This window comes from Archocentrus centrarchus, chromosome 7 (genome assembly GCF_007364275.1).
Source record: "Archocentrus centrarchus isolate MPI-CPG fArcCen1 chromosome 7, fArcCen1, whole genome shotgun sequence".
NCBI lineage: Eukaryota > Metazoa > Chordata > Actinopteri > Cichliformes > Cichlidae > Archocentrus > Archocentrus centrarchus.
This window is the reverse complement of record NC_044352.1, coordinates 30,722,331-30,854,774: the sequence shown is the minus strand read 5'-3', so window position 1 is coordinate 30,854,774 and position 132,444 is coordinate 30,722,331. Positions and strand designations below refer to the sequence as shown.

Sequence of the window (132,444 nt, the reverse complement as noted above, 5' to 3'; positions counted from 1 at the left end):
CAGCGCAACCCCTCAACATCCTATGTGGACCTTAAGCTGCTTTCCAATGTAGGCTTTAGTCTCATTAGCCCTGAACAAAGTCACCAGTTGTTTCCTTTTGGGCTGTGGCTTATTAAAGGGAGCGAGGAGCGGCCATACTGCCCCTGCTGCCCTGCCTGCCTGTAGAAATTTGTCTCCACGGTTAACACCGGTTTTTTGGGCGCTCCGAGATACAGACAGACACATATTTTACTTTACTGCTTGTTCATTTTTAAGGAAGGTGTACAACAAAGGCTTCAAAATTGTTTTTCAGCCAGCATGAAAAGTCCTTGGCCCATCACTAAAAAGCAGGCCTGGAGCACATCATGCATTCTGGGCAAGAGTGAAAAGGTTGTCAGCTGGCTAAAGGAGATGGTCACTCTGCCAGAAAACCTGGACTTATGAGGTGGTGCCAGCAAATATCTCCTCTGGTGTCAACGCATTTCATTAAATGTGTTTCAATTTATACTTTCTAGCAACACAAGTAGGTATGTTCTGTGTCATAATGAAAGGAACTGTAGCACAGTGTGCACAGGAAACGACTGACAAAGGCTGAAAAGTGAAGCCAAGGAGAAAGTGCTTAAAACCTGCATTCTTTTTCATGGCCACCAGAGGGCGATTCCTCTTGAAAACTAACCTTTTTTTTTTTTTTAAACTTGATTTATAATCTCAGCCTAATTTATTTGTCTCGGGGGCTAATTTCAGGCATGTTAGAATGATAAATTGTGGTCCCATTCTGACTGAGCAGGGCATGCTTACCTTGTAATTGACATGTCACCACCTCCCGGTCTCTCTCAGATCCACTCGTGACATTTTGGTCTCAAAATACTGGCAGTCAGCCTGCCCAACTCAAAGTTTCAGACCCCTCTTCTGCAGTGTTAAAAAGATCATATAAGGTTTAAAAATGATGGATGTGGCTCTCTGTAATTACAGAAATCCTGTCTTGAAGCCCAGAACTGAACATTCTGACCGTTCCCATCTTGGTGTTTTGAATCCAGACATGATGAGGGACGGAAATGACTGAAAAACCGAGGGTCATGACACACTCCTATGGTGACAGCTTACCGTTTACAAGATAGCCCTACCCTGCCCTTTAATTATAATGTGAACTATAATCTACAAAATTAACGTCATGTCTTAATCAGTATGACTTGAAACTTGCAATTGAGATCATAAACCCATTTACTGAGGTCATAGATTAGGAGGATTGAGGGCCCATTTCCTGCAGACTTCTGTACAGGATTCTTTTCGCAACCTGAGGAGTCGCCCCCTACTGGCTATTAAGCCACTTCCAAATTGGCTTCAGTTTTCAGACCCAGAAACCTCAACACAGTCTATGAACCTAAACAGATAATTCAATCTCTATTATAATAGAAATTGATTGAAGGTTCTTTGTAGACACATTTGCTGCTGCAAGTTAGTTTATATAGAGTAATTCCAAGAAGACAAGCACACAATGTGTTGCCACTTCTGAACCTTTGAGGTTTCAACATTACTTCAGCATTGATGCAAAAGGCTTGATTCACTTGAGCTGAAAAAGATTTTTAATCTAATATTTCACCGTGAGATGAGATTTCAAAATCCCCTCCGGACAGCGCAATCATTTGATAATGTTAGCAAACTCACTACATGCAAAAAGTGCCATAATAAACAGGTCTGCACAGTCGCTGTTGATCATTTCAGAACATACTGAGTGAAGGAAGTTTCAACACTATCTTACCGGCTCATCTACATGACTTTTTGGAAGCCACACAGAGAGTTTTCTACGTTTTTTTACTGGGAGCGGCTGCTTTCAATAATGAAGCCTGGGATAGGTTCTGTTAGAAAACAGTACCTCTCCTGAGATATCTGCTTCCTCTTTTGCATAACAATGTACAGAAATGGTTTAAGACTTCGGGGTGAGTCATCAAAGACAAAAGAGAAAGGCAGAAACACACACGCATACACGCACACACACACTCAAGCACTCACACATACAGACCTTTATGAGTGTGCCTAAGTTCTGTCTTGAAGACAGCGCTTTAAACACTACCACATGCGAAAGGGACACACTGTGTGTGTGTGTGCTTATGCAACCATATGCATCACAGTTGCCTCTGTTCTTGGCAAAGTGTATGTTTTTGTATTTATGCACACTTATCTGAGTGTGTCTGAGAGTAAGAGAAAGCAGGAGTGTGCGGAGAGTTGACTGTTTTATTATTCCCTCTTAATGGCTCACACCAATTATAAGAATGATTAGGCTGTACTTGGCAGAAAACCACGAGGCTCTGCACGCCCGCTGAAAGTCAATAAGGAACCGAGCCGGAGAGTTAAAGTGTTGATTAACTCAGTCACTTACACTCTCGAGACGATGCTTATAACAATGCACAATAGTTCTGTGGGAGAATTATGTAAGAAGATGCATGGCCAGTCAGAAAATGTGTTTTCCAGAAACTGTCATCGTCGTCCAACATTTCCTGGTTAGCATTACAATTTCTGCTGTGGTCTGACTATTCCCTGCACTTGTGTGTGCGTGTGTGTGTGTGTGTGTGTGTGTGTGTGTGTGTGTGTGTGTGTGTGTGTGTGTGTGTGTGTGTGTCCTTTAAATTTCTGTTATGTGAATCTCAGACCAGTCTTGGACATTTCCAAGAGAAACCATTCATTTAATAAACCGATCCAGAACCACAATGAGAAAATCACATCCAGCACATCTCACAGGCCCATTTTTGTCCCGCAGTTTCATAGAGAATCTTTTATGGGAATGGTGTTTCTATATGTTCGGGAGTGTGTGTGTGCATGTTTATATTTGTGTGTGTGTGTGTGTGTGTGTGTGTGTGTGTGTGTGTGTGTGTGTGTGTGTGTGTGTGTGTGGTGGTGGTGGGGTGTTCTCTCATGTGCTGAGTTTGACACTTTAACAACCTTCCATTAAGACTGTGATGGCAAATGTTGCAGGAAGTGCCTGACATTACTGTAAAGTCAGTTTTGTGCCTGGAATGTATTTTTAAAACACTTTAAACACATAAGTGTCCAGAATTATTAACAGGCAAAATCGGCTTAAAGAAGAGCCTTACACTGAATTATTTTCTTTGCTCTGCACTTAATCACATGGAATCATGTTGGCATGTGATTTTAATCTGGTTACTTTTCCAACAGTGCTCACACTGTGCATAAAAGCAGCTCAGTCTGTTCAATATTAGCGTGCATGTGTTGGATTGGATTGCTCACAAAAAACAATCCCCACAGAAAGCGTTTCTGACATTTGTCACTCATACTTCCCGAAGAAGAGATGGATTTCCACTCAATCAGCTGCTGCTGGCTGGGAACAGTGGCTCTAAATGGAGGTGGAAAACAGAGTGGAAGATTTGAATGCTTCTTTTCACTGAAAGAGCGATTCCCAGTAACCAGCTCAGTTTGTCTTTAATGTGGTTACTAATAATCAGCACTGTGCAACATGACATTTCTTCACCCACTTCAAATGTTATCAGAGCAAAGACTCGTAACTCATTATCAGGACTTGCATGTGTGTAGAATACCATCCATGCATTTTCCTACACTTATCCAGTGCAGGGTAGCAGGGAGGGCTGGATCCTACGCCACGTCACTGACAACATTCATTTCAGGATTTACAGTCACGAGTTAATGTAATATCCATGTCTTTGGGAGGAAGCAGAAGTACTGAAAACAACACAGGTGGAGAGAGAGAGAGAGAATGAAAGCTCCACACAGAACACGAAGTGAAATATTTCTATTCCAATTTATAGTCATTCATAAGTTTTCTTTCACCCAATTAAGACTCTGCTTTTTGATCTGTGTTTGGACCTCACCTGGTGTCTTCATATGTTGTCATTATTTTTTATTTATTATCTAATTTTCTCAGATTGCGCTGATGACAGCTTATATCTGAAAAGTGTTCATATTGACCATTAAAAAATATTAAGGAAATTCATTGCTGAGTGTTGGGATTTGGAGCTCAACACTCTGAGGTGTAAGTCATCATTAGTGTCCTGCCCTATATTCTGGTGAAAGGTTAAATGGACTTGTGCTTTCTAGCAAACATTTACACTCTGATGAGCGCATCGGTTTCAACTCCAGATACAGTATCTTGCCCAAGGATACTTCGGCACGCAGACTGGAGCAGCTGGGGATCGAACCACCAACTGTCCAATTAGTAGATGACCTGCTCCACCACCTGAGCCACAGGCCAAAGACAAATATGCTTTGATCTGTGTCAGTTCCCAAGGGGGAACGAGGTATTGTTTTTGGTATGTTTGTTAACAAAGCTGCAGCTAAGCTACCAGTCTGATACATACCGAATTTGCACAAAAGATGGGTCAAGACAAAAATCTGAAAAACTGAAGGAAAAAAAAAAATCCCTATCTTTAGCCCTCCGGAGTCGAAGGATGGTCCAAATGACATTGTTGATTTAAGACGACGTAGCAGCAGGACACAGTCTTGATGAGTCTCCACCATGTTTCAACTTTTGTTGAAAGCGAAAGACTTCAAACTATGTACCAGTTTTTAAATTATGTTGATAGACCAAGTAAAACCAGAGTTATGATCGATAATTGATGCCATGCTTTTTCTTGTATATTGTCCTAATGTAAGATGTTTGGTGCAGGAAGAAACTGAAAATGGGATCTTCAATAGCAGGAAGTGCTTGCAAGCAAACCAACAAACAAAGATAATCATGATATCCCCTTTCCTATTGGTGAAAAATGTACCACACCAACCAATCAAAAGTTATATGGCAATGTGTGGCATTTGGTTGCTGAGGAACGGGTGGAAGTTGTGGGAGTGTCCGGTGGCGAAAGAGAGACTGATATTGACGGCAAGTTTTGAAATTTAAGAGATTTTAGTGTGTTTGGAGTGTATAGTGTGGTGTGTAATGTGTTGTGTAGTTATGGAAATGGCAGATGCTAGCTAAAAAGCCACCAAAGCCAGACTCAAATGTAAACGTTGTCTCTAGGTGTACAACAGGAGGAGGTCAAATCAAAATTATTCAAAAAGACAATGTACAAATCAGCTAAAATATCTGCCGGAGGCGGGTTGGTTGTGCTTGGCACCACTTATTGTTTCCTCTTCATTGTTTCCTGATAAGACTTAAAATCACATATTCTGATTTTTCATAGGGTAGGGACATAGTCACCAGTGATGATCTTAGTCATGACTAATTACAGTGATGACTAAGGTCTTGATCATACCCCATTGTCAGCACAGACGCAAACAGGAGACTGTTACACTTCTGTGAAGTCTGCTGCTTGGGGCACGTGCGTAGTTAGTGTATTGTAATGTAAATTCTCCGTGGACAATTCCACACAGTCATGAATAACAGGCAGGCATGCAGATATCCACACGGACCCTTACACTCAATATTTGTTGATTAAATTTACGCCACATGGACCCAAGTGCACCTTCATGGTACAATCGTGGCCAAAGGGCTAACCCGCTGCTACTCTGAAGTTCATTCACTGCTCTGTAAGCCCGCTACTGCCCATCCATTATTCTCACAATTTCTAGCAATAGCTAACATTTTAGCCATGTTTTCTATGATATTTTGTAATTTTGAAATTTTGTAACATGCATTTAATGTTGTGAAAGTGTGTATTTTAACCTAAACCGTGATCTTTTTCTAACATTTAGGGGGTTTAAATCTAACCACACAACCTACAATTAACAAGTAAAATAATTTTGTGTACTTGCAAAGTAGGTAAAGGAGGCCATCTACTGGGAACAATGTATTCAGGGCTGAAAGCTAATCCGCCAGTAACCTAAACAGACGTGAAAGTTCTTCTAGTGTAGCTCCTCCTGCCTCATAGCCTCAATATCGCTCGATGAAGACTGTTTCTCTGGTGCCCGACCCAAAAATAACTTGGCCCCCATTTTTAATAAAGGCTTGATATCAGTGTGTGTCTGACGTGAACTACAACTGAAAATACATGTGTTTGTGTAGTCTGAAGGAAAACTTGAATCCACTGTAGAGACCAGGGTCAGGTGAGATACATTTTTTGATTTATGCACAGTAACAGCTGGAGGACCTGCTGGCTGGAGTCCTGAGAGGTTTCACTCTCACACTCACACTCACTCACACACACACACACACACACACGAGAAAATGGTGCTCATGCGCTCTACTTTTCTGTTTTTCAACTCATCAGACACGTTCGCTTTGAAGGCTTTCCAGAGTGTGAGTCAGGACAGAAAACGCAAAGCGGTTCAGGGGCATTCTTTTGCATCATTTTGTGTACTCGCATGGAGTCAAACAAGCTGACTCCCAAACAGAAACAGCAGACATGGGCAGGAAAGCCTCATTCAAGCCTGCACTTTCACATCCAAAGCAAAGACACACACACACACACACGCACACAGAGGAGAGATACAGCTGTAAACACCACTTATTTCTCAGTGGTGAACCCTTTGACCCACATCGTTTCCTGGTAGTCTGTGCATGTGTGTATACTCGAGTATACTGGTGCAGCCCCGTGGCTGTGCTCCCTGTGGACAAACAATGCCGTGCTACCAATTGGTTTTTGAGTACTTGTCGTGCCCAGTCAGCAACTACAAAACAGACAAACCAGCAAGCGGTCTCACTGGTTTTTCGAAGAAAGTGCGTCAGCAGCTCGCATCCAAATAACTGAAATATTCTTCCAGAATGCCTCAGATAAGTCGGAGTATGCGATGATGTAACATTGCATCAGCTGTTACTTTTAGAGGTCTTTTAACTAAATATTAGAGACCTTTTATGTTAGTTTCCCAATTAAAACTATCAACTAAAGCAGCTCCAGGGCTTCTGAAAACATTTCCACCGTAAATGCTCTTCCGTGACTGGCTGGTTCCGGATGAAGATGTAGGAAGGAAATGCTTTATGTCCTGGATTAGCTGTAGCCTCATGCAGGAGAGAAGGAAAAACTTGATGTAGAAGTGGTTTCAGATTGAACAGGGAGAAAAGAAATACTACAAATGCATCCAATTGTATTAGAGTACAGGAAGTACTGGTAATTAAATATAGTTATGACATTCCAGCATCATAAAAACACTAAATGATGCGCAGCTGTTGTACTCTGTTGTTTAGTTCAGCCTCAGTGACAGCACAGTCACGGAGGGATGGTTGTTGTTTTTTGTGCCTCTGCTCTGTTTTACAACCTTCCATGCTTTCTGGCCTGCTTCCCTTTGGCCTGCTTCCTTCACAGCAGGCCACTGGATCTGTTAACAAAATCAAAGACTGCTCATTTCACAACAGCACTGCTGCTTGTTATCAACCTGTCTGAAGTGTCATGTGCCAGCAAGGCCCAAAACCAAAACATGGTTAAAAATCAGATTTGAAATGCTCATTTTTCTGTCCTATAATTGGTCAAAGGTAAAAAAAATTTTGTAACATTTATTTAATGTTTAGGAAATTTCCATTTATATTCATGATAATAAAATACTGGATGTTTAATGACTTCTCCAAAACTGCAGTTACATAGAAAAATAAAATCCATCTGCTAATGATCTGCAGTATGTCCCACTTTATTTAACCTCTTTTTCATAGTTACTCCTCCAAAATATCTGTTACAGGTGGTTCTGCTGTGCTCTACTGAAACACCAGTGCTATCATATTCGAGTTTGAGCTGATAAATGCTGAATAGCTTCTTTAAATGAAATCACTGCCAAACAAAAAAGAGACACAACGTAGGAAGTGATTGACTTTAAACACTAACAGGGAGCGGCAGATTACCACTACATTAGCATCAGCATCACGGTGAACACGTACAGTCCATTATATTTAATTTTGTTTCAGTGAAGAATTATCTTTGTGCAAATCAGTACACTAGATTCATTTGATTTGTGTGTTTGTACATCATATTGCTATCAAGCATAAAAATCACAATTATGAGCTACATTGCGGCTACGTGCACTTACTCAGTGTGTAACTCACACTGACTCATGCTGTCTTTACCTTTGCCTGTCTCACCAGACACTATTTTATCATTAAATATACGATAGATACAATATTTACACAATAGCCACAAAGTGAAAAATGAATGTTTAAAATGAGAAATTATGGAATTCGTAAAGGTGCTCTCTTTGGCTCAACCCAAAGACCTTCTGCTTGCTATGGCATTAAAAAGAACAGCTAATCTTATACTATTAAACGTTGGTGCTTAAACTGTGTTCACATACTGGTTGGGTTGCGCTAACAAGTAGGGCCGTAGAATAAGAGCACTGGTAATGCTGCGGCAGCAATAATGGCGCCACGGGCTGACGTGTGCGCAACACGAGCTGGCGTTTCTGCACCTGTGTCCTCATGGCAGAGTTCGACAACTGGTGGAGCCACTAAGATTTAATGTGACAGCACGTAGAAATAAATCTAACGCATCCATCAAATCGCTGCACAGCGTGAGCTCACTGTGACACGAGGTTTCGGAGAGGAGGCTTGAATGCATTACGCTCCGCAAGTGATGATGCAATACAATTACTCGGTATTGTGAACTTTCTTTTAAAAAGGAGATTTAGACAAAAAAAAAAAAAATCATTGCTTTTTGAGAGATATTGAAACATTACATTTAACCATAAATCTTAATTTCCAGTCCAATGTAATATTTGTCAGATCATCGCAGCAAGAAGAGAAGAAAGTAAGACCTCCTGCTCTTAGAATAGGAAAGTGCTGGAAAAACTAAGTAAGAGGTGTGGAAAGGGGCAGAAAGGAAGTACAGGTGAGCAGCGAGCCAGTACAAACATAATGTGTGTGCACAGTAAACTGATAATCTATCCACTGATTATTATGATCAGTTTATGAAACAGCGGGCTCCCAGGCTCTGGCATGTAAAAGCCCCACCACTGTTCCTTCTTTGTTGTTATTTTGCATCCTTTCACAACCGACTTTGCATTTCTCTGGAAACTGTCTCCCTCCTTTATGTTCATTTAGAAATTTTGTGGTTATTTTGTATTTTTAAAATTTTTTTTTTGCAGTTGTTTTATGTCCGTCTTTGATCTCTTTGTCATTGCTTTGCATTTCTTTGTTGTCATATTTCCAACACATCCTCATATTCAGTGTTGCCAGTGTCTCCTGAAATGACATGCACATATGCAACGCCTCGAGTGAGGAAGAATAAAGACCAGCAACAGCCACATTCAGAGGCGGTGGAGTGAGTTAAACAAAAGGCTTTTCAATCAGAAGTCCCACGTTTGCACTGAGGTGCCGTTTACACGAAGCCGTTTTCACTGGAAACGGTGTCGTTTTGATGCGTTTCAGCCTTTCGTTTACACGATGGCGTTTCAGAAACGATCCGCGTTTACACGAGGACATGTGAAACGATGAAAACGATGTAGTTCCCATGCCAGGCCACAAGTTGGCGTTGGTTTTCTCTTTGCAGTTTGTTTACGCAAGACGCGCATGCGTGGAGTGACACAGTAGGTAGTGCGGCAAATTGTTCATTACTTACAAAACGGCCAATGTGAGAGGTTTTGTGTGGACAGATGATGAGGTTGGATCGCTGCTGCACACAACGCTGAATTACAAAACGGTAAAAACACAGGAAAAGCATAAGAAGCACTCGTGAATCCGCGAGTACTGTTTATCAGTTTGCGCGTGCGCGAAAAACTGGCCGTCGCAACCATAGTGCGCATGTGCGAGTCGAGCGTTTTCAAATCACCCCGGTTTCAAGTGTTTACACGAAAACGCAAGCCGGTGCGTTTCTGAAACGCTCCACTCTGGACCCCGTTTCTGAAACACATCGTTTTCACTCTGTTGTCGTGTAAACAGAAGGGCGAAACGCATTAAAACGACACCGTTGTCGTGTAAACGCAAGGCCGAAACGCATCAAAACGACACCGTTTCAAAATGAAAACGGTCTCGTGTAAACGGCACATTATTTTCAGATGTAGTTCAATTCAGTTTTGTTATTTATTTTTCTTTAGTACTTTTGCTTTCAGTCTCTGTTTGGTTAGGTTTAGACAAAACTACTACATCAGGTGCAGGAAAACAATATGCAGTAAAACAGACCTTTCACAACATTTACCACATATTAGAAGGCAAATTTCCTCCAGCTGCACCAAGCTTCTCTTTCACTGTCTTAGTTACCAGAGCAGTAACCTGGAGTGAACCAGGTGCTGATGTCATTAACACTACCTTTACTGAAAAGGTCAAACATTTTGCATGGACCCTCTCAGATGATCATTACACAGATCTTCAACCACAGAAGAAAGAAAAAGAAAAACAGCTGCTTTGGTAATTTTTCAGATGATTTTTCGCTGAATTTTTCCAACTTTTTTCCCTTTTTTGTACTCAATCAACTGACTTCAAAGCAAAAAAAGAAAAGAATTTCATGCGCATAAACCCCTTGACCCTTTGGGTTTATGCTCAGTAGGCTCATGCAGTAACCTCCATCCCACCTCACTGCTTCCCGGCAGGCTGGACTTGTAGGTTGACCCCACTCACGTAACCCGAGCTAACCCCCAAACTCTTTGATCCCGTGCTTGAACCCAACAACTTCAAAGTCCACAGTCATGGCAGTCGAACCGCTTTGCACTTGCAGGAGGTATATGCATAAATGAGAGTTATGAACTAACAGTTTCAAAAGTTTGGTTATGTCTGTTTGATTTACATACAGTTGTTTGTTTAAACAAAGTAACTACAATCACTATAACTAATAAGTTCTTTAAGCTGTTAGACCTCGACTGACTCGTTAGCATTTGTAAAGCACCAGTTGCACGCTGATGACAAACACCAGCAGGCTTCTCTATGCAACTGACAGAAAGCCTAAAAATGATGGTACCCGATGCCCATCCAACCACTTCCAGTTTATTTGATGAAAGGAACGCCTTGTCAGCTTTTAATAGCAGTGGTGGATATTGTGCATTTGACCAGTCCCAAAGGAAACGCTGCAGATACGGGGAAATGGGTTCCACTCAGTAAAAGTGGAACATTTATTGCAGTTGCCTGATCTAAACATAAAGTCTAAAGGAGCTTAACGCGTAATTCTTCATTATGAACATTAAAAATCAACATTTTCATAAATTTTAATGCAAATAAAAGTCTGGTTTGCATGATTATTTAAAGCGATCTAATCTTTATGCAACTACTGTAATGAATACTTTTAAACAAAACAACAAAAAAGAACAACAAACAAAAACCATATTTTTATTATTCACCACATGAAAAGGTTCTGCAGGGAATTAAAAATTCTGTGTTGCTCAGTCTGTCATTCTGCAAGAAACAATGTAAACTTCAGCGGGATTATGCAACAAGCCACAGTGTGGACACTCGACAGCAACATCGGCAGATGGCCCATCTGAAGTCATTCAGTAAAGGCACACATGCCTCCTGCACATGCACGTACATACTGAAAATACCCAGAGGCACGCATGGCGCAACTATATACGCAGGGCGCAACTATATACAGTATGTCTGCTATTTCCTGCCAATGATAGCCACGTAAATCATGTGACAGCTGTATATGAAGAAGCTTGAACATGGAAGTGAGAATGATTCCCTCAGTAATGTGCACACACACACACACACACACACACACATACATATATATATATATATATATATATATATATATATATATATATATATATATATATACAAACTTTTGACTGGTACTGTATATATAAATGAGAGAGAGAAAGACTAAGGGAAAGTGTTAGAGGAAACCTGTTACAGTATCAAATTCATTTGAAGCTGTCAGTCAAGGAGGTCATGTTTGTGCGTAATTGATCTGTCAGAGTGATTTGTGTGAACAGAATTCCATTTATTAAACTGAAAATGGTCCCATGTGTCATGTCTGCTTTGACGTGATCTTTGTACTGTGTGAATGGCAATAACTACCTGTGCGTGGAAATAACATTATTTGATCTTGAGCGCATTTGATCCACAGACAGAACAAAGCCACTGCAACATCCCCCTCCTGACTCTGCATTTTGTTGCTAGATAGTCACTTTTAGTCATTGTGAGCAATTCTTTTCAGTTAGAAGTCACCATGGTTGGACCAGACAACAGAGTAGTAAGTTATCAGCTAATGCTAAGAACATATGTTAGCAAGCTGCATTCATAAACTGTACCATTTGGAATGCACAGGCTGACATATCTGCTAATTTGTGCTAATTAGGCTACTGAAATACTAGAATTGCATTCACCAGAACTGAAGCCCAAATTTCTTGGATGGGATCACTCAATTTAAATGTTCTCAAAAGCCCTAACAGCACAAACTCTCAAAAGCTTTATAAGAGTAACAGAAGTGCGGCTACAGTACCTGTGTCTGCACGTCTATCAAATAAGCGGTCACCCCTCGAACTTTAAGCTCAGTATTGAAAAAAAGGGATCACCCAGGCTACATCATGGTTGATGTCACAGTGGCAGCAGCCATCTTTTGTATGCAGTCTGTGTGATGGAGTTGCTTTTTTGGGGCCAGCCTCAAGTGGCTGTTAGAGGAACTGCATTTCAGCACTGGCTCACCTCCTTCAGCCCCTGAAACTTCTAGTTGGCCTTATCGTGTTCATGACTTATGTGTTATGATTCGCCAGGACTGGGTTGGGATTTTGTTTTCTTTTCCTTCTGTTTCCTTCTCTCTCCCACTTCTGATTGTTAATTACTCTCAGGTGGAGCTGTTAGGGCTGGCTCACTGGCTGGTTTCCAACCCAGGGCGGAGTCTTTTGGGGTGAGCTGTACTTCCCGCACCTATCTGCAATGAAGCAATCAGACAGAAAGCATATCAAAGTCATGTGGCGCTACAGTTAATATGGTGGCACTCCAGCATCCTTTGTTAAGAATGTGTTTTGAAGAAATCAGCTGGTTTACCTTGTGCCTCTACTCCTCTCACAGCCTCCTGCCTGGAATCTCTGTTCGGGCTCTGCCGGTTCAGGACCCCCACTCCTCTGCACGCTGTTCACGGCTCCTGCTGCATCACTTCTCTCCTGCTCTACCACTCCTGCAAGAAGATTCACTTACCTGCTTTCAACCTGCCTGCCTGCCCTCCACCTGTGGATAACTGAAAACTTGCCTGACGACCAAGTGATCCTCCCACGCTCAGTCTCACTGCTGAAACAACCAATACTCACCCCCCACCCCCGGGTTCAACAATAACATATCTTCACCTCCGTGGGAGAGCTCCTGTGAAATCCACTGAGCTGGAATCACTCACTCGTCTTCATCCCCAGTTTTGTTTTGTTTTGCTATCATTCACTTTGTCATAATAAAGAGTATTTCACTAAATACTGTCATTTGAGCCTGCTACTTGGATCCTGCCAGAATCACATTATGACAGAAATATAACACCATAAAAATGCTTAAAATTAGGGGGTTGTCCATGTGCAGTGGTGTCTGTGACTCAAATATCAAGTGCTGCCCCAGTTACACCGTTCAAAGGATAAAACCTCTAATTTTTATCACACACTGAAATCTCAGATATATATTTATTTCTCAGTTTCATATCTAACAGCTGACTTATCTTTAAAGTTAAAGGAGGAATCAGTAAGTCAAAGTGGCAAAAGAATGAATGTACTGTAACCAATTTCTGTAATTTGAACAGTATTATACTGTAATACCAACAGCTAGATACTGTAATAGGTTTATACAGTACTTTACTGTAAAGGGCAAAGGATTGTGGGACAATATGAGCTCACTACTGTTATTCCTGACTGCTGTAATTCCATGTTATAGTGGTAAACCTGCCTGGGAAAAATTGACCAATGGCAGAGGAGATTTCTTTTCAAATTTGAAGCTGAAGTGGCAGCAAAAGGACGACAGAGTAAAAATGTCATTTTAACAGTTAATAGCCACTCAGCTCAAGGTTGGTATATATTATTCATTTATGCATATCTGAGACATTTTAAAGAATATTTTCTTCTGGATTGTTTTTTGCAACAACAACAGAGAGAAGAAACATCCACAGAGAGCGTCAGCACCACATAGTGGAATTTCCATCCATGGAAGATGACACACACACACAAAACTTGTATGGATGAGAGAGAGCGAGCATCCAGTGAAAACTGTATGTGTTGCCTGAATGCGAGTATTGGAAAACAAATACATTTATCATAACCTAATGGGTCTGCATGTTGCCTGCTTCCTATCTGGTGTGATTGTGTTTGTAAAGCAATAACACAAGTTCCACTTGGCCTGTCTGTAAATGTAAATAAATAAATCTACATATGTTTTCATGCCTTTCAGGTCTCCATCAACTATTTTCACTGATGATGATCAGTTACTAAAGTGCATTTGATTAGCAGCACCTGAAAGTTCACACGAGGCTCTCTGCAGCCCCGTGTGAACTTTCTTTTTCACGTGACTAAATGTATTACACACAGTTACGACCACTGTGAAAATATGGTTTAATAATATATATTTGTGCTTGCAGATTCATAGACAGTTAACGTTGATCGCATTGAAATCACCCAAAGTCCCGGATCAGCCCCAGAAAGCGGATGAGTCTGAATTCCCTCTGTTGTGTCTCTCATCAAAGAAATTACTAACCTTTACACAAATTACTGAAATATCCAACAGAAACAAGTCTGTTTTTTTTGTTTTTGCTGCCAGTCGCCCTGATAAAATGCTAACACGGTGAACCAACACTGTGAACACAGCAAAGATGGTTTGTGTTAGAGCTTTACATGCCGCCTTTGTGAGTATGGTGATGTAGATATGCTAGTTATTGGATGGATTATGATGAATGTGGTCCAGACATTCATGTTCCCCATCGGGATGGCTTTCATAACTTTAATGATCCTCTGTTGTTAGTGTTATTAGTGCCATCATCGATATTGGATTTTAGCTTAGCTAATGACACAAGAACTGCATTGCTGTAATAGCATTAAGACCAAGTTAAGAGACACAGTATATATACATATTTATAATTTGTACTTTCACCAATTAAAAAGCATGCTTTAGTTACAGATGTTCATGACTAATTGTGATTTTTTGAGGGGACAGCAGATTTAAAGTGCCCAACTGCAGTAATTATGTGATTATGACTATTATTGACATGAATTACTTATTTTGTAGCTCTTACCAACCAAACACAGCCCTTTATCAATAAGTTATATTGGGTATAGTGGCTATATATAATTATTCTGTGTATGCACACAGAATGTCTAAGGCTTCTTCCACATTCTGGCTGAATCATCACCTTGTTTGACTTCAGTTAAGTCCGTTAGCATAAACCCAGAATTCATTGTATCTGGATTCCAGCTCTCAAATTGTAGCACATGGCATATCGAGTTTTACACAGTCTCTAAATGTAAACTAAAAAAAAAATACAAGTGTTAGCAAAGTCCTCTTAGAAACACGTCTCGCCGCTCATCTGGAAATACCTTGTGGCACTTCTTTGGGCAGTTATTGTGAAAATCACTGTAAATGAACTCAGTCATCAGGTCATAACAACTGCATGCAGGAATTAACAGACAAAACTGATTTAAAAATATATATATAATAAAATAATAATAGTAATAATACCACCACTACAGTTATGTGCAAAAGTCTTGAGCCACCTTCATTTCTTTATTCTTTGTTTCCAAGGACAGACTTTCCTGTAATGTTTTTAGTGGTCTTGAGCAATAGTTCTCTCAGAGGGGTTTTCTTTGGACATTTGTTGCTTTTTCCCTCATTTCCAGTCCAGTCTGTATACCTGACCATTTTCAGAGGAACGCTTTTTTAAAATATATTTGTTAAGTCAGTGGAAGAATGACAGTCAAGAAGCCATTCTTAAGGAAGGGAAACAGGGAGAAAAGGCTGAGGTATGCCACATTACACAAGAACTGGACTGAAAATCAGTGGCAACAGGTCTGATGAACTGATGAATCCAAATTTAACATTTTTGGTTTGAACTGTCATCAGTACATATGGAGGAGGTCGAGAGAGGTACAACAGTGAGTGTCTACAGCCATCTGTAAAACATGACGGAGGCTCTGTCCTGGATTGGGGTAGTGTTGGAGATCTTGTCGTAATTGATGGAATTATGGAGGCCGAAAAGTACGGTCAGATTTTGATCCACCACACACTACTACCTGGAAAGCGTCTGATTGGCAACAGCTTCATTTTTCAGCATTACAAAGATCCAAGACACAGTGCCAATGCAGTAAAAAGCATACCTGGATAGAAAAACACACAATGAAACACTATCAGTCTTTGGTAGAGAGCAGAGCAAAAGGCAGCCAATATTCATAGAAGAGCTTCACAGAATGTCCTTCAAGAAATGACAAGAAAACTGCTCAAGAGAGTTCAGGCTGTTCACTCACGCAGATTTAACTTAGTAACAGGAGGCCGTTCTCATATTAGAATTGTAATGGCACAAGAGGGTGTTGCAAGAGTGAGTGAAATACAGTAACGTGTGTGTGTGTTAAAAGAGATGGTGATAGGGTGCATGTAGTGGGAGTTTCACAAGGCCAACAGCTGCTTGTGTGACCAGTGACAGGTGCTCCAAGGTAAACCAGAGGTACACCAAAGAGTGTGAGTTATTTAGACTAAGATGTCTTTCATGACAGTTTCACCTCCACTGTCTGCCTACTTCAGATATAGTTAGCCTCTCTGGCTGCAGCTAATAAGTTCATCTCCTGTGACAGTTAAAGGATATTAGGCACTAGCATTAAAAGCCATTTAGCCCTGCTTAAGCCTGATAGACAGCTGAAAAACAAGTATGACAGAGATGGGACAGAGCGCAGACAGTCCACTGACTGACTAAAGGACTGATAGCGTGGCTGGCAACAGAGGACAGGGACATTTATTTATAGCAACATTACAAGTTTCCATGATAGTTTCCACCACACTGGCCAGAGACCCTGGAATCGCATGGCTATCAATCAACCACTGTGCATATCATCGCACAAGTACAGAAGCTCTTCTGTCGGCAGTAGCTTATAAAACACTGCACAGACCTGAATCACACATTAGTCATTCCTTTTATTTTTCCCTTAGATGATATCACCAGTGTGGTCAGGAGGATATGCATATGTATATATGGGGTGCAACACTCATAATCCACTCAGATTACAATGTCAGCATACTGTACTTCTGGGGAATGTAACAAGGTATGTAATTATCACAGCTAAATCAGCTGCATCTTCAGCACCATAATGGTAAATGCAGAACCATCAATCACTTGGTACAGAATTGAGACGTAGCACACAGATTCACTCAGCATAATGTATAAAATGCTAATGCTGCTAATTGTATTTACATTTTAATGATTTATCTACCTTTCCAGAAATTATAACATCTTTTGTTTATATTACTTGATAGTACTTTGATCAAAGAAAAATGCAACACCAAACATTTCTAATGTTTAGAAATGCTAAAAGTATTTGGCTAAACTTTAGCTAAAAACCGAGCTAGCCAGAGTAGTAATTAGAGCTCGAGCTTGTCTCTGACTCTGGTTAACTGACTTTTTTTGTTGTTGTTTGTTTTCTGAAGAAATATTTACCAATACATGTATGTACAGTCGTGAAAAAACAAAAAAGCTTTCACAGCACTATGCAGGAGTTGCAGCGGCCTAGTCAAAGTCCTGAACTCAACTGATTAAAATGCTGTTTTGCTGTAAAGAAGAGTAGGCTGATAAAGTCATACAGAACACATTGCTGCTAAAAGTAATTCTACAAGATCACTTTCACATGACTGACGGTATATATGTACTACAGTAGAAATCGCCTAAGTCGGATTCAAATGGCCCATGGAATTTTATCTGACTTGTAAAAAATGCATCTAATGTGTAAGTTGGATAAAATCCAATTCGTCAAAATTCTTCAAGAGTTTGGGGTCTAATATCAAATTTCACAGCAATGGCTTTTTGCTTCATCTCTGAATTTGCTTCTGCAAAATTTTATAATCTTATATTTTTGCTCGTAAGTGTGAGTTTGTAGCTTGCACTCAACTCTTGCGCTTACTATGATTGTCTCCGGTGTAATGAATGCAGTGCAGCCAATCCCGACATGACGTAACTGTATAGACACTCAAGCGATGTCCAGGCGTTGTTAGTGTGTGTCGTTGTGCATGAACAAGCCGATGCATGGAGTTTGCATGGCGGGAGCTGCAGAGGGCTTTGGTGCTAAACTCATCTGACTTATGCGATCACATTTAATTGGAAATGCATTACAATGGGATCTGATTTTTCTTCCGACTTAGGTGAAAATCCAACTTGTATGATCCGATTTAGGTGATGATTTTTATTGGAATTAAAGTTAGGAAAAATCGGGACCTGCAGAAGCCATCTGACCAGACCGAAAATCATCTTCCACTTAGGTGATTTCTACTGTATATATGTGTATCTATGTATGTACTTTTTCAGAAATAGAGTACAGTTAAAGTCCATTTCTGTCCCTACAATCTGAACCTAATGTACCTCCTAAAGCTAATTATTGGACCTCGAGGTAACTAAAAAAAATAAAAATCAGTTTATTAAAACATCAATTTAATGCTTTGATTTTAAGGTTTTGGTGTTTATTTAATTGAAATTTTGTTAATGACTTTTGGCAAGATACTGATCCCAAAGTTGACCCTATGCATTCATCAGAGCCTGAGTGTGTGTGTGTGTGTGTGTGTGTGTGTGTGTGTGTGTGTGTGTGTGTGTGTGTGTGTGTGTGTGTGTGTGTGTGTGTGTGTGTGTGTGTGTGTGTGTGAATGTAATCGGCATAGATAAAAGCGCAATATGAATGTGTGTGATCGGGTAAAAGAGAACTGTAGCAGGAAGTGCATTGAGTGCTCATCTTCAATAGAAAGGTACTACACATATAAGTACCATTCCATTTACAGTCCAAACACTTGTGATTTAGGTTAACTGGAGATTCAAAGTTGTCCCTAGGTTCAGATTTTACCCCCACTGACAATCCATTGTATCCCTAAAGGTACAGTAACTATTGTTTTCTTTTTCTGAGGGTGTATTAAATTTATCAGTTTGTGCCTGTGTATTGTGTATGCACAAAGGTGTTAATGAGGTGCTGAAAATGCCAGGGCTCACAGCCACGATGACCCGAAGCCAAAGAACACCAGAAAACATGCACTGTGCACAAAAGGCCGAATATATGGGAATACATATGGACAGGCAATCTTAGTCATTTCTGCTCTTGATTATAGTTAATATGAGTTGAAAATAAACACGGCGCGACTGCAAACCAGATTTCCATAACCTCTAGGGGGTTTCCACCTCTGAATGGAGGGATAAAGGAATCCATAACTACAACATAGATCATATTACTATAAACTTAAATAAGACCTGGTCTCAAAGCCTGTTACAGACAGATCATCCTAACAGACCACCATGTAGTTGATACCACCAAAACCCACTGCACCTGAACACTTTTTTTTTCTTCAACGTCTTGGAAAATTACTCTTCATACTTGTCGACTCCAATATGTGGAACATTTTTACAAGCCTGCTTTGTTTTGATTGCAGCAGTTAGCAGCAGGCCTAAAGAGCACAGAGTTTTTATGAAAACAAAGTCTCTCTGCTGGGGTCTGGTTTTAACTTCAGCTTAATTTTGCAAGTGGGTGAGGATTTTGCCAGGTAGTTGCCTATTATAGAAAGTCCTAAAAGCTCTAATATTTACATGAACAGAATGTTTTGCCTTTTTTGTTTCTCATTAATCCATGCTGCCACCTAGTGGTACCAATGGGGACTGCAACTAGGTGCTGAGGTTGCCTGAGCAGCAGGATTGTTGGGTAGGTGATCTTGTCTATGAGCACAGTCCCAATGAAAAACACTGTAAGCTACACTAAGGAGTAGTGTGTTAGGCTCTTTGGATTTGGATCCATGTATGATCAATGTTTCATTATGTATAATGTCAGAAGGAAGATCTGGTAACTGATTTAACTGAATTTTCACCATATGGCCACATATTTAATACTTTGTGGAAAATCCATCATGATGCTCCCTCACACATCTTCAGCTCTCGGGCTTTTGTAGGGTATGTCTGCTTTTAGTCTGGTCTGAATTATGAAATGTCATCCAGTGAGATTTGAAGCCTTAGGCTGAAAATGCAGACAGAAGCCTCCTGCACGCTTCTGCATTCAGTCTGTTACTTCGTTCAGCAGCGAAGTCATCAATAACTGCCTGTTCCATCGGTAGCCACTCTGACAAATGAGGTCATGAGCTGTTCCTTTTTTTCTCCAACCTTTCCTTTTTCCATCTTTTGATTAGGGCTGATTGCTTTTTCATCAGTCTATACAATTTTCAGTTAGAACTTCACTGGTTTCTTCTTTCAAGTTTTTATTGCCTTTACCCTGGTTTTTTCTTTCATAATACATAAGAGATTGCAACTTGTGAGGTCATATCTCACAGACAGTTCCTTTGAATATCAAACTATCCTTAAGATGTATCTAGAACTTCAGCTGTGGAAAAGTGAAGTGATTAGATAAAAAAAAAAAAAAAACAAAGAAAAAATCTCTGTAAGCTGGAGAACCAGCCAAAAGTATCAAACCATTTCCAAAGCTGCAATCAGGATCACACAGGCACCAGTGACAGGAAGAGAAGCTTTTGTAAAGTTGACCATCCTGACAAATCAAACAACTGACCAAGAAGGCCTTGGTCAGGGAGTTGTCCATGAACCCAGTGGCTGCTCGAACAAAACCAGCAGTTCTCCGCAGAGATGGGAGAACCTGCCAGAAAGAGTCAGCAGCACTTCATCAGTAAGGCCTGCTAGACAGAAGAAGAAGAATCCTGTACTAAAGGCAAAATGCTGCCCACTTGGAGTTTGCCAGGCAGCATTTAAAGGACTATGAGATCATGAGAAAAAAATATTCTCTGGTCTTGAGAATTAAATATGTAAGCATTATATCTGACAAACACCAGGCGCTGCTACCCACCCAGCTAATGTGATCAGTTTTCAGCAGCAGCAGCAGCAACCTGAAACTGGGTGGAATACAATGAACCAAAACGAGCAGCCAGTACAATGCTGGAACACTTTCAGAGCAGGTCTCTGGCTGTCCTTAACTGCCCCGGCCAAAGAGAACTGAAGATGGCAGTTTATAGATGACTGGCATCCAATCTGACAGAACTGGAGAGGATCTGCCAGGAATAATGGGATAAACTGCCCATATCCAGGTGTGCAAAACTTATTGAGACTCAAAGCTGAGAAGACTCAAAGCTGTAATTGTTGTGAAAGGACTTTTACAATATTCTAAATTAAGGCTTTTTGAAAACGGCAAATTTCAGAATTATTGCTGTAACAGGTTAAGTTTTATCTGCAACATATTAAAGTGTACACGTGGTGACTATAATGTACAGTAGTGTGCTTTAAACAGAATATACACCTGCTCTAATACACATATATGTGTCTTGACATAAAGCATGACATGGGTTACCTTGTGTATGACTGCTTAAATACATTACACTCCTTTACACTCCTTCGGGGTGACTGTAGCTCAGGAGGCAGAGCAGGTCACCTTCCGATCGGAAGATCGACGGTTCGATTCCTGGCTGCTCCAGGCTGCATACCAAAGTATCCTTGGGCAAGATACTGAACCCCAAGTTGCTCGCTGATGTGAATGTTAGATAATACAAGCACTTAGCTTAGTTACTGATGGAAGTACTTGTGTGAGTGGGTAAATGTAAACATGTTGTGGAACCGCTTTGAGTGCTCAGACAGAGTAGGAAAAGTACCATATAAGAACTGGTCCATTTATAGTAGTGAACCATAACATAAAAGATCAGTACAGCTTTCATCCTCCTTTCTCATTTTCCAGATAGCATATCCCCGATTCCTCCCCTTGACTCAGTAGCAGTGCTCATTCCATTATTTTATTTATATTTAGCAATACTAATCAAAAATAGTTTATGGACACAGTGTCTACTTTGATGCCTTACTGAATACAACACAATGCCCTTTATGAGAGGTATGGTCCCCAGTGGCCTCAAACAGGAGAATCAAGCAGGACATGCTTTACCTTGTGATTGACAAGTAACTACCCTGTAAGTGTGCAGCCTCCTCAGCCTGTCAGATCCAGCCCTAGCTCATCACATTGCAAATGGGTGAGGCTATGCCCAGCTTTTATATACAGTCTAGGGGCATGACACAGCTATACCAGAGCACCTGTAGAGCAGCACCTACCAGAACACACTGCCAGTGCACTAATAGGCAGTTAGTTACTTTATAGCTCATGTGATTTCAGTAGGAGAAATACTTCCTCTGTGACCCTCATGAATGAGATACACAGGTGTGGATTTACTTTAGACACAGCCCTCTAACACATTACCAACATGACATAACCATTAAAAGCCACAGCATGCGCATGGTATGGTGTCATATTGCAAGCAACAGTAAAGAGATAAAGGCTGTCGAGTGTAACACATGCAAACAGATTTGCATGCAGGTGTTCAGAAAAATCTCAGTGAGAGGTATGTGTGCGCCCCCACAAATCATTTTTGGAGGATTTTCTCTATTTTGCAAAGTTTATTCTTTTTGTGAATGAAAAAGTGAAAATGCTGCATGACTGCCTGCTACTGTCAGACAGCCGGCCAGAGATGGAAGGAGACAGGAGGGGGACTATCCTTATCTGCTAATGCCATGAAATTCAAGACGGTGCCCCATGATGCATGCGCGCCAGCTCATACACTGCACAGCCATGCACACACACAGAGCTCAGAGCGCAGACACACGTACAAAAAATGCATGCGCAAAAAAGAAAGCGGGACGTACACAAAGCCTAATTTAGGCAGGCATTTACATTCACAGCATAGCAGACGTACACACGGTTATTCTTGGGAGCTTGCGTTCACCTCAGCTTTTCACACACACGCACACACACAGTTTCACAGGCTCTGGCTGGAGACAAAGGTAAGAACAATAAATCAGATCTAATATGGAAACTAATCTGCACTAGGTTTGTTGTGGTTCTTTGGCCTTTGATAGATGGCATACTTTAAAACCAGAACTTTACGGATTCATGTTGAATGTGAATGTGCCATGAACAGCAATGCCTTCTACAGATAAGAAATGGTAACAACTATTGCTTTGCTGTGTGCGTTGCTGTAATTAAGGACCTCAGACCACTAGTGATTCCACTCACGACTGCTTCCAGTTTATCTACAAAGATTTTCATTTTGGCACCCATAAACTCAAAATTCATAAGATTTTATTTGCTATTTGTACTTGTACATAGAAATTCTTGTGCAGAGCTCTCGAGTAACAGTACAAAAATATAAAAATAGGGAAGTACCAGGGACCCTCAGCAAGATATTAAGTGTTCTGGCTTTGACACTAGTCTAATATCAGACACACATGGCAACTCATTAAACCATGATTTCATTCACTTTGATCAGCTGGACTGATGTGGAGGTCTAAGCCCAGACAAACTGCCACACAATCTGATAAAATATATCTCTCTGATCTCTTCCTGAATAAAACACGAGTGAAATTCGCACAGCCACAGTCATAAAACTGTGAAATTTATTGTAAAAAACTTTAAATTCTTTCTCTAAATGTAAGCAGCTGCTCACGCTCTCCTTGCGAGGGGCGGAGCTACACGCATACACTATCGTTTTTTTGGTTTTTTTTTTTTTTTTTACCCAGAGTTTATCCAATCAGAAAGCGCCCGGTTGTGTAACCGTGGTTACCGGTGCAGATGTATTATGGGATATGCTCATGGCAGCGTCCGGTGAGGGAATGTCTGTCAACAGAAGAATTTCAGGCTTAATGTTTCGCATCGTTTCGGAACCTGCCGATGAATGCAGACATTTGTGGGGATTACCGGGACTCTGTGTCGAAAATGTTTGTATTATTAATGTTTCCGTTTCGCTTTTTAAGCAGACAGACGCTTCTCTTTCTAACATTGCTAGTATTGGATGACACACCCGCTTCTTGTCTGTCCGGGGTTCGAACTGCAGACCTTCGGGTGCCTCTCCGGCCGCTATGCCACTGCTACGGCTCTATACCGAATAAATGAAGACGTTGTAATGGCTAAAAATACAAATATTCTGTGTTCAAAATCAGCCACAGAAGTCCGGGGTGGGGGCCAAGAGTTGCATTATTGTGTTGATTGAGTCCAAAACAATCAGAAATCACTTTGTGTAGTGTCTGTGACATAAAAGGAAACATGCTGTCAGAAACGTGAGTTTGTGTCAGCGTTCAGTTTAAGGAAACCTTTGGTAGGATGACACCTGTGGAGCAGTTTAAAGGATACTTCCTTCACCTTGTTAGGTAGAAGTCCGACCTTCTTCCGGTAAATGTCACACTGCATTTGGAACAGAAACAGCATCCCTTTAGAAAAGAGCTCTGATTCCTTTATTGCAGTTTCGATGATGGAAATGAAAACAAATTTTACCCCCAGGAGTGAGAACAGGAGGCTGATGGTGATCCAGTCTTGGCCTGTGATGATAATAATTTTGGATGAGATAGAACCAAAGACCTTTGCATATCCAATGAAACACACCAGCATACTTGTGTACACTTTTGTGAACATTTGCATGTATTACTAAACCACCCAGTAAATATCTGCAAGGTCATCAGACTGCTGTACGCAAGTTTTGTGTTTAATAACATCAGAGGAACACTAACTGTTATATGTCATATCATTATATGATTAGCCCTGATGATGTGGTTTGTCCGCTGATGTACCTTAGCACCAAAAGTGCTGAAAACAGTATGAGGCTGGAAGCAGGTTAAGGGGATGCTTCATTATTCTAGAGTCTATATGTGCAGCAGATTGTGAGCAAGAAGATATGATGGAGGATGATGGAAGTGAGGAGAAAATGAAGGTGACTCAGAGGATGATGGGAATGATGAGGAGAGGAGAGAGCATCTCAGAAAAGTTAGAAAACACAGGTGGCATTTTTAAGCTTTTTAACATTATGGGAATCATAAATAGTTAAATAAAAATGATGAAAATGATGCACTCTTAAGCTTGATACCCCAACCAAAATTAATTTAATGATAAAATAATTGTAGATTACAGTATGATGCGCTATGAGAAACTGTGCAGACTTATTCACCCATATCTCTGCAATATACCCCAACTGGTAAACATAGTTACATAGAACAGAGGGAGACTATGTTACATAGAACATAGTCTCCCTCTGTGGCAGAAAATGGGAGCTAGTCCTGGTTCAGTGGATGGATTCAAAAGATTGAACACAGTCATCTCTATATGGGGTGGCTGTAGCTCAGTAGGTAGAGCAGGTCACCCACTGATCGGAAGGTCAGTGGTTCAATTCCTGGCTACTGCAGGCTGCATGCCAATGTATCCTTGGGCAAGATACTTAACCCCAAGTTGCTCTCCGACCGTTCTGTCAGAGTATGAATGTGAGTGAATGTTAGATAATTAAAGCACTTAGCTTAATTAATTAATCATGGAAGTGCTTGTATGAATAGGTGTGCATGGGTAAATGTAAAACGTGTTGTGTAAGTGCTTTGAGTGCTCATATCTGAGTAGAAAAGCGCTATATAAGAACTAGTCCATATGTATACCTGGAAGACTTTTGAGTACAGCTGTGACCCAACAGACCCTGACTGACCAGAATGATGACCCCTTTTTATTCTGTGTCCCCAGATTAAACCAGCAAAGCCCCACTTGTCACTGCTGCCATCATGCCCGGGGAGGATAAACAACAACAACAGACCCGCCAGAGGAAAAAGAGTAAGAAGTCCCGCTCCAAGGGGAAGAGTCCCAGTGGGAGTCCTAGTACCAGCTTGGGAGGCACCTTAGATGGACAGGATGACCTTATCTTGCCCCCAGTCCTCCAGCCTCCTCCTACAAAGCCTGCGGAAGAGAGGCGGAGAGTGCCTGTCGCCAAAGCCGAGGAGGAGACATCAATAGCTATCTGTCTTCAGGTGGTTTTTCCCTACCTGCTGGCTGGAATGGGCATGGTGATGGCTGGCATGGTGCTGGACAGTGTACAGGTGAGTGAAAGCTCCTTAGGATAGCCTTCAGAGTGATCTCACAACTGACAGTGAAAAACACAAAGTGGATAATTGGGGTAGGATGAAGCCAAAGATTAGAGAAGCTGACTGGTTACCTTCAGGTTGCTCATTTGAATCCCTCTTCAGATGCTGACATCAACTCTCTCTGAGATGATTTTGTCATGTACCTGATGCAGCAGCTATATCAAAGGCTTCTAGTCCGAGGAGCACAGGACACAATTAATACAGCCTTTCCAAAGTCCCAGATTCAAACCTTTTTTTTTTTGTCTGTGCCACAATACAGCTATAAATAAAAATGTGTCCACACAAAAAGAATCAGTTTTTGCAGTAAAAGCAAAGTAAAATAATCAGTGCGTAATGTTAATATATGATGAAGCAAAGTGTCTTCACTAAACGTCTCAGCCTTCATTTTACATATAAAGTATCTCTTATGTAAGTGTTCATTGGATGAGGGAATTATTTTCATGTTGTTACGCTGCTCATTCACTGCAATCCTACTGTTAAAGTGCACAAGAACATTAACACGCCTTTAAGGAGACCGTAAATCCATGCACACAGTGGCAGGCTCTTTCCAGTAAGGAAAGATCTGTGACAGATTGAAGAGAAAGGAAACCAAAAGCCTCAGCAAAATACGTCAGTGGTGACCCAGTGTTACCTTAAATGTGTTAGCGTAACCAAGGGAGAGAGAGCGCGTCACAACACTGAAAAACTGGAACTTCACAGAGACTTTATGGCGCTCAATAAGTAACAACATGAATAACATACTAACTCATCTGCACCAGTTACAACAGGTTATTTATCTGTGTGTGTGTGTTTTGTTTTGTTACAGGAGGTGGGGTTGCGTGTGTGCCTCACTTGTTGCCTTGAAATACTCTGTTAGCTCAGAGCGATAAAGCCATTTGCGTCTGCTTCAGAGTTATTGTACCTCTGATCATGTTAACATAGTGTACAGCGGGCCAATTCAGTCTGTAGTTATAAACAGTATTCTGTGTACTATTTTATTTCCCTTTGGGTGGATTGGGTGGGTTGAGCCCACCCCTGCACATAGCTGCTGCTGTATGTTGATACTTCTTCGGTGTCATGTAGCAATCAATGATATACCTCAAGAATATGATGTGATGACTGTGTTTTGCACACAATAATAGGATAGAATCTTATGATATAGTATGGGAATATAATATAGCAATATTTGCAGTGTTTGTGTGTCAAGTCAGTGAAGCAGATACCTCTGTGTGTGGGTTAGTTGTGTCTGTCCTCTGCCAGGTATCCCTGGCATTTGCAGCCATCTGAGCTGAGGGAAATCAGACACACTGCTGTCTGCTTTATGATGAGCTGCTGTCTCTCTCTTCCCCTCTGTCCTCCACTGATAAACATACATCTGTCCTCATATGGCTTATTCCCTTTACTCCATCTGTAGCTCATCAGTATTTCTCCACACTCTGCAGTCTACAGTATCAGTTTACCTCCTGCATATGATGGAGGACGATTAGTCATGAGGTTGGCTGGAAGCTGTGTCTCAAAAGCACAGGGGACGTACAAGGACGTGGAGAGTAGCCGATCAGAATGGAATGGAGATAAAGACAGGAACGCTACACTATCTGCAATAAGGATTGCTACTGTGGCCCGTGATGGTGGATCTTATCTAAATAACCACATCCTGTTGCAGTGTCTTTTTCTTACATCCTACATCCCACTTGTTCCAACTGGCTTTTTCAGTGTCTCTGTGGCTTTTCATTGGCTTCCAAGTTATAGCTCAAAATGTTTTATCAAACCTTGGCTGCGCTATGCAAATAAACACCTGATTGCTCTATAAAATTGTTAAGATTAGGTCATCCAGACACCAACATATTGCAGACATGCATTATTGGACTTCTGTAAATTGCTGTTATGGTGTTTAAATGAGACTCCAGTGTTACTTGGACAGCCTCCCAGAAACTGTTATAGTTTTAAAGTCTGAGAATATTTAAGGCAAACAAATGGCCCCAGTGATGCATCAGTCCTGCTGACGTATAGCAGCTTTTAAGCTAAAGGTTTACCATTAGCAGGCTTACCAGTGCTGTTCCTGCTGTGTAAGTGCAGCTAATATGGAATTTGTGCTGATCAACTGTCTATTATCCTATGAGCAATATCACTGAAATCTGTCCTCATTGCTGTTTTGTTGTCATTATGATTCACATAAAGATACGTGCAAAAAAACCCCATATCTCTATTTTTATGATGACTAGTGAAACAGACCGATCTTTATAAATGCAATAGATATTTGAAAGTAGTTGGTTCATAAAACTTACATATTTAATGCTAATGTTTAAAATAATATGTTTCACAGGGTCATATTTTCTTTGATCTGGGGTTGTATGAGTTTCACTGTGTGTTTTTCTATCCACATATGCTTTTAATGCACTGGCAGTGTGTTTGACATCAGCATCATGCTGAAAAATGAAGATGTTGCCAATCAGATGGTTTCTAGATGTTACTGCTTTTTGGCAACAGCACCAGCTGAAATGCAGCCACAAACATGACAGCACCTCCACCGTGTTTTACAGATGGCTGTAGACACTTGCTGTTGTACCTCTCTCCTTACCTCCTTGGTACATATTGACAGTGATTTCAGGCAAAAATTTCACATTTAGATTCTGTTGACACTGATTTTCAGTCCAGTTCTTGTGTAGTTTTTCATAGCTCAGCCTTTTCTCCCTGCTCCCTTCCTTAAGAATGGCTTCTTGACAGCCACATTTCCACTGAGACCATTTCTGATGAGGTTTCATTGAACAGTAGATGGATCAACTGACGGGCCAGCTGCATCTCTCAGGTCCTGTGTCAGCTCTTTGCTGGACAATTTTCCTATTTGATAAGGACTTGACTTTCAGACATGACTTCCTGCTGTAGATAGTTTTTTTTTAACTTGTAAAGTCTTCATTTGTCTTCCATTTGTCCAGTTTCCTCAAACTTTTAAGGACACACTGCACACCATGCTGAGATATGTCAAAGTTTCAGCTAATAGCACACTGGGAATCACTATGCTGGTGCAAAAATATTATTTGATGCCTGTCAGACTGTGTTATCTTTGACATTTTTCATCGATTCATCAAGAAATGGGAACAAGTGATGTGTTTGTGTGACAGGCTGCTAGTAACAATGTAATCATATTGTTAATAGAGCGCTTTATAGATTTGAAATGTGGATTAGTTAGATTATTAAGACCTGAAAGATGCTTTGAAATTTGTTGTTGTACAGGATGTTTGTTTGGTCTTAAATATGGTGTTACAGAGTAACTATAGCAGCTAGAATGGAGGTAGAAGTGGAAGGAATGGATGGAAAGAGTGAGTCACGATACAGAGAGACAGAAACAACTGAAAGAGGGATGCGAGAGGGAGAAATGCAGCAAGACTGTCCGACGTAGAACGATGGATGTCACATAGCAAGAGGGAGGGAGGATGAGAGGCAGACATGCAGCAAAAAATAGCTGGAGGGAGAGTGTGTGGCAGAAAGCCGGTCGTTTCTCTCATGAGTTTGCACAGTGCAGACAGCCCTGCCTCTTTCTCTGCTACGTCACAGCAGAGCTAAGCGGTGGGAGCAGGACTACCCTGATGCTGAAAGGAGGAAAGGAACACTTCAGCCTACCAGAAGCTGTCTGCTGCATCTCATCTGTGGATCTCCTATTGACATTTCAGAGCTCTTTTCATTTTCCCTCTTCGCCCTCATTGCGAGGCTGCCAAATAAGAGATTGGGTTTTAATTTCAAAGCTCTAAAGGCTTCCTGGTGCTTCTAAACTCTCAAAACCTTTTGGACTGTTCCTCATCTTTTTGCTCCTGTCACTCATTCAGCTGTCAGTGCGAGCTCTGCCGTCATTCACAAGATACAGCTGTGCCTTTACACTGGAGGTCAAGCAGATTTGAGGCTGGATCTTACAGGCTGAGGACTACATCCAACAAACATTAAACTCAACTAAAGAAGATTTATTTGATTGTAGAGTTGTTCAGGACAACAGGACTAAAAGAGGACCACTTTAAATCTGAACTGTCTTATCATGAATTTAAACTGGTGTAAACCAGTCAGTCTTTTTTTACTAATGTTTATTTTTCTTTAAAAGGCAGGTTGCAAGGCAAACTAAGACTTTGATAGCAGATGTGGAGCATCTGTGATTGTAGAACATTGTGACCTATGAATCAGAAATGGTGTTAATGATTGTTTTTCCCAGTGGTGCTGACAAATGGATACCTCATCACTGCTGACTCACCACTGGGCCAAAGATGCCATGCTCAATCACCCTTCAAATTTGATTTTGCATGGGAAAAAAGGATCATTGATCTGAAGAAATGGAAAAGTGACGAGCGTCTCGCTTGCCTGAATAGATATCAGATCTCCAGTTTCCTTCAAAGGGATCAATATAAACTGATTGTTTACCTTGTATACCACCAAGAATGATTCAAGAAATAGCTGTCTTCGTTTGGTCGTCCCCTGAGAGCAGATTAAGTATATCTTCACAAACGTTGCCTCTAAGTTCTTCAGGAAGGGCCTTAGGAACTGCTTGAAATTGGCATTTGCCCTTGGCCTGTTTTAAACCAAGGACAAACTCATTGTTTTTCCTTTGGCATTCACCCTGCTTACATTTTTGGGCAGGTGAAAAACAAAATTATTTTGACCCATCAGAACCTTTTTTTTTTTTTTTTCTTTTTGGACTGAAGTTACCCTTACCATGGGATAACTAATCATTAAACTAGCTGCCTAGATTAATCCCCTGTTCAACATGGTTGTGACGCGTCTGGAGTTGGAGCTACGCTACCAGGGCAAGAAGTTACGTGGGGTGACCTGGAAGCTGACTCGATCAGAACATGGTTTCCTACCAGAGAGCTCTTGGCTCATTGCGGCACAGGTTATCGTGCCATACCTCGTGTCAGGACTCGGAATGGTCTCCGCTGGTATCGTTATGGACCTTATACAAGTAATTATCAAAGAATAAAGAGGAGAGATATGTAGGGTTGGGTATTATGACCTTTCATACTTCCGTCTTTCTGTACAAGGGGACCATTGTTTTATAGGTTAAAGTGGTACTGGTACTGGAAGTAGTTGGAATAAGTTTGACTTTGAATATGAAATATATATACTATATATAATTTGTGTATTTGAGCAAGCTTTCTATACCATCAGTTTGCAGTACTGAAAAACAAGCAGTGAAGTTTGATGCCCAGCCCTGTGGATGGATGGATGGTTCAGTGGTCAAATGGATTGACCTCACATAAATAGTTGGGATGGACTGAGCATTGTGGAAAGGTGGATGGGCATTTGGATTCTGTGTAAAGACAGGTGTTGACAGCTGCTGCTATGAAGAATAGATAAACAGTTCAATAAGAGGCAGAGATCCCCCCCCACCCCCCACCCCCGCAGCTCAGGTGAGGGTGGCCTCGGCTGGCACCTTTTCATATTCATGAGCTTGAATTAGGTCAGACTGATGCTGGCCTTTAGGTAAATATATTTGCTCATCTACCTTTTTCATGACTTGGCCTGCTCTCTGAGCTCAGCCTAATATCTGTCCGCACTGGAAAGTGTTTGATAAAGTTTTGTTGTACATATGGAGAGATGTCGAGCACTGTAAGAAACAAATAAAAAGATGTTGTGTTTGCATATGTGCATGCTCAACACTGCTGGTTCACCGCTGACAGTGCTTTTTTTCTAATTAACAGATGGAGTCTCGTGTTACATCCACCTTTCTGAGCTTTCTAAATCAGCTTTAGAGTAGAGAGAGAGAAGAGAGCCTTGGGATAGCACTGAACAGTTAATTCAATAAGTGGTTTAGAAATGAGAGAGAAAAAGAAGGCCAGTGAGGGAGATGTGCAAGAAGCTATGATGACTTTCTATGATATACTGCATTTACCTTACATCACGACCGGGATCTTTACTTAAAAAGGCAGTGATTGAAGTGAAGGACTTGGTTGATGCGCTCCTTGTGCAATGCTTTGAAGCTGATGGTTAGTGACATTTCAGGCTCTAGTTACCTAGGTAACCCTGTCATTTGTCAAACACTGGTATCCTGCACTCTTACCAGTAGATGCTTCAATCACTCACCTCTGAGTTTAGAAAAGTTTTATCTTGGACCCACTTTGCGTCACCAACACTTTTTTCCTTTTCACCGGTCGCTGCTTGAAGTCGCCGAATGTCATTTACTTTCTGTGATCTCTGGTCTCTGAATCGCTTCCTGTGTGGCTGCAGCTTTAAAGTTATTGCTATGCATTGTTCATGGTGTGGTGAACTGTAACTCTTTAAGGAAATCAAAAATTCAGAGTGCTGTTATAGTAAAGTCAATGAACAAGTGTGAAATTTGATGGGTCTAACTTGAACAGTATGGTGTGAATTTGAACATCCTAGGTCACATCGTTCTCGTTACCGCATTCACAAGATTTACAGCAAACTTAACCTCTGACCTTTACCTTCAGGTCAAGGTCATCAAGAATTAAACTTGTCTGAGATTTTTAGTAGATGCATCTATGGTGTGAATTTTAACATCCTAGGTCACATTGTTCTCGAGTTATGGCCAATGTTAAAGTTTTTGCGGAGTGGACGCTGTCGCTGCTGACAGGCCTACGACGGTACGAAACAGCTGAGCTAAAAAAGAGAGCATAAAGAGAGTGCAAAACACATAGTATTAGAAAGGAAAGGTTAAAGGTTAAGGCTTGAGGTTTAAGTCTAATCTTAGAAGTAGATTGGGTGACTTTACTGTGGCATTTTGCCGTTAACCTGTAGCGTTGTGCTGCTGCTGACGCAGCTGACAATAACAATTTTTTCTTGGCTTTCATTTTGAAACAGTTTGCAAGCATATCATATGTAACAACAGATGGAAGGACAGGATTGTATTTTTTTTTATTTTATTCTTTTTATGTTAATAAGGGCCCCAGCAAATACTTGGCTTGAGACTGAACATAAAATACAGAATTTTGCTTGAGTGTAAAATGTACTAAAAAGATAATTATTGTGTTTGTCATTTTGAAGACAATGACAACAGCAACATTAGAAACTCCCTGGAAGTCTACAGTAGCATTGATCTTAGTTGTGTTGGCTCTTGTCCCATCACACTCACACTCACGCAGCAGCAGCAGTATTACTGCAGAAGTGGGACATGTCCCAAGATAGTCTCCCTGTATGACACACGTCAGCCAGATTTACCCGTCCAGAACGCTAGAGGAATTGGTATAAATAGACCCGGACACACACCAGAACACACACCCACTACACTGTCATTCAATTCTTTTATTGCCTTGTTTAGGCCCATTTAACCCTGATCACCAGCTTACTATTGTAGAGACAATTCAGGACGCAGAAATGATCCCAGTGAATGAGTGAGTTCACAGTATATAGCAGAGCAATGGGAAGCACTCATTCTGCTTATTCTTGTATATATGACAAGCCACTGGGTTTGGTTGACCAAATTAGCTAATTAACATAATTAGTTACTGATAGGTCAGTTTATATTTGGACACTTTAATTTGAAGGTGTTCACATTCAAATTGAAGGGCGGTAGAGCTTAGGAATTACAGCTCTGCCATATGTAGCTCCATTTTTGTCGGGTTCACAGCATGTTGCAAAGGATTCATAACCCTCAAGAATGAAAAGGCCGCATCTGACTTTGCCAAAAACCATCTAAAAATGTCAGAGCAGTAGTGAGCATTCTTTGTCCAGATGATATTTAGATCAGCCTGCACTGGAATGACAGAAAGTGTAGAGAAGGCATGATGTGAAGCATTCTTTATCACTTGTAAAATAAGTCAGAGGCAGTGATGGGCATGCATAACTTCCAGTGGAACTGGGTCACTATCATTTGATGACGTGACAGCTGACAGGAGCAGCCGGAGAATTCGAAAGAATATAGAGCTCTGCTTTCTGCTCAGTCAGCCAAATGCCGCAAAGCTGACCAGGTGGTGCGTCGCAGTAAAGCTGGATAATGACCCAAAGACATGTGAAAACAGTCCTGGGGTCTGGGGTCGGTTTAATGGAATCTTTCAGTTTGCCAACCCTGAAATGGGGAAAAATGGGTTTTCCACTCCAACAAGAGAGGTATCGTAAATTCTGGGTCACTTATTCTGAACCTAACCTGGCAGGACGGCTTTAACAAACCCTTATTTTCTCCACTCCCACTGAGCCTAAGGAAGCTGATCGGCACACCTCATTTATACAGTCAATCAAAGCAGATAACAAAAAGGCATACATTTGTGTAAGTTTACTGTATGTCTTTAGAAATATCAAAATCCTGCATGCTTGCAGCTACTACGTAGTTTCATTATTCAACAATCTTTAACGTGAGCACTTTTGTATGTAAGGACTAATGTAAGGAAGTTATTGATACTGTTAAAATGAACGTTTTTGCTGCTTTTAAAGGCAGTGTAGATTTCAGAGGTCTTACTTCCAATATCTCTACACATCTCTATCTAAAAGCTCTTGGATTCCAGGTTAAATAGGTCCTGAATCCAAACTGGGAGCTGGTTCCACAGGAGAGGAGCCTGATTGCCTGAAGGCTCTGCCTCCCATTCTACTATTAAAAACGGCAGGAATCACAAGTAAGCCTGCAGTCTGAGAGAGAGGTGCTCTGTTAGGATAATATGGTACTGTGAGGTACCATACCCCGAATGCCTACCATGAATTCAAGCTTCACATTCACACCTGTGGCCAATTTAGAGTCTATGGACTCCATGTAACTATGAATTCATGTTGACCTTGGGTTTTGTAGGATGAAGTATAGGAATGTAAACCCCACTGCATAAACTACAAGTCTTATAGTTTAATAGTTGTCAGTATGCCCATGTCAGAACACTGTGGCTCTGTATACATGCATATAACTGTCAAATTATGTAAAATATGAAGATATTCTTTAACTTCTTTTTGTTTCCTTGTGCTCCTCAACATGCCAGAGTCAGCTGAGCTGCCTCTGAGTAGTTGTACAGCTGCATTTATTTTTACTCCACTCTGAGGGCAGCTGTGTCTGCTGCACAAATTCATCTTTTGAAGTTCAAGCAAAGATGCATTTGCTGAAAACAGCAGATGCTACACAGAGCCCAACTTTTTTTTTTTTTTTTTGGATGCCAGCCATATTTTATATTTAAGTGTGTTTCTGTCACGGCATCACCTGCGTAAGAAAACATCTTATCAAACTTTTTCTGGCCTGCTTTGTCAGTCCGCTCCGCTCATCCTTGCATCCCTGCCTGGCTGCCTGTCCACATCTTCACATCACTCTGCTCTTGGTAGCTGTGTTCTTGTAATCACATTTATTTAAAGATCTAAAGCATCTTGGACTAACACAAGGCAGACTCTGTGAACCGCACATCCTCTAAACCCAGTGAACCTGCTCGGTATGGCGTGCCATAGAAAGCTCAGAGTAGCAGAAGCAGAAAGTAGGCTACTGGGTTAGTCCATAATATATGATTGTCTCACGTAACTGCATCAGTAAGTAAGTTCATCAGGTGCAGTTTTTTTTTATTTTAGAAAGAAATATGTCATTCATAATTAGGGGGACTGTTTGCTTTTGTGTGTTTTTGGTTGATTCAGCATCTCATTTCACAATGTGTGTGTTCCAGCACTGGGAGGTGTTTAAGGTGATCACAGAAGTTTTCATCCTGGTTCCAGCTCTGGTTGGACTCAAAGGGAACCTGGAGATGACCTTGGCTGCTCGCCTCTCCACTGCTGTAAGAAAACCAAAGAGTTACATTTATCTGTTGTATGAGCATAAATCAAATTAAACCCTTAACTTCACAATCCTCTCATCCTCTAACGTAGGCTATTCAGCTGCTCAAATATATATAGTGTATCTACAACATCTATATGAATCACCTCGGTCTCATAATAAAGTTGACACTTGTGAGACTTATGCATTGCAACGTGTACAGTTGCTCCTGTGCTGCTGTTGATAGAATGTGATGTGTGCGCTGATGGGCTTCAGTGATTAAGAGCTTAAACCTTTTTTTTTTGTGATTCCACAATATCAAATGTGCTCGTTTTTCTAGTATTGTAACCTGTTAGTATTTACTACCAGTTACTAGTACCTATTAAATTATTTTAATTAAATTAAACCATTAAATGAAATTTCTGACCCTACATAGAAAATTGTTACAACAGTAATATTTTATATAGAGTATATGTATGCTGTTCAGCATGTTCAGGTCATCAGAATGACACTCAGATCCTGTTTTAGTACTCAGGCCTTTGCAGTTAGCACCATATTTTGCAGCTTTTATTTATAACTTGCCAGGAGCTCTTTGCCACAGTTATTTGGCTGTGGCAAGAAGGTCACCCACAGCCAATTACCTCCATAAGGGAAGACAGGTGCTGAGAAGCCAGGGGCTACTATGTGCTGGATAGTATCAGCACATCCAACCCATCAATGCATACACCCTACCGGCCATCAGATACCCAGCTGGAATAATAAGCTGGCCAAAGGAGGAGATAGATGCCACTGATGTCGAGAGACAAAAACTCACAACGCATGAAGGTCTCCACATAAAATCCAGCAGCCTGAGCAATGGAAAGAGGGAGGGCGAGGATTAGCGAGTGTCAGAGCCACAATCCAGGATCAAAGTAGGAGGATTCGGGAAAGCATCAGGAAGATGGCCCCCGAGATGAGCTGCTCTAAAAGCGCCTCAGGCAGCTGAAGGCAGGCAGGGATGAGGAACAGGAGGAGGAATTGTCATGGACGACCAAGCCCCAGCATGGGATGTACCATCAACAGATAGAGGAAGTGGCTGACATCAAGAAATCCTACCAGTGGTAAGAAAAGGCCGGCCTAAAGGACAGCACAGAGGCTCTGATCGTGACAGCACAAGAACAGGATATAAGCACCAGATCCGTAGAAGCAGGAGTCTAGCACAGCTGACAGGACTCAAGTTACAGACTCTGCAAAGGTGCCTTGGAGACTATCCACCACAAAGTAGCAGGAAAATACAAGCTGGGACAGCATACAAGTGGCTGGGATAGTGTATAGGAACGTCTGTGCCACATATGGACTAGAGGTCCTCAAGTCCACGTGGGAAACACCAGCAAAGGTGACTGAGAACAACAGGGCCAAGGTCCCGTGGGACTTTGAGTTCCAGACAGACAACCAGCTGCTGGCCAGTTGTTGTTGTTGTTGTTGTTGTTGTTAGAGAGAGGGCTGGGCATTTTGAGTACTGAGAACTACAGGGGTTGGACAATGAAATTGAAACACCTGTCATTTTAGTGTGGGAGGCTTCATGGCTAAATTGGACCAGCCTGGTGGCCAATCTTCATTAATTGCACATTGCACCAGTAAGAGCAGAGTGTGAAGCTTCAATTAGCAGGGTAAGAGCACAGTTTTGCTCAAAATATTGCAGAGCACACAACATTATGGGTGACATACCAGAGTTCAAAAGAGGACAAATTGTTGGTGCACGTCTTGCTGGCGCATCTGTGACCAAGACAGCAAGTCTTTGTGATGTATCAAGAGCCACGTTATCCAGGGTAATGTCAGCATACCACCAAGAAGGACGAACCACATCCAACAGGATTAACCCCTTAACTGGCAGCAAAAAAATCACCTGACAAAAACTACATAACACCCTCTGGTTATTATTGGCTCTGAACAACCCATTTCATAGCCTATTAACTGGCTGCGTCTGGTCCGCCGGCCGAATGAAGTGCATTTATATGGCAGGCTAGACCCGCCCATTTTGACTGACACCTCATTCGGCCAATCATGTTAAGAAATGGGTTTCCCAGAGCCAATAATACTCAGAGGGCGTCACGTAGCTTTGTCAGGTGATTTGGTGCAGCCAGTTACATGATTGGCCGAATGACGTGTCAATAAAAATGGGAGGGTCTAGCCTGCCATATAAAAGGGACTACAAACGGCCCGTCACCGGGCCCTTGCCAGTTAAGGGGTTAACTGTGGACGCAAGAGGAAGCTGTCTGAAAGGGATGTTCGGGTGCTAACCTGGATTGTATCCAAAAAACATAAAACCACGGCTGCCCAAATCACGGCAGAATTAAATGTGCACCTCAACTCTCCTGTTTCCACCAAAACTGTCCGTCGGGAGCTCCACAGGGTCAATATACACGGCCGGGCTGCTATAGCCAAACCTTTGGTCGCTTGTGCCAATGCCAAACGTTGGTTTCAATGGTGCAAGGAGCGCAAATCTTGGGCTGTGGACAATGTGAAACATGTATTGTTCTCTGATGAGTCCACCTTTACTGTTTTCCCCACATCCGGGAGAGTTACGGTGTGGAGAAGCCCCAAAGAAGCGTACCACCCAGACTGTTGCATGCCCAGAGTGAAGCATGGGGGTGGATCAGTGATGGTTTGGGCTGCCATATCAAGGCATTCCCTTGGCCCAATACTTGATGGGCGCGTCACTGCCAAGGACTACCGAACCATTCTGGAGGACCATGTGCATCCAGTGGTTCAAACATTGTATCCTGAAGGCGGTGCCGTGTATCAGGATGACAATGTACCAATACACAAAGCAAGACTGGTGAAAGATTGGTTTGATGAACATGAAAGTGAAGTTGAACATCTCCCATGGCCTGCACAGTCACCAGATCTAAATATTATTGAGCCAATTTGGGGTGTTTTGGAGGAGCGAGTCAGGAAACGTTTCCCTCCACCAGCATCACGTCGTGACCTGGCCACTATCCTGCAAGAAGAATGGCTTAGAATCCCTCTGACCAGTGTGCAGGACTTGTATATGTCATTCTCAAGACGAACTGATGCTGTATTGGCCGCAAAAGGAGGCCCTACACCATACTAATAAATTATTGTGGTCTAAAACCAGGTGTTTCAGTTTCATTGTCCAACCCCTGTATTTAGCTGTTCCTCAAAGATATGTTTTCCACACAAGACTTTTTCACGGCTGTAGTCGTCTTTGGCTTTGCATGTCTGTCCTGTTTTTAGTGTGGCATCTAATTTCACCAGGCCACACACGCTTTACCAGCCTGGTGTGGTAGTTTTATAGCACTTCTTTGACTCTTTGTTTTTTAAAGCTGGCAGGCGTATTACTACCACCTTCTGGCACAGTAGCACAGTAGCTCATTCCATAAACTCTTCAACCAGGAAGTCAAACCCTGGGGTTCAAGAATCTCTTTTGCAAGCATATCCTGGGCCAAGATACCTGCATGCTCTGTGATAGTGGGAGAAACTGCTGCCACAGAAAACCAGCACAACCACAGGAAAAACATGCAAACTCCACATACTGGATACTCTATAATTTATTATCCTGTCCCTCCTAAATGCAAGTACATTACTGGTTTACTCACTACATTTTTCTTTTGCCTGCTGGTAGATACCTGGTAACTGTTTCAGTAGTACTGGCATGTACAATAATATTCCAGCTCTAACTTAAAGCATCACGAAACATAAGTTCTTAAAAAATGTGTTTTTTAATGTCTGGCAGAGTTTTAGTAGAGCCTAATTAATTATTAACTGGGCTCATTTATCTGTTTATACATTATATGTGACAGCGTGACAGTGACAGTATATGTGAGGTCTGTGGTATCGCCGTGTTTACAGGCTAACACAGGCCAGATGGACGACCCTGATAAACAATGGACCATGGTGTGCAGCAATCTGGCACTCATACAGGTAAGGTATGCGGAGGAAATTAACACATAAAATATTAAAAGATAAAAGAATGGAATGGCACCATTAGTTTGGGAGTCCAGTCTTTAATTTGCTCTCTGTTTTCTGCATCAGTTTTCTGAATGTTAAATTGATTATTGTACTGTAGCTCAGTCTGACACTGCTGTTTCTGTCTCGGCAGGTTCAGGCTACAGTGGTGGGCTTCCTCGCTGCAGTGGCAGCAATTTGTTTAGGGGCGATTTCCAGAGGAGGTGTTGAACTGGACCAGGCAGCCGTCCTGTGTGCCAGCAGCATCACCACGGCCTTTGTAGCTGCTCTGTCTTTAGGTAAGTAAGGCGCGATGAAATGATTGATTTGGGAATTTGAATACCGCACAACAGTTACAACGTTTTACAATTATTTGGTCTCAGAAATCACAGCAGTATCATTTAACTCTTCATGGTAAGTTCTCTCCCAGCAGATGGTCTCACTAGCCTCTTTCCCAACAAACAGGGTTCCAGAGCTGGTGCCTTTATTTGAACTGTTAGGCGGGTTTTCTAACGCGGAAGCACTTGGTGCGCAACCAGAAAACGGGTTCAACTCCGGCCCCGCAAACTAGCTGGTCTCGAACCAAGAAGCAGCAGAAGGGCGTGACTCTGCCATCTCAACATCAAGTTTTCTGCCATATTACATGTGTATTACATGAGAAAAGCGAAGCGATTTTCACGGCTGTGAATTAGTTTGGGCTCTAAGGCTGAACTTGCTGCTTTGTATCAGTTCATATCACAGATAAAAGGACACAAAGTGCGTACTTGTCGTCTTGCTCTAATCGCTGTCTGTGTTTCCCTCTGTGCTGCACACAGATGCTGCAGTAGTTTGGTTTGGACCGTAAAACGTATTTGCAGCACAAGAAAGGGGAGTGTGTGCGCTTCGGCTTCCGTGTCCAGACGAGGACCCACCCACACTCATATGTAAAGGAGCAGTTCACAGAAACGCGGGCCCGTTCTTAAGCGTTTCGCCGATTCATTGAAACCAGCACTGGCACGAGCACCGGCTCTTCGGCGGTGGGAAAGTAGCAACTGAGGGTCAGGTGTCAAATCCAAAGCTGTGACTGTAGAAGAAGCAGATAAAACACACACTCCTGGCTACCAGCTGTACTCACATCTTTATGATGTTTGGATAATCAGGCTTTCATCAGGTGAAAAATCATTAAACACAGCAGCACCATCAGCACCTCCTGACAGCACAGGGACTTCCTGATTGGTGGTTTTAAGCCCACCTGTGTTTTTGGTCTCAATGATATTTGCTCAGTGAAGGTGTTAGAGCCGAAACTAACACGCAGTCAGTGGAGTTAGGTTAACTGGTGATTCTAAATTGCCCATAGGTGTGAACGGTTGTCTGTCTCTGTGTTAGCCCCGTGACAGTTTGGCGACCTATCCAGGGTAATTCTTCACCTTGTGATGAATATATTAAGAGTAAGATAGAAAAAAGTATCTCAATGTTGTGGAACAAATTTAATCAAGCAGTTTTTATCTGTGCACCTGTCCCTACGTTACCCCATCTCAGCATGCACAATAATCCATAATTCATGCTCACCTTTAATGTTCTGCTGTTAAGCAGAATTGTAAGGAAACTAAATTGTCCTTGTTTCATTTTATTCACAGCAGGTGGGAAACCTCTTTCCTGTCTCTCTTTTCTCTGTCATTTCAGTTTCTCTATAATTTTTTTTTTTTATCATACTCTTTTTTTTGCACAGAGCTCTAAACGCAGTCACTCTGTGAGGCAGGTCGGCGTGTTGACAGTTGTCTTTATTGATATAGAAAAACTAGCAAATTCTGGCTAAAAGCTTCCATGAGCATGATGTTGTTTCACAAACATGATGAAAGCTTTCTCACAGAAGAAGCTAGATTTGCTCCTTCTGTCTACGGCTGTACTTTTCCATTATCTTGATTGAAAGTGACAACATCCTCTTTTCTGTTTCTGTGCTTTCTCACTCGGATGTGCAGGCCTGGTGATGATCGGAGTGATCATCGGCTCCAGGAAAGTGGGAATCAACCCTGACAATGTGGCCACCCCCATTGCCGCGAGTCTGGGGGATTTGATCACCCTGTCCCTGCTGGCTGGGGTCAGCAGCACGCTCTATGAATATATAGGTGAGGAAAGAGCCGAGATAAGCTCTGGCGCTTGAGTATCAGTAGCAACCTTCTGACCTTGAGCTTGTTGGGTTTCACCAAAGTGGTTTGAGGATTTTTTTTTTTTTAACTCTGCCAAAAAGGTCACGTGATTGGTTCGGTTTGCCTTTTTTTTTTAAATCAGAAAGTTATGGACAGATTTCCATTAATATTTTTGCCAGAGCTGGGGTTGGTTTGGCTCAGAAGTGAATTTTGGAGTCTGTCCAGATCTGGATCCAGAATTTTTCTGAAGGATTTGTTACCAATGCAACATAGGACAAAACCGGCCAGTCTTTATTTTAATTATTTAATTCACGGCAATAAAATCAATTTCTAATTTTAAAAGAAGTGGTTTAATATTACTGACATAGGTCATTTTGGTGCATATGGACTTTTAGAGGAAAGATTTGACCGATTTTTTTTTCCAGTTTCTGCCAAAAGATGGCAGCAAAAGGCAGATTTTTCCATTCACTTCACTGTAGAGCAGCGCTCTTCAACTCCAGGCCTCGAGAACCCCTGTCCTGCAGGTTTTAGATGTGTCCCCAATCCAACACACCTGAATCAAATGGCTGAATTACCTCCACAGTATGCAGTCAAGTTCTCCAGAGTCCTGCTAATGACTTCTATATTTGACTCAGGTGTGTTGAAGCAGAGACACATCTAAAACCTGCAGGACAGGGGCTCTCGAGGCCTGGAGTTGATCATATCATTTTATTTATTCTTTGGAGATCATCAGTATAATAAAGTCTTTCTGTCTCTCTCAGATATATGGTACCTGTCGCCCCTGGTGTGTCTCATCTTCCTCTGTCTCATCCCAGTCTGGGTTTTGGTTGCCCGGCAGAGCCCTCAGATCAGAGAGGTCCTCCGCTCAGGGTGGCAGCCTGTAATAGTGGCCATGTCCATTAGCAGGTAAATACTCAAACCCTTGGACTAAAATAATAAATAATATAGGCAGCATTTTATATATGATTACGTTCCTTTTTTTTGTATGGCTCTTGCACAGACACACACTGGTACAGGCACATAAAAAAGAAAGTTTTCAGAGGACTCCATGCAGTTCTGTGAGTACTTACAAGTACTTATTGTTTCCATAGGACTAAGAGGGTGATTAGCAGTCAGGTGCTGTTAATCAAATGTATTTGATTAATTGATCATCAGCAAGTGTGACCATCTCTATAAAAGCAGAAGTTTGCTGCTCTGGAGCATTCAGGTGTACGTTAACACAGTGCCAAGGAGGAAAGACACCAGCAATTATTACTGCCCATTAATCTGGGAAGGACTATAAGGAAATTGCAGATTTGAAGACCATCATTCAATTAAATTAAATTCAGTTAAATTTTATTTATATAATCACCAAATCACAACAAAACAGTCACCTCAAGGTCCTTTATATTGTAAGGTGAAGACCCTACAATAGGGTCAGACCGTGCAATGCTCAGAGAAACAGCAAAAAATATTTCAGACTCTACAGGCTTCAATTAGCATGTTAGGTGTTAAAGTTCATGATACTACAATTAGAAACAGGCTGAACAAGTACGGTGGATTTGGAAGGGTTGTCAGGAGAAAGCCTCTTCTCTCTAAAAAGAACATGGCAGCATGACCTATGCTTGTAAAATTGCATTTGAGCAAACTACAAGACTTCTGGAACAATGTCGTTTGGACAGATGAGACCAAAGTAGAGATGTTTGGCCATAATGCACAGTGCCATGTATGGCAAAAGCCAAACACAGCATATCAGCACAAACACCTCAAACCACCGCACAGCGGTGGAGGGGTGATGATTTGAGCTTGTTTTGTAGCCACAGGACCTGGGTACCTTGCAGTCATTGAATTGAGCGTGAATGCCTATCTATACAAAAGTATTCTAGAGTCAAATGTGAGGCCAGCTTTCTGACAGCTGAGGCTCAGCTGAAATTGAGTCATGCAGCAGGAAAATGAAAAGCATAGCAGCAAATATTTAACAGAATGTCTGAAAAAGGAAAGAATCAAAGGTGCTGCAATGGTCCAGTCAAAGTCCTGACCTCAACCCATTTTAATGATGGTATGCTGCCAAAGGTGGTTCTTGAATCATGGGTTGTGCTTAGTTTTTCACAGGTCTGCACAGAGTTTTAACCATATGATATTTGGCTTTGCATAGGATAGAAATCATGACATGTAGCATGCATTGTGTTGTATTTTGGTGGGTAACTCAGAATGTAAACAGAATTTTTTAGCAAGTTATAGGAATCATTAATGGCTAGTAAGACACGTCACTGTTGTATATTCGTTGTTGTAAAAAAGGATTCTGGACTAACCTGATCGATTATCTACCGTGCAATATTGCAGCTAATCCATTTTCACTGTATTCTGTTCTGATTCAGTGACTCTGTCTGATTGGTGCTCTTTTCTTCTGTGACTTTTTTAGACTATTTTCTAGTTGCATGCTTCACTTTGTCTTTTGTTTTTCTTGTCCTCTGCTGTCTCTTTTTTCCGAGGACAAATGTTAGTATGTGCAGTGCTGTGAAAATGTTACCAAAAAATTTACCAAACTTGCCTGGCCCTATGTGAAAAAAAGTAATTGCCCCCTTTTCTTACATCATGAATTAACTGTGATTAACCAATTTTTTTGAAAGCTGAGTTCAGTTTCATTAGCCACATACAGGCCTAATTACTGCCAGACCTGCTGAATCAAGACATCACTTAAATAGAACCTGTCTGATAAAGTGAAGCAGGCTAAAAGATCTCAAAAAGTAACACACTCATTGACATCTATCAGTCTGGAAAAGGTTACAAAGTCATTTCTGAGGCTTTGGGTCTCCAGTGAACCACAGTGAGAGCTGTTCTCCACAAATGGAGAAAACCTGGAACAGTGGTGAAGCTTCCCAGGAGTGGTCGACCTACCAAAGTTACTCCAAGAGCGCATCAACAGCTCATCCAGGAGGTCACAAAAGAACCCAGAACAGCATGTAAAGAACTGCAGGCCTCAGTTAAGGTCAGAGTTCATGATTCAACAATAAGAAAGAGACTGGGCAAAAATGGCATTCATGGGAGAGTTGCAAGGAGAAAACGAAAGCTCGTCTCACATTCGCCAAAAAACTGTCGTGTGAGCGGTGTGGCAGGCAGAGTGGACCCAAATGCAGGACTCTGAAGGCAAACTGAGTTTAGATAGTGGCTTTATTTCTGATACACACAGAGGCACAGCACTTACAACAAAACTTAAACCAACAGGCAGACAGGAAAACTGGACCAAAATCCACACCTCCATGAGGGAGGACGCGATAAGCAACAGAAAAACACTGAGGCTTAAATACACACAGGAGGTGATTCGGGAGAAAGGAAACAGCTGGGGAACACAGGGCACAGGTGAACAGAATCTGACTAAACAGAGGAAGCAAAACCAAACACAAAGCACAGGGAAAACAAACGCAGACCAAACATAACACGAGGAATAGAATAGATAAGAGACCAGAGACAAACGGACACTGGAACACCAAGACGTGGGAAGACAAGAAGGGATACAATAACTATGCTAAACTCAAAACTATAACAAACTGAGAATCTTTACTATAAGAAAACTAATAACCACAATCAGCGATATAACAAAAACGTAACCAAAAGAACATTAAACACTGGGCCACCGGCCCAGGACCGTTACAGAAGCATCTTGATGATCCCCAAGACTTTTGGAGAAATGTTCTGTGGACTGACGAGACAAAACGTGAACTTTTTGGAAGGTTTGAGTCCCGTTACAAAACCAATTCAGTATTTCATGAAAGAGTCTAACACGGTGGGGGTAGTCTGATGGTCTGGGGCTGCTTTGCTGCTTCAGGACGACTTGCTGTGATTGACGGAACCAGGAATTCTGTTCTCTACCAGAAAATCCTGAAGAAGTATGTCCGGCCATCGGTTCATGCCTTGAAGCTCAAGGGCACTCAGGTTATGCTGGAAAAAAATTATGTGAAACACACCAGCAAGTCCACCTCTGAATGGCTCATGTAAAACAAATGTAAGATTTTGGAGTGGCCTAGTCAAAGTGTAGACTCCTATTCAGATGCTTTGGTATGACCATAAACAGGCCATTCATGCTGGAAAACCCTCCAATGCAGCTGAATTAAAACAATTCTGCAAAAAAGAGTGGGCCAGAATTTCTCCACAACGATGGGAAAGACTCACTGCCAGTTATGGCAAACGCTTGATTGCAGTTCTTGCTGCCAAGGGTGGCACATAAAGTTATTACTGTAGGTTTAGGGGCAATTACTCTTTCACACAGGGCCAGGTAGGTTTGGACGACTTTTTCCCCTCCCTTAATAAATGAAATCATTATTTAAAAACTGTATTTTGTATTTACTCTGGTTACTTTTGACTAATATTAAAATTTGTTTGACGATCTGAAACATTTAAGTGTGACAAATACACAACAAACTAAGAAATCAGGAAGGGGGCAAATAACTTTATCACAGCACTGTATATACAGCAAATGAGTATATATTGTTTTGCTATGTTGCAATTGCCTTTGTGTTTGTGACTTCCAGCTTTGGAGGCCTTATACTGGACAAGACAGTGAGTGATCCCAACTTCGAGGGCATGGCTATCTTTACTCCTGTCATTAATGGTAAGCAGGTCTCTAAAACTAAATGGTGCCACGTGTAATAATCACCTGAACATTTCTGTACAAATGTCTGAACAGTAGTTTATTGCACTGTTACTTAACTCAAGGTTAAGTAAGGTAAAGAGCTGAGGCAGGATGTGGGAAGACAATATCTGAGATACATGTAATATTAATGGAATTGAATAAAGTGCTCCTTTAAAAATCAATCTTAAGCTTAAAATAAGCCAATAAGTAAGCTTTTATTTATTTAATTTTATTTATCTGGTGGTTAGATGGCATGTTCTTAACTACAAACATTCCTTTGAGTCAGATACACTTCAGCCTGCTCCTTGTGTTCTTCATGCATGAGTTTGAGCATCACATTAAAAACTGATTTAACAGCACAGTGCACCTCTCAAGGCACAATTGTAATATTTCTGAGTTCACCGGGATTTGGTTGAGTGCATCTAAAATCCTCATCTGCATACTTAGACTTGATCAAAGGATTTCTTTTATTGATTTCCTGCCAGGAAGCTGGAAACTCTGTAGGCTGTAAAGCACTGCAGTAACTAGTTGTGTTGTTAGAGAAAAAAAACTGAAACCCAGAAAATAAATGCAAAAGAAAAGAGTTACAGATAATATAATGTATATATATATATAAACTTTTTAATTTTTTTTTAAGTACCCTGTTGAGAAACTGATTGTTAATCTTTGGAGCGTGGCCCATCCAGTGTGGCTGGATATCGATGATTTTCCCTACAAAATCCTTTTTTAATTTAAAAGCTAAAGCCATTTTTCTGACAATATTAAAATCTTGTCTCAATACAAGAAGCAGGATAAGAACTTACTCAAGTAAGATTCAGAATTTGGCAACAATGTTGTTTATATTCAGCACCAATGCACTGAGAACATGTTATGCAATACCAACAGGATGGGAGGGGGGACATTTGGAACAGTCTAAATTACCGTGCATGATGACCTCCTCTCAAATAATCAGTTTTTCTTTTTCTTTTCACATGGATTTGATTTGGCATTGTGAAATGAACTGAAACCAGCTGCTGGTGGGAAACCTGTCAAAAATCATATGCAATGCTTCGGAAAATGTTCAGCTCTAATGTTAAAGTATACATGGTTTGAAGTTAATGGGCTAAAACCTGAAGAACGGCCAAAATGCCCTGGAAATGAAGCCTTAAAACCACTGGAACATTTTGAGTACTACCAGCTTTTTCCTGATGCTCCAGAGCCATGATGTAAAGGCATCAGACGGCTTTCGTGCATCTTTTGGAAACTCCATTTTTCTGGTCTCAATAGGGAAAGCTGCATTTTGCTTTATCAGAGTTCTCCTTGTAATCAATGAAATGCAATATTTGTTGATTGAAAATGGAAACAATGAAGAATAAATCCAACTTCTCACACATTTGACCAACTAATGAAAGCTGAACAGCCAATTGGTTCTAAATTATAGACTGTAGCTAAAAAATGGGCCCAGCCACCATGACATCACCTATTGGTTTATGGACTTCTGCGTTAAAGCCTGAACTTTGGTTTCCAGGCTGTTGCTTTCTTGTTTCATTTTTTTCATATTTAGAAAAAAAACTGCATGTCATCAGCTAACCACTTGGGAACTCGTAGCGAAAAACTAGTAGCTATAACTGCCTGCTTTCTGCACCCACCTGTGACATAAATCAGCCACACCCTTAATTATACAGAACTTAAAGTCTTAATACCATTTAAGCAGGTAATAATACGGTGCCAGTAAGTCAAGCATCAACCTCTGGGGTTAAAATAAATAAATAATCTAAGCTAATAAAGATGTGCTAAAAACTGCAGTTCATCTAGTGGCCACTTGAAGCATATTTAAAGTCTAGTACAAAAAAACATTTTTAGCCTCTATAAAGAGCTAGAGTCGAAGCCAGTATTAGCTCATAGCTTAGCACTCCAGCCTCCAAATATGGTCACTTCTGGCTGCAGAAAACAACCATGGAGGCAGAACGCTGACATCGAGGCATAAAATGAGCGACGTCATGATGGGTACACCCGTATATTCTGTATATCAGCTCATCTAAAAAAAATATTGAAAAAGTTGTTTGTTTGTTTTTTCATTATTTAATTCAAAAAGCTAAATTCTTTATATATTCTGTATTCGGTGCATGTAAAGTGAAATATACTGCTCAAAAGAATAAGGAACATTTTTTTAATCAGAGTTTAGCATCAAGTCAGTTAAACTTGTGGGATATTGATCTGGTCTGTTCAGTATCGGAGGGGGTTGTTAATCAGTTTCAGCTACTTTGGTGTTAATGAAATTAACAACAGGTGCACCAGAGGGGCAACAATGAGACAACCCCGAAAACAGGACTGTTTTACAGGTGAAGGACACACATTTTTTTTTCTAGTTTTCTTTTCATTTTGATGATTATGGCTTTTAAAAAACAGAATAAAAAACAGAACTCCAGTATCTTCATTTTGTTAGATCAATCAAAAAATGATTTACCTTATAGAAATGTCCAGCTTTTGAAACGCCTGTTCATTTATACACTTAATACATGGTTGGGGCTCTTTTAATGCAGCGTGGCATGAAGGCATCAGCTCGTGGAACTGCTGGGGTGTTATCGAATCCCATTTTTATAGCGGCCTTCAGCTCATCTGTACTTTGGCCTTGATGTTCCTCGTAGAGATTCTTTGTAGGGTTCGGCTCAGGTGAGTTAGCTGGACAGCTGCACACAGTAATAACATGGTCAGCAAACCATCTACTAGCAGTTTTGTCCATGTGGGCAGGTGGCTCACCCTCCACCCGCCACGCTCCTCCACGTCCTCCATCCTCCTGGAGGATGTGAACGAACGTCATGTGGAAAACCGTCAAGTCAACAGTCTTCCCCATGATTGTGGCTGTGTGTATTACACGAGAGCGAGCGATACATGGCATTTATACTGTTTGAATAGTAATTTTCTCAAACTCATTGATGCACTAGTGCAGTCTATACCACAGAAATGGCAGTGAGAGCAGAGCAATCATCACTGTTAGTGATTTGCTGTGAAAGCTAAACGGAGGTTAAAAAAAATGTCTGAATGTTTGTAGTTACTCTGTGCACATAGAGAGCTGATCTTTATTTTCTAATGTGTCTCTAATTTGTGTAATAATGAAAAATGCACCGCAACACAGAGAAGTGGAGGCAAAGAAAGTGGCAGCCTTCAGGCTGAGTGGTTTGGCTGTGAGGTGATGCGTGCAGAGACCCGCTGAGTATAGGAGAGAAGTCGACGTAAACCACTAATGATGCACACCCGCTGTGCTGGCACAACTCACAGGACCTTGAATAACCACCGATCCTCCCTGTCACTGCTTCTCATTTTGTTTCTACTCATCTTCCTGTTGTTTCATAATCTTCCATTTCTCTTTGTGCCACACTGATAAATTCTAAATTTCCAGTCTGGTTTAAATTTCCTATTCGCCATCACCGGCTTATAAATATAATCAGTATTTTGTTTTCCTCAGAGTTCCCCCGAGTCTCTTCCATGCTGATGGCATCTGTGCCTTTTTTTTTGTGGGGCTAAGTACTAGGAAAGGTGTTTGGTATAACTGAGTTAGTAACTGTCAGCTCCAGATGAAAATGGAGTGTGAAAAGCGGCGGGATCTGGAAAAGTTGTTTTGGATTCAGTCGAAATGCGGCTCATTTCAGCCAGAAAGGAAAAACTCTTATCTTTGCTTCTATTGTTTAACCCATCTGGAGCACATTAGAAATCAGAAAATGGCTCATCAAACAGCTCGGGCTCAACCAATATTGACACAGATTCAGTCAGAAACAATTTCTATGCCAGAATCTGAATCTGACACATAATGATTTTTGCAGCCAGAGTCACATTTTGGTGTTGCAGCCTTATGGCGTTCCATATGCATGTGCAGCTGCCCTCCACACTTTCTGATGTTTAATGTGGAGGGGTTTTTTTTCTTTGTTTTCTTTGTTTTTTTTTTTCATCGCTCTTATTTTTCAGTTACTGTGACTCGAATGGTCAGGATTTAGCTACACTTTGGTCTGTGAGCTCGCTGTAAACCCTGTCCGGATCACAGCTGTGCCAAGAGTGTGTCATTACTTTGCCTAATGTGTCTGCAGGCGATTATAAATGAGATTAAGCTTCACTAAAGCTCTATTTACTGTTCCTTGTGGGAAAGAACTTTGTGTTTCAGCTGATTACGATGATACAAAATGAATAGCAGCTTTGTCAGACATTTGCAGTGGCTTGTTTAAAGTAGTCATTTCTATAGTCTTTCACTCAGCTGGTCTGTCCTCTGTTGTCTCTCTGTGCATAGGAGTGGGTGGCAACTTGGTAGCCATCCAGGCCAGCAGGATCTCGACCTACCTGCACTTCTGGAGCATCCCAGGGGTGCTACCCTACAAGATGAGGCAGCACTGGCCCAATCCCTGCATCACCTTCTTCTCCTCAGGTAACACTGCCATGCTGTGAAAGCTATGAACCTCAAATCGAAAATATTTAAGGGAGCTAAATTTGAACTTCCTAACAGGCGTCGGTAAAAACACACATTCTACTCCACATTTAAAACTGCTCTAGTTAATATTTACATATAAATGATGGATCAAGTGACCATAAACATTGTGAAAATGTCCATTTGCAGTTACAAACCAACAGAAAGTGATCGCTATCTCTGCAGTTCACACAGTGATTTCAGCTCATTGTTTTTAACTTTGTGTCTCACCGTCAACATCGTCGTCATTTTTAGCCAAAAACAGCGTGGCTAACCGAACAGCAAACAGCTAGCTGGTGAGAAGAGCTGAAAGGAGAGCGAATGTTAGACTTGATGCGCTACACTGGAAAGAAAAGACTTCTAATTTTGCTAATGTTAATCAGAGTCTGCAGAATGTGTAAAAAGTCAGCTGTTGATGTCCAGTTAGCTGAAACAACTGTAAGAGGTGGTGGTACCAACCATGTGGTGGTCTCAGCTTCTTTTTCTGCCCCCAAGTGGACAAAAAGTAAAATAATGCAGATTACTGATTGTTGTTTTTGTGCTCATATCAAGTTAGAGGAAGATTTGTCATTAAGATAGACTAGAAATACCTCAGCTGGAGCCAAAACATTAGTAATAAAGAGCTGTGCATGGTGTATTTGATAACCAACGGCACCATTTTCTGTCTCCCAGGGGTCAACTCGAAGTCAGCACGGGTGCTGCTGATGCTGGTTATACCCGGTCACCTGGTCTTCCTTTACGCCATCTCTCTGCTACAGGGAGAGGAGGCTCCTATCACCATAGCCTTCACTGTCTGCTACCTGTGTGCTGCTCTGCTACAGGTACACTGATTCAGCCCCATGTTCACTGTAAGAAATCAATTAAGAGTTTCCTGTTGTCGGCAGCTAACACTGAGGGGTTTCTCATGAACTCGTTAGCCCTCAGCTGACCCTTAATTTTCCCATGACAGTTTGATACAGACTGTGAAAACCAGTCATCAGAAGGTACATTATAGACTTAGAATTTGTACAGTCTGATCAAAATGGCCACAACCACCTCTTACCTAAGTGTGAAATGACCCATACCAGGTGTGTGTGCTTCAGCAGCTTGCTGGGATGAAGATTTGTTCCAGGACAGAGCAGAAAGTACACCGCAATCCCTGGCACAACATCATCTCAGCTGCTGTGTGTTTGGAAAATCAGAACAGAACAGAATTAGATTTTCTGTCCTTTGGTACCAAGTCAATGACTGCCACTCTCAGTAATCTCTTGGAGGTTCATGAAGGTGTCAGATTTCCTAACTGCCCAAAAGTTGCCTTCCTTTCTTGGAAGACCCACAGGAGGCTATCAGTTGATCTCTGATTTCGTCTGATAATTTAATGCTTTAAGCAGTCCATTTAAACCGTGTAATCATTTAACCATCACTTTTAGGTATGCATTCTAACCATTTTTCCAAGCATTTGTCCACTGTTTGTAGGCTGTTGCTTGGGGTAAATCAGAGGGTGCTGCACCAAAAACATCCTAGTGATTGCTTTGTCCCTCGCAGACTGCTGTGGTCACCCATAGTTTACACTGAAGATACTTATCTGCACACAGTCGCTAACTAACCACCGAGTGGCGGTTAAACTTAAAAAAGTGCACCACAAACACCACAAGCAGAGACCATTCGCCGTAAAACTTATGTCACGAGCTGCATCCACACCGGACGCGAACGGGTGACCAGAGAAAATGAAATTCCGCGACTTCAAACAACTACAGGCGGAATAACCATTGGCAACGGGAAGTGGGCAGCACCTGAGATAAACTTTTCTCAAGTTCCTGTTATTTTTAGCTGTTTTAGCCACTTATTTATTACCCCTAACAACTTCAAACTAGCTGCTGTTCCAATAACTGTTTATTCAACAATTGATGCAGTACATTTAACAGTGTCATCTATTTGGTAATTATTTGATGCTATTTTATTTGTCCAACAGTTTGAGCTAACAGTTAATATTTAAATCACTGTTACTTATTATTATTATTATTAATTCAACAATGTGCCCGTTACCTTTGATTAATCTCAACAATTTGTCTACTACTTTGGAGTGAGGTTGTTTATTTAAACTGTTTGCTTGTTATTTTTCACTGATATTTCCCAATTACTTTTAGGTGCTATTTCAACCATATTTTGTTAACCATTAACTATTTTAACAGCATACCTATTACCTTTAGCTAACAATTCAGCTTCTGGATTATGTGTCCACTACTGTGAGCTACTCTTTTAACCATTAGCTAACTTTGCATATAGTCCAGTTGTGCATCCCTGTAGTCACTTTGTTTGGATGCTCACAGCCTATTTGTCTTCTCTCTCTCCAGGTGGCCATCCTCCTTTATGTTGCTGACCTAATTGTCCGTTTGATGTGGCGACAGAGTCTGGACCCTGATAACTTCTCCATCCCATACTTAACTGCCCTGGGGGACCTGTTAGGCACCGGCTTCCTGGCTCTCTGTTTCCGCTGCGTGTCACTGGTTCAGAGCCTGGGTCTATAATTTTATTTTTTTTTTCATAAACCACTGAACTTTCATTACACCAATTTTGCTGCATTAACAAAAATGCTTTTGATTGGACAATAAAGCATTTTTGGATCTTTCCCACCGCGCCTGAGCAATCCGTCTTTGTCACAAATTCAAACCTTTACACTGATGGAGGTACAGCAGTGGTGACACCCGCACCCACCTATTTCCACCCACCCATCCATCTGGGTGTAGGTTTTTCTGCTTGGACACATCCATTTAAAATTTAGCAACCAATCAAATTCTGTCCTTCAGATCATGTACTACATTATTTTGAATTTATGTTTACAGTCATTCCTCTTTTTTCTGTTTAATTTTCCTGCTAATTGGAGTTTGGTCCGTGTGTGGTTACCCTGTGTAGAATATGTAGCAACTTATCACAGTGGCAAAGCAACATGACGACTAATTTATTTAACTAATGGCTAGAACAAATAGACTTAAAGGAGCCCGCGTTTGGGTGTGCTGCACTATGCATTAATATTGGAGGCTATAGAGGGTGATATATATGTCGCACACTAACTGGAATATAAAATACACGGGTAATGTTTTATATTCTCATGATAACCGTCCTATCATCATAATCCACAGAATGTACTTTACAAGGACTCTAATAACTAAAATGGACATTTTCATAAGTCTTTCTGCTGATTCATATTTTTTGCGATACTCAGACAGATGGATAGACAGAGGTAACATTAAATGTTTGACATCTATAAATGTTTGTGTTCACAATGCTGAGCACTCTGTTCCTAAACACAGAGGCCTGAAAATGTGTGCACACCTTTCACCACCTGTGTCACCGTCTCAATATTCAGAAAGTATTCTGAAATATTTTATTGATACTTGTGAACTTTGTGCTGCCACATAATTTAAAAAAAAAAAAAAAAAAGCAAACTGATGCAGAAGATTTGTGGAGCTGCTTCGGGAATTCTCTCACTACTTGATATTAACAGTCCCTTTAATGGAGGGTCAACAAAGCCTTACTATTCATTATGATGTTTTTCAGAACCATAAAACCTCATCATTACTGCAGTGACTGCATATGTACATGCACATTTTGTGTGTCTTCAACCAGAAAGTCAGTAACGGTAAGTCTTTGCACAAATTTGACTTCTAAATCATTTTTAAGCTCAGTTTCTGACCAAATCCAAAACTCTCCTTCAACTCCAGTTCTTGGTCAGTCTGTCTTGATTTCCTTGATTTTCTTTGTCTTGTCTTCAAATCCCAGGATAGTAGACTTAAGAAATATTCCACTCTCGTGGACACGGTTAAGCCCCTCTGGGACAATTTTGTGTGTAACTGGTGTCACATTCAGCCTGAATTCACAGAATCCCTTTTAATTCATGTTACATTTAAAGTCATCATATTCTTCATATTCAAACTTTGCATATTTTAATTCACAGTAAAACACAAAGGATATAAAACGTCAAAAATATTTGGGTGACTAAAACAGACTGGCCTAGACCCTGTTTTCTTGTCATCATACCTGTTGTAAGTCTTTGAGTTTACATATCTCAAAATAACACTGAAATGTGTTTCTTTTTTTTTTGAGTATGCCTCAAAACAACCCGTCTTCTGAATGACTATTTACATGAGGTACTGCAGTGTTAATAGTTCTTTGCTAAAAGCTTTTATTGTAACACTGTTCAGCACTACATAGAAAAGAACTATTCTGTAGACGTGTACTACTTGAATCCCAGTTTAGTCGTCTGAGATCAGTGTATTATTTGTGATACTGTGAGATTTAGACCACAGATAAGGTTGTGTTGTACCAGCACACAGGTCTGTCTTAGCCAGAGTTGGTGAGGGGCTGGATGATACGACTTAAAATCTGTCATTAACTAATCACACATTCACATAACAATAAATGTGAATATTACCATTTCATGAAATTTGTTACTGACATTATTGTGACTGACTACAGAATTTTCTCTGACCCAAAGAGGACCCTCGCATACTTGCAGACTACTGCACCAAATGGTGAAAAAATTGCAATCACAGGTAAAAACATGGAAGCATTACTTGAACATTTAATTTAGTAGTTTTAGAAATATTTGCACCAATACACCAATACCCCATTCACAATGCTGCCTTTTATCTCAGATAAATGCTAAGCTATAGGGTAGACTGTAAAATGGAACAAGCTAACTATTCAGCTGTTGCAAAGGCAAGCCTAAGAGCTAATCGCTGTGATATGAACTTTAAATAGAGCAACACTATCTAGCTTGCGACTAACATAACCTAACACCTAATAGCTATAGCTCAAACTGTAAAATAGCACAAGCTAAATATTCAGCTGACTGAGGCAAGATAGCACTTGCTAATTAAAGCAAATTAGAGCAATAATAACTGTTTAGCTTACCACTAAAATAAGCATAGTTACACAGGCATAGAGACCAGTCTGCAACCATCTGGCACCCACCAGTACTGAGAGAAAGATGTATATTTCCCAACTGTTTGTGGATGGTTGTTGGCAGCCCTGTTCACACCGGCCTAGAGATCAGTCAGTGACCGCCAGTGTGTGTTGTATGACTAGTTGGTGAGTAATTTCTGGAGGTTGCTGGTAGTCACTAGCGTGAAATTGGCTGCATTGAGGTTTGCTGCTGATTTGGTCACTAGCAGATTGCAACACTCTCCAGCAGTTTGTATGGAAGATGCCGATTTGTCTGCAAACTATTCATCAAGCAGTAATGAAACTGGGACATATGACGCTATCCGGAAATAGAGGTTGTTAGGAAGTCGCCAACGGGTCTCCAAGCTTGTGTGAATAAGGCCTGCTAGCTATAGCTTAAACACTGTAACCGAACACAACTAACTGCTAAAGTAATGCCTGCTAGCCTAATAGCTCAACTTGGCTAACTGCTAAGTTGAGCAGTGGCTTTAAATTTTGAGTGGTATTAAGTGTTTTCATGTAGCTCTTCACAAGAAAGCAAACCTCAATTTTATCCCAATCCCCCCAAATATAGTGTATCATCCAGCCCTGTTGGATATCATGGAGAGATGAAAAAAAAAGAACATGACTGCAAACTTGCACTGTGTTTTATTAGTAGTCTGAAGTTGCCTTGAAATCAAAATTAATGTCAACTGTGTTGTAACTAAAACCATCTTAATGTTAAAAAAAAGAACCTGTATTTAAATGTTGCCGTGGTCCCTTCTCTTTTGCTTTGTGTTGGTCAAATCTTGTACTGTACATCAATGTTGACACTGCCACATTATGACTTTAGGGCCTTTTTAAAATGCCTTTGTTTTCTAGTTTTGCTGTGTTCACTGTCACCTGAACTTCCATACCTACATTGTGTTGTCTTAGGTGTCTGGTTTATGAAATCAAAAATGTTTGGTGAGTGTTAATGTGTTTTTGTGGCCGTGGACAGTTCTATTTTAATAAAAACCGACAGAGTGATAATGTTTGCCTTTCTACAGCATTATCTAAATTGGACAAAAAAGTACTACTACTGCACCATGTGTATGGGTTTACAGTTTTGGGCTATTTTACCTTTCCAACTGCCATCAGGTGAAAGTGCCAAGAATGCATGAATAGTGCCTGCATGAATTGCAGAAATCAGGGCAAAACACCCGGAGGTATCGTTTCTGCACACCTGTATTCAAATATGTTCAAGTGTAAGAAACCAGTTTGTAATGATAAAACAGACACGCACACACAGTGCTGCCATTGTGGGTTTGTATTTTTTGAAACTTCAAGGTAACCAGTCATTCACTATTACATCAGGAAGTGCACTTCAGTTATCAAATTCACAGCTTGGTGTCACAAATTCATTAGAAATTCTTTCCAACTGTGCTCTGTTCACCATTTCACGATGACTCACCGTGACAAAGATCTGACTCGAGGAACATTTCTACAGAAAATGGCTTCTTTGACTAGCTGTGTCCCACACAGCAGCGTCAGCGCACCTCAGACGAAGATTTACTAGATTCAAAATTAAAAGGTGAAGCATGTATTTTGTGCAGCATGTCAAACCAGAAGAGAAAAAAAAAAAAATGTATGATCAGGTTTTGCCAAGTTGCAGCTTCTTGTACATTATTGCTTAAATTACACAGGAAAGCACTGGAAAGGAACACCCTGTAATCCACAGCTGCAACAGAAAAATCAAATATGGCACAAAATTAAGGCTTGAATAAAGACACAGCTTCTAACACATACTAATATTGCACTTTTCAAAGCATAATTACAGGAAAATAGTAACAATAACAAAGATTGGCATGTGTCTGATTAAAATAACATCCTTTACAACAGAAACCTGGAAGACTTGGAAATGAGATTAAACAGCGGCACCTTTTAAAGCACTGGCTTCAGTGTACACTGAGCAAACTGCAGGACGTGTGTATTTAATGGAAATGTTCGCTTCTGTTGTTTTTGTGGTCATGCCTTCGCAACCTAGACTAAGCAATCCCAGCTCTTGATAGACTGTGCAACTCTGAGAAACTTCAGTTTAATATTATTCCTAAACAAATTTTAGCAGATCTCTCACTGACGACTGCAAGGAAGTATCTGAGGTATTGTGAATTTTAAACAAGTTATTTTTATCTTTGGCAAATGTTTCAAGCCAATCTTAAATGCATATTGAAAGAGTTAATGAAGGTCAAACAGTGTACTCATCATATTTACTGAACAAGGCTCTGCAGTGCAGATGACCATAGGTGGATTAAACCTCCATGTGCTTGCATACACTCCAACAAGGGGAGCTCTGACCAGGGGTAGCGCTGGGCTAGACTCAGCCCCGACCACAGCTATGTGGTTGTTTATTCAACCTACCTGCCCAGAGCTAAATACAGGCAGCGATAGATAAAGGATGGCAACAAACTTTTGCTGGAATGAGGGAGTGTCCCTGGAAATCCCTCTCAGATCTGTGGGAGTTGGTGTGAACAAGAGTTGTGCAGCTTTTCAGCAGGAGGCTGATATATGATGACAATTTTCTGTTTTAGCATCAGTTAATGTGCAAGAGCTGAGACAACAAGATATTCACTCTGAGAAAAGCTTTTGTTCTTTCAGAAAAAAAAAACACTTTCTCTGAAAAATGAGCCCAAATCCTCGTTTTCTAAAACAATAAATACTGACATAAATAAAGGCCTTCCTAAGATCTGGCGACACTGTGCTCAGTGCGAGAAGAGAACCTGCTCCTCTGAAGTACTGATTTCATAAGTCTGAGAAGATGGAAAAAAAATTGTAGTGAGCACTGCAGAAAAATGATTGTGAAGCAAATTTCCCCACCTCTACAATGATGAAACTAAAAATCAAAGCAAGGTTTGCTAAATTTGATGAAACAAAATTATGGTGAGAAATGGAAATAAACACCAAAAGGATCCGTTTGTATGGAGATCATGTGTCACCTGCTTCTGCATTCTTTTATGCTAAAAACAAACACCATCCTCACTCAGTAGATAAGGGCACACACATATCGTCTGTCTTCTTCCCTGGCAGAATTTTGAGTGGCTTGACTTTCTGGAATTACTGAGTAAATGAAACCAGAAAATCAAGCGACTCTCCGCAACCGTCACCGGCTTTCCTCGGAGAGTCCCAGTGACAAGTTTGTGCTTGTGATGAACCACACAAATGCAGGGAATGATACAAAAGTAGCAACTCAAAGTGCTAAATTATCAAAGGACAAGTGGTGCTCATCGAGTCCTGAGATACTCTGGTGTGGAGTAGTTGAAGAGCAAGAAGTCCATTCGATACAGGTTGAACAGTTTCTTCTGATACAAAGGACTGATGTGCTTAAAGTAACGTGCTGCCATGTGGCCGTCTGTTCTGGTGGTCTTCCCAGATGTTGGAAATTGAAGTGTCCCCTCCACTCCGGCTAATGTGAGCACGGCCTGAGCATCAGCCTCCAGAGTCTCGTATTTCCCCACCACATTATAGTGGATCAGGCAGGGATGGCAAAGGGAGTGCACTCGCTCCCAGTGCTCATTAAAAGGTTCCTCCCGTTGTGTCCGAGGGTCCACGAGATACTGGACAAACTCAGGGAAAGACACGTCATCTCCTTTCTCAAGGGCTTCAGGCTTGGGGTTGAGCCTGTGCCGGCGGATGATTTTGGTTCCGTAGCGTTTGTGGAAGGCAGTGTTGTATCTGCGTGTGAATTTGTTTCTGTAGGCCGACACCAGCCGCTCGAAGGGTTCCCGCACGAAGATGAACTTGAGGTAGCTGCGAAGGCGCTGGTTGATCTCCGCGACCGAGAACTCGGAAAGCGTGCGGAGGTTACCTGCGACGTGGGCCTCATTTGCAGGGATGGCGAGGGGGTCGGTGTAGCGGCCGTCGCTGGTGAGGACCATGAGGACACGCTTCCAGTTAGTGCAGGCTACCTGTAGGTCAGAAAAGAAATCACCTGTGAAATAAAGTCTGAGGGATGAGACACACTTATGACCCAGTACCCATGATTAAAAAGGACTAAAGGTGTTCAGGTCCTCTCAGTACCATCAACCATTCTTCTCACATTCTCTCAAACCTCTTTTCTTTAATTTCATCTGTACATGGTTACCAACCTTGGGTACGTAGCAGTAAATAAGGCTGTGCTTGTCATCAACAATCAGGTGTTTGAGATCCTCGGGTGAAAGCACGCGGCGCTTCCTCATGTGGCCCAGACATGCCTGCTCCAGCAGCTCCCTGCGGCCTTGGAGGGACGTGTGAGCTGCCAACAGTTCCGGCTGCTTGTGATGAGGGCGATGCAGAAAGAAAGAGGGAGAGGCACAAACAACTTTCAACAAAACGCCTTTTAAAAACTGCTGAAGGCCAGCTGTCAGTACAGAATTTAACTTCTTTAAGGATTACATGTGGAAAACATTTTACTGAAGACTCATTTTACTAAAGATCTGGCTCTTTGAAAGGTCTGCAAATAGTTTCGCTATGAAGACTGACAGAGTTGGCTGTAGGAGGTTTTTCGAATGTTAGCTGAGAAGTTTGATGCAACTTTGAAGTCTGTACACTACAGAATAAGACATCAGAGACGGTATTTGACCAATAAGCCTGAGCCCAAACCTAAATATTAATTTACTGAGAAGTTGTGGTTGATAGTACATTTAAAGAGAACCTTGCGACCTACTAGCTGTAGCCCTCAAGTCAAACTATATAGTGTGTGTGGAGTACGTGTGTGTCGTTGTTCTCACTTGGTCTCCATTATAAAGGGTCGGCAGTGGACTTCTCCTGCTTTTCCCTGGTCTACGGCCAGTCTTCAAACCAGCTTCTGCATTTAAACAATAAATGTGTGTTAATGAAACAGATAGAGCAATCAGACACAACATTAAAGATAAAACTGAAATTCTTGTTCTCGGCCCCACAAATCTTAGAAACATGGTTTCTAACCAGATACTTACTCTGGATGGCATTACTTTGGCCTCCAGTAACACTGTGAGAAATCTTGGAGTCCTTTTTGATCAGGATATGTCCTTCAATGCACATATTAAACAAATATGTAGGACCGCTTTTTTGCATTTGCGCAATATTTCTAAAATTAGAAACATCCTTTCTCAGAGTGATGCTGAAAAGCTCATTCATGCATTTATTACTTCTAGGCTGGATTATTGTAATTCGTTATTATCAGGCTGTCCTAAAAGCTCCCTGAAAAGCCTTCAGCTGATCCAAAATGCTGCAGCTAGAGTACTGACAGGGACTAGAAAGAGAGAGCAGATTTCTCCCATATTGGCTTCTCTTCATTGGCTCCCTGTTAAATCTAGAATAGAATTTAAAATTCTTCTCCTCACATACAAGGTCTTGAATAATCAGGCACCATCTTATCTGAAAGACCTCATAGTACCATATCACCCCAACAGAGCACTTCGCTCTCAGACTGCTGGCTTACTTGTGGTTCCTAGGATACTTAAGAGTAGAATGGGAGGCAGAGCCTTCAGCTTTCAGGCGCCTCTTCTGTGGAACCAGCTTCCAGCTTGGATTCGGGAGATAGACACCCTCTCTATTTTTAAGATTAGGCTTAAAACTTTCCTTTATGATAAAGCTTATAGTTAGGGCTGGATCAGGTGACCCTGAACCATCCCTTAGTTATGCTGCTATAGGCCTAGTCTGCTGGGGGGTTCACATAATGCACTGTTTCTCATTCACCTTATTTACTTTGTTTATATTCCACTCTGCATTTAATCATTAATTGATATTAATCTCTGGCTCTCTTCCACAGCATGTCTTTCTCTCCCCTCAGCCCAACCGGTCGCGGCAGATGACTGCCCCTCCCTGAGCCTGGTTCTGCTGGAGGTTTCTTCCTGTTAAAAGGGAGTTTTTCCTTTCCACTGTCGCCAAGTGCTGCTCATAGGGGGTCGTTTTGACTGTTGGGTTTTCTCTGTATTATTGTAGGGTCTTTACCCACAATAAAAAGCGCCTTGAGGCGACAGTTTGTTGTGATTTGGCGCTATATAAATAAAATTGAATTGAATTAAAACTACTGCAAGATGAATAAAAGTGATAGTCTCACCACACTCACAGACTAGACAACAAAAAAAGACTGACAATAAAAGTGACATTGATGCAGTGGTGCCTTAAGCCTGCAATAATATTCAGCAGGGGGCAGCTCATCTGGTTGCATAACAAAGAATGACTGTGTAGGAGTCTATGTGAAAACAACCTGTGAAAGCTCCCTTGTCTGTGACCTGAGTAAACAATTTCCTGACGGATTTTTGGTCTCAGTCGTTTCCTTCAAGTCCTGCTGAAGGATGTTCATTTTGTGCTTTAACGTGCTGCTGACAAGTGTTCTCAATCAGAGCCGTCCCTCACTCATCACGCCCAGTTCACTACACCAAGATGGTGGCAGCAAAAACAGACATCTTGAGGCTTCGCAGCAGAGATTCATTAACCAGTGTGTCACATCACAGTGGCTGCAATTGTCCCTGTACCATGAGGTCTAAAAAAGTGTGTGGATGTTACTTTGGTGTGTGGTTGGTTTGCCAGCTCTTTAGTTGGCAAACCAAGCATGCATACACACACACATGCACACACATACCACAGCAACAACACTCCCCAAAGGCAGTGGTCTCCCCTAGCCCTGCCACACAACAAAAACCGGGAATCCGGGAATGCACTTAACAATAAAAAAAATGAGCCTAAGCCTTTGATCACAAACTCAAAACCCACCAGACCCCACTCCAAACCTCCAACAAACTCAATCCATGGAGGTCCCACCCCACAACCCACAGGCCCCACTGTGCTAGCCACTACAGGACACCCACAGAGGTCCTGTGTCCATTCTGATGGAGCAGAGCTGTTTTAGTGCCACAAGGAGCTTCTGCACAATATGAAGTAAGTGGTTTCAGTGCTACAGTAGACTGATGTTCCAGCTCATCTTTCCACAGGATATGTGGAACATCACAGTAAACCGACTGCATGTTGTGTCATATTTCAACAAGAGAACACATGCAACCACTGATTTATGTGTAACCACATTACTGTTATTTTTTTAAATGTAGTGTGCATGTACAGTAGGTCACTAATGAGAAACAGCCTTTTTTGAATAGTATCTCATATATTTGCACAGGTTTAAATTACACTGTAAGGCTCTCCAGATGGAATTATAGGGAAGGTCAGGCAGAGCTGACTTTCCACCCCTCTGCTGGTTTAATTTAGTCATGACGTGATCTCCCACTATTCATTTATACTGTAGATTCCATAAGAACTGTGTTCCTTCCAAACTCCAACACCTACATTACCAACACTTCTCTTGTAGTCTCTCTTTTCTGATTTAACTGGATTCTTGTGACTGCCTTCCCTCCCTTCTTCAACCTCTGTAAACACATCTTTCTCCTTCTTTCATTCCTCCATGCCACCCCCCCACCCCCCTGCAAACGTCATGGCAGTGTTTGGGTCTGCAGTAAATGCTACTTAAGTGAGAACAGAAATTTGTTTTGCACATGTGCCTGAACAATGGAGAGGGCTGCTTTACATCATGCACAAAGCCAGAGTGAGACAGAGGTGAGTAGATGTGGGGAATGTACTTCATGCAATTTAAGCATGTGGGGGGACTCCATACCATCATATGGAAAGAATATCAGTCAGGAAGGTGAAGGGCTATGATGTACAAGTATGGAATCCAGATAGCGATAGAAGCCATTTCCCTCCTACCTCGTCTCTTCTTTTCTGCTGAGCTACATCAAGTAAATAAAACTGAACTGATGCTGTCCTGAGATGGCACCTATATTTAAAAAAAAAACATCACCTTGGGATTGTGATAAAATACATTGTTACTTGTTCCAGATTGACATGAAGCTGTAAATCATAACTGCTTCCTGCTATTTTGAGGAAGCAGAAGACACTAAAAGGAGAACAAATGGTGATTGAGCAAATGTGTACAGTCACACAACAAAAAGACCTGAGACAGACTGCGAGGCTGAGACTGTGGAGACACTGCCTCTCCCTGTCCCTCCTCCTCTCTGCGTGAGCTCACATGAACCATCCAAATCCTCAGCTTCCTCTGGGTAATCTGTGCCACATCATCACCAACACGCACAGATAGATATCTAAGTCTTCCCTGCACTCATATAAAATCCACACCAAGCCAAAATAAATAACCAGTGTTCTCGGCAGAAAATTTCACAGGCCGGCGTTATCGGAGGGTACCGAACGAATGATCGGGGGTGGGGGCTTGCTGTGGTGATAGCGATGCATTCTGGTACCTAACAGCTGAAATTCTCAGCCCGGCAATCAACCGCTAGCTAGAACCCTGATAGCATCTAATTTCTGATATGATTTTGTATAAATAAGTAAAGAAGCTCAGACTGAAAGTTAGCTGCACTTCATGAAGTTACAATAGCTGCAAACTGGCATCCCAAAGGTATGAAATACACAGGCTTTAAAATGAGCCGGAAACTTCCAGGTATTACTAATTACAATGAATGAGGTGTGTGAGCTCTCAGTCTACAGCACAGCTCTGCACATATTAAGCCTTCAGCAAACCCCGGACACTTCCTCAGGAAGCTGGAAAGTAGGTCAACAGACACTTGGTGTCTCTGCTTATGTTAATGGTTCACTGTCTCCTCTGAGTATAAACACTGCATGGAGATGAAATGTTTAGGTTTTCCATCCATACCAAAGTCCTGAGGGGAGGACAGGAAATGGCAAACACAGGCAACAATGTAATGTCAGCCATCACAATGTGAACTCAGCACCTGGATTTATGTTATTCCACTTCACCTGTCAGCTCCACTCCATACGTGACACGTGTGTGAGGTGATGCACTCTGAGACTGAGAGCAGGGAAAGGAGAAACTAGCAGTAGTATGCTGTAAGGACTCTCACACCAAGCTGAAATGAGACCAGTGCAAATAAATGCTCTAAACAATGTTAACATAGGTTATATTATTTTAAATGTGACCTGTTTTGATGTGATTGCCATTTTTTTTTCTAAAATTAATTTGGCAAATGTATAAACTTGAATGCACTGAGGTATTAATTTAAATGGAAACTTTTAACATGACCCCACTCTACACCCTTGCAAAGTTTCATCAGAATTCATTCAAACTTTTCGAGCTATCGTGCTTACAGACAGAATAACACGCGTGCAAAGGCTACCAAAACCCCCTTGGTGAAGGTAATCATATTTTTAGCTAGGCTGGAAGTCAGTCGATCACTGCGGTCCAGTGTGGGACGTTTAAACAGCCATGTGAAGGACAATTGTGATATGTTGTACAAATCCTTGTGACTCCCAGGAGTCAATTCACCAGCCTGTCAAACACTGGACTTGCACACATAGGGCTGCTGTTTATTCCCTCTTTGTGCCAAGGAAACTATAGTTTCCTTATTTATTCCGTTATTCATTAAGACAGGAGAAGAAACAAATAACAAGTGGTTTAAATGCTACAGCCTGTCATTACACTCTTTGAGGTTTATCTGTTGTTTCACATCAAATTTGCACTCACTGAATATTCAGTCACTGCTATCTGTCATCTTCAGCCACTATATCATCCCTCTCAGTACATTTGTTTGTTTATGTGGTTCCTGGCTGATAAGCACAGTTGTGGTATCTAAGTCATGTTTGTAGTCAAGGTGACACACAATTTACTTGCACAAATAAATATGTGTGCACACAGTCCACTGGTGTGCGTTAGTAATGCAAGCGGCTCTACATCCACTGACTCGACATCATTTTATCAAATTTTCTGATATTTTATAAAGCATCACAAGTATACGTCTACACTCTGATTGACCCAAACCGTATTTTTTTCTTTTGGTGTGTGTGTGTGTGTGTGTGTGTGTGTGTGTGTGTGTGTGTGTGTGTGTGCTGAGTGTTCTGTCACATCCACCAGTAAACCACCACTTCCTCTCATATCAGGAAGTGACACCATATCAACTGCGCAGAAGAGGCCCCAGTCTTACTACACCCACACAGGCCCGTGTTGGACTTGGATAGAACCGGCCTACTAGTCTATCCCGTGTTTGAAGCCATGTTGCTTTTGTATTCCTAAACCAATGAGGTTCCATCAAGCTTGTACACTAGTCTGGATCTTTATAAACCCTAAGCAAGAAGCACTGTGTTGGGACCACAAAGGCAAGGCAAATCTCTACCCTTCTCTCTTGGCAAAGAAGCTTCCTCTTTCTTTTGAAAAGCCTCTTCCCCTCTGTGATCACGTTACATGCGAGGCACAGAGGATTATGCTGCATCAGTATACTCGAAGGGGGTATAATTCAGCTTAATTGCACTTGAAAAGAAGACCTGTCTTTATAAGGTCCACGTAATGGAAGTTTCCATGAGCTGTAAGAAACCTGCAGTGTAATGTATTTTGTTTGAGGTACATAAAAGTCTGGTTCACAAGCGACTGAAAGAAAAAAACACGATTTCAAACCAGCGACGGCAGGGGCAGACAATAGCATTTTTCAGGAGCTGTTATGAGCACAGCTTGATTTAAGGTGTCACAACATTCATGTGCTACAGGCTGCAGATGGTGGTGATTTGACCAACAAGACGAGATGGTTTTCCAATTAGTGATGCTACTGAGCTGGTAGCTGCTTTTCATTTTACTCTTGTTCTTCTTATTTTTATGTGCACACTTCCAACAAATGTGCAGCAGAAACACTGACTGAACCAATTCCTGTAAGTCATCACATCCTCTTTCACCTGAAAGACCTGAAAAATCTCACGTCAGAATTGAGGCTTGCCTGAAATATATCTGCACTCTGCACATAATCGACTGTCATCTGTCTGTGACATCACTCCTGCTGATGCAGCCATCTGCCTCTATCATTTCTACACCTCTGCCTATCTGTGTTTAAACTCGGTTTACTCAGAACTGTTTTTTAAGTTCCGATAATTTCAGCAAAAGGAACCGCTCTTCAGCATTTTACATACAACTCCAGCAACCATCAGCTCAGCTCTGTTAGTGTTCTTACACAAGAAGCTAAACTCAGCATAGTAGCCCCGCTGGCAGCTAGTGTTTGATGTGTAATTACAGAGCAACACAGATGTGTAAAACATGTCAGATAAAGTTGAACATGCTTCAGTGCAGCACCAGCTTCAACCATTTTCCTGCCACCTGGAGCAGCTGTTGAAAAAATGTTAAGTTGCTAGAAGGACATGAACACAAACAGAAAATCCTGTTAGAACAGTGTGTACAAGAGAAAAATGACATCCACTTACAATTTACTAGCAAACAATCTTCCCGTTGTCAACTTGATAATCCAGTCACTGCCAACCAGTTAGCCCTTCCCATCTTGTGGTTCTTGTTGGTGTGAATCACTGCAGTATGACCAATTCACTCCTGTCTCTTTAAGTATCAGTAGTAGTGTTTTGTATACTTCAGAAATATAAAAAATCAATTCATCTGTAAGTACTTAAGACACAAGCCTCCAGCTCTCATCTTTGGGTATAAATCCACTTATGCTTTGATGCTTCCTCAAAAAACAAAACCCTTAATGTTTGTGGTTTAATAAAGGAACATTACTGGAATATTAACAAGTAGATGTTTGATACACCCCACAAAGTGAGACAGTACAAACTGGCAGCAGCTGTAGCACATGGTGTGCAGCGCTCTCTCTAATGAGCTGTCAGCTCTGCTGGAGACCTTTAAGACATCACAACGTTGTGTCACAACAGCTGCACTGTTATCAGTGTCAGATGATAAGTGTCAGTGTGCATATATGCAAATGAAGAAGTTTGTTCGGTTTAGCTGCGTGTATGAATAGATATGAACGTGGTGTTTTTGTGTCAAATGCATGTGTTTAATGACAAAGATTATAGTGTGCTTCTACAATATTTTTAGGTGAAAAATAATGAATCGCACACCGACTGTGTGTGGGTGAGATGACAGAGTGGGCCCTGATGATGCCTCTATTCAGAGTTGTGATGTGGAATCCATCACTGTCAGGAGAACCAGAGTGGATTCAGTTGGTGAAGCCTCAGTGAAGCCTGTCGAAACAGCTTTCCATCATCCACGGCTGACAGTTCGCTTTATAAATTCAATTCGCATTCAGTGAATTCAGTTTCCTTTGTGTGGCGGCACTTGTGACAGACCACTCGAGACTTAAAACAGCAGCATGGTGGAAATCAGAAGGGCTTATATTGTTCAGATGCCACAGGCACATCACTTAGCTGAGCAGACAATCTGCTATTGCCTCCCACAGCTGGGAAACACGGAGAGGCGTTTTGCCACCCTAGAGCACGCAAAGTTGCATACAGCTGGCCAGCAAATGAAGTGGGAAAAAGTTGGCGAGGGTGAGTGCAGAGCAAACAGCGTGGCGAACGGAGAAAATATTCACGTCCAGAAATGATGATTTAGCAAATCCTGCCTCTGCTCAGGGTCAACCTGCCGCAGCCTGGTCTGAGTTTCACAGAATATCAAAACCCTATTTTAATGATGGCAGGATGATTGACTCGGCTGACGCAAAATGTCATTTTGTGCACACTGTAAATTTCATGCTGATTAGAGAAAGTAGTTTCTTGTGTCAAACTGAATGCATAGAAAACTCAAATTAGCAGAGTTACAGTTCATAACACATTTTTTAAAGGTGATAAATTTGCTCCACTTTTGGTGAATGTTCGGCGATGCACACATTTCACACTGAATGGACATTCGCACAGTGACACTGATGCAGCACAGCTGGGTCAAAGCAACCATATGAAAGAAGAATGAGTGTGGAAAGAAACTGCATGTTCACTTCTATTTTTGTTCAAACAATGATGTGTCTCATGACAGAAACTGAGTGGAAACAGCTTATGTCAGGGATATTTCAACAATGTGTCCTAAATCAACATTTTTTTTTCTTTTGAGGAACCAGCCAATTAATTATAAGTAGTAATGGTAGTGTCGCTTCTGGAATCAATCAAACAAATTTATTGTTCACACTTTAATGTGAAATGATGAATATGGTGCTGACTTCCTCCATGTAACAGACCTTAGTGAAAAACTGACTGATCCTTTACTAAGTGACACTTTAAATCCCTCAAGGAAAAGCTCCCTGCATTGATCAAATAGTGCTACATTAAAGGGACTTCTTATGCCTTCCCTTTTTTCTGTCATATGGCAGGTCATATTAAACATGGTCAAACCTTTAATTAACGAGGTCAGTGTCTGCAAGTAATCAAACTCCTTCTAGAACCAAGTCACACAACCAGCCAGCCATCTTCAAACACCTCCAGGTATTTATTTGAAGCATTATCTGAATAAAAACTGCATGTCTAAGATCACCAGTCAAATGGGATATGAAAAACTGCCTTTTAACATGAAGAAACCTCTGGCAGAACCAGGCTCAGGAAGGGGCAGCCATCTGCATGACCAGTTGGGGGTGAGAGGAGGGAGACAGGAGAAAAAACAGACTGGAAGAGAGCCAGAGATTAATAATAACTAATGATTAAATGTAAAGTGGGACATAAACACATAGAAAGTGAAAAAGAGGTGAGTGAAGAAAAAATGCTCAGTGCATCATAGGCAATCCCCAGCAGCCTAGGCCTATAGCAATGTAATTAAGGGGGTCACCTGATCTGGTCCTAATTATAAGCTTTATCAAAAAGGAAATATTTAAGTCTAATCTTAAAGGTAGAGAGGGTGTTTCCAAACTGGGAGCTGGTTCTACAGAAGAGAGGCCTCAAAGCTGAAGGCTCTGCCTCCCATTCTACTTTTAAATACCCTAGGAACCACAAGCAAACCAGAAGTCTGAGAACGAAGATCTCTGTTGGGACAACATGGTATTATGAGGTCTTTAAGATATGATGGGGCCTGATTATTCAAGACCTTATTTATGAGGATTTGGGAGCCAACAGGGAGCCAATGAAGAGAAGCCAATATGGGAGAAATCTGCTCTCTCTTTCTAGTCCCTGTCAGTACTCTAGCTGCAGCATTTTGGATCAGCTGAAGGCTTTTCAGGGAGCTTTTAGGACAGCCTGACAGTAATGAATTACAATAGTCCAGCCTAGACTAGTTTTTCAACATCACTCTGAGACAGGATGTTTCTAATTTTAGAAATATTGTGCCAGTGCAAGTAAGCAGTACTGCATATTTGTTTAGTATGTGCAGTGAAGGACATATCCTGGTCTAAAATGACTTCCAAGATTTCTCACAGCATTACTTGAGGCCAATGCAATGCCATCCAGAGTAAGTATCTAAACATTTGCTCATTTTCCTTAAATTGAATATATTTCTTTTAGTGTGACATCATATTTGTCACCTGGCCATCCGAGCCCCACCCACAGTGGCTGTGCACCCCACAGCTTCAGAACCACAGCTCTAAAGTAATCCCTATGTGCCAAAAGCTCAGACCTTTGAGTGCAATAAATGCTCTGCTTCACACAGTTTGTATGATTTCATTAGAGCAGATTACCTAAATATGTTCATCTCAGGCATACAGCTCTGGCTATGAACACAACAGCTTGCTTTTGCTGTTACCTGCTGGTCAAACTATTTGTTTTCACTGGGAAGCCAAACATAAGAAAGCTGACTTAAATGGAGGATGGCCTTCTATTTGTTTCAGACAGCTGATGAACTGAAGCAGGAGATGAGGATTATTTTAAACTGTCAACCATGCAAGGCTACTCTTGTAGAGAATCAAAATATGGAGTTTGATGTCAGCATAATGAGTCTTCTTTGACACATATCTTCATTGTTTTGCTGAGTTGAGTATTCTTGCCAATAAAATAAGACAGTTTCAATCACAGCGGTAAGACAATTGTCAAATGCGACAGCTTAAAAACTCAAGTTAGCTGTCTGTCAACTTTAAAAATTCAACAAATGAAATCATAAAAACTACATTGCACAGCCACTGTATGACGACAAACTTTGGAGCTAAACTGAGTCACGCTTCACTGCTGATTTATAAGCTTAGACACAAGATATACTCATTCAGATCATATCACTAAGCCTCTTGTAATATATCTGAATCTCATTTCAGTCAAACTCCTAACTAAGTTAGCAGTTGATAGAGCAATACATCTAACACGACTTAGGTCAATGAGTTCATAACACCACTCTGGACAGGACTTTGTGTTTCTTTCCTAAACACCAAACCCAGGGTGTTGTCTTAGGAAGTCTGACAATGGAAGCACAAAAATAATGTGCACTGTTCTTCCTGTCCAGTATAAAAAAAGTACATTTAATTGGCAGTGTGTAGCACTGTTGGACTACAATACTATACTTTCATCATTATGTATGTTTTTGTTGCAATTAATCATGTATGCAGCCATAGAGACAAAGTATTCCTTTTTTTTTATTGGGAGAGCAAAGCGTTACAAAAATTCACAAAGGCTGGGAGTGTTATGAAAACATCACAGTGATGCAACAACTGACTTTGTTACCATCAGCACCATTTGACACTGGTTACCCAATCCTCCACCAACAGTCACACACTATTACTGGAAGTGAATTCCACTGCAGACAAAACCCAGTTTCCATAAGGATGTCTCCATCAGTGTGCCTGCATTTCACTTGTAAGCCTGGGTTTAATTAGGGCACTATCCAGATAAATTGTAATAAGAATGTCAGTGAATCCACTAACCATCCACCATCCACTAACTTCATGCAAGCATCAGGAGCTGGTTCATAGTCAAGCCTCCAGTCAGGAACCATTAAACCAATGCCGAAGGTGATGAGAGGCAGTCAAACCAGAAAAGAAGAAGAAGAAAAAAAAGAGGAAATAACCCATTTATTTCATTGTTTTATATATTATTTTGAAGAAGTAGCTTAAATAATCAGAAAATGATCTGGGCCAATTTTAAGAGCTGCTTCTGATTCCAGCAGATGCACAGTTAAACATATGTGCCCGGTTTATTTCTGACAGAAACCTTGTCAACCTTTACAAAGGAGACGAAGAGGGCAGAAAGAGCACCACAGGTAGGGATGCACCAATCCAACTTTTTCCAGGTCTGATCCAATGTAGTAACCTTGGCTTAAGGCCAAGGTTACTACATTAAGGTTTCTCAAACTATGAGGAGCTTCATGTGGGGCATGAAAAGATTTCATCCAGCGAAGTGGGAAGGATGGAAAAAGTTTAAGAACCACTGGCTTAAGCCATCTGCCTGTACCGGTGCTAAATTACTCTTTTCTGTGTAAGGCAGCATCTAACCCAACTTAAAAAATGTAGCAAATACCTACCCAAGAATACAAATTTTTGGAATTGGAGTTTATTAATAAGATAATAAATGAAAAAAAAAAACAGTAAATATACTGCAAATAGTTTCATTTCAACTCTGTATGAGTCATTAAGCTGCCATTTACTGTCATTTTCTCTTTCTTTGCTCTGAGTGCACCTCATTTTTTAACCTCTCCTATCACAGATGCCATATGTGGAATGGAGCTGACAGAGATAGATACATTAAGTATCTGGTCATGTATCTGAAGCCATGCAAAAGACTGCAAACATCACAGATGTGTGCTTGGTGTATTCCTAGGCTGACACCTTTTAAGTGCATTTGCTATCACCATAGTCCAGATTTTTTTTTTTTTTTTTTTTTTTTAGGACCAGCTGAAAACAACTTGAAAGTCTATAATGAGATAAAATTAAAATAAAATGTTTAATCTAAAAGCCCAAATTTTCCATGACATGCTGTCCCATATTAGAGCACATGCATATATATCTTTTCCCCTCTTTCTACATAGAAAGCAAGTAACCAGTATATATTGCCATTTCTCCCTAGGTTGGTACCACACTGTCTATGCTGAGCAAGTATTCTAGCATGCTGCTAACATTGATGCTAAATATCCTTCTGTGGATGGTCAGGAGCTAAATGTATTTATTTATAGGAACTGAAGCCGCTCCCTTGAGATACTTCAGATGACAACGTCCCCACAGGAAAAGGACAACCAGTGCCTAGTAGAGCTAATGTCGCTAATGTAATTATTAGCGTTGATCGTATGCACATAGATCAAAGCTCTGGAGAAAATGGAGGCCCAACAATGATCAATAGAAACTTGAGGGCCGATGTATAACAAAAGAATAGTGCTGGGTGTGTGTTCCTCTGTGTTTGTGTTTCAGTACAGTTAAGGCCTTTACACACCGGACGAGTAAAATTTGTGTGAATGTTTCGTGCATTAAAAACAATGCAGCCGTTCATAATGACCGTGTAATTTCACAGGACAAATATGCGGCAGTTATTTTTTGGCTTAAATTAGATTTTTCCGCAAATACACAGATCTGACCAATCAGACCATTGCATCTGGCAACATGTGAGCTCATAGCTCAAAACGCGCTCCAATATACTGAATGTACAGTGATATGGGACCAGTAAAATAATACTGTTTTTCCTCAGACACACAGCTAGACGCTGCTCCAGGTCAACTGACTCTCTGAAATTAGCTCTCTGCCTCCTCAAATGTACTCCCAACTCTGCCTACAAGAGCTCAAGCACTCAAGCACTGACATGTACAAAAGTGGCCGTGATGCAGCTTCAACTCTGGGATCAAACCATGCAATATCCCCTGCTGCTGCTTTCTCGTGACAGTTGGACAAACCCAGAATCTCTGGTTCTTCCTTCTCTTGTTTAGAAACATCAGGACCAGCTCATTATCACTTGATGTTGAATTAATTTTTTCACAGTGCGTTTTATGAGGACAAATTATTCGCAAAAACGCAACGCACAGCTCGTAACTGCGCATATCTGGCCATAGTGTGGGAAACAATCTATGTGGTATTTTACATTCTGGAGACATATGTGAGATTTACATTAATGGGACCTTTAAGGAAATGTGTTGTTGACACAGCACAAATAATTATCCAGTTTAAACTAAGTCGCATCGACAATAAAATTCATGAAGTGGACCCAAAAGCAGATAATCTAATAAGATGAAGTGGCAGGTGGTTGAATAAATAGGAAATTCATATACTTTTCAATTCAATTCAATTTTATTTATATAGTGCCAAATCACAGCAGTCGCCTCATAGTGCATTATATTTAAGGGTAAAGACCCTGCAATAATTCCAGAGAAAACCCAACAGTCAAAACAACTCCCTATGAGGAAGCACTTGGCGACAGTGGGAACTTGGAAGGAAAAACTCCCTTTTAAGAGGAAGAAACCTCTGGCTGAACCAGGCTCAGGCAGGGGCAGTCACTGTTTGGGGGTGAGGGGAGCGAGACAGGACAAAAGACGTGCTATAGAAGAAAGCCAGATATTAACCCTTTAACAATAGGCGATCGCCACCGATGCACCTGTTACCTGTCCTTACTTGCCATGAACAGCTAAGACATCTGATCAAAGGCAATTTGAATTACCGTAATTATGCAACCGTTTGTCCTATCGGAAAGATTCAAATGGTTTCTGAAATGTAATGTAGGGTTATTACTGTAATTGTTTCCGGAAGTCCGCCAATGGTGGTACTTTTGCCAGCAGGCCTGTGGTAAATAAAGGGCTAATAATAGCTAATGACTAAATGTAGAGAAGTGTATAATACTTAGAGTGAAAACAAAAGGGGGGGCACACTGAGACAGGTGAGTCCAAACTCCAGGAGAAAACAACTGGAGAAACTAAAGAACAAGAAGGAGTTACAATGATAACCTGACACGATCCAAATAAAAACACACAGGCTGAATAGCCACAACACTGAGCAAGATAACAAGGCACAGGTGAACTCAATCAAGTCAATAACATGGGTGGGATAAGGAACTAAGCAAAGAACCCAAACAAACACAACATGGTCTGTGCCATCAGACCATGACATACAACTTTATGGTCAATGCAACTGCACCAAGGTCAACATTTTGGGGAAGTGGAAAGCCCCTGATTAGGTCTTAAATTTTTTTTTTTTCCTTTAGTATCTGCAGCAGAAGTAGTTCTTTAAGACTACTCATCACAACATCTTTCCTGACACTGGAGTTCACAGAACAAGTTCTGGCTGAAACTAGAATGGATCTGAAGCATGGAAAATTCTGATACCTCATGAATACCTCAAGAAAGTAGGTTAAAAAGTATCTAAAAATATAATAAACATAAAATAAATTATTCTACCCTGTTTCATTTCGAGACGATTCAAAAGACAGTAGAAGTGAGGAATGAAACGAAACTAAACGAGACTTTGGCGCTGGTTTTTAAAATCACAATGAGTAGATGCTCTACTGACAACCTGTGAATTAGTCCTCTTTAATGTGGCTCCAAGGTGGCTTTTCATGTGGCTTTCCTTTGCTACTAGCGAGCTATAAGGCAGGCAAGCCTCCATGGGTCAGGCAGTGAGGGTATGTAATTTGTAGATGGAGGGGGAGGTCAATGAAAGTGCTGAAGTGTGCTGTTTATAGGGTTGGCAACATGTGGCCTGTGTGTCTGCTGCTGACAGCTACAAAACATGATTTAAAGGGTTTTTTCTGCTTTCTTGGTCTGGCATGTGTTTTGTGTTATACAGGTGGGGTGCATTATTGTGGTACATTTAATTATTTCTAATCTTGCCTTCAACCATCAGCCATTTCTTAATGCCTGCTGTTGTCCTGGATACCCTTCAACAAAAACCCACCCTGACTGATGAAGCTCCTCTTGCCCAAAAATATCACCAAAAACTGCTCTGCTGCTCTCTCCTTCTTTTCTCTTCTTGACAAAGCAATTTAAATATTTGTTCTTACACCCTCTTCTCTAAGCACATGTGCTGCTTTGCCTGAAGCACAAATCAATCATCTGGACATCTCTTTCAGCCCTTTTAACTCCTCACCTCGCAGTCCCACCGGCGCAGCTCCGTGTCTCTGCTCCCCCCTGGAAACTAGGCGAGAGGAGTGGAGGGTCCCGGCAGAGGAATGTGGGGGGGTCGCCGGTTAAAGGGGGCTTTTTTAAAGCATTCCACTTTTCAATGCGACCTTATTCACATGTCATCGTAACACATTAACACTCACAATTTATGTCAAAATGATTGTTTACCAAAGCCACACAACCCTAGGAAGGCCACAAGACGAAATTTAAAAGCACGGAAGTATTATTGCTTTTATTTTGCGCGCTATTACTTAGTCATCCACATGCTGTCAAACCCTTTTTTGTTAACCATAAAGTCAGTGTGCCTTTTTACCTTCAGTTTCGTGATACCAAAGTCTCTTTCTTCACGTCACTAAATAAGAAAAAGAGCTAGCTTAGCAAAGGTCAATAAAGACCCTCTATTTTCTCCTTTCCTGTAACTGCACAATATCTAACGCAGTCTTATTTGGTGTACTTAAATATTAAAAAAAAAAAAAAAAGGTTTTTTAAATAGTACTACACCAGTGTTAGTGTAGTTTTGCCTTCCCAAAGGGTGGAACTTATGCTGTGGTCTTACCTGGTTTGGTGATGCTCTGAAAGTACAGCACGAGAACGAAGAGCGAGCCGAGGCACGTCGCCAGGAACAGGCGTCCTCCGCGCGACATCTTCATCCTGAAGCCCGGCTCTGCTTGCGGAGCCCCCGACCCCTCGTCGCTGCCTCTACGCGGTTCATACGAGACCGCCCGGTGGGAGATGCAACACACTTTGAAGCGATAGGAACCTATTCATTAATTACGGGACGCAAAAACTCATCCAGAAAAACAAAAAACGACGCAGTAATAAAGGCGTTGATTATAACGTGATGGGCATAAATCCAGAACCGTTCGCTCTCGTTGCTACTGTTTTTTTTTGTTTTTGTTTTAACGTTAACTTTAAAATATTAATAATAATTATGAGACCTTAGATAAAACGGAAATTAACACAATGCTGACATTACAGTCCTCAAACAATCCAAAAAAGTTATTAACAATCCTGTTTCTTCTTCTTAGCGCGGTGTGTTACGCCCGCCTGTGGTGTGTAGAATTTGTCGGCGCTACACAAACTTCTCCTCCGCCAATCTGGGCCTGGGCACCCTTGCCATGACGTCACACACCCCACTCTCTCACGCGTCCTCTCCCGGGTCTGTGCTGCATTCAGTGACGGCAGGATAAATGGATCGTAATGTTTTCAATCAGTGTAACGTATTGCGTATTGCATGAAAAGTACAAGCAAGAAGTGGCATCCCAGTGTCGTAAATAATGAAAATTAAAAATCTCTAACTATAACTAGTGTATAAATGACAACAGTTCAATGAACTAGTTCGGTAATTAAAAAAAAAAAAAAGTTTCAACAGACGTTTTTAGAAACCTAAAAAGTTTAGATAGTTTTTTTTCTGTATTTTTTTGTCTGTATGTATGTATGAAAGTATTTGATAGAAGTACTGGCCCAGTTTCTTCTCATGAAAATGAGAAAAACACACCTTTGAACAGTTGCGTAATTTCAACTCTATATGAGTTTGAAGACAAGCAAATGTAAAGAAACTGCACATTTACAGCTAACTAAACTCAGAGCAGAGATGTCAAATTTATTTTAGTTCCTGGGGCACATATAGCCCAGTTTGATATTAAGTGAGTCAGACCAGTAAAACACTTGCATAATAAAAAAATCCAAGTAAATGTTCACATTTAATAAACCAACCAAAGTACAGGAACAAATAATGAACAGCCTGAGTCTTTTTTTTTTTTTTTTTTTTAAAGTGCACCTTCAACAATGTGCGTGTAGAGCTTTAAGAATTAAACAATTGGAGTATTTATCATTTTATCATTAAAACAATGTGTCAAGATCAAGAAAGACTTTTACATTTCTACACATTTTCACTCCTGTGTGGTATTGTTGTCAGCACCACACCAAGAATAACAGCTTATTTAACAAAAGAAATAAATAAATAAAAAGAAGACGAATTATGTTATTGACTTCCTTCAAATATTTTCTACTACCAATGGAAAATTCAATGTTTGTTTTATTGTTGTTTTTTGTACCAGTTTTTTTTTTTTCACACTTCAGTTAAATTCCCCTCCTTAATATGAGCACATACCTTTGACTGACAGGCCTGTCAGTGTATAGTGTTTTACAGAGAGAAACAAAAGAGAAAATACATCCTAAGCTTGGATCCACTGATTTATATCAAAAGCATTCCTACAGGACACTTATCTTTATTCCCAAACAAGATAAAGTGCCGGTGTATACAAACAAGCCCATAACTGTAGTGTAGGACTGCAATAGCAGGTTTTTTTCCTGCCAAATATAGTCCAAACAGCACACTTCTATGGCAGGACTCAACCTGAATAAATTCTAAAGACGTGGCAGACACTGAGGCACTGAGGAAGTGCCAGGTCGGCGTGTGAGCGCTATAACCACTCATGCTGCCATATCTGAGAATGCTGTAATTACCCGCATGCCCATCATTAGGTCCACAACATGCAATGCTTCTTGGGTTTCCTGGAAACACTTGAGAGAAATCTCAGACTTGAGAATGAGAGAGGCATAGTTAAGGATGGCTTGGAAAATTATGTGGTTGTTTGGCCCAATGTTAGCTTTTATCACTCAACTCTCACCAGCACATGGTTTACCGACCACCCACAGGGCTTGATCTGCTCCCTGTTTGTCAAGTAGGAGCCATGGCCTGAAGAGGTAGAGTATCATCACCAGCCTACTAACTGGTACTGTGGGAAATGCCTGCTGCTTATAAACAGGGACTAATTCAAAGGTTTAGTCAGCCTGAGCTACATGTCTGTGAGCTGGAATATCTTTATCAGTGAGGCTTTATATTCTAGTCTACTGTATGTAGATCTGTAGTGAAATCTATTTTCCTGCTAGTCTTACCACAGTGCTGAAGTAGTTACCACTTTACTTTTCTTGACATGTCAGAGACCAGAGATCCATCCTTTTGAGAACCAAAAGGTCTCATGTCTATCTCTTCTGCAACCCCTTTCCTGACTTGAAATTATCAGTTCAGCTGACACGGCACATGTAATCTCTATAAACACATATCTGCATGCCAGATATCTGGCAACCCCCATTTTAGTTGCATTCAGGGACAGAATGCTTTTGAAACCTTTCAGGTAACGTCATTTCATATATAGTGTGTAACACACTGCAATAATTTTTTTTTTTTCCTGTTGCAAATAAAGCTGTAGTCAGCCTTCTTCTTCTTCTTTACAACTTCCTGTTTCACAAATCTAAATATCAGAGCTGCTGGTAGTTTGAGGCATTTTTAAAAAAACCAAAACAAAATACTTCCTGATGTAAAAACGAAGAAAGAAACCTCTCTCAAAGAAACCACCTACTGCACTGCAGTTGCTGCTTCTCAGTTTAGCAACTTTCTGAAGCCTCCGTTCCCTGTTCATGACTTATAAAAGCAGGACCGGTCTCATGGCGGGCTTCTATTTACACTCAGTAAAGACACAAACTACTCAGCTTGTTGACACTAAGGCCTTTAGCAACCAGCTAAACTGAAATCTTGCACCTTAAGCATCAAGTTTTCTTGTCGTTGCCTTCTGTAGTACCCTGCAGATGCTGTGGAGGTGTGTCCGTCTGTTTAATTTTGCATTTGCATGGAGCAGCGCTGCTGTGAAGGCCACAGCTACAACTGGGCAGGCCAAAATTAATTGAGAATCGAAAGTAGTTTAATTCGCAGGCCAGGTTCAAATATACCAAGTGCTGGATTTGTTGAGGTCAGCATGATACATTTTGAGTTTCTATAAAAGAAATCACAAAGACTCAGGAGCCACTGCTAGACTACATCATCAGAGTTTCCAAAGATGTGTCATGTAGGCTTTCCTGACTGGCTGTTCAGAAGTGCAGTGCTGCCAGAGTGCAATGGAGCAACACTTCACCATGTTTTTTTTCTTCCCAAGCGAGGAAATAAAATATTCACAGTTAGCTTAATCAGTTGAAATTACATTGTCGCTTCAAGCGCATTTTGTGCAAGAAAGACAACAAAGACAAAATGAGCAATCAAAGGTGTGATCAGGACATTTAGGGCCAGATTTGCTCATCCTTACAATCTGTTTGGGTCAAATTTAATCTGTTTTGACATTTGACGGCAGCAAAAATACCCTTAATACACCGAAATGAAAAAAAAAGTTGTACTCTTATGGAAGTCCTAAAATTTTTTGTACAACAGTGTCTTTCTGGGTCATATTTGACCCATATCTATTCAGATGTATTTTAAGATTACCTTATGGTTATAGGGAATCTTAAAGAGTGTGAAACAGCGTCAACACTGTCCCATAAAAAAATACACACTGACATGGCACGTGGACTGTCTGTGTTCCCACCTCATTTGTCCAGGTTCCTGCAGAGACGGGTACCTGCTGGTCTTTGAAGGATCTCCAAACAGTGTGATACACTGATCCAAAAAAATAAAGGAACACTTTAAAATCAAGTCAGTTAAACTTCTGGGATATTGATCTAATCTCTTAAGGAGCAGAGGGGGTTATTAATCAATTACAGCTGCTTGGTGTTAATGAAATTAACAACAGGTCCACTAGAGGGGCAACAATGAGACAACCCCCAAAACAGGAATGGTTGAAGGCCACTGACATTTTTTCTCTCCTCATCTTTTCTGATTGTTTCTTCACTAGTTTTGCATTTAATTAGGGTCAGTGTCACTACTGGTAACATGAGGTGATACCTGGACCCTACAGAGGTTGCACAGGGAGTCCAACTCCTCCGGGATGGCACATCAATACGTACCATTGGCGGAAGGTTTGCTGTGTCTCCCAGCAGAGTCTCAAGAGCACGGAGGAGATTCCAGGAGACAGACAATTATTCTAGGAGAGCTGTGCTCACTGCCTGGCCCCGTGGAGCCCATTTGGCATCTTCCATAAAATACCAGAATTGGCAGCTCCAACCCTGGAACATTGTGCTTGATGAGAGCAGGTTCACCCTGACAGACATGAAAGGGTCTGGAGAAGTTGTGGAGAACATTGTGCTGCCTGTAACATTTTTCAGCATGACCTGTTTGATGGTGGGTCAGTGATAGTCTGGTGAGGCATAAGCATAAACAGGGGCCTGTCCATGTTGAGTTTATAATCCTGTTAATAACGGGATTTTAAAGTGCATTCTAAATTTCACTGGGAGCCAGTGAAGGGATGCAACAATAGGCGTGACATGAGAGTGCCTCGTGTGGTGAAAGTATGCAGGAAGTTCCTGGAGGATGAAGGAACTGATACCATTGACTGGCCCCCACGCTCGCCTGACCTAAATCCATTAGAACACCTCTGGGACATTGTGTTTCGGTCTATCTGGCGCTGCCAGGTTGCACCTCAGGATCTCAGTGATGCCCTGGTCCAGATCTGGGAGGAGGTCCCCATACATAAACCCAGGTTTTACACATGCTTCTCTCTGAATACAGCTGGCTATTATGATAAATGAGAAGAGGCTGAAGAAAAATCACTATGGCTTTTGATATAAGGGTGAACTACCCTGAACTGGACTGATGGATGGATGGATGGATGGATGGATGGACTCTTCTGATAGAAACTGTTGGGGTGGAGTGCAGGATTTATCCAGAGGAGAGCTGCAAACTATTCCACTGTATAAACCTGAAACACAAAACATTATTTACTATCAGAACCTGCACTGTCTGTGTGCTAATGAAGACACTGTTACAAATTCAGATTTTTCAACAGGCTGTGTGAGATTGCAGGAATTTATTAAAGTCAATTTACATATTTTAAGAATCTGACCTTTCAGTAGCAAAACTGATGCTGCACTTCTTTATTAAATCCCAACCATAGCTTGTTTAATGCTAAAAGAGGGTTTTGTGGTGGTGCAGAGCGTTAGGAAATTTGGCAAATGCGAAGTTACTTAGCAGTTGACCTCATTACTTATGGATTTGTATGAGTTTTCCTTTCAGAGCGCCACAGGATATCCACAATACAAGAAGCAAAGTGAACTGGTGGATTTGCAGCATGTCAGATTTTTTTTTGCCAAATTATAGAAATCGGTCCATAATGAAAGTGCTGTAATACAGCTCTGAGACACCACAAATCACTTTCATGTAGTTTTTTCTTCTCTCAAATCTGTAATTTAGAATAACAAAATGTCTGTCATAACCCTATAATTAATGGGACAAAGAATGATTGCAAGGTTCCTAGGATACTTAAGAGTAGAATGGGAGGCAGAGCCTTCAGCTTTCAGGCCCCTCTTCTGTGGAACCAGCTCCCAGCTTGGATTCAGGGGACACAGACACCCTCTCTATTTTTAAGATTAGGCTTAAAACTTTCCTTTTCTATAAAGCTTATAGTTAGAGCTGGATCAGGTGACCCTGAACCATCCCTTAGTTATGCTGCTATAGGCCTAGGCTGCTGGGGGGGGGGGGGGGGGGGGGGGTGCAGTGGTGTAAAGCACTCTGGAGCAGCGGCCTTTGGGATGAATCAGAGCAGAGACTGTGAGCCAGGCCTTGTCCAACATCAGTGTCTGATCTCACAAAACGTGCTTCTGGAAGAATGGTCAAAAATTCCCATGAACACTCCTAAACCTTGCGGAAAGCCTTCCCGGAAGAGTTAAAGCTGTTATGGCTTCAAAGAGTGGGCCCACATCATATTAAACCCTATGGATTAAGAATGGGATGTTACTCTATGTGTGTGAAGGTAGATGAGTGAATACTTTTGGCAATATAGTGTAACTATAACTCTGAAGTTAATTCTATGAAATGGTAGAACTCACAATTCAACAGCGAATAAGTGAGGGAGAGAGATAACATCAAAGTTAGAGAGAGAGTGGGCAACTACCCCACAGGAAAGAATGAAGAAGTGAGAGAAGACGCATCCAGGGAGCAGACAGCGGTCAGCACTGATGGTCAGAGAGACGACTGTTGCTCTTATACTTAAATAATGAACATAAACTTGCCACTATGGTGAAAAAGAAACAAATAACTCACACGTGCAAGGGGACACGTGCTACGGTACCTAAATGAAAGGCTACAGAGATGTAGTATCTCTGTAGCAACTGTATTTTCAGCGTGCAGCAAAACAGACAAATGAGTGCTGATTGTGTTAATGTGTGCAGTTTGTGTCAACGGGAAAGTCTTCCACTCTCCACTCCTAATATATAACACTTTCATGAATACATCTGGCTTCCCGAATGGCTAGTTAACTAACAAGCAAGCAGAAATGAAAGTCTGTATGTTTAATGATTTTGTGATTCAAGTTTACTGATTGCAGATAAATGAATGCAAGCTGGAAGTCTTAAAATGGATTTAATTGGTGACTGATGGGACTCAGGAAAGTAAACGTTTGCAGTTGTCCTTACAGCATGTGCTGTTAGTGGTTAACGTCATTACCATGCTTTGATCTTGGTGTGGTTTTGTGTTTGCGGTGAAGGGACGGGCTGGGATGATTCGACATAGTGTAGATCCATCCCCTGTAAAACTGAAAGACAATGACAGGGCGCCGCACAACATGAAGGCACATTTTCCAGTGCATGATTTTGAGTCAGCTTTTTTAAGCCCATGAGACCAGCCTGTAATATGCCAACTATATAATATCAGCTTCTTTCAGACCCGCGTGCCCAGATATACTGCATCACGCCACATTAGTGAGAAACACAACGAGAGCATTTTGTTGAGTTGTTATCATAAAGCACTGCATACTGTCTGCTAACCATGCCTTTCAAATATTGTTAGCTGATACTCAGTCCAAATGGAAATTTCTGTACTACTTTGCTTGTTATCCTGTTTAGTTTCATAAGCACTCTGTAATGAGAGCTTAATGGGAGCTTAATGGTTCAGTCAGACCGTTCTGTCAATATGATATTTATGCATATCTACACATATATTCTCTGCCGCCAACGTTAGCAATATGAGCCTTTACTGCCTTTACTTGACTAGTTAGCTCAGTAGGATGGTCACCACCCTGTCATTCTATCAACACTAGTATGCACTGCACTGAAGAAAAAAAGACAGATGGGACTTGAGGAATGAGAGCTACACATCACAATATAAACAGTCAGAAATAATGTCTATTAATCAGTTAATTTATTAATTATGATTGACATACAGTCAGGTGAAAAGAACATTTTCCCAGCATTCTATGCAAGGCTGTGAAAAAGTAAGGACACCTTTGCTGCTTCCATAGGAATTCAGAGGGTAGCAGCCAGGAGCTGTTTATCAGCACCTGGCTGCTACCCTCTTCCAGGTCTGGAGCACTCAGGTGTGTGTTAACACAATGCCACATTCTTCCCGGGAGTGAATGTCCCAGCAAATTCACTCTAAGGTCAGACCGAGCAACCTTCAGAGAAACTACAAAAACCCAAGAGCTACATCTCAGACTCTACAGGCCTCAGTTATCAGAATGAACGTTGACAGTACAATTAGAAAAACTGAACAAGAGAGGCGCGTTTGGAAGGATTGCCGGGAGAAAGCATCTTCTTTCTAAAGAGAGCATGGCAGCACTGCTTAGGTTTGCAAATTTGCACAAATCACAAGACTTCTGTAATAATGTCCTTTAGGCAGATGAGACCAAAGTGAAAATGCTTAGTTTTAGTTTTATACATGGAATTCACAATGTGGGGAATGCAGCTGCAAGAGCCCAGTACAGAGCAGGGCAGGAATCTATGGCAACAAATAGATTTAATTCTGATTGGATTATATAAAGCATTAAAGGTGTGGTGGTGGATTCAAAAGCAGCTTGTAGATGTGCAGTAATGGTGGGCAGGCTAAAACTGCTTAGACTGCATTTCCTGCATGAGATGTATGGAAGGATGTAGAATCTGACAACCAGTTGATACTGGCTGGCAATGAGAATTGCTGGACTAATGCTGTGCTATAACAGTTCATATATTATAGTTGTACCTCTCTTTTTTTTGGTTTGAGTTCCTTTTTTTGGGGGGGGGGGTATAAGTGAATGCTTTTGGTCTTTTAATTGTGCCAAATATTCTTCAGAGACTTTAGATACATTTTATTGGTGCAGCCTGATTATGCATTTCACTGGTTTAAATCTTACTGTAAGTCATCATACTGCAGATGTTTAAAACTGAGCAAGACAAAAAGCTCCCCAAAGAAAAGGTCTGAAATTGAAATTGCTGCAAAAAAGTGTGTCTTTTCTTTCTTTTTAGTCCACGTAGTCTGTGCAGAGTCACCACAGCCCCCAAACTGAGAATCACTGCCCTGGTTGCTGTGACACTGGATCTCTTGTTCCTCACTCTGCTTCATCTGATGAGGGTATTTAGTCATCCTATAGGAGATTATTAGACAGTGAAAACACTTTTATTGAACCATTGCACGCACCATGGAAATCATGAATCATAGTCTCTGTGTATATGTGTGTGTGTGAGTGCCTGGATGTGGATGTGTGCCCACTCATTTCTTTACAGACATTGTGGGTGTAATGGTACAGCTAAACACAGGAGCAGAGGAAATTAAGCAAATTCTCTTAATGTTTCTGGTAATAATTCATAAGTACTTTTTCTCAACGTTTTCATAAACAGGTGTTTAAGTTTGCCGAAATAAAACGAACTGGCATCACAGATCTTAATAGAGTGCGGCACTGGCCACAGATGCCAAAACACCCTCTGAAACTCAGCTGGAGAGCTGCAAAACCATCCTTCACAAGCCATGACATCATGTGATGAGGATGGAAAACAACATCCTTTACATGGTGCACACATGCGAGTATGACTGTGGTGCAATAGTTTGTATAGGACACGCTCTGATGAAGTAAACCTGACAGTCTGCAAAACTGATGGAAACGTGTTATATGGAAGATGTCAGAAGTGAGCGATTAAGAGACTGAAAATTATTCTGTTCTGTTCATTTTTATTTCCCAGTGTCAACCTGACAGGCTCAGCTCTGTGACGCATTGTGGGGTAAACTGTTCTGTCAACTGCGTGCACCGTAAACATATAATTTTTTTCCTTCACTGTGGTCAGGATGCACAGTCTTCATTGGTTTTTCTTTTGTAATCATTTGCATGTGAGTAAAACTCTTTTGTAAATTCTCTTTGCTGTTTTAAACATGAGCAATTTCGAGGAACGGTAGCGGTCCTCGTTTTGTGTAAGAGCAACACTACCTCATTTGTCCATCAAAATTATACTTGCATTTTTGCCTCATCCATGGGCATCACAGCACAGTAACATGATATTATTGTCATGCTCCTGAATCTTTGTGTTTTTGGGCAGTTAAGTTCTGTTGTTGATAAATAATCTCCTTTGCATTTCCCTGAGTGTTTCAGTTCTGAGTATTTAGTTTTGGATTATTGTGTTATTGTATTTCCACAGTGTGCCTGCCTCACAGTGTTGTGTTAAGTCTGCTTTTCTGTTTCCAGGTTTATTGACTTCCTGTTTTTGCAGTGAGATAGACTGTGTGCATCGTGTTCAGTCTTGCGCTGCCTTGTCTCAGTTAGATTCTGTGCACCGGCGTCTTGATCTTCTTACAGTCTCTGACAGTGGACTCATCTCTGTTCTTGTCCTGTTGGACCTCAGTGCAGCTTTTGATACTGTTGACATAACATTTTATTACAGAGATTAGAGCTTGCTATAGGTATTAAGGTACTGCACTGCAGTGGTTTGAATCATATTTATCTCATAGACTCCAATTTGTTCATGTAAATGGGGAGTCTTCTTCACACACTAAGGTTAATTATGGAGTTCCACAGGGTTCTGTGCTAGGACCAATTTTATTTACATTATACATGCTTCCCTTAGGCAGTATTATTAGAAAGCACTGCATCAGTTTTCATTGTTATGCAGATGATACTCAGCTTTACCTATCAATGAAGCCAGATGACACACATCAATTAATTAAACTGCAGGAATGTCTTAAAGACATTAAGGCCTGGATGACCTCTAATTTCCTGCTTCTAAATTCAGATAAAACTGAAATTCTTGTTCTCGGCCCCACAAATCTTAGAAACATGGTGTCAAACCAGATACTTACTCTGGATGGCATTACTTTGGCCTCCAGTAACACTGTGAGGAATCTTGGAGTCATTTTTGATCAGGATATGTCCTTCAATGCACATATTAAACAAATATGTAGGACTGCTTTTTTGCATTTGCGCAATATTTCTAAAATTAGAAACATCCTTTCTCAGACTGTTGCTGAAAAGATAATTCATGCATTTATTACTTGGACTATTGTAATTCGTTATTATCAGGCTGTCCTAAAAGCTCCCTGAAAAGCCTTCAGCTGATCCAAAATGCTGCAGCTAGAGTACTGACAGGGACTAGAAAGAGAGAGCATATTTCTCCCATATTGGCTTCTCTTCATTGGCTCCCTGTTAAATCTAGAATAGAATTTAAAATCCTTCTCCTCACATACAAGGTCTTGAATAATCAGGCACCATCTTATCTCAAAGACCTCATAGTACCATATCACCCCAACAGAGCACTTTGCTCTCAGACTGCTGGCTTACTTGTGGTTCCTAGGATACTTAAGAGTAGAATGGGAGGCAGAGCCTTCAGCTTTCAGGCGCCTCTTCTGTGGAACCAGTTCCCAGCTTGGATTCGGGAGACAGACACCCTCTCTATTTTTAAAATTAGGCTTAAAACTTTCCTTTTTGATCAAGCTTACAGTTAGAGCTGGATCAGGTGACCCTGAACCATCCCTTAGTTATGCTGCTATAGGCCTAGGCTGCTGGGGGGTTCACATAATGCACTGTTTCTCATTCACCTTATTTACTTTGTTTATACTCCACTCTGCATTTAATCATTAATTGATATTAATCTCTGGCTCTCTTCCACAGCATGTCTTTCTCTCCCCTCAGCCCAACCGGTCACAGCAGATGACCCCCCCTCCCTGAGCCTGGTTCTGCTGGAGGTTTCTTCCTGTTAAAAGGGAGTTTTTCCTTCCCACTGTCTCCAAGTGCTGCTCATAGGGGGTCGTTTTTGACTGTTGGGTTTTCTCTGTATTATTGTAGGGTTTTACCCACAATACAAAGCGCCTTGAGGCGACTGTTTTTGTGATTTGGCACTATATAAATAAAATTGAATTGAATTGAATTGAATTGTCTTCCCTGCTGTGTTCTCGCTCCTGAATTACCTGGCGTTTTCGTATTTAAGCCTCAGTTCTCCTTAGTTCTTTGCTGTGTCCTCGTCTGTGGCTCCCTGTGCGAGTTCTCCTGGTTCCTTCTGAGTCCTTGTTCCCAGTTTGTTTAGCTCCTGAGCCGCTCTGTGTTTATTTAGCTAATTCTGAAGTTTGCCAGCAAAACAAAGCTGAATTTATGTCCAGTTTCCTGAGTCCCGCATGAGTTCCTTTCTGCCTGCCAAACAGCCGGTCCTTGACAGTTATAACACTGGAATCATGGTTTTTTTTGTCCACCTGGCAAATATGTTCTCTGTTTTATTAGCTCTGTTTTGGGTAATACACAGCTTTTTTCTATATCCAAGCAAAACACTTTAAAACAGCAGATGCTGACCAAAGTGCATTAAGGACACAATAGAAATGCAAAAACATTTAAGAACATTTAAAACATAAATAAATTGATAAATAAAATAAAAGACAACTCTCAGACTGAGGCCAGTGAAAAGAGATGAGTTTTAAGAAGTGATTTAAAAGTAGACAGTAAAGAAGTCTGTCTAATATGAAGGGCAGCGAATTCCACAGCTTAGGTGCTGCCACAGCAAAAGCTTCATCCCCTCCGAGCTTTCGTTACATCCTCAGCACATTCAGGAGCAGAGGATCAGCTGACCCGAGTGACCGGGAGGGTGAGTGCACATGTCAGAGCTCAGAGAGGTAGGATGGGGTAAGACTATTCAATTAAAACTTAAAAACAAATAAGAGGATTTTTAAATGAACACGAAGCCTATACACCTGTTTTACCACACTCACCTCTAGGTACCTAGGCACAATAGTCACTTTGCATGTGTACCATTTAGTCCTTGACATTAAGAATAAAGTACTGTAAGTTCTGCCAGAGCTTAAAGCTGTGAGCTTTAAAACCACAGCAATGTTCTGCAAAATGCTAAAACGTATAGTTCAGGAGAACTGCTGAGCTGGCTTCAAATTCTCTGTGGGCTCATCACCAAGAGTGACACAGCTAACATTAACATAATCATTAGATCCACTGCTGGTACTAAAACAGAAGCCTTAATTACTAATGTCCAATTAATTTCTATTGCATTGCCCAATAAAACCAGTGTCACCAAGCACAAATCTGCCTCAGGTTGCCTTATACAGTAGTTTCAGTGTGGGTCATTCTATGAAAAATCAGTGAGTGTCTACAGTACCAGTCAAAACCTTTGACTAGTACTGTATATCAGAATGAAGATGAGCCTGGGGCTAAACAGTAAGTAAATAGGAGACCATTCATGTGCTATAACTTGTTTTGGTGATGTGAGCCTTGAATGTTTACTCAAAACACGCTTCCTGTAGGTTTTTTTTTTTTTTTTTCCACTGAATTATTTAAAAACAGATCAAACATCCAGGATACCGATGCTTGTTTCTGTCTTTGTGTTAAAGACATTAAATTGGTGCAGTTTCATGCAACTATAATAGAGCCCATGATGCTGAAGATCAAGTTTTGTGGCAGAAAAAAAAAATAAAAAAATCATGCTCGCTGAGCAGAAATGATCAGCTTGAGGTTGTGACACTTGGAGTGACTGTAAAAGTTACGAGGGCTCAGAAAGTCTGGAAAATGTGAAGCAAATTACAAAGCACCAAATTTCAACCTTCCCACATGGACTTTGGGGGCCTGTATGTGGGGAAATACTCATAATAAGATGGTAAAATTTTAACAAGGCTTAGTTAAATATCCAAAATTTATTGTACAAAACCCCCTCTGACTCATAGGGAGTCAGGTTTTTTTTTTTTTTTAAAGATTTGACAGTATATCACACCTCCACAGACAGGGATAAAAAACAAACAACAAAATCAATTTAAACAGGAAATGAACAAAAGGAGGCATCACAGAGGAAGAAGAACATAAAAATATAATTTAACATTAGATTTTTTGCAAATATATAATTTTGATGTTTTTACATTGTAAGTACCTAATTATCTCCTTTCAATGATAAATCTTATTGGTTATCTAGTAAAACAACTGTGTTTTTAAAAAGGCTAAATAAAGTAGCAGCGTTTCATGTTTTCTCAGGGCAAGCCAATAAAATCTTCTCTGCTGTTTTCCTTTGGGCAGGAAGCGATTTTTTCTGAGTGATTCTGTGAACATGAGCTCAGCGTGCAGCAGAGGCAGGAACCATGAGCCAGTGTTGAGATGTAAGAAATAAGCTCAGAAGGCCCATCCTGTCTGAAACACATGGAAGAGGCCCATCTAACTCTCCTGTAACATGTCATCTTTAAGACTGCATTAAAGAGAAGACATCAGCCACATAAAAGGAAGATTTATTCTATTAGTGCATGAAAATGACCAGAATTAGCTAAATAATATAAAGTTTAAACAGTCCTCCGCAGAGTCTCCAGTCATGCAGTCCAACATGAGATTTTAAAGACAGCCTTTGCAAATCCTCAGGTTTCACTGTGCGACAATGAGCCTCATGGAAGAGCATTTTTGTTTTCTTAGACACCTGATGAGACTACAGCCGGCTTCTTCTGTAAGGATTTTTGAGAAAATGATTCCAAGTCAGATTCAGCAACTCACATGAGCAACGTTGTTGAATTCCACCTGTTAGTGAGATGTGTGCAGTCTGAAGACGTCTTCGTTAACATGACTGAGGCAACTGAAATCAACTTACTGTATAAGCCCAGGAGAGCGCTCCCTTTGAGAGCGGCAGAGCAAAAGTTAAAACTTTTGCTATAAAATGAGTTTTCTACTCAGGCTTCAACCATTGAGATGATTATTAATTTTTTTTCCCACCACACCTTTAAAGTTTCCATCTTGCTTCCCTGATTAGTTTTATCTTGTGGTCTGGTTTAGATATTTGCCCTGGACAGCGCTGCACTCCACATCCAGCACTTAACCAAAAGATAGAAACAAACACGGATTCATAAACGTGCCGGCTGAGCTCACGTCCACACACCTGTGCCTGTCACAAAACCAGATTTCAAAAGTGTGGGATCTGAAGGGCCATTTAGGTGCTGAGCCAATACTACTATCAAGAATAAGTAAAGTGCAAACGCAAAGTAAGCTGATATGAACAAGTGCAAGAGGAAAAAAACTAGGCTACAATCTCTGCAATCCAGTGGGGGGGAATCATACAGCAAACTCACATATTATTACTTTTAAGAACAGTTTTTCTTTGACTGTGTCGCTGAAGCTAACAGTTGGTTAGTGTAACACAGCCTCGGGGGCAAAGCTTTTTCCAAGCTACAAATGTCTACCCATATTTTATTCCCAAGACAATATTTTTAAAAATCAAATGTGTAAACTGAGAAAATGCACATTTTAAGAAGAATATTAGTTCATTTTGAATTCCAGTATCAACAACACGTCTCCAGTTGCTGGACTTTTGGGTGAGGAATGTTGTCCATTCTTGTCTCATATAAGATTCCAGCAGCTCCAACAGCCCTGGGGCTTCTTTGTTGCATTTTTTGTTTCTTGGTGCTCCAAATGTTTTCAGCTGGTCAAAGGTCTGGGCTGCAGGCAGACCAGTTCAGAACTCTTCTACTATGAAGTCATGCTGTTTGAATAGCTGCATTGTGCAGTTTTAACATCATCTTGCTGAAATGTGCTAGACCTTCCCCGAAAAAGACACCATTTGGATGCTGTAATCCTGCATATACCTTATCACTGATGCCTTTCCAGATGTGCAAGCTGCCAGTTCGTTAGGCACTGATACAGGACTTTTAACCCTGCGCTGATAACAAGCCGGATGGTCCCTCTCCTCTTTAGTCCAAAGGGCAAGGCATCCGTGTTAAATTCAAAAAAGAATTTAAAATTTTTATTCATCTGTCCTCAGAGCAGTTTTCCACTTTGTCTCAGTCCAGCTTTGGAGAAGATGGTGGCGTTCGGGATCATTTGTGGATGGTGCAGTGAACCACAGACAATCATTTTTGGACGTGTTGTTGAGCCCATGCAGTGATTTCGCCTGTTTTCAGTGCAGTGAGGCCCAAAGATCACAGACACGAGACTATAATCATAAAGAAACCAACCGGGAAATGTGCAATACATAAATGAGGATACAAAACTCAAATGGAACTGAAACCCCTGCAGTGATCATAAACACAGGAATCAAAAGGTGACTGTAAATAGAGCAAATTAAGAACAATGATGAAAACCCATCCCAGAACCCAATATAAGCAAGAATACAGTGTTTAGCGGCACACCCAGCCATGACAGTCTCTGACATACTGGGGAAATTTTTGAAAGCAGCACATTAAAAGAAGCAGGTTGTATTAGTCCTTACAAAACTACTGCAACACAATCTTCACAACACTATCTTGATGATTGGTGTTGCAAAAGAGGAAAATTTTCATCTTAATGAAAGGAAAAAATACTAAGCATTTTATAGTGTTTCTTTTTACAAGCTATAAATAGCATTTGATTGTGAAATCTTTATTTCCCGTGGCAGTGTTTGTGTAAAAAACACTTTATATGCCGCTACATACACAAGGTAGGTTAAACTAAACATAAGAATGCAAGGTCATTTAGAGGCTCCAAGTAGACAAACATTGCATTCATGAATTTTACGACTAAATCAGCAGATCCTTTGCATCTGCTCTACCTCACTTCAAGAATCATTACTGCACAAAATAAATACAATTCCACAGACATTTGACTTTTAACAGTGTCCTCCAACCAGGGAGCTGTATGTGCCAAACTGTGAGCTCAACATTTTACAAGCCATGTGCGCAGAAGGGGCCGCAGTGATGCTAGATTATACCATTAACACTTCTTCAACAGAGATATTGCTGAGATTAATGAAATAAATGCACCCAAAGTGGGAACATCTGTATCATAAAGAAGTCAACATGGAAAAACAACAATACGCTAAGTATTTGAATATGTTACTGGTCATGGACGACTTTGTGTTCCATTTCAAAACAGCTGAAAGTGGGAAAAATGGAAGAATTTTTCTTTTTTTTTTTTAACTTCTCTGAAGAACTTATCTGTACAAGAAGAAAATTCACACTATCTATGAAAAGTGGCAGGCGATTAGTAAGAGAAAACTTACCTGTTAAGATGGCCTCACTTGCCCTGATGGAACGCCAGTGCTAAAGTAATTAAAACCACAGATGAAGTGTGAAAATCTGTGACTCATATGGGTCTCTCTGTTGTGTGCAGTGAAATGATTCGCTCCAACACTAACTCCTCCAGCCTCCAAGTGGGGACTTTTTCACCATTTAAAATGGGAAAATATTCATTTCACACTCATAGACACGAACCAGTACATGTGAGACCGCACAGATGAGAAATTGTGTTGAGGAGCACAAAAATAATGTTTGGAAATTCATCTTCAGGAAATGTAAGATTGTGTTTCTGGACACAAATCAGCAGATTACAAACTGCCATGAGACTGCACTGAGAGGCGGCTGATTTTATGCAGCATATACAGGTGCTGCTCATAAAATTAGAATATCATGAAAAAGTTGATTTATTTCAGTAATTCCATTCAAAAAGTGAAACTTGTATATTATATTATGTTCATTACACACAGACTGATATATTTCAAATGTTTATTTCTTTTAATTTTGATGATTATAATGACAACTAATGAAAACCCCAAATTCAGTATCTCCGGAAAATGAGAATATTACTTAAGACCAATACAAAAAAAGGATTTTAAGAAATGTTGGCCAACTGAAATATGAACATGAAAAGTATGAGCATGTACAGCACTCAATACTTAGTTGGGGCTCCTTTTGCCTGGATTACTGCAGCAATGCGGCGTGGCATGCAGTCGATCAGTCTGTGGCACTGCTCAGGTGTTATGAGAGCCCAGGTTGCTCTGATAGTGGCCTTCAGCTCTTCTGAATTGTTGGGTCTGGTGTATCACATCTTCCTCTTCATAATAGCCCATAGATTTTCTATGGGGTTAAGGTCAGGCGAGTTTGCTGGCCAATTAAGAACAGGGATACCCAGGTCCTTAAAGCAGGTACTGGTAGCTTTGGCACTGTGTGCAGGTGCCAAGTCCTGCTGGAAAATGAAATCTGTATCTCCATAAAGTTGGTCAGCAGCAGGAAGCATGAAGTGCTCTAAAACTTCCTGTAGACGCTGCATTGACCTTGGACCTCAGAAAACACAGTGGACCAACACCAGCAGATGACACGGCACCCCAAACCATCACTGACTGTGGAAACTTTACACCGGACCTCAGCCAACGTGGATTCTGTGCCTCTCCTCTCTTCCTCCAGACTCTGGGACCTTGATTTCCAACGGAAATGAAAATTGACTTTGATCAGAGAACAAACTTTGGAGCACTCAGCAGCAGTCCAGTCCTTTTTGTCTTTAGCCCAGGCGAGACCTTCTGATGCTGTCTCTTTTTAAAGGACTGCGACAGCTGAAACCCATGTCTGCATACGTCTGTGCGTGGTGGTTCTTGAAGCACTGACTCCAGCTGCAGTCCACTCTTTGGGAATCTCCCCCACATTTTTGAATGGGTTTTGTTTCACAATCCTCTCCAGGGTGCGGTTATCTCTATTGCTTGTACACTTTTATCTACCACATCTTTTCCTTCCCTTCGCCTCTCTGCTTGGACACAGAGCTCTGTGAACAGACAGCCTCTTTACCAATGACCTTTTGTGTCTTGCTCTCCTTGTGCAAGGTGTCAAAGGTCGTCTTTTAGACAACTGTCAAGTCAGCCTACAGAACTAGACTGACCATTAAAAGGCCTTTGCAGGTGTTTGGAGTTAATTAGCTGATTAGATTGTGGCACCAGGTCTTCAATATTGGACCTTTTCACAATATTCTAATTTTATGAGATACTGAATTTGGGGTTTTCATTAGCTGTCAGTTATAATCATCAAAATTAAAAGAAATAAACATTTGAAATATATCAGTCTATTTTTAATGAATGAATATAATATTCAAGTTTCACTTTTTGAATGGAATTACTGAAATAAATCAACTTTTCATGATATTCTAATTTTATGACCAGCACCTGTATAGAAAGAAATAAGCTGATTTATTACAAGGAGTTTTTACTTTAAGACATTTGTTTTATCATATTGTACATTTTATTTATTGAACTATGAATCATTCTACTTATTAAGCTATTTGTTATGGTTTGCTGTGTTTAATTTTTGACTACTGCAACAAAAGAATATCCCAACTCTGGGATAAATAAAGTGTATCTAATCTTATGGGGGAAAAAAAAAAAAAAAAAAAACTAAGAAAATGTTATGATTGTGTTCAGCTTTCATCCATCCACTTATGTTCACTAATTTTCAGGCTTGGTCTCGCTCTGTTTTTCTCTCTTTATCTTTTTAAATAATGTGGTTCCATTTATGTTATTGAGCTACAGTGTCAGAATCATTGGGGGGGTTGGGGGGAACAGCACTAACGTAAAGAGGCCAATTAGAGGTGATTAGAGGCGATTATCAGCGCTCTCACAGCAGTATGATAAGACAAAGCATCTGTGGATAACACTGCACAACCTACACGTTGCTCAAGGAGCAGCAAATTGTGCATGTTCGGGACTGTTGCCAGTTCACACACATTTAGTGTTCCAGTCATTATGAAACTGACACACAGGCACACACTGGACTAATACATGCCATGCTCTGGATACATCATGGTCGTTGCACCATGTTATTCCCCTCCTCACACACACTCCTGATCAAAATCTTAAGACCAGTTAAAAAATTGCAAGAATTTGCATTTTGCACTATTGGATCTTAAGGTTCTAAGTAGAGCTTCACAATGCTAAAAGAAGAAATTGGCGCAAGAGACAAAAACTTTGAGCAGGGAATTTATTGAAAACTGCATTTACACTCAAACATGATTTTTTTTTTTTTTTTCCAGCTGATCAAAAGTTTAAGACCATAGCTCAAAAAAAACTGGTCTTAAGGTTTTGATCAGGAGTGTATTCACATCAACTATTTTATGGGTATATATAAGAACGTTATCGTTGAGCTATGAGCTCAATAAACTCATGACAGACATCATGTACAGTAAGTCACACACGACAAATCTGTGCTTGTCTTTAGCTACAGCAGCACAGGCTTTTAGCTAAATGCTTTGGACTAAACAAGAGCTCGAATCCTGGCAGTCATGTCCTGAGTACTTTCTAAAGCACCACATCAAAAAGACACAAAATTGGTCCTTAAATTGATCAAACCAAATTTACAGAAGTTGTAATGTGTGATTTCTCTGCACATGGTCACTGCAGGAGAAGCTGCGCAGCGAGGCATGCCTGATACTGGTCCTTTATCGGCACAGACGCTGAAAATGATTGTAGAACTTGTGCTTTTCCAAATATTTGGAATTGAGCTCACGGCAGAGGAATGCTTCTGAATTTCCTCCCTAAAGCTCTGGCTTTCCTGCTTCAGTCTAGTTTAAAGGTAAAAACCGCAGTGAATTGACGGCAAATGGGTTGTCTAACCACAGGGAAACCACTGGAATAGTTCCAAAAAGTATAAAAATTCACTCATGTGGCACTCAGGCCTGAACAGACCATCTTTGCTGAGGTTAAGGCATCTAGGAGACCATGGTAGCTCAAATAAAACAGACAAATGTTGATTTTACATCCAAAAGAGGAAAAAAAAAATGACCACAAAACTGCAGACGGACAGTTTGCTGCCAGGGTACTTGCCAAACTCTTATGGTGAGAATAATTGCTTGAGAAGAGAAGACAGAATGAATGAAATAAGGATAACGGCTGAGGTCATTATGTTGCATCTGTTCCCGGGGTTTACTTTCCATATTCTGAGACAAGAAACTGCCGAAAATTAAACCATGAACTGTGGGTACAGAAATATAAATACAACTCTCACGAGGCAGTATATGATTATGGTACATGGATCATCTCAGCTTGGTCAATTTCTATCAAACTCCAAGACTTTCTTCTAGAGTCAGGTGCATCCAAGAACCTCAGGCAGCACCCCGACTCACTCGTGGACATTTCATCTGCAAACGTGTCGTTCATTTGTTAAATTAAAGGGCTCTATGGCTATTCTATGGCTGCATTTTCAGTTATTAGAATAATTATAGACATTACAAGTTCCACTTTTGCTTTCTGTTACAAAAGCAGAAGATTTTAGGGTTTTTTTTTTACTGTTCCTCCTCCAGTCAAGACCACCACTTGCTCCAAATCAGTTTTTATGGTAAAGAAAAAGTTTGAGTCTCACGTCTGCTCAAAGGAAAAGTTTCCCATTAGTGCAACATATGAAACGACTCTTTAATGACTTAAGAAACCAGCTGCCTTCACATCCAGCATGCAGAGCGGCTTTGGTATTAATTTGTTTCTGAAGGAAACACATGGTAATGGTAACGTGCAAGCACCGTCACTCAAAATAATAATACAAAAATCCAGCAGCAGCAGCTCTGAAGATTAATTAATACCAGTTATTTTCCTTATTTGTTCCATACAACAGCTCTCCATCAATTTTCAGGAGATCGTCTGTGCTACACCCAACCCTGTAATCACCGCTCTGTCACACACATATTACACATTTTCATTAATTAATTTAATATTCTGCTGATTTACTTGGGGTTGACTCACCATTAAGAAGCATTACTTTTTACATTACATTCTTTACAGCTAGCGATGAAATATAGGACAAGTGTCACAGGGTGTGGCACAAGGACACAAATGTAGGCCTCACAGCCAAATATGAACAAAGGAGCAAGATCCAAACACTTGGACCAAAGCCTGTAGGACAGAAGCCTGTGAGACCAAGTGAACACACACAGAGAACAACCAGATTCTCTGAGAAAGGACAAAAGCAAACTGAGGCTACATATACTCACACAGACACACTGAGGGCAATCAAGGGAAGAGGAAACAGGTGGAGGAGGAGGAACAGCTGAAATTACTTAAGGTAATGACAAAAGTGGACGTACAACTAAATGTGAGACACAGAAGACAATTAACAAAGTTACACAAACCATTACACAGCCACCACCAACCACCTGGTTGGTGGTGGCTGTAGCTCAGGAGGTTGAGCAGGTCACTGACCAATCAGGGGGTTGGTGGTTCAATCCCTGGCTGCTCCATGCTGCCAGGCCAAAGCATCCCTGGGCAAGATTCTGGCCCCTGAGTTCCTTCCATTGCATTCATTGGAGTGTGAATGTGTGTGTGCGCTAATGTTGGATAGAAAGTGTAGAAATCAATATTAGAATGTTGCATAAAGCACTTTGACTGCTCATGTAGAGAAGTGCTATATAAGAAGCAGTCTATTTAACTTAATATTTGTTTGTATTTCATAATAATATTAAACAGAATTTAAAAGCTTAGCACTCTGGGACAGTGGCAATGAGTCAGAAACTATTTTAAACTAAATTATAAAACCCAAGTCAAAAAGTCATTTATGATTCCAAAAGAAAAACGTAATAGAAAAATGCTTCCATAGGATTTTATCCTATAGAATCTTAGAAGAATTAAACCAAATTAACTTTATGTAAGTGCATTTTATCCTAATTAAAGCATAAAAGTCTGCAAGTGTTTAAAAGGTGCAACTTTAAAAATGATACATTCCTATTTAATTTACTGATATAATAAGAATTTCAGACAACTGATTGTTTTTCTTTTTTTTTCTGACCTCTTTTGGTCCACCGGCATGACCCACCTGGGTGCCACAACCCACACTTTGGGAATCACTGCCATACAAAAAACTTCCAGTGCGCTGGCTCCCCGTTTAAATGCCTGCTGCTCACTAAATATTTAACAGTCCAATACTGTATAGGAGGGGAACGAATCTTGTCTTCTAACAGGCCATTTATACCTGCTGTTGAATGGCAGTGAACACCAAAATAACGGTACAAACACCGGCATGAGCAACGTTTTGGTTTGTTTTGGCTTGTTGTGCACCTCTCAAATTTTGTACCCTGGTGTGTGCATTGGTGAAGACCGTTTCAATGACAGCACACGAGCAACTGCAAACAGGCGTTAGCTCTTTTTCTGCTCATTCTGTCCTTTGCATTGGTGACATGTTTTCACACCCTCTTGTTTTCAAATGCACGTCTTTGGGCTGAAGTTCTTTGTGAGGCACAGAAAACCTGAAGCAAAATTGGAGATATAGTGCATCTGCATATTTTCACTGATACAGTTACAGTATGGATTTGCATAGAGTAGGAGTTCATAGTCCTGTCAAAATGTTTGTATGTGAAAGTGCTGGGACTGGTCAGAAAACTGCTAACTGGCAATAAAAAATGGCATCAAGGGTTCAAACACTGAAGTGTTCTGAGGTTTTCCACAGGTACAGAGTGGACCCGTGGAAAACGTACTGCAGGGATTACTGCTCCCCTATGAGCACTTTAGGATTCCCCAAGAGGACCTAGGTAATTTTAGAAGTTGCAGTCATAGTTCACCACATAACACCGACCAATCATCAGGCATGCCTCACTGCTCAGCTTCAACGCAGAGAAATCACATGCCTACTCTCCATTTTATAACCTCTGCAAACTTGATGAGTCTTTTTATGGATGTGGTGTAATAGAAGGTACTTGACACACTGCGCCAAAGTCTAGTTAAAGAAAGACTGAGTCAAAAACCTGCATGAAAAAGGCACCACAGAGGATCAATAATAATTACTCATTTTTACTTTTTTAATTTACTTTGCAGTTGAGTTCTTTCAAAATGTGATGTTTATTTCAAGAGCCAACAGTGAGTTTTTTGTTTGTTTGTTTGTTTTTTGCTTTGTTGAAAATTTATATCTAGTCCTCTTGGTCTGGCTTCGTGTGTCTTGCAGTATTAACACAAACACGTCCTCCATAACCAAGTTCAGTGCCAACTGTGACAGTTTTTTTCTGTCTGTTGTTTTTTTTTAAATTTGAAAAAAAGTCCGCTAAACCTGAAAAAATGATCATTGCACATTTATTTTGGTTTCACACGGCGCACCAAGCCCAAACCTTTGGCTGCAGTTCTGCGTTTGATCCTTTTGTCTACCAGCTTAGCTTTGCCTGCACTTCTTCCACCACAGGGAGAACTGCACGGCATTGGCATCGCAACATCCAGTAACATGTAGTAGAAACAACACAACACGATGATATCAGACACACTATGTGCACAATACGCTCAACGAAAAGGTGAGGTCAGTGGAGGAGTTTCAAATAATGATGTCAGCTTCTGTACGAGCGGTCACTGTGAGCCAAAAAGACTCCAGACTGATCTAAACACTCTTTCGGAAACATTTTTACATTCTTGGCTCTGTATGCTGTCATAGAGAGACAAACAGCTGTGCTAGCTGTGAGCACAGAAGTCTCACCCACTCATTTTAGACAAGCTGCACCGAGGCCCAGCACTGGATAAAGAAGGATTATGCTGAACTGTGAATCATGTAAATCTACTTTAGTAGAGTCAAAACAATAAAAAACATGGAGCTGGAAATGAGACTAACAGGCCCCCTTTAAAAGTGGAGCACAGAATAAGCAGGACTCAAACTGCCCCACCAGGAGGCACTGTTGCTCACCCCACAGACTCAGCACCAGCAGACTTAGAAAGATGACGAGGTTTAAGTGAGACAGCTTTCCAAATGGAATCTGCAGATAGTACCGCCCTGTCATGTGCCAGCTGAGCATTAAAGGCACCAGCCAATTGTATGCCAGCTTAAGAGTTTCCTACCACACACACACACACACACAACACACACACACACACACACAAGAACTTCTAGTGCTCATTGATCAAACTTAGTTAAGTCAGGGTGTAGTAGCCAGTATTACACACCACAGGTAGATATAGAGCTGTACTTTATCTGTAGGAAACAACATTAGAAAACATTACAGACCACACCATGGACTAAATGTGGCCTCCAGTCAGCAGCTGATCTGTCACGATGGATCTGTCCACACTGTCCACAGTCTGTCTCCTCCCACTTACAAACAGCTCTCCAGTCCCTGTTTCAAAGGCCATGAGCAGAGAATCCCAACACTTCCCTGCACATCAGTTGGCCCTTCAACTATTTAGATGTTTTTTTCTTTTTCCTGCCTGAATAGACAGCAGTGTCAGTGAGCACATCTGTCCCACATTAGGAAGACTCTGCAGTCTTTTTAACGTGAGGCAGCACAGCTGTTATTGGCCCACGACCTCCACACCTCCTGGACGACGCACAGATAAACATTCACGTATGATTTGCTGCATATGCTGTTTTGTCTGCACCATTTTGGCAACTGTCCTTCTGTATCATATGAGTGGAAAACGTCACCTGCTGACAATTTTCTTATTTTTTTTCTTTTTGCAGCTTGCATCTGACTAAACCTGAAGATGAAGGTGTCGCACGTGGAAAAAGTGCTCAGCAGCCAAAGGCATCGACTCCAAATACGAGAGCGTCTGCATCTATACTGTTACCTGCAAGCTGGCGTTTTAAATCCGCTTACTTCACTGAAGGAATCGAACAGAAACAGACAGCACGTATTTAATACTCAGAATATTTTTCCCTTCATCGTTGAAAAGCCGCCATAAAAGTTTTAAGATTTGTCTCGACTGCCGCAGCTCAGAGAAATACACATATCATCACAGTAAATCTGATTTATGAGGCAGGAAACATGAGCTTTCAACATTTTTTTTATGAGTCAACTTAAATGTGGTCTTCCAAGGCACAGTTGCTGGAAACCAGAAACCAGAACTAATAATGAGCTGGGCAGACTGTGAAGCAAGCTGGTGACTACATATGGATTTATGTGGATTCACAGTACACTGAAAATATTGATGGGCACACAGTTTTTGTTCTGTAAGCAACTTAATAAAATCAGTTTCTGATTCTTGGTATTTCTTTAAACTGGAAATGGAAACCTGAGTCTGTTTACATAAACAGAAAATCCTTCAGTTTACACAACTGGTTTCAGGTCAGTTTATAACAGTCCTTATAAACGCTGGTAAACTGTGACCTCTGCTGATCATAAAGGAAACAGCCACCAGGCTCCGGAGCTTGAAAAAGTCCCCTGGAGGTGGTTGCACTGACGCACGCCTCCTTTCTCACCTTGGCGCATGTGATTATGCACATCAACAGAGGGTCAGAGCCACCTCCAGGGGACTACATCCACTGGGGTTTAAATACCTGGATCTCTCCACCATTTGGTTTGAGAACTGAAGAAGCCTCTCGGATGAGAGTTAAAACATCTTCAAGAAACAAAAAAAAGTCCAGTCGACCTTTTTTCAAGCTCCAGAGACTACTATGACCTGGATGACTGAGAACCTACACAAACGGCTACCAGGGTAAAAAAAAACAACTTTTTGCTGAAATAAAACAGCTGGACTTCAGTAATAAAGTTTGCTTTTCTGCTGTTTTTATGAAATGGTGAATTCAGTAAACCAAATCATGTCTGGTTATTTTTTTTCTTTTGGATATATATTTATGCTGAATGACAGCACACAGCATAAATCAAGTGCTTTAATGTCACATTCTGTGTCAGCCAGCAGATGGACCCACTTGATTATATTGTTTGCATCAGAAACCGATGAAAATGTCCATCTGGGTATCCTAGTGTGAGGTGATGCTGCTGCTTGAAACAGTTGGCAAATACCACCGAGGTTCAGTAGCTTTGCACAGAAATAGCAGGTAGAAATAAAGAGCTACTTTTACTTTCTTACTTTGAGTACATTTCAGAGCCTGTACTTTTTCACTTTTACTTGAGTAAAGAAGTTCAATCAAATACTTCAACTTCTTCTAGAGTATTTTCCAACACAAGTATCTGTACTTCTACTTGAGTACAGAATGTCTGTATTTTTTTAATTTACTGAGATCAACAGCTGGATGGTGCCTGTTACCCAGTCTGAGTGAAAGACCGCCATTAAATGATGATAATACGACTCATGTTTGTGTCACTGTCTGCATACATCTGACATTTTTGCCTGTCAGTTTTTCTATTTACATGTTTGTACACCCACGTGCTAAAAAGTGAATGCAATGCATCAAATATTTGCTGTACATTAATTGTACGTTAATGAATTGGATTTTTCGCCATAGAGAGGTGCCAGAAAGACTCAAGGCTGTCAACAAATCAGTACAGTCTGTACCAAAACAAGTCGTAGAATCAGGAATTTGGCTCCCTGGCGTTCTTGGACTGCCGCTTATCAAATTGTCTCCAGGATGTTTGTAAACAGATGCTCTACACCCCCCTGTCCTGTCTTCTTCTGACCTGTGTTGGACTGATCTCCCTGACCTAGCCGCTGATGAACTCTACAGCTTATCAGAACTGTTAGCTGAGGAGGGAGTTTGAGTCAGCCCCACAGTAGCCCGACCCCCCCCCCCCCCCTCGCCTCCGCTGGCTCCCCTGTCCATCCCTCCCCACCCTAGTGCGCCCATGCTATATGTTTCTGCTCTGTCGCAGAGGTTTTTGTAACCTTATACTGTGTATGTACCTATGTACATACACAGTATGAGATGATTTTTTTCCTCACTCATCCCTACATGTTTTCACTATTGTTTCTGTCTTTTTAATGGCAGCGCCTCCAGAAGGGGGGCAGCATGGCCACAGTTCACCTATCTCCCCATGTTTGTTCTGTTTGTCTTCTTGGATGAGTGTTCTGTTAACTGCAATTTCCCCATTGGGGGATCAATAAAGTATCATAAAGTATCATCATCATCTCTCTTGATAGGAAAACACTACTAGCAACTGTATGACTTTAAAAGTTAATGATGGATACGCTTGAACTGGGTTGTTCATGTTTCATAGGAGAAAATATGAAAGCATGTTCGTGCTGTGGGCAGTGACCGTAGAAAACAGACCACCCGACAGCTCCCCAAAGTGAAGCTGAAACTCTGTCACCCCCTTGTGTCTGGCTGGAGTATAGCTCATAAGCCCCGCTCTGCACATGCTGGCAGATGGGATAGAGGTTCTGGTCAGTTCAGTAGCAGAGGGGGTTGTTAATCACTTACAGCTGCTTTAGTGTTAATCAAAAACTGTTTTTCTAGTTAAGGCCTTGGTTTATTACAGACCCTATGACAAGCACTTTTCTAATGAAATGTGTGAAAAAACATAGATTGTGCCACATTGCCATATTGTGTGACTTCTGTTGCAGCTATTGCAAAGCCAGGGTTGTTTTATGTGATGTGCTTGTTTGGAATACAGGTGGATTCAAACTGCAACTTGTGTGGTTTTCATTGTAAATTCAAGTGGCATCTTTTGTTTTTGGAAGTGAATTTGGGGATTATTAATGGGATTATTTATTGACTACCAGTAGTATTTTAAAAATTCAGATTTCTATGCTCAGCTATATTTAACACTTTCCACTGAGTTAATATATTTTGAACCTTATTTACTGTTAAATTAACACATAGATGGTGTTAACCTTTGACACTACACACTAGTGTTAGGTAAATTCAATTCAATTTTATTTATATAGCACCAAATCACAACAGTCGCCTCAAGGCGCTTCGTATTGTGGGTAAAGACCCTACAATAATACAGACAAAACCCAACAGTCAAAACGACCCCCTCTGAGCAGCACTTGGAGACAGTGGGAAGGAAAAACTCCCTTTAACAGGAAGAAACCTCCAGCAGAACCAGGCTCAGGGAGGGGGGGTCATCTGCTGTGACCGGCTGGGCTGAGGGGAGAGAGACAGAGATTAATAACAATTAATGATTAAATACAGAGTGAAGTATAAACAGTGTAAATAAGGTGAAAGAAAAGAACAGTGCATTATGGGAACCGTCCAGCAGCCTAGGGCTATAACAGCATAACTAAGGGATGGTTCAGGGTCCCCTGATCCAGCCCTAACTATAAGCTTGATCAAAAAGGAAAGTTTTAAGCCTAATCTTAAAAATAGAGAGGGTGTCTGTGTCCCCCAAATCCAAGCTGGGAGCTGGTTCCACAGAAGAGGGGCCTGAAAGCTGTAGGCTCTGCCTCCCATTCTACTCTTAAGTATCCTAGGAACCACAAGTAAGCCAGCAGTCTGAGAGCAAAGTGCTCTGTTGGGGTGATATGGTACTATGAGGTCTTTAAGATAAGATGGTGCCTGATTATTCAAGACCTTGTATGTGAGGAGAAGAATTTTAAATTCTATTCTAGATTTAACAGGGAGCCAATGACGAGAAGCCAGTATGGGAGAAATCTGCTCTCTCTTTCTAGTCCCTGTCAGTACTCTAGCTGCAGCATTTTGGATCAGCTGAAGGCTTCTCAGGGAGCTTTTAGGACAGCCTGATAATAATGAATTACAATAGTCCAGCCAGAAGTAATTAATGCATGAATTATCTTTTCAGCATCAGTCTGAGAAAGGATGTTTCTAATTTTAGAAATATTGTGCAAATGCAACAAAAGTGCATTGAAGGACAAATCCTGGTCAAAAATGACTCCAAGTTTTCTCACAGTGTTACTGGAGGCCAAGGTAATGCCATCCAGAGTAAGTATCTGGTTTGACACCACGTTTCTAAGATTTGTGGGGCAGAGTACAAAAATTTCAGTTTGATCTGAATTTAAAAGCAGGAAATTAGAGGTCATCCAGGCCTTAATGTCTTTAAGGCAATCCTGCAGTTTAACTAATTGATGTGTGTCATCTGGCTTCATTGAATCTAACACTGATGTGTGTTAGATTTCAACTATTGAGAGTGTTGTTTCAACTCTATCACAGTGTTAACTGTTTAACACTTTCAAAAGTGTTATTTGAACTTGATCTAGAGTCGACCAATATACACACTTTGAAAGTGTTAATGCAACTCCCTAAGAGTTGAATTAACACTTCTAAATTTGCTGTGCAGCGGTGGAAAATTTCCCGTATTTTTAAATACAAAACTTGACAGGTATGACCTCCACCGTTAGCCAGGGATTGAGACCTCTGTTACCAGCCGGCACCGCGAGGAGGTGGTGGTAGGATTTTGCACGGCCTTAAATTTAGAGTGTCCAATTAAATTCCTCCCCAAAAGGAGGGAGAGAGAAGAAAGAAAGAAAGAAAGAAAGAAAGGCACAGAGGAGAGGTCAAAGTCACGGAGGTGGATTCAAGGTGGAGGCAGACGAGGTGAGCTTTGTTTAAGGTCAAGAAGCAGCAGAATTCCTCCGGAAAAACTTGAAGCGTTTCTTCTTTTTCAAGGAGCGCTCATGCAGATCTTTGTGCTGCAGGATGATATTATGCAGATCACTGACACATTCTGCCTTCTGCTCTTCAAGTTAGATCTTGTACCGCAACCAGTTTATTCATTGTTCTTCAGTTTTTTCTTGCAGTTTTTTGTTTTTCTCCGTAAGATCTCTGTTTCTCTTTTCAGAGTCCTGGAGACCATCTTGCAGCTGTTTCTGTGCTTTGGAGAGTTCTTCTTTCTCCTTCAGCTCTTGTGCGTGTTTTTCTTCCTTTCTTTGGAGCTTGCACTGCATTGTTGTCTGCTTTTCTTTCATATTTAGAAGAATTTCTCCATGCTTGGCTTCCATTTGTTTAAGCCCATCTGCATTGCTTTGTTGGGCTTGGTGAAGCAATCCATATAAGGTTTTATTTTGATTCCTCATATCCTCCATTTTGACCTGCACCACCCTGTGCCTCTTTTCGGTGTCTTCAAGTCTTGATTTGACTTCTGAGTGTTTAATCTTCAGGGCTCTCTTCTCTTGCAGTATTGTTTCTTTCTTCCCCAAGGCTAGATCCAGCTTTTGTTGCAGGCTTTCATTTTTGCCCTCCATCTCTTGGAGCTTGGATTCTAATTTTGTGCATTTTCGCCCTGTTGTTCCTGAACTAATAGCAGCTGTGTGTTTTTCTTCAGCACTTTAAACTTTTGTTCCAAGCCGTCATTTTCCTTCTCCATGTCTTGGAGCTTGCCTTCCAGGTCTGCGCATTTCGCATCCTTCTCTTTCACTGAATCTCTTGCTTCCTTCAACAGTGTTTGCAGCTCGAGGATTCTTGTCTCTGCGGCTTGGAGCTTGCTGGACATGTCGCTGAATCTAGATTCATCCTGACGTATCTTCTCCTGCACACGGTGTTCAGATGCAGTTCTGAAGGAGTCAGGCGGATCCTTACAGCCAAGGGCGTCGGCGTCAATGTCAACTGATCCATTTTGCCAAAAACCCCAGTAGTGGCTGTCAGTTTGAGGGTCAAGGGGGATCTCTGGCACATCACCCCAATCCAGGGGGATTGCTGACTGATCACCCCAGTCAAAGAGGTCGGCGTTGCTCTCTCTTGACTCCTGAGACATGTTGATGCTCTTGGTTGACTCCTATAGATTTAAATCTTTCCAAAATCTTTCTTAGCAGGTGCTGAACTCGAGAGTGCTGCGAACAAACTGAATTCTGTTTCTATTCTGTGCAACACCTCAAACTCAACAGGATATGTGATGTCATAATCTAATCTAACAGTTCTTCATGAGGTCAACATTCCATATCCAAATTAGGCTCTCACATGACTTTAAAGATGTCATGTGACATCTTTAAAGTCATGTGACTCGATGTCTGTGTAAGTGCATTTGTAGATAAAAAATATGGCAATCATGTTTTGTTTCATTCCAGTCAAATGAGAGCATTTGTTGCTTTCTCTTGTCTAATAAGTCTAATAAGTGTTCATTTTGAACTGGACTGTTGGTGAGAGTCATGGCTTGCACGACTCCTGTTTGCATGCAGCAGATAGAGATGGTTTGGGGTTCAAATAAAGAGCAGAGCCTCCATTTTATTCCGATGGATGGAGGATCGCACGTGTCAGTGTGGAGCATGACGAGTCACTTTAATCAGCCTGACCCACTCTGATATCATCATAGACAGAATAAAAGTTTGTTATCAATATATAATTCCTATTATCATGTCTGCTGTCATCATTTACACAACTTGAATCTCCATCAGATGAAGCTGAATCCTAATTTTACATTTGATTTATCAAATCTAATTCTTCAGCTGCAGCCTGACGGACAAACTGCAGAGACAGAAAGAGAAGAGAAGAATGTGGAGAAACAGCTCAGACTGACTTTACTGAGCGACCTGTGTGTTAGTGACTGAGACCGCAGCAGACCCCGGGGCAGTGGTGGCTCCAGAAATATTTTTCTGCAGGTGCTAAGGGGGGGCTAAGCATTTTATTGAGGGTGCTATCAACAGTGGTGGTCCTAGCCTGTTTGGCGCCCTGAGCGAGCACCACCACCCCCCACGATTGCCGCAGCAGCGCCTACCGCACTGCTCCACTTGGGAGGTAATGAGCGCCCTCTTCCTGCTGTGTGGTGCATGTAGCTTCCTGCCATGGTCTAAAAGACAGGTTTTAACAGAAGGTCCCCCCCCACCACCCCATCACAGGCACAATCAGAATTTCTTTTAAAATTTTATTTTAAAAAACATGGAAGAAACTGAAATATTACTATAAACAAACATAAAAAACAAACTGTAATACTGGGTAAGGTAAAAGTATAACAACCAACTAAAAAATTAAATAATGTAGAATCGGGATTCAGGTTCACACAAATACTGTGAATTAATGACCATATTTACAGTATTATACATAGGGATGGGAATTGATAAGAATTTAGCAATTCCCATCCCGTTATCGATATCACTTATCAATTCAATTCCTTATCCATTCTCTTATCGATTCTCATTGGGTTAGTGAATAAATATACCACAAATGGTTTGGTTTGCATTAACTCTTTTAAATGTAAAGCAGAACAAATTAAAACTGGTATAAAAAAAAAACAAAAAAACAAGAATTCCTCTTTCAAAATTAATACTAATAATATTTTAACATAAAATACAACTGCAAGGTGTGCGAGAACCTCTGAGCCAGCCAGACTCTGGCAGTCCCCACCAACTAAATGTTACATGAGATGGAAATTATTCATACAGTGTAGTGAAAGCAGTACAGCCAAATAGGGTTGTAACTATTGATTATTCCATTGATTGAGTGATCAGATTAGAAATACTTTTCTCGTATTTACAATTCATCTGTATTTTTTAAATCCCATACTGCAGTTTTTTGTTGTGTGAAACAAACAGCGGTGGATGGAGCAGCTACAAAATTCTCTTTTCTTCACATTGGCACTTACTGATCATGGTGATGAAGGACCTCCAGCGGTTTTAAAGTAAAGGTTTTAACATGGTTACAGGAAAAAGCGCTGCTGCTTTGGGCGCCAGAAAAACGTTTCCTTTCGCTCCATCCGAGCTCATCGGTACCGGCTCCGCCTTTTTTGCGCTTGCTGCGTGTGCACAGACTGCAGTAAAACAGCTGCTGCTGCTGTTAATGCTTTTTATCTCGACGCTTCTGTCATGGCTGTTGGATATATTCCGAACCAAATAAGGCGCGTGTGTGATGTATTAAACAAATATGTAGGACCGCTTTTTTGCATTTGCGCAATATTTCTAAAATTAGAAACATCCTTTCTCAGACTGATGCTGAAAAGATAATTCATGCATTTATTACTTCTAGGCTGGACTATTGTAATTCATTATTATCAGGCTGTCCTAAAAGCTCCCTGAAAAGCCTTCAGCTGATCCAAAATGCTGCAGCTAGAGTCCTGACAGGGACTAGAAAGAGAGAGCAGATTTCTCCCATATTGGCTTCTCTTCATTGGCTCCCTGTGTAATCTAGAATAGAATTTAAAATATTTCAGGTTCAAATGGCTCTTTCCGTATTACAGGTTACCGACCCCTGGGCTTGAGCCTATCCCAGCTGCCGTAGGGTGAGAGGCAGGGTACAGGCCAGCCTATTTTTTTTCCAAGTGGTCTTGAGCAATAGTAACTTCCAGGCTTTTTGAAGGTCTTTCAATTTTTTTTTAAAGCATTGGCTGCTTTTTCACTCATTTGCAATCCGGGACTTCAATAAATAACTAATTTTAAATGGTCTGTGTAGGCAGTTTGTTACTAGCAACCTACCACAAAAACACATTATTTGTTTCCGTTTCTTTAGTTTAATCCATGAAAAATAAATGCCAAAGATAACACAGTAACATAGAGGAAAATAGCATTCTTTTCAGTAGCATTTATCAACAAAATGATTCCCAAAGAATTATTAGCTGAAAACGTGGCACATCTCAGCATGGTGTGCAGTGTGTCCTTAAAACATCTGAGGAAGTGGAGAACAAAAAGAAATGGCAGGCCTTATAAAACTACCTACAGCAGATGAACAGTATCTGAAAGCAATGTCTTTAAGAAATAGAAAAAAATCCAGCAAAGACCTGACACAGAACCTGAGATGCAGCTGACCCTTCAGCTGATCCATCTACTGTTCACTGAAGCCTCATCAAAAATTGTCTGAGTGGAACCACGGCTGTCAAGAAGGCCTTCTTAAGGAAGGGAAACAGGAAGGAAAGACTGAGGATAATGAAATTTCACAAGAACGGGACTGAAAATCAGTGGAAATGGGTCTGATGGAGTGAGGAATCCAAATGTGAAATCTTTGGTTCAAATCTTCATCGATATGTATGGAGGAGGTCAGGAGAGAGGTACACAGTGAGTATCTATAGCCATCTTCCCCATGCAATATCATCTGGAAAAAGTCTGATTGGCAACAGCTTCATTTTTCAGCAATGATCTCAAACACACTGCCAGAGCAGGAAAAACACACTTGGATAGGAAAAAACACACAACGGAGCTGAGTCACGGATTGGCCTCCCGGAGCCCTGAGCAGTGTGGGACAGAACAGAAGTAAAGGCAGAAACATCCAAAGAAGAACCTTGAATGTTCTTCAAAGAAGCCTGGAGAACTGTTCCTGAAGACTGCTTAAAGAAATTAAAGGAAAGCTGCCTCAGAGAGTTCAGGCTGTGTGGAAGAATAAAGGTGGTGGTCATACCAAATATTGACTTTCAAGCTCTTTAGAATTGCCTTAATTGGCTTAATATTCTGTATGTCTCACAGACCTTTTTCCTATTTGTCCAGCAAAATATAAAGAAGTAAGGGGTACATAAAATATGAATCAGCCTTTAAATACACACAATAATTGTTACTAATTCAAACTTTTAACAATAAGAAAAATATAAAATGTTAACACAGCTGTGCTTCCTTCAGCATAACAGTTGGGGTCAAATTTTGATTTGACACAACTGCCAAAACAAATTTGTATTTATTTGTAGTTGAAATGTTGAAACCTATGAAATCCTTGTGATCTTTGCTATATCATAGAAACATGTAAAAATAATGTGAATGAAATCAGCGGCAGCAAAGTGCAGGAAAACAGTTTAGTGCCATTGCTAAAGGTTTGGATGAGTGTACTTGTGTGGTCAAAGTCTGCTGCTTATTACTACAGTGCTGCTTATTTCCTCAGCTGTCATTTTTACTTTTGACTTGATATAAGATGCAAACATACAAACAGCAGGTAATATCAGACCTAGAAAAGCTGCACCAAATGCTGCCTGGAGGGATGGTGAACTGGGAGTGTTAAATGTCACATGGCATTTTTCTCTGATATAAATTATTTTTTTCTGTTTTGACTGAAGTTTTATGTTCTGTGTTTGAGGAGGTTGAGGGAGGAACACAAGAAGGAGATGATGGTGATGAATGGTTTTGCTGTGCGACATAAACATGCAGACCCACAGATGACCTGGAAGGTGGTTGGAGTCGTCATCAGGAGTTGTGGAAGTGTTTCACAACCTTAGGAGCATGCACTGATGCAGTATATTCATCACTATGTTTCTATGTTGCTTGATTTTTATAATTAGGTTTTGGAGTGGTTTTAATTTTAGATGACTGATAAAGGTGGAAAAAAAGAATTTGTATTAAGGAATTCCTGTGTAGTGTATAATGTGTTTTGTATGGAACTGGTTTTTCTGTTCATCCTAATTTGAAAATATATTCAGTGCAGAGAATCACTGCAGGTCCTATACGATGTGTCATGAACCGCTGCGTGGCAGGCAGGTGAACCCCAAAGCAGGACACAGGACTCAAACTCAGCTTTTATTTGCTGGCAAACACAGGGGTGGAACTGGCAGGACCAGCAGCAAACACTTGGAAACAGGAAAAAACACACAGCACTGAGACCAGGACGACAACGCGACAACAAACAGGGGAAAACACAGGACTTAAATACACAATAAGGGCTGATGAGGGAAACAGACACATCTGGGAAACCCAGGTGAACAACATAACACTAACAACACAAGGACAGGAAAACACAGGTCAAACTAAATGTAACTAAGACGCTGGGTCAGAGGACCCAGGACAAGATGTAAGACATAATGTATCTTTTAATTCTTAAGATGTTGAGAAGTTTTATTTTTCTCTGTGGGATTTCAGCTGATGGTTGTCATACAGTTGAACTGTGAGGAGGGATTTCTGTTTTTTTTTTGTATTGATAACAATGTGAAAATGCCATAAACAGCAGTGTATTAACAGGTATTGTCTGTGTTTCCAAACACTGTCATTGAGCCCCGTTGTTGTTCAGCGTGTCTTTGAGAGGATTTGTTGACATGAATCCAGAAAAGCAGCAGCCCTGTGACCTCAGGATAGAGGAAGCCAACTGTATAACTGTCAATGAACTGGGGCTCATTTTCAATGTATTTACTTTTCAGAAACAGTAAAACATTGTCAGCAGATTGAAATGTTGATTTATATGGTAACACAAATCTATTGTTAGGTCATTTAAACACAGGCAGCTGAACAGGTTGGCGCTATTTTGTGTTTCATTGCTTAATAAATGGAGTTTTTCACAGAACCAAAGTAGTTTGGTTTGAATTTATTTAACTACACTCTGTGGAAATTGTTGACATAATTTGTATTAGTAAGTCCAATGAATCCAGTAAAGTTGAAACAAGTATAGTTTAGTTTCTGACTAAACATAGCTGAGCAAGTTAACCAATGAAATATTTTTATGTTGGTGTTAATTAGTAAAGATACTTAAAGCAGAAGAAACTGAATTTTGTTGAATTTATGTTGGCCTGTTTAGTTAGCTAAATGTTGACTTCTTCTAAATTCAAGTTGACTGGATATAGTTGGAATTACCGAAACAGTTATGTTGGTCGAACATAAGTCAGTTATTTTCTTTTTAATTATATTAGCAAATTACATCTAACCTGAGTTTCGTGGAAATTGTTGACATAACATTATTAAGTAAATCCAAAAATTATTTTTTTGAGTGTACTTCTGCTGACAGAGGCAAGCCAAATGTACAGCTAACCATCAAATGCTGTAAATTTTTTAGTATGCAGAGAGTAAATGGTTGCATGCAAATGTAATCAAGCCTCCTAAACATTCTTGTACCACTTAACACAAGTCAGAGTCTCTGGGTTGTTAAGCAAGTTGCAGTGGTGGGTGCTGGCTTGGTTTAATCAAGTAAGGCATGAAGCAGGGGCAATTAACGTCAGTCAAACTGGAGAAACACTCATAAAGCTCTCAATAACCCCAAAGGTTTATTTACTCTCCATAATGTACTTGCACACTCATAAAAAAACAAAAAACCAGAACATTATGAAAAGTTAATTTTCTTGGAATTGAATTCAAACAAGGTAAACTTAGTATTCTTTTTTCCTTATGCATAAAGTGAAATACTTTAGGTCTTTTGGCTCATAGTTCATGAAAATCAGAACTCCAGTATCTCAAATTATTAGAATATTTCCTAATATTTGTCAAAAAGTGATTTTATGATAGAGAAATGTCCAACTTGTGAAAAGCATGTTCATTTATATGCTCAATTCTCAGCTGGTTCTCCTTTACCATGAAGTACTGCATTAATGCAGTGTGGCACGGAGGTGATCAGCTTGTGTTATTGAAGTCCAGGTTACTGTGATTAGTAGCCTCATTTTAGGTCAGGTGTTTCTCTTCTTGAGAATACTCTGTAGATGTCTGTGGGGGTACAGTCAGGCGAATTGTCTGGCCAATCACACACAGTAAGAACATGGTCAGTAAACCATGTGGTAGTGGTTTTGCCACTGTGGTTGGGTGCTGGTAGAAAGGGAAATCAGCTTCTCCATAAAGTCTGTCAGCAGATGGAAGCATGAAGTGCCCTGAAATCTCCTGGTCGCTGCCTGCATTGACTTTGGACTTGATCAAACACAGTGGACCAACCACCACAAACACCAGCAGATAACAAGGCACCGCAAATCATCACAGACTGTGGACACTTCACATTGGACTTCAAGCACTTTGGATTCTGTGCCGCTCCACTCTCCTTTCTTATTTCAGGACCTTAATTTCCAAATGAAAAGTAAAATTTACTTTCATTTGGAAAGAGGACTGAACATTGAGTCCAGTTCTTTTCCTCCTTTGCCCAGGTAAGACACTCCTGACCTTGTCCCGACATGGATTGACATTAGGAATGTGACAGTTGTTGCCCTTTTCCTGAAGACGTCTGTGCGTGGTGGCTGCGAATGCACTGACAGCAGCCTCGGTTCACTCCTTTGAAGCTCGCCCAAATTCTTGAATCAACTTTTCTTGAAATGAACGTTTCCTCTTAAAGCCGCGGTCATCTCTGTTGGTTGTTTTGCCTTTTCTTACCACACGTTGCAGAACTCTGTGAAGAGCCAGTTTTTTTCCAGCAATGACCTTCTGTGGCGTACCTTCCTGTGGGGGGGGGGGGGGGGGGGGGGGGGGGGGGGGGGGGGGGGGGGGGGGGGGGGGGGGGGGGGGGGTGGGGGGGGGGGGGGGGGGGGGGGGTGGGGGGGGGGGGGGGGGGGGGGGGGGGGGGGGGGGGGGGGGGGGGGGGGGGGGGGGGGGGGGGGGTGTTGACCGAGTCTCATCTGGATTAGTGACGAGTAAGCAGTCTTCCCTGTGATTGGCCGAAGATACAAATTTTGAATGTACTTTACTCAATTAAGCCACCGCTGAGCCTAAGACCGTGTTAGCTGCTGCTAAACCATAAAGGTCCTGTTGTTGTGTTTGTTTTTCATAGGTTTAATATAGAGAATGTGGACATTGGAGGCACATGTAGTTAAAGGCACCATGGATTGGGCTGATGATTCACTAACCTTGGCCAACCTGCATGTTACTGTTCATAAAAAATTCAAAAGAAGCCACAGTACAAAATAAGTAGTCGCCCACGTTGTTATATGCTATCTCTCCAAAGCCTTCTGCTACACAGTGCAGTGAAAGTACTAGGAAAGAAGCTTCTTCAGTACAGTGGAGAGTTTTATTACTAATCACACCTATTGGGACAGCAAGACAATCCACTGTTGTGGGTTATCCTTTATTTTCAGAGTGTGAGAGGGTGCAGCAGCTCTGACAGCATTAAAAAAGAGAGAGGGCTCTCAGGGATTAATTCAAAACTGCAGCGGGGAGGAAAAAATTAGCTTGACAGGTGGGGGTTCTTACCACCCCGCATCGTTATGGTGCCATCCATTCAGAGACTATAATTTTGTCAAATCTTTGAAAAGTATAAAAAAAAAAAAAAGAAGCACAAATCATAAAAGAGAGAAATACCCAGGTGGCAAAAATCCCCCACTTCCCCCACTTACAACTCCTTTCCACACAAACTAGTGGATTCATTTTTTTTATTTTTTTATTCTCATAGTTTTTATGTTGAATAGTTTTATATTGCAAGGGTATATTTCCCGCTCCTTCTGCGCTCCTTGACAATTCGGATCTGTCCTGTCTGTAATGGAAGCGTGTTCCCTTCACAGCAAAAATAGAGACAACTTGTCATCGCTGAAACTGAGCTTCTGCACTCTATTAGCAACTTGCCAAAAACAATCTGTCCATATCCTTGGTGGAGTCACAACAACAAATAAGTTGAATTATTCCCGCTGCCCCTGTCGCAACAACAAAACAGAAAAATGAAATTTTAATATTTCCACGTTAGCACAAGAGAATGTCACAGCTCTCCAGTTATGAGATGCCCGTAAATCGTTTTTGGAAACAGATTGCATTGACTTTTGTTATGTTGCATTTTATAAGAGTTAGATTACCTCATTTGTAAGGATGGGTGTTTTTGTGCTCTGGCATATTTTGTTGGACCCAGCTGCTTCAAGACTCCCACTTATTCTGTCATCGTCTTGCAGGCACAGCTTGCACAAGGGATGCAACCAATAATGGCATCTGCTGATACCCCCAAAAATGTATTGCTTGCTTCAGAATCCAAAGAGGCACAGAGGAAATGACAGATGCAAAAGGAAGGGAAGGGAAATGAGTTGGAGTTTGTGCTGGGTTGTTCAGTATGTACAGTGAGTAGCATTAGCTGCAGTCCAGCCGTCAGTCTCAACAAGAGTTTCATGGCCTACAGCTGTGACAAGTATTAGCACCTTCTTTTTATTCATTACACTTAAATGTTCAGATCTACAAACAAATTTTACTATTACACAAAGATAATGGAAATGAATTCCAAACACAGTTTTTAAATGATGATTTCATTTATTAAGGGAGAAAGCTGTCCAAATCTACCTGGCTGTGTGAAAAAAGTAATTGGCAACCTCTTGTTAAATCATGAATTAACCCTGGCCACATGCAGCCTGTTTATTGTCAGACTTACTGAATCAAGAAATCACTTAAATCAACCTGCACGGCAAAGTGAAGCAGGCTAAAATCTCAAAAAAACACATCATGCCACACTAAAGAAACAAGTCACTGACACTTGTCAGTCTGGAAAGGGTTCCAAAGCTATTTCATAGGCTTTGAGTGAACCACAGTGAGAAGCATCATCCGCAAACGTGGGGAAATCGTGAACATGGTGAACCTTCCCAGTGGCCAGCCTACCAAAATTACTCCAAGAGCGCGTCAACGACTCATCCAGGAGGTCACAAAAGAACCCAGAACAACATCTAAAGAACTGCAGGCCTCAGTTAAGGTCAGAGTTCGACCATTAGTTTGTTCTAACCTGCGCACACTTAAGCTTTATGCAGCAGGACAATGATCCTTAAGACACCAGCAAGTCCAAGATTGGTTAGCTTTTTTACTAAATTAATCATAACTTAAAAACTGCATTTTGTATTTACTTGTTTTAAAAATGTGTTTGATCTGAAACATCTAAGTGTGACAAAAAGAAAAAGAATCAGGAAGGGGCAGATACATTTTCTTCACAGCACTGTACATTATACTGTAATTGGGAGGAAAGCTGCCAAACATAATAATAATAATAAAATAATATAATAATAATAATAATAATAAAGAGAGCTAAATAAAAAGAGCGTGGACCTGTTGAGCGGTCACACCAAGGGACAGCATGGACCCCAACCTTTAATTATGTTGAAATTGCTCACTAGTCATGTTGTGATATTGGGGGGGGGGGGGGGGGGGGGGTGGGGTGGGGGGCTAGAAATGACTGACAGGTGGTCTCTGGCCTTGAATGTTGCAACGCAGCAAAGATTGGTATCATACATTAAGACCAATTGATCTTAAAATGCTATGTTCAGCTCTGGCTATTATTGTGCTATATTGTACCCTATATCATAACACCAGCCAGCAGGTACAGACTGCCAGAGAAGTGCAAAGGTAAAGAGTGTTCCCCAGCTGCTGAAGCAGAGCCCAGCTGTGACTACAGGAACTTTGACATCCTCAGTGTTCACTCAGTGACAGGCACAGAAAACTGGGCATGATTTTAGGCTTCATTAATTATTTGTAAAGTGTAAAAAAGTATTTAGACTTTTTGATTAAGTGAAAGTTACCTAGTTTCAGTGATTATCCAAGTTGTGCACTACTGCTTAAAGTAAGTACTCATTATGTAGAAGCACTTTCCAGTTCATATAGTATGTCATTGGACTGGCTAGCTTCATCTATAATGTAACAATTTAGCTACAAAATAATAAGAAACTACAGCTTTAAAATAGCACAATTCTTGCATTCAAATATAATAGAGTAAACAGAAAGTAGAATAACATAGAAATACTTCAATTAAATTTAACCTGTATTTAATAAGTACTAGGCTTCAGTGTCCTAAATTACATTCCTTATAATTCAATTCAATTCAATTTTATTATTTATATACCTAAATCACAACAAACAGTCGCCTCAAGGCATTTGTATTTGGTAAAGACCCTACAAAATTACAGGAAAACTCAACAGTCAAAACGACCCCCTATGAGCAACTTGGTGACAGTGGAAGGAAAAAACTCCCTTTTAAAACAGGAAGAAACCTCCGCAGAACCAGGCTCAGGGAGGGGGGTCATCTGCTGTGACCGGCTGGGCTGAGGGAGAGAAAAGACATGCTGTGGAAGAGAGCCAGAGTTAATATCAATTAACTGATTAAATGCAGAGTGGAGTATAAACAAAGTAATAAGGTGAATGAAAAGAAACAGTGCATTGTGCATTGTGCATTGTTATTAGTCCCATCCACTGTCATCCGTGTTGGGTATTGTAAGATACTCTAATCCCCTGGCGATGGTGTTGGGCACCTTATTGTTGATGGGTGCGGAGTCACCCCATGTCGCCTCTCTGGACACACCCTGCTCAGTGACCGAGGTTACTTTTCCTGCGTTTGTGTTCTTTTAGTTTGGTCGATTTTAGTTTACGGTGGAAACACCTCTAAATTGATCTTGGGGTCATGTCTGCTATACTTATGAACAATGAACATTGCAACCTTCCTATTTCCTTCAAAAGCAATAAACACACTCTTGCTTAATGTAATGCACTTAGGGGATTTTCTGCTATGGCCTTACTTGAGATTATCTTATGGTGGCTGATGTTAGCGAATATAAAATCATTACAAGATATTATGGCATGGGTGATATTACTGACTCAGCTGACTGACTTTATGACTCTTCTTTAATTCAGTCAGGCCCACTACAGCCAGAAGAAGGTTGTTTCCATCTGCACACATGGAAAATTAAGGGTCAGGGCAGCAGCAGCAGCAAGACAGAACAAAGCAATAATAACAGCTATGATAATGATTACATCAGATCAACAAGAAAAGAGAATCTGGGGTTGGGTGGGTTGCAAAGCAGCTTGCAGATGCAGAAGAAATACAGGAAGGCCAAGCAACCTAAACAGCATGCCAGATATGAAACCCACTGAGCCTGACTTCACAGCACTCCTGAACTAAATACCTTAATCAGCAAATGTCTTGCATCAATTTTTGAGCCCAGATGTTTGCATCTATGACAACAGAGCCTGCAATATCTACAATGCAAAATGTATACTGGACTGTGCAATGTCTTGAGGCACCCTCATTTCTTTATGTTTGCCAGGAAAATCAGACATAGGTGCAATAATTTAATGAAGCAGGTGAAACATATATGGAAATAAAGTACACATGGAAAAAACTGAGTTTTTATGATTCCAAAAAGCTTGAAAGTCAATATTTGGTTATGACCACCATTATTCTTCAACAGAGTCTGAACTCTCAGGCAGCTTTACTGTCATTTCTTTAGTTAGTCTTCAGGAATGCTTCTCCAGGCTTTTTGAAGGACATTCAGAGCTCTTCTTTGGATGTTGGCTGCCTTTTGTTCCATTCTCCGTTATGATGATCCCACTGCTTCAATAATGTTGAGCTCCGAGCTCTGGGGAGGGCAATCCATGACTGAGTGTTCCACTGCGTGTGTGTGTGTGTGTGTGTGTGTGTGTGGGGTGTTAAATCAGGTGCTTTGACTGCATTGGCAGTATGTTTGGGATCACTGTCATGCTGAAAACTGAATCTGCCAATCAAACACTTTCCAGATAGTACTGCACGAGGGATCAAAATTTTCATTCATAATTCCATCAAATGAACAAGATCCCAACACCACTGGCTGAAATGCAGTACCAAACCATAACAGGGCCTCCATTGTATTTTACTGATGGCTGCAGATGCTGTAGTCAAACGTTGGTTCTTCCCTTAATAGGTGCCTTTTTTTCTGCTCCACTGATCCATAGGTCAGTGTTAAGTGATTTAAGAAACAAACAACATTCCTCTGAAAATGGTCAGGTACGAGGACTGGCGGAAAATGAGTGAAAAAGCAAAGGAAATCTTGGAAAGACCTTCAGAAAGCTTTTGCTCAAAAACACTTAAAAAATGACAAGAAAGTCTGGCTCCTTGAAAGCAAATATAAGAAAAGAGGGGTGACACGAGACTTTCACACGTACTGGAATGATCATATTATCATTAGACAGCCTTCATAAAGGACTAAAGGCCCTCATTCCCTTCATCAGCTCTCGGAAGCACCTGGATTAAAGGTAACTCGAGTCAGACTGACTTGATTGAGGGCTTTCACGTCTGGCCCATGACAATTTCTGACAATGAATAAATACAGTTATCAAAGACATTCAGTGGAGAGAATGAATAAAGAAGAGGACTGCAGTCATTTTTAGGCAGAACTGATGGTGCTACAAGTAGCCCAGTATTCACTTATTTGTATGACCTGTATCTTACTGTTTTCTCCTATTTCTAGTAGAGCTACACTGATCAGTTTCATGGCTCAAGGCCACCCGTGGAACATTGGTTGGCAGCTTTTTGGAACCTACTGTAGCTGTGGTGTGTGTGTACAGGATCACCACATATGAAATCTTCTTTGCTCCCAAAGCCAAGTGTAGTCAATGTCATCCAGATTACAGTTGCTTGAACAGGCCTTCATGCCTCACACAGATTGATGCTTTCTTTGCTGGTCACCTGCTGCATTACATCACAGTGACAACGCCTGTCATGTCTCCTCCACACATCTCGTCTAGGAGCCTCTGCGAATAAAGAAGACGAGAAAAATTCAGAGCAGCAAAAAACCTGCTTGATGATGACACATCAAAAGGAGACACAACACATTTACAGGCTTATGTATTTTGCAGTGTTATGCAGACTCTCTCACACTCTGCTAGGAATTGGAAAAACAAAAGCTGTATTAATTTCACTTACATAGAATAAAATTATAGTTCAGGGGCAGCCATGCATGACAGTAGTTGTCAGAATCGCATAGATTTAAAATGACCTCATCCATTTTTTGGAGAACTTTTACCTTAAAGGTTCCTGTTTGCAGTGTAATGTGCCACTAATGTGAACATGACTTCTAACAGGCAAAGTCAGAAAAACAGCAACATCCTGTCCAAGGATGGAAGTCGATCACCATCTCTCTGGTCTTATCCACATTCACAAGCAGATGATTCCTCCCAGACCACTCTACAAATCTACTAGACATCTACTAGTGCTGCACAGTCCTCCTCCTGCCCATCAATAATACATCCTACCACTGCAGAATTCAAATATTTCTGCAGGTGGCATGACCCCGAGTTGTACTTAAAGTTTGAGGTGTACAAGGTGAACAGGAATGGAGAAAGCACAGTCCCTTGTGGCGCTCCTATAATGCACATCACCAAATCAGACAGAGTTTGTATGCACAGCTCTCAGGCCACATAAAGAGAAGGATTATGGTTCTACAGAGATCATTTTTTTTGCATGCAGCCTTCCAACAAGTCAATAACAGCTAGCCCACGGGCGATATGTTAGAAAAAAGTTTCAAAACTTTGTGGGAGAGAGTGAAGTTCAACACAAAGAGTAGAAGAGCAGAAAAAAAACCCTGTCAAAGTTTTGTTTTGAACAAAAAGGACGGCCCGAGAACCACAGAGCAACAGGCAGTTTTAAACACTTGATTTAACGCCGCTACAAAGACAGTCTCTGTATATTACCACTTCAGGCTCGTTTGCTTCGAAGGGTAAGCCAAAGCATCAACAACAGTACATTTTATTCCCCAAGTTGCAGCAGAGAGCTGCAGCGTTGATGTAGATTTGCACAGCTTAGGGTAGCACCAACGCAGCACCATCACTTTGTTCTTCTCAAGACCAAAATATCAGATGTTTCTGGGTGAGGTTCTGCAGGCCATGTTGTTTCTAGATATTTTTTATGTAACAAATCATTTATTACTAATAATATATAATATTACTTATTGCTTATTGCTTATTGCAGATAATAATCTGAAGTAACAGTGAATCTTAAACTATAAGTATCTTAACAGATTTGAATGAGTGCTATGATATGACTGATATGATATTTGATATGAAATAAAAAGGAGCATGTTATTATTTAAGAGAACTGCTGCAGATGAATTATGTTAATTGCCCCCCATGGGCTCTGCATCCTTCTCCCTGCTGCAGTTCTTGCTGCTGACCATGAGGCTTACCCCACAGTGTGAAAATCTGTGGATTTTTGAAATGATGTATGAGAGCAAAGTGTACCAAGCATCATTATAGAAACTGGCATTCAGCCATTTTCCATTCCCACATTTGCATTCTTATCTGTAACTTCGTATCAAAATGTGTCTTTTCATGTGGCGCTAGCACAGACACATCAATAATACACACTCTCTGCTTTGATTTCTGCATGCTTCCAACATTGCAGAGGAATCAAACCGAACTGATGCAACCTTGTCTGAAAATCTAGTTAGTGGTCCTGCACAACAAAATAAGAGTCAAAATGGTTGCTTAGCAACAGATATATCACTCTGGCCTTCCTCCAGCAGCAGATGCTGTTGGAGGATGTTTTTCAAGCCATCATAGGAAATCACAAGTTGAAATGACTCAGGTTGGCTCTTGTCAGTCAGTAGAGATATGAAAAATTTGAACCGTGTGAGAAATTCTGCGCTGTGATTTGAGAGGTCAGAGGTCAACAGGTGAAGATTAGGCACGGAACTGAATGGGATATCAGCTTCTCTTTAGACTTTGAAATAGCAAGAAGGCTTTCACTTTCAAAGCAGGGTGGCTGCTTCCACAACTGTCCTTTATTTGCTACCAAAAATCAATTTCTATTTAGAGCTATGCATGAATTCCACCAGACCTGTTGTGCTCCGTCTCCTGCGGTTTCATCTTTTATTCAAACAAATTATCGCCCACCAGCGGTCAGTACTTCTACTGTCCATGTGATGGCGCCATTGCTTCATGTTTACACAGATCCCGCACAGAGCACATATGAGAAAATAACCATCCTTACATCAGCATGGTAATGATGGGAGTTTCTAAATACGGGCTTCAATATGTACCCTTACAGTGTAGCATGAGCACTTAGGCTAGTTGATCCTTTGATGTCCCAGAAATAGGCTTGGAAGCAGGTACAATTAGGGCTTTAGAGAGGCAGCGAGAGAGTACCTTTCCCCCATCAAAGCATGCGCGCTCCTCTTTGTAATGGAAACACCAGATGAGAGCTGCGCTGAAGGAGTCCGTCCACGAGTTTTCATGTTTGAAAGGCAAATCCAAAAATATGCCGCACAGCGCACACAATGCTGGAGTTTCAGGGCAGTTGGTACAATAAATTAAAAAAAAACAGGAAAAGTGTGAGATGATAAGCTGCAACAATAAACCTTTATCCACAATTCACAAACTAAAAGAAAAACTGAGAGAGAACATGAATCTGTTCTACAGATAGATTTCTATCTAATTGTAGAACAGATTCAGATGTAATGGCACGAAGACCGAGCTGAAAAGTTTACCAGTGTTTCTGCACGGTTGAGTTTCTTCTCAGTGAATCACTGATGTGATGCCTTTAAATGTTTTGTCTGCATTTCCCTCCACGGGCAGCCAGGTTTCCATTTAACTACATGCAGTCCAATGTGGCATAAACCATCAGTGAGTAAGAAGTCTGCAGAGGCTCATGTCAATGACTGGTCCACACCTTATTTATTTAAGCTAAACAATGAATCAACATCCTGTTACTGTCATCTTTGGTTGTTAGTGTACCGGACTAACACATTCCATCAGTTACTAGATACCTAGATACATATGAGTCAACGCCTTTATTTCATCTGTGATGGATTACGCAGCTTTTCAACATCCTTGCTGTCATACCCATGAAGTAATGACACAATGGCTTCCTGAAAGAAAGGTGAGAATACAGGCAGGAACCTCAAACTCAGCAGCAGTGCTTCGTTTTCATAAAAGCCATGTTCTTAATATTTCTCTCATTTTCTGAAGTAGTGTACTAAACATCCTGCAACCCTGAATTAGAAAAGCTGTTGACAAAATGAATGGATGGTTGTACTAAACGTGCATATTTCCATGTTATGCAACTTCTTTTTACTTACATAAGCTCGCCAGCCATTTTATTAGATACACCTTGCTAGTATTGGATTGAGCCACCTTTTGTCTCCAGAACTGCCTTAATTCTTTGTAGCATAGTTGCTGGAAACATTCCTCAGAGACTTTGGTCCATATTGACATTTGTATCAGCAGCTCAGGCTGGTGCTGGTGTTGTAATAGTGTGTGGGAGATATTTCCGTGGCACACTGTGTGTCCCTTAGTATCAACTGAGTATCATTTAAATGCCACAGTCTGAATATTGTTGCTGACCATGTGTATCCCTTTATGACCACAGTGTACCCGTCTTCCAGCAGGATAATGTACCATGTCACAAAGCTCAAATTATCGCAACCTTGTTTGCTGAGCATGACAGTAAGGTCACTGTACTCAAAGGGCTTCCGCATTCACCAGATTCCAGTCCAGCAAAGCACCTTTGGTACTGTATGTTGTGTGACAAATCTGCAGCAAACTGTGTGATGCTAGGATATGAACACAGTAACTCCTCCACGAACAGTGACATAGTCGCTGCAGCAAAATGACAGTCGCTCAGCAACCGAGCTTTTATACATGAAATCAGAATACAACCAGTTGGCAACTAGTTGATTCGAGTCCCTCTTGCAAAGAAACATGTTGCAGGCAAGTTGGCGCAGACTGACTCAGATTGACTGTAACATGTTGGCACTCTGTCTGCATTTATGAATTAGAAAGCAATTATTTGCAAATGTTCACCAGTCTGTCTGAGAGTGATTGCAGTCAGTTAATTAGACCTCAGTTGTTTGGAGACAGGTTGCCTCCCACCAGGCGACCTGTGCAATCTCCTTGCAATCAAAGCAGTCACCTAGTTGGTTGCAAGGAGGTTGCCATCCTATTTGTACTCTACTGTGACTGAGCCAGTATGCAGTTATACTTTACTGGGTGAGAAGTAAAGTAAAGTCTAACTTTACTTTACTTTTCACCCAGTAAAAGTAAAAAAAAAAAAAAAAATCTTTTAATAATTCACAACTTCTTCTACTCTTCTCCTTCATATTTACACTCTTGTTTAGCTACTTAGGTTGAGGTTGTCAGTATGTCATCCAGCACTGTCTCTTTATATCCACTTTAAATTAAAATGTCCAGACACAATTATTCCTCTTACAGACACCAGTGGTTTCCCAGATTTCAGTAAACAAGTTTTCCTAATTAACAAGTGAATAATAGAACTGATCATTAAGGGTGTGTTTATTATAAATAGTAGGAAAATATAAGAAAGTAATTATAGAAAAGCAAACTGCTCGTCACTTTGGATAATTGCAAAATAAGAAGGCCCAGTTTCTAAAGACAATTAGAAAAATGAAATTTGACATGAAAATATTTATAAATAACTTCAGTTGTTTGTCTGAGCAGGGATGTTTTTAAGCTGAACTTGCACCTTGCAAGCAGTATACTGTATTTATATGGGCTTTGCATCTAATCAGGTGGTGTATATGCTACCCCGGCAGCAATTTAGCTGCCCTTAGATAGCATTCGATGAAAAACTATGACAAGGTAAAGTCTGCAAAGTTGTCTGAGCCCGTGTGGGCTGCCTTAATTAGGTTTATAAATCTGGCCAAAATCTATGCAGTAGCTGCGAGTTCTACTCAGGCTGTGACTTGACATAATCCAGTTTTTACCCCAAATCACCAGGGGCATCTCTCGGAGAACATAATCCTTAATGCCCCAATTCATCAACACTGTAACACAACGACACAATGAAGACGAAAGAAAAAAACAACATGCAGCAGCGAGAGTGCGAACTTTTTATGTTGTTAAAAGTCTGAGCTTATCCATTTGGCATCAAGGCCCTTTTGCTCTGCACTCACATTAGTCCAATCCCTTATCGCTCTCACGGTCCAGACACACTCAGATCTGGGCAGCGGAGGGAACATTGAGTTTTATATAAATCAATACTATGTCCCCAACACTTTGCTGCTCCTGGCACCCCAGGGAAGATTATAAAGCACTTGGCGAGACCATCTCTCCCCCATCATTTCTTTCTGAGGTGGGAACTAAGAGCTGAATTGAAGAATTATTTATTTTTTATTTATTTTTTTTGGTGGGGGGGGGGGGGGGGTGCACAAAGACAAACAATGATGGTTCTCTGCAGGGGTAATCTGACGTCAGCTCCATTTTCATTACAGTCAGTTCCCAGCTGCTGGACACATTGTTACGACCAAATCTTGTTGTTGAAGTCATGAAATTGTTGCTTCTTGAGTCGTTTGTGATTTTAAAAGTTGAACTTGGTGCAGTCTTACCCTCACAGTCACCGCAGCTGGACCAGGCAGAGGTCTCTCAAGCTTTAATGTCAGTGAATAAGGTAACATGCTGTTATTGAAATCTTAGCTGAAAATACTATTCACAAGACTCAAGGCTAACAAGTAGTGAGCTTAGGAAGCTTTTCAATTCGACAGGTATTCAGACTTTGGGGAGATGGGAACAGGTTGGATTAGATGGGATAGTCTGTTGCCTAAGCAACTGCTACACTCCGCTGTGTTCGGAGAGGTTGCTTTATCTGTGAGGATTACACCGGGTGCGGAGAAAGGGGGGGAAAAAAAGATGATGAAGAAGAAAAAAGCCGTTTGCCTGGAGTCAAACAGTTCAGATCCGAGGCCAAAAACTGTGTCAGTGCGAGGCTAAATCCTCACTTGGTTTAAACAACAGACAAAAGATCAGAATCTGTCAACAAGGCGCAAAAAAACAAAGTCGAACAAACCAAAGAAAAGGTGACAAGGAAGAGAGGGGGAAAGATAAGCGGAAAATGAGGCTGATGTATGCTAAGTCCACTCCAGACAAAAATTATCCTGAAACAGCGGCACTGCGTACCTAAGCTCTCGGGTGAAACGCAACTGGATTAGATTTTTTTTTTTTTTTTCCTTTTAGCTGACAAACAGTGAAGCCACATGGGATGTGTCACAATCCGTAACAGCTCAGAGAGGTGACACTTGTTAAAATTATTTATTTACGTCTTTAAGTCATTGTGCAGCACACCTACATCGCATGGCCTGTGTTGTTCTGTTGTGGTTGTTTATGATTATGAATTTTCATAAGGAGATTACAGAAGCTTTGTGATGATAGAATATTAGAAACAGCAACATGTTTAATAAAAAAATCAACTACTTTCATATCTGGAGGTCACAGGTGTCTTTGACAGGAGTTAGACTTGCCACGATGTATGCGCGCACGCACGCACGCACACACACACACACACACACACACACACAGTGCATGGCTTAACGTCATTATAAAGAATGTTTGTGGTGTAACGCACACAGCTACTTATTCAAAGTTTATAATTGATTATAGTGTTCGTTCAGGCAGGCCACAAAGTCATGCTGAGCCATAATCAAAGCAGATCAGCTGATCTCGATGCTGGCCCGCATCATACCCTTCTACTGTACACATCAACTTGGCAAATCTCATATATGGCACACTATTTCAGCTACTCTGCCCACAGCTGCTGTACACCACTCTGCAACCCACCTCCACCCCAGTTCTCCCTACTGTATGCTTTTAACATACGCACATGGAAAAATTCCACCAGATATATGGTACATTGAAATAACTTCTTTTAACTGTAGTGGTCCTGATTCACCTCACTAATTTCCTCTCTACTGTAGATGTTATCTTTTAAGGTTAAGTTCCTGTATGGATCCAGATGCAGAACAACACAGCATCAGGAAGATAAATCACACATAATTAACTCATAATTGAAAGAGCACAACAAAGGGTGGGGAGGTTATCCAACAGAAGTGCTTAATTGGAAATCTGAAAAACTAAAAACAAAAGTGAGACATGGGGGAGGCAGTCAACGCCATATGCACGCACGCACACAGGTGGAAACAATTAGGGTGGGTTTGTTTGAGGGAGGGTCTGCGGGTGGACTCAGAGTAAAAGTTAACAGGATTTTTTTTATTTACAAGATTCTGGTCAAACAGATAATGCAATGGCTCGCCAACAGCTCAGGTTTCCTAGCTCTGGTCCAGATAAGGTAATCCATGACGTCTCCTGCCAAAACAGTTCTGATCTATCAGGGCATGAACACGGAGTCTCTTTCGGTATTCCATGGTATCTGGCAAGCACTGGAACATTTGTAGGAGATCCTTTGGGTCCTGTGGGTTGCTGCTTCTGTTCCTTAGGTCCTCTTTCGTGTTTTTTTAAGCAATTCCTAATTAAGTTTTTGAGGTGAAGTGAGCTGGATTATCCAGATAAAGAGATCACTGCAGTGAGGAAGTGTTGTTGCCATCAGAGGGTTTGTTTGGTCTGTGTCAGTGTGTAGGTAGGTGGGTGGTCATGGTAAGTAACATCCACAGACTTTATAAAAGACAGACGTAGCGTCTGTGGTTTTTGATGTTCTGGCATTTAATATTTAGCGTCATTGCCTAATTAACAGGGGCCACATTCCTCCACTCACACATATCCATACAGCACTTTTTATTTTAATTTCACACACTGATAGATGCTTCAGGACAATTTTGGGACTTTCCAATAGTGGATGCTACTCTAACGCCTGAGCCGCAGCCACTCAACTAACCATTGATACTGTGCAGGATCATGAAATTGGAATTGCTGCGGTATATTTCAGTATACTTTTATGTGTTTTAACATCTAGCATAAATCTTAGCTTTGCACTTTTGTGAGCAAATGCCACTCAACGCAGCGTTGTGTTTTCACGCTGGATGAGAGATTAGTAACGGGCAACAGCAGCCCAGAGCTGTATGGTGAGATAAAGACTTTTCTACCTCTCATGAACCTTATGCTTTATGGAAGAAAAAAAAAAAAAAAGACTTTCTCTGACATTATTTGGCTCATCAAGCTTCTATTACAAGTCTTAGTTGAATAATCCTATGCTAGAAATGGGCCTGTATTGCACACATGAAACCGCAAACATGTAGCGGCAGCTGAACTAAATGGATTAGGTTTCTTAGAGGTGATGTCAACATAGAGGCTGATTTGGCGCCTGCATGTATGTGCGTGCGGTGCGGTGTGTGCCAAAGCCTTACTGCAGGGAGCAGAGGCACGGAGAAGAGCTGCTTGACTCCTGCCATGTCTTCGCAGCAGAGGCTCGGATACTGCGGTGATGATCGGCGTGTGTTGTTTACACAGCCTCGCTGTGATTGAACTCCACAGAAAACAAACAAAACCGTTACGCTACACTTGCGTGTGTTCCCACACATCCTCAGAGAGACAATTATTTGGGAAAAAAAAAAAAAAAGAAGAAATTAAAGCATGCCATATGTAAATATGAATCCAGTGAACGCTCCATTAGAGCTGTGATGGGGTCTCCTCTGAGTTGAACCCTGCTTGTTGTGTTTGTTTGGTTTGTTGTGTTGTGATCCGGCTGCAACAGCAGGACCTCCATTTACTCAGAGTTCCCGGCAGGTCAGTGCATTAGCGGCAAAACGCTGAACGCTGCTGGACGCGAGGCTATAGGGGATAGCAAGGAGTTATTTTATGTGGCGCTCAGTGGTGAATGTTGGAGGACTTCTTGGAGTAAACATACAAGCCCATGCTGACATGTTCAGAAAAGAGCATACTCAAAGCTGCATGTAGGCAGAGCCACACAAACAGCAACGTGCACCAGTGATGAGTGTTTTTTTAAAGCAGCACAAGCCACGAGTCTGTGCCTTTCATAACCACGCACTGTACATGAACAAAAGGGAACAGGCGCCTGTCGGCCAATCAAGTTTTCACTGCATGGAGGATCTGAGAAGCAGGGGTGCAGCTAAAAAATTTTGGCCTCCTGGAAGCTGCTCAACACCGCTGTGGTGCAGTCAAATCCTGGCTGATCTCAGGCTTAAAGCCCCCCCTGCTCGAAAATGCATCAGTCAGTGTGACTTCTCTTTGATGTTTTATGGCACAGTTGCTGTTCTCTCTCTAAATAGTACAGTCCATTTACAACATTCATTATGCCGACTCCATTTTTTTTGTAGGAGCTACATTTATAAACTACTATAAATAATTTCTGCAAGGGTGACACTAATTAGGATTCACTACACATACGTTGTGGGACACCAGAGACACTGAATACAACCCAAGTAGAAGCATTTTGCTAATAAGGACCCACCAGAAGCAGGAAATACGTGCCACTCATGTTCTTCACTGCTTAGTTTTAGCCGTTGTTCAGAATGAACAGATGAGCTTTCACCATTGTTACAATATCATAGGCTACTGTAATTACATAATGCTGTACAAGTGGTTAATGTTATGGAACAGTAATTGTTTTTGTTGATCCATCAATCCACCTAAACCTCTTCTCTATATGGACTTTTGAGAAATTATTGTCAAGTACTGCAAGAAAACATTCCACCTTAAAAGCTGCAGAGAGCTGCTGGTTGCCTTTGAGTGACACACTCACCCATTCATATGAATGGGTGAGTGTGTCTTCATATGAACGAAGATTTGTGAAGACAAGTCATCAGCTACTAAAGGTGCATACCACACATAATCCTGCATTTTGAAACATAGTATGATTAAGACTTACAAAACAGACATTTTTTTTTCTTCAGTATGAAACTTGACTGAGCCCATAAACTCAGTGGGAAAGTATTTACTGAGGTCAAAACAAAGCTGTTTTCTCATAGACGTCTACATGACTGGACACCTTTTTTTTTTTTGCAACCATAGCTATCGCCATCTGGTGGCCGTCAGACAGAATGCAGGTTTAAGGCACTTTAGCATTGGCTTAATTTTTCTGACTGGAAACTAAATCCATGTTTTACACTGCTCAAGGAAAAAAAAAGAAAAGAAAAAATTTAAAGGAACACTTTGAAAACACAAAGGGAAAAAAAAATCACGCTGGTGTCATGATCCTGGACCGTTGGCCCTTAGGTTCTTTGAGTTGTGTTATGAATTAGGATCTTAGTTTATTATTGTTTTCTGTTGAGTTGTCTGTGTTATGTTTTGTTTCCTGTATCCTCCTGTCTGGTTAGTGTTCCTGTGTCTTTCTTGGCCCTTGTCTGTGTTTAGCTATTGTTTCCTTGTGCATGGTGTTTAGGTTCCCTCTTGTGTTCCTTGTGCTTTGTATTTAGTTTACTTCCCCTTGTCTCAGTGTATTTCGTTCACCTGTGTTCTCACCTGTTTCCTTTTCCCTCATTATCGCCCAGTGTATTTAAGGTCTCTGTGTTGTTTAGTTCCTTGTCATGTCATCAGTTAATCGTCGGTTTTGCCCTGCTGTGTGTGTTATGTTCATGTTTATGCTTTGAGTTACGTCAAGCTATGTCCCATGTCAAGCCACGCTTTATAAATAAAACTTTAAGGAATGTCAAACTCCTCCTGTGAGTCCTGCATTGGGGTCCTGCATTGCCAGCCACAGCAGCAAACGTGACAGCTGGGTATCTATGCTGATATGGATTGGGTAATGTGTTGGAAATGAAAGGATGCCACATCATTTGATGGAAATGGAAATCATCAATCTACAGAGGCTGAATTCAAAGACACCCCAAAAAGTGAAAAAAAAAAAGATGCAGCAGGCTAGTCCATTTTGCCGAAATTTCATTGCAGCAGGGTTATTATAGTTAACGAAAACGAACGAAATAACGAAAACTGAAATTGAAAAAACATTGTCGTTAACTGAAATAAATAAAAACTATAATTAAAAGGAAAAAACGATAACTAATTAAAACTGAATTGTGAGTTTACAAAACTAACTAAAACTAACTGAAATTATCGATAAACTGACTTTCATTTTAAGCCTTGTGGATTGATATGAAATCATTGTTTCCGCTCTCGGAGTTTAAGCTGGGAGCGCCACAGGACAACTGTGTGTGTGAGTGCGCATGTGCGTGCGCTCACCGCGCTGGTCCGCAAAGTAATTGCTGCGGTCTGCCGAGAAAGCGGCAGAGTCCCGTATGGAGGTTCTTTGAGTACAAACACCTGCACACGACCATAAGGTAATTAACACACACAATCCAGCTACATAAGCATAAATGCGGACATGAGGTCGACAACTTCCGTAGGTTGTGTACAGAGGCCGCAAAGACCCTGCAGGTTTAATTAGCGAGCATCTAACCAAGCTAGCTCCAAAACAGAAGCAGCATCAGGTGGTGAGAACATCAGGATGCAGCTGGATTTGAGCTTTGACTCCTTCAAAGAGTTTGTTTTTGTTTAACACCACATGTAGGTGTTATTAATCTGCTGCACTGATGCTGAAGTTTATTGTGGAGTTTATTGTAGAATTTATTGAGTTTGGGAGTTCATGTTTTTCTTTGTTTCTCCCTGTTGATGTTCATGTGTGTCCTTAATATTACACAAATTTAGCATGTCTTGTGAACAGTTGGTTGTTGACTATATTTCTTTAAACTGTATCTTTTGTCAAGTTTTCATTACACAATAGTCACTTTTGCGCCTTGAATCTTGCACCTGATCAGGTATGAAAATACTAAAACTAATACTGAAACTAACTGAAACTAACTAAAACTAAGCATGAAACCAAAAATAAAAACTAATAAAAACGAGCAAAACCACTCTGAAAACTAATTAAAACTAACTGAATTAGAGAGAAAAAAGTAAAAACTAACTAAAACTAAACTATAATGTAAAATCCAAAACTATTATAACCCTGCATTGCAGCAACTAAAAATGGTGCTCAGTATTTTGTATGGTTCCCACGTGCTTGTATCCATGCCTGACAACGTCGTCACCAAGCTCTTGGACAGTCTGAGGTGTAACCTGGTGGCATCAGATGGACTGAAACATAATGTCCCAGAGGTGTTCTATTGGATGTAGGTCAGACAAGCGTGGGGGCCAGTCAGTGGTATCAGTTCCTTCATCCTCCAGGAACTGCCTGCATACTCTTGCCACATGGAGCCAGGCATTGCTGTGCGCCAGGAGGAACTCACTGCCCCAGTGCCAGTTAGGCTCCACAGTATTGTGCAGTGAGCACAGGGCCCACTAAAGGAGGTCGGGTCCTCAGGCCACCCTCATGAAGTCTGTTTCTGATTGTTTGGTCAGAGACGTTCACAACAGTACGCTGCTGGAGCTCATTTTTGTAGGGCTCTGCAGGGCTCATTCTGTTCCTCCTTGCACAAAGGAGCAGATACCGGTCCTGATGATGGGTTAAGGACCTTCTACGGCCCTGTCCAGCTCTCCTAGAGTAACTGCCTGTCTCCTGGAATCTCCTCCATGCTCTTCAGACTGTGCTGGGAGACAAAGCAAACCTTCTGCCAATGACATGTATTGATGTGTCATTCTGGAGGAGTTGGACTACCTGTGCAACCTCTGCAGGGTCCAGGTATCACCTCATGCTACCAGCAGTGACACTGACCCTAGCCAAATGCAAAATCAGTGAAAAACAGTCAGAAAAGATGAGGAGGGAAAAATGTGAGTGGCCTCCACCTGTAAAACCATTCATGTTTTTGTGGTTGTCTCATTGTTGCCCCTCCAGTGCACCTGCTGTTAATTTCATTAACACCAAAGCAGCTGAAACTGATTTTTTCTTTTTTTTTTTTTAATAACCTGTCCAGTCTGGCAGCTTTTGCACTCAGAATCATGATCTGAATACACTGATGAGCCC

The 132,444-nt window shown here is 41.0% G+C and overlaps 2 protein-coding genes across 6 annotated transcripts; one reads left to right on the top strand and one right to left on the bottom strand.

Moving 5' to 3' along the window:
* Positions 1-22,684: 22,684 nt before the first annotated feature.
* On the top strand, positions 22,685-56,512 carry LOC115782897 (solute carrier family 41 member 3-like). 4 transcript variants are annotated; one of them, XM_030733397.1, is made up of 11 exons: positions 22,685-22,736; positions 25,447-25,796; positions 35,378-35,485; positions 39,316-39,387; positions 39,566-39,710; positions 41,370-41,516; positions 42,299-42,443; positions 46,046-46,125; positions 50,405-50,539; positions 51,251-51,399; positions 52,912-56,512. In XM_030733397.1, the coding sequence occupies exons 2-11, from the start codon at positions 25,485-25,487 to the stop codon at positions 53,083-53,085; spliced, it is 1,467 nt and encodes a 488-aa protein (XP_030589257.1). In that variant the 5' UTR covers positions 22,685-22,736; positions 25,447-25,484; the 3' UTR covers positions 53,086-56,512. The 4 variants fall into 4 exon arrangements, with proteins under 4 accessions (XP_030589257.1, XP_030589256.1, XP_030589258.1 ...); XM_030733396.1 differs by lacking the exon at positions 22,685-22,736 and adding an exon at positions 23,533-23,669; XM_030733398.1 differs by lacking the exon at positions 22,685-22,736 and adding an exon at positions 23,988-24,120.
* A 27-nt stretch (positions 56,513-56,539) lies between these two features.
* On the bottom strand, positions 56,540-76,297 carry LOC115782898 (carbohydrate sulfotransferase 11-like). 2 transcript variants are annotated; one of them, XM_030733400.1, is made up of 4 exons: positions 75,754-76,297; positions 60,226-60,302; positions 59,605-59,769; positions 56,540-59,424 (listed from the first exon to the last, which is right to left on the bottom strand). In XM_030733400.1, the coding sequence occupies exons 1-4, from the start codon at positions 75,845-75,847 to the stop codon at positions 58,741-58,743; spliced, it is 1,020 nt and encodes a 339-aa protein (XP_030589260.1). In that variant the 5' UTR covers positions 75,848-76,297; the 3' UTR covers positions 56,540-58,740. The 2 variants fall into 2 exon arrangements, with proteins under 2 accessions (XP_030589260.1, XP_030589261.1); XM_030733401.1 differs by having other exon boundaries at positions 59,605-59,766.
* Positions 76,298-132,444: the final 56,147 nt, after the last annotated feature.

Bases quoted from the DNA above. Each gene is read 5' to 3' on its own strand.
- LOC115782897 (XM_030733397.1), top strand. From the start codon at position 25,485: ATGCCCGGGGAGGATAAACAACAACAACAGACCCGCCAGAGGAAAAAG. The intron at 39,388-39,565 runs GTAAGGTATGCG...CTGTCTCGGCAG, and splicing joins GCAATCTGGCACTCATACAG to GTTCAGGCTACAGTGGTGGG. The intron at 41,517-42,298 runs GTGAGGAAAGAG...TGTCTCTCTCAG, and splicing joins CACGCTCTATGAATATATAG to ATATATGGTACCTGTCGCCC.
- LOC115782898 (XM_030733400.1), bottom strand. From the start codon at position 75,847: ATGAAGATGTCGCGCGGAGGACGCCTGTTCCTGGCGACGTGCCTCGGC. The intron at 59,770-60,225 runs GTGAGAACAACG...CCTCATCACAAG, and splicing joins CCCTTTATAATGGAGACCAA to CAGCCGGAACTGTTGGCAGC. The intron at 59,425-59,604 runs GTTGGTAACCAT...TCTGACCTACAG, and splicing joins TTTACTGCTACGTACCCAAG to GTAGCCTGCACTAACTGGAA.